Consider the following 144,179-nt stretch of genomic DNA (forward strand, 5'->3'; position numbering starts at 1 on the left):
ACCCAGGAGGTGGAGGTTGCTGCAGTGAGCCGAGATTGCTCCACTGCACTCCAGCCCGGGTGACAGCAAGACTGTCTCAAAAAAAAAAAAAAAAGTTCTATTTCAGGTCACCCTGGTGCTGGTGTTCACGTGGAAGACGGCTTATCTGTATCTAGCTGTTTGCAGAGCTCAGGGAGGCCAGGGGGCTTCAGCCTCCACTGTACTCTGCATTCCAGGATTCTCTCTTCTCTGGCTGTGGTGGCCTGGCACTCTCTTCACCACTGACCCCACCCCCGCTTGCACACCATGCCATAGGCGGGGACAGGAAGTTCCATCACAATCACTCAGTACTAGTTACCAGCTCTGATAGAATCACTCACCTTGAGTTTCCAAGTCTTGCTGAAGGTGCTTAAGTGGCACATGGATGTTCCCCCTGTTCAAAGGCATACGCACAACACTTAAGTATTTTTCAGAATTTGTGTTTATTTACACGTTTGAGTCAATTACATGCATGTTTTATTTTTTAAAGAGTGATTAGCAAAATGCATTAAAATTTTAAAGTAGCAATTAAATATACAAAAATATAGCTTACAAAAAACTGCGAATGTTTAAAAATATTCTGCTGCAGAATTTTTAGTGTACAAACACGTCTATGAAACCTGAGGCTCAGCATTTCATAAACCTTTTTTTGAGGGAGTTACACAATACCTAGTGAGGAAACCCAAGGGCCAAACTACAAGACGAAAGTGCCCCCTTTCCTGGCAATGATGTCAAAAGACCAAGAGGCAACAGTTACCAGCAACACTCTAGGAAGACCAGCTGTCACCAGAAGGGACTTCCTAACACTTGCCACACTTACTCCCCTGACTCCCCCGCCCTAGTGGGGGCCTGGGAGGGAAGGGCAGATGGAGAGGAACGGTGTGCAGTGGGCCTGAGACGCAGATCCACCAGGCCTGGGGCTGGCACAGGGAGCTGAGAAGAGCTCCCTCAAAGCACAAACAAGTCCGCTGACACTGGTGGGGCCCTTACAGTCACAGAAGCAGGGACTGGATGGTAAGCCAAAGGTGCTGACGCTTGATCAAAAAGTGGAGTACATCTTCAATTTGGGCTCTATAGCTGAATTGGCAAAGTAAGGTTTACTGAGCAAGCCCCTCTTCTTCTGATACCCCCACTCAAATGGAAGCACATTCCACAGCACATGGGGATCCCTTACTAATCTTTACTAAAGAACCATGACCCAGCATTTTCCAGTTATCAACTGGATATTTAGGCATGAATCTGGACACGTCCATCTCCTTAAGAAATCTGTAACAGCTACAGGAAAAAACACCCAGGGCCAGAGATTTTACAAGTGCCAGAAAGGTGGAGGTGATAAGAATTTTTTCTCAAGTTTTGGGTTAGGGCACCAGTTGCAGTTTTAATCTAGAGGAGGATCTGAGCTGCTGCTGTAGGGGGCAGGTACACCAGGGAGGTGGGTGTGGACAGAGAGGCACTGGGCAGCTGCTGGGAAGCAAGGCACAAGTCTGTGCCCCTACCACCAGGGCTGCCTGGAGGAAGCAGCTCTTTTTATCAGCGGGGACAAAAATGAACTTAAACTAAAAGAATTACTGGCCGGGCATGGTGGTCCAGCACTTTGGGAGGCCAAGACGGGTGGATCACGAGGTCAGGAGATCAAAACCATCCTGGCTAACACAGTGAAACCCCGTCTCTACTAAAAAAAGTCGGACGTGTTGGTGAGTGCCTGTAGTCCCAGCTACTCGGGAGGCTGAGGCAGGAGAATGGCATGAACCCGGGAGGCGGAGCTTGTAGTGAGCTGAGATCGTGCCACTGCACTCCAGCCTGGGCAACAGAACGAGACTCCGTCTCAAAAAAAAAAAAAAAAAAAAAAAAGTTGGTGGGGTAATTTCTGTTGTCAAATGGAAAACAAGGGATAAGGGGGAAATTCTGTAGGAAGCATTTTTTTGTGGGTTTTTTTTTTTTTAGCTAGTCTCAAAAAACTCTGTCGCCCAGGCTGGAGTACAGTGGTGTGATCTCGGCTCACTGCAACCTCTGCCTCCCGGGTTCAAGGAATTCTCCTGTCTCAGCCTCTTGAGTGGCTGGGATTACAGGCGTGCGTCACCATGCTGGGCAAATTTTTGTGTTTTTAGTAGAGAGGTTGTTTCCCCATATTGTCCGGGCTGGTCTTGAACTCCTGACCTCAGATGATCTGCCTGCCTCAGCCTCCCAAAGTGCTGGGATGTTGGGATTACAGACGTGAGCCACCATGCCTGACCGGAAGCATTTTCTTTTCAAAGTGTGTGCATAGAGTGGGGAGGCCGGCCTGGGCAACGTAGTGAGTTAGGACCTGTCTCCACAAAAAATACAAAAATTAGCCAGGGTGTACACCTGTAGACCCAGCTACAGACTGAGGCAGGAGGATCACTTGAACCCAGGAAGTTGAGACTGCAGTGAGCTACAGTGGTGCCACCGCACTCCAGCCTGGGTGACAAGACCCTGTCTCAACAACAAAAAGCTGGGAGGGAAAGGGAGCAGCTTCATGAACTGACATTGGACATTCAGGCATATCCACAGTTAAACATGAGACTCACTGTGCGCTTGCTCAGTAGATGTCTGCCCTACAAAATAGAAGCCTTCAGTTGCTGCTGCTCAGACTCCTGCATCAAAGACACAAGAGTTTGCCTAAGAGACCACAACAGTTGTAGCCACACATCACCACTGGTCCTCACTTGGAACTGGCCAAGGTCAGGGAGGGACCAGCAGCTGTCCAGGCACCTGCAGAAGCTGCTCAGAGCTGGGAGAGGCCTGTGCCACTGCTGTCAGCTAGAGCCTGATCTTGAGCATCCTGTCACAGAAAGTCAATCAGAAAAATCTGGTTGTGCTCTTGGATTAGCTGGGCATTTGGGGTAAGGGAGGGACTGCAGATTCTGATTTGTATAGAAAACTAAACTTCAGGCCGGGCACGGTGGCTCAAGCCTGTAATCCCAGCACTTTGGGAGGCTGAGACGGGGGGATCACAAGGTCAGGAGATCGAGACCATCCTGACTAACGCGGTGAAACCCCGTCTCTACCAAAAAAACACACACAAAAAAACTAGCCGGGCGAGGTGGCGGGCGCCTGTAGTCCCAGCTACTTGGGAGGCCCAGGCAGGAGAATGCCGTAAACCGGGGAGGCGGAGCTTGCAGTGAGCTGAGATCCGGCCACTGCACTCCAGCCTGGGCGACAGAGTGAGACTCCGTCTCAAAAAAAAAAAAAAAAAAGAAAGAAAACTAAACCTCAGTATGTTGCAATAAAATGAAAGTATGTCTTATTCAACAGGAATGTGATTGCAAAAACATCCCCCAATTCTGGGTTCACATTTTGTATTCTGATTTCTGGGATGGCTCTTCCCACATTAGTAGGAATGTTCCTTGAATACACTTGTCTGGTATCGCATGAGTAGAAAAGGAGAAAAATTGTATACACACACATATACACATGTGTGTACATGCATAAATGATCTCTGGAAGGATACCCAAGGAACAAACTAAAAGTACTCATGGAGTGAGAAGCTGAGCTTGCTGGGCATCAGGAACTCAAGAAAGGCTTTTAACTACTTTATGATTTGTGAACCACGTGAATGGACCACCTATTCAAAACATTAAGAAAGGAATACACAGCACTGAACAACCAAGTCAGAATTCACTGTGGGCAAAGGCAGAGATGACCAAGGAAGAAAGGGGCCAGGTGAACCTGGGCCTCAGGGAAAGCCCCTACAGCTCAGGAGACTTTTTGGCTGAGGTTCTATTCCTATGATGACAGCAGAGGAGCCCATGTGACCCAGATAATGTTATGTGGCATCAGCAGCCCCCATGACACCAGGCCTGCTGCCCACCAGGCTCTGGGCACCATAACCCTCACAAGAGGTGCCAGGGGTGTTATTACAATACCTGGGTGGTAGGTAAGGAAAAAGAGACTCAGGCTAACTTGCAGAAAGGCCTGAGGCTAGTGAGTGGCAAGAGGCAATTCCATCACTCTCAGCACTCTGCCTAGAGCGCTGGGGATACCGCCCAGAATGGATTTCATAATTCCCAAAAAGCCTCTCAGAAAAATAATTCCTACTTGTTCAAAGTAGCTTAGAGCAGGATCAGGCCATGGAGATGACATGATTTTGAAGTGGAGTTGTGAAAAGGACAAGGCCCAAGGCTATTCCTCTGATGGATCCAAGGGGCTTGGCACTGGGGAAAAGGATCTTCTTGTCAAGAACAGGGTATCCGGTAATGGTGGGAGGTCCCCTGTATCCCTCAGCTCAGACCTTCCCAGAGGTCACCTGCCCCTATTTGGCCATTTCTGTCCTGCCTTCCCTAGCTAGGCAAGCACAGGCTCCAAGGACCTTATCTGCCAGGGACAGGCCTAACCAAATCACAAGTGGCAAAGAAAAGCAGATGTCAACTTCCTAGTGGCTGATACCGACCCAACCAGGAATCAAGTCGGGCTGGTTTTGTTCCGTTTCTGAAGCCAGCTGAATTCAAATGTCTCCCTAGCAACTACTGCTGATTCAGCCACCCATGGAGTCCAGTTGGGGCTGAGTTATGCTCCACTAACCCACAGCAGACCAGCAACATTCTATCTTTGAGCTGCTTAAGAAACACACAAAGGATACCAGCCAGTGGTCCAAGAGCAGACCAGAATCCCCACGCATCTACACAGTAACAAGTCCCAGCAACTCCTGAAGATAGATGTGGAAAGGGTGACTTTACCATGGGGTTCGAGTGTTTAGCCAAGAGAGTATAAAGGGGTCCCTAACTCATTCTTTAAAAAAAAAAAAAGATTGTCTTTCAAACAAAAAACCCTGTGATTTTAATCAGAATTAAAGGAGGATGTAAATTAAAAGGCCTTCTATTTGCATGTACAGCAATGCAGATGCACAGGCCCGCCCTGGTGGAGGACCCAGATGCAGGGAGCAAATATTCAGGTTGTGTTGCTAAGAGTCGCAGGAACTACTGTTAGTGATACTAGGCTTGCTGCAGGAGGATGTCACGCTGATAAAGGGAGATGACTATGAGCAGAAAAAGTACTCTCACTGTTCCCGCTTCCAGCCCAGTCCTAGCAGAATGAATGCATTTTGAAATCACTCCACATTCACATGTGGTGAGAAGGTTGTTAGTGGTCCCTCATCCGGACAAAGCAGACCCAAGATGGTGCCGAGTGCAGAGTGCAGACATTCTTGTGCTTTCCTCTCACGGCTGGAACTATCTGGGCTTTGCGCCCTGGTCCAGTGCTACGTGTCAACCCCCTCAACATGCCTGTGGCTCTGACACAGGGGGATGAATTAACTTGCCTCTGTTCAAATACACGGACTTGGTGAGGCTGTCTTTTGTTAGTACTGATGCACAGGGACAGAAAAAGGCTGCAACTGAAAGACTAGAATCCTGCAAAAGCTGTGAGCAGCAATAATTTGCAGTACTGATCATAGGAAATTCCTCCTTTGAGGGAAAAAAACATTCTCTTTCCTGTTAGAGCAACATAACAGAGAAGTGACATCTGTCCCAAGGCCATTCCATGGAAAATGGTGGCTGCTGGTAATTAGGCTAGTCCAGAAGCAAGCCTCCTTCTGACACTGGTCACTGAAAACAGCTCACTATAAACGGGGTGTCTTGCAGCATTGAATTCTATCGTGCTACAAATAGAGAATGCAAAAAGACGATGAAAGTAGGAGTGCATACATAGTTCTTTTCATGGGTGCCAGACAGGCTAAGGCTTTCATATAAAAATATTCCTCACTTTCCTTGTCCTGTTTAGGAAGCAGTCCAGTTGGCATACCACGAATAGGTCACACATAGGAAATGGCCTATTTTGACCAACTGGATTTGTAATTTTCCAAACTGGATTCTGTCCAGCACTTTTCTAGACTAATGGAAATTTTCCTCCTCATCTGACCCCAGCCATCTGAGCCAAGGACAGGTTCCCTCTCCTAAGAGGACACAGGTTGGATTCCAGAAAAAAATCCTGGAGTCATGCCAAGAGCAGAGTAGCAAAGCTCCCTCCATCCATTCTCCATGTCACGCAGACTGTATTCCTAATGAAAAACTTCCCCCACTCACATCTATGGGATGGAGTGGAGCAAAGCAGTTGACGAGGAATTGAGGCAGGCGCTCCTAAGATGGAGGGAGGCAGAGAGCAGGGCTGTGGAAAAGATTTTTCCATCTGACCTGCTGCTTTCCATAGCTAATTTATACAATATTCACAAATCCTAATGGACTCTGAGTCATTTCTAGAAAAGTTGGACAGAAAGAGCAGCATGCATTTCTCTCCTATAAAGACACTTTCACTTTCGCAAGTCCAAATACTGAGGCACACACCAACGGTGGACAGCCCTGCAGGAGCTTCCTGAAATTATTTACAATTCCAAATGGATCACCAGCTGCAGAATTACACAGGGACCTTATTTGGGATAAAGTGTTAAAAAGTGAATGACAAGTTTTTTTTTTTTTTTTTTCTCTGAAGTAGAGAGGGCAAGAGACGGAAGAGATGGAAGGAGGAGTGGGAGAGGCCAAGGGGTCGGCATCCCCTTCATCCAGCTTGGCCAGTAGTATGGGCCATTCTCAAAAAGCCACTGCTCTTTGGAGCTACTCAAGGGGTTCACAGTGGCTCCCTCCTGAGGCGGTGGCAGTGGGCCCACAGCAGCTACACTGGAACCACAGTGCACATGTGGGGATGTGGGCAGCCTCCTGGATCACTCAGGGACAGTGTGGACTCAGGGCCCACCCCCTGCTGGGGCTCTGGATGGGCCTCACTGGTGCATATGAGAGGGCAATGATAAGAGGAAATGGCTTCTGACTAGGCCTTTCCAAGTGCATCTAATGTTTTCAGCTTAGATGATTTGATAGCAGGTGTTGTAATCCTGAGGGGGAAATGGGTGGTGAGGGACACTGCTACTCAAAGCTCTTGGGTTCCAAGATGGCCTTATCAAAGGAATATAACATGAGCCTTGTGGGCACTGCCTCACCGACCACTGGCGGCTGGTTGTGCTGGTTTTACTTGGCTCAAGGGCTGCTGGAAGGATTTGCTGCTACAAAGGCCTGCATGGCCTATATAGAAACCCATCCATCCGCAGGTAGGGGTGTGGCTTTAAAAGACCTGCTCTTAGTTCCCTTCTTTACCCTCCTGCTTGACATGGAGATGAGACTCCAGGAGAGAGAGTGTAATGGAGTTAGTAAGAGACCCTCATGAAGTTTCTCGAGGCAAACCCGCAGGCTCATCCACTCCTCTTCTCTCGGCAGGGGGTACTGTCAAAGTGCTTTGGTTGTCACAAGACCCACACACCTAGGTTCCCAGCTTGGCTGGCCCAAGAGTTCTTCATGAGGCAAAAGAAGTGGCAGCTGGTGTCCTAGGTAGAGAGCAGCCAATACAGACACCGCTTGTGTTCCTCCTAGCTCCACACAGACGTCGTGTCCAGCAACAGTCTGATCCTTGTGGTAAGCTATACAATGTTCTCTGCCCCAGGAAGGGGCCCCTGAGGGGGTCCACGGTCCTGCTTACTATGCAACTGGGCCAGCTGTAGAACTGGCATGTTGCACAAGGGACATACTTTACGAACCTCCAGCCACTTAATAAGGCACCTGCAGAAGGAGACACCACAGGGGAAGACATCAGTCCTATGCTCATGGCACGGCTGTTTTGCTGAACATCTCCATATCTGTCACCCAGACAATGTCTACTGTATGGTCCAAGGAGCTCCCCTACTAGGTGGTGAATGGATGTCACCCCCTGGAGAGAGGGAAGAGACAGAGGGAAGGAGAGGGGAGAGGCCAAGGGGTCAGCAATCCCCTCCTCCTTCTAGAGCCTCCCATCTTCCATGTGTGAAGCCACAGATAGTATGTGATACCCTCAGTTGCCCATGACTCCTTACAAGAACAAAGTACACTGAAGAGGGACATAAGAAGTAGGAAAATAAAATTTTCTAACAGAAATACAAAACAAAAAGTTATAAGAGAATGAGAAATATTAATATGTCTGCAGGAAGTGGGAGGAGAGGGCCCCACACTACCATTTATATCCAGACTTCATTTATTTTGATTTTAAATAACTATGGTTTTGATTTAAATAAGTTTTTAGGAGATGGAGGCTCTCACTGGAAAGTTCCAGCTAAATAGCTGTTTACTGCTTGGGCTCCAACTGTAGACTCATTTGGCTCTCTGCCCATAGTCCTGATGTGGTGGTCACGTTCCGCCACTCTGCTGTCTCCTAATGTCATGCACACACACACACATTCCGCCTGTAGGGTGCTGTCAGCTTTCTGCATTACAGACCAATCATGAAGCCATCAAACTTGTCTGGTACTGCCCTAAAACCCAAAAGAAGTTGGTCGATGTGCCTCAAACTCGGGTCCCATTAAATAATTCCATACCAATACTCACTTTCTGTGGAAGGCGTGCTTACATGGGCAAATCCCCAACTCATCTCGAGGCTTGAAGTCTTCTAGGCACACTGCACAGAGCTGAAAGACAAATGCACAAATGAAGCCAAGTGTCTGTTAAGTACCCTCCCAGGTACAAAGTAGAGTGCAGGCTCCTAAGGCTCAACCATTTGAAGGGACTCATGAGACTCTTATCTTAAAAAAAAAAAAAAAGAATGAATAAATGAATGAAAAGAAACAGGCCCAAATAGATGAGTCTCCTGCTCTTCCTGTCCCACATCTTCAAGGAGGTGGGCAGATGGGAGAAGACAGAAAGCAAGAGGCAGCTGCCTTTACTTCAGTGCATCAGAAGTGTGGGACTGAGGGAGGGTTACTCTCACATCTGCCAGCTTAACCTGCTGTCCCTTTCCTGGTGTGCCAAAGGACTGAGGCTCCCTGGGTTCTCCACCTTGTCAGCAGCACAGCCTGGCTCCCAAGCACTCACTGAAAGGGACTGCTCAAGGCCTGGCAATCTTTTCTCCTGTTTTTGTGGTACAGCTTGCAGTAACACGCTATTTATAGTTCCTGGGGCCTCCCACTTTGGCACTGTCCTTCTGTCAGTGTCTTTGTCATATAAAAAGTTACTGAAGACTCAGTTAACTCTTGAACATGTGCAGATGGGACCAGGACTGCTCTCAGGCGATGATTAGTCTCCATGGCTTGGAGAGAGGCCTTTGCCTTCGTACCCAGGGGCTGGGTTCCAACACTGTTTCCTGGGCATTCACCAGGGCCCGTGGATACCACGTGTCGCCACACTGACCCATTTTACAGACGAGTAAACAGAAGCTCAGGAAAATAATGTTGCTTGAGGCCATTTAGTTGGAGAGTGGCCAGGCCTTGCTGGGGACCCAGGTCTGTTGTACTGATGTGCTACTGTGCCATTTCTTTCTCCTGCCCAGTGGTTGAACTCCTTCCTCCCTACTTGTTTCCCTGTCCATTCCCAAGGATCCCGGTTCAGGCCATCACCATTTCTAGCCTGGATTGTTGATGGCTTTGCTGTCACTAGTTTCTTAACCGATAACACGTGACCCAGTCTTCTTAGGTTATGTAACATAATCTAGGCAGGACATGTGGCTCTTGGTGCCCAGTGAACAGTGCCATGTTGGTTTTTAAACATCCTTGCTGAGGTAGCTTTCAGGGCCTTGTGTGTACAACAGACAGGATCTTCACAGGAGGAGGAGAATGGGTAACTGTGCTCTGTTGGACTCAGCATCCCTACCAAGATGGCAGGGGAGCAGGGAGGAGAGCAGGATAGGTGGCTGGCCTTGGCTCAGACACACTAGCTGTGTGGCCTCTGCCCTCAAGATTCCTCACAGAGCTCTGTTCCTTCATTTGTACAATAAGGACATGACCTGCCCCACCCCACACAGGGCTGTCATCAGCTCAGCTTGGAGGGCAGGGCTAAGGATACAGTAAGGCGGTCTACCAATGCCAGTTGTTTTTATTGATGTCTACATTTTATAATGGAAGTACTGTTTTCAAGCCCATTTTTGTTTTCTGAAGGGAGGTTGAGAATAAGCTATGCTTTGGTAAAGGTAAGAATCCAGCAGTTTCAGCCTAGTGGTATCTTTTTGGGCCTCAGCTTCCCACCTGTAAAGAGGGAATGATGCTCCCATCTCCTAGACTGTGTGATTGGCCCTCTGGCCTTCAACAGCCAGTTTTCCTCTCAGCCCCACCTTCCGAAACAGGGTCAGGACTGTCCTCTGGAGATTTAGCACTGATCCTATTGACGCACAGGTTGGATGAGTTGCTTATTTAGATTAGTAGCCTTTTCAAAATGGAGTTTCTTTCTTTTTTTTTTTTTCTTTTGGAAACGGAGTCTTGCTCTGTTGCCAGGCTGGAGTGCAGTGGTGTGATCTCAGCTCACTGCAACCTCTGCCTCCTGAGTTCAAGTGATTCTCCTGCCTCAGACTCCCGAGTAGCTGGGACTACAGGCGCACGCCAACCATACACAGCTCATTTTTTATATTTTCAGTAGAGACGGGGTTTCACCATGTTGGCCAGGATGGTCTCGATCTCTTGACCTTGTGATCTGCCTGCCTCAGCCTCCCAAAGTGCTGGGATTATAGTCATGAGCCACCGTGCCCGGCCCCAAAATGGAGTTACTATTAATGGTATAATGTGCTATTATGTTCTGAATAAACAAATCCTAAAACTATAGCCACCTGAGAAAAAACAAGATAAACTCCGACACGTTAAATGCTAAAGGTGACCAAAGTCAATGGCAATCACAAAAAGAGAAAAGCCTCAGATGACTTCCTAGAAGTTCCCTGAGAGCCAAACTCATTTTACAACTTTCCTTTACAGATCATATTTTGCAAATAAACTTTCATTTCCAGTATTCAATGAGATTGTTTCTCCAGTGTGACTTCCCATCACCATTAAAAAATTGAGATACAATTAATGTACTATAATATTCACTCCTTTAAGTAATATTACAACTCAGCAGGTTTTAGGTATAGAGTTGTGCAGCCATCTTTACATCTGATTCCAGAACATTTGCATCAAATGCCACCCCCACCCCCCAAAAAAGCCCATATTCATATTCATAGGCAGTCACTCCCCATTTCTCCCTTCTCCAATCTCTGGCAACCAACCGCTAATCTACTTTCTTTATTGATGGATTTGTCTACTCTGGACATTTCATATAAATGGAACCATACAATATGTAATCTTTCGTGTCTGGCTTCTTTTCCTTAGCATAATGTCTTCAAGGTTCATCTACATTGTAACATATATCAATACTTCATTCATTTTCGTGGCTGAATAATATTCCATTGTATGTATGTAATGCATTTTGTTTACCCATTTATTGGGTAAACAATAAAAAACAGTGTTGATTGCCACTTGCGTTGTTTCTTTTTTTTTTTTTTTTTTTGAGACGGAGTCTCGCTCTGTCGCCCAGGCTGGAGTGCAGTGGCGCAATCTCGGCTCACTGCAAGCTCCGCCTCCCGGGTTCACGCCATTCTCCTACCTCAGCCTCCCGAGTAGCTGGGACTACAGGCGCCCGTCACTGCGCCCGGCTAATTTTTTTCTATTTTTTAGTAGAGACGGGGTTTCACCATGGTCTCGATCTCCTGACCTTGTGATCCGCCCGCCTCGGCCTCCCAAAGTGCTGGGATTACAGGCCTTTTGGCTATTGTGGACAATGCTGCTATAAACACTGGTGTATAACTATCTGGTTGAGTCCTTGTTTACATTCTTTTGGGTATGTATCAAGAAGTGGAATTGCTGGGTCATATGGTAACTCTATGTTTACCTTTTTGAGGAGCTATAAAACTGATTTCCAAAGTGGCTGTACCATTTTACATTCCTATCAGCAGTACGTGTGGGTTGTAATGTCTCCATATCATCACCAATACTTATTCTTGTCTTTTTTTACTATAGTTATCTTAATGGGTGTAAATGGGTCATTTCCTTAATGACTAATGATGCCGTGCTTATTGACCACAACATATCTTCGATGGAGAAATGCCTATTAAGTCCTTTGTCATTTTATTAGTTGGCTTATTTTTCTTCTTCTTATTAAGTGGTAAGAGTTCTTTATATATTTTAGACTGAACTCCCTTATCAGAGAGCCAACTAATTTTGACAAAGGTGCAAAAAGCATTTCAATGGCAGAAAGAAAGCCTTTTCAACAAATGATGTTAGAGCACTGCACATTCATAGACATTAAAAACACACGCAGCCTAAGCAGAAACACAACCTAAGCACAACCAAAGCACAACCTAAGCAAAGCAATCAAAGGAAAAAATGGATAAACTGGACTTGATCAAATTAAAAAATTTTCTTTCTGCAAAGGACCTGTTAGGATGAAAAGACTGGGAGAAAATATTTGCAGATCTTTTTATTTTGCAGGCTTATTACTGAGTTCTAAGAGTTCTATACATTTTAAATACCAGACCCTTATCAGATATAAGACTTGTGAATAGTTTCTCCCTGTGGGTTGCCTTCACTTTCAGGATAATGTCCTTTGAAGCACAAAAGTTTTTAATTTTTTTTTTTTTTTGAGACAGTCTTGCTCTGTCACCCAGGCTGGAGTGCAGTGGTGCCATCATAGCTCACTGCAGCCTCAATCTCCTGATCTCAAGCAATCCTCCAGCTCCTCAAGCCTCAACCTCCCAAATAGCTGGGACTACAGGCATACACCACCACACCCAGATAATTTTTTTTTTTTTTTTAAGTAGAGACAAGGTCTCCTCACTATGTTGCCCAGGCTAGTCTCGAACTCCTGCACTCAAGCAATCTTCTCATCTTGGCCTCCCAACATGTTGGGATTATAGGAGTGAGCCATGGGTGGCCTGATGAAGTTTAACTATTTTTTCTTAGCTTGCTTGTGCTTTAGATGTCATATCTAAGAACCACTGCCCAATCCATGGCTATGAAGATTTATACATCTATGTTTATTTCTCCTTTTTGTTTTTTAGAGACAGAGTCTTGCTATGTTGCCCAGGCTGGTCTCAAATTCCTGGACTCAAGGGAGCTTCCCCCTCAGCCTCCCAAAGAGCTGGGATTACAGGCATGTGCCATGACACTGGGCTCACCTATGTTTATGTCTGAGTGTTTTATAATATTAGCTGATACATTTAGTTCTTTAACTTTTGAGCAATCTTTGTATATAGTATAAAGTAGATGTCTAAATTTATTCTTTTGCATGTAGATATCCAGTTGTCCCAGCACCACTGATTGAAAAGACTATTCTTTTCCCACTGAATTGTCTTGGCACCCTTGTTGAAAATCAACTGACCATAAATGTTTGAATTCATTTTTGGACTTGCAGTTCTATTCCACTGATCTATACAGCTATCAATATACCTATGTCACACTGTATTAAATACTGTAGCTTTGTATAGTAAGTTTTGAAATTGGGAGGTGTGAGTTCTCTAACTCTGTTCTTCTTTTTCAAGATTCTTTTGGCTATTCTGGATCTTTTACATTTCCATGTGAATTTTAGAATTCATATGCTTGTCAATTTGTGCTTAAAAAGGGCAGATGGGATTTTGAAAAAGATGATTTGGTAAATACTTTGGATACTACTGCCAGCTTACCAATATTAAATTTTCTAACCAATGAACATGGGATGTCATCCCATTTATTTAGGTTTTATTATCTTTTCAATGTTTTATAGTTTTCAGCATATAAATCTGGGCTTCTGTTGTTAAATTTATTCCTAGGTATCTTATTATTTTTGATGCTATTACAAATGAAAATTTTTTTTTTTTTTTTTGAGATAGAGTTTTGCTCATTGCCCATGCTGGAGTGCAATGGTGTGATCCCAGCTCACCACAACCTCTGCCTCCTGGGTTCAAGTGATTCTCCTGCCTCAGCCTCCTGAGTAGCTGGGATTACAGGCATGCACCACAATGCCGAGCTAATTTTGTATTTTTAGTAGAGACAGGGTTTCTCCATGTTGGTCAGGTTGGTCTCGAACTCCCGACCTCAGGTGATCCGCCTGCCTCGGCCTCCCAAAGTGCTGGGATTACAAGTGTGAGCCACTATGCCTGGCCACAAATGAAATTTTCTTAATTGCTAGTGTGTAGGTTTAACTAGTTTTTGTATATTGATCTTATATCTAGGAAACCTGATAAACTCATTATTAGCTCTCATAGTTTTTTTTTTGTTCTTTTCTTTTTCTTTTTTTCTTTTTTTTGAGACAGAGTCTCACTCAGTCACCAGGCTGGAGTGCAATGGCATGATCTCTGCTCACTGCAACCGCTGCCTCCTGGGTTCAAGCGATTCTCCCATCTCAGCCTCCTGAGTAGCTGGGATTACAGGCACCCACCATCATGCCTGGCTAATTTTTGTATTTTAGTAAAGCCAGGGTTTCACCACATTGGCCAGGCTAGTCTTGAACTCTTGACCTCAGGTGATCTGCCCGCCTCAGCCTCCCAAAGTGCTGGGATTACAGGCATGAGCCACCGCACTCAGCCTCTCAGTTTTTTTTTATTTAGTATTCTATAATATTTATAAAGTCATGTCATCTGCAAATAGACAGTTTTACTTCTTTCCCATCTGAATGCCCTTTATTATTTTTTCTTAACTGCCCTGGCTAGACCCTTGAGTAACAAGTTGATAAAATTGATAAGAGCAGGAGTCCTGTCTTCTTCCTTGTCTAAGAAGGAAAACTTTGTCTTCAACCATTAGGTATAATATTAGCTGTGGGCTTTTTACAGATGCCCTTTACAGGCTGAGGAAGTTCCCTCTATTTTTAGGTTTATTGAATTATTGAATGCTTTTATCGTGAAAGAAAGCTGGGTTTTGTCAAAGGCTTATACTGTATCTACTGAGATGACCATGTCTTTTCTTCCCCCATTTATTCTATTAATAAGGTGTATCACATTGACTGATCTACTTATGTTGAACCAACCTTGCATTCCTGGGATAAGTTCCACTTGATTATGGTAGATAATCTTTTTTTATATACTGTAGGATTTGCTTTGCTAATATTCTGTTGAGGATTTTTACACTTATATTCATAAGAGATACTGGTTTGGCATTTTCTTTCTTTGTAATATCTTTGTCTGGGTTTGTTATCAGGGTAATACTAACCTTCTAAAAATGAGTTGGGAAGTGTTCCCCAACACTCTTGTCTTTTTTTTTTTTTTTTTTTTTAAATAATCTCACTCTGTTGCCAAGGCTGGAGTACAGTGGTGCAATCATGGCTCACTGCAGCCATGACCTCCTCAGGCTCAGGTGATCCTCCCAAATAGCTGGGATGACAGGCACTGCCATTCCTGGTTAATTTTTGTATTTTTTGTAGAGATGGGGTTTCACCATGTTACCAAGGCTGGTCTTGAACTCCTGGACTCAGGCAATCTGCCCACTTTTGGCCTTCCAAAGTGCTGGGGTTACAGGTGTGAGCCACTGTGCCCGGCCTATCTTGTCTTTTTTTTTTTTTTTTTTTTTAAGTGAAAGAATGAGTCCTATGATAATGTCAGGCCTGCTGGAAGCTAGGCTAAAAACAGACATTTACTAGTTGGTCAGTTTATAGATACTTGAGTTTGTTTTACATATTGAAAGTCAGAAAGGTACTTAATGGGATCTCCAGAAGGCAGAAGAAAGCTGGGTCAAGTCACTCAAAAGTAATTTTTTGCAACTTGGAGAACAGCAGAAGCTTCACATCTGTGGGGGCAGTAGAGGTATCCTGATGTAATGGTTCCAGATGCAAACATCCCCTTTCTACACACAGAAGCTAGATGACTTGCCCATTCTATTCAACTTCTCTTTTTTTCTCTAACTTTTTTTTTTTTTTAGACAGGTCTTGCTATGTTGCCAGGCTGGACTCCAGGGTGCAAGTGATCCTCCTGCTTCAGCCTACTGAATAACTAGGACTATAGGCACAAACCACTGTGCCTGGCTAGTAAACTTTCTTAAACCTCAATATCTGCAAATGCAAAATAGGGAATAATACTTACCTTGTCTAAATTTGTCAAAGTGTTAGTTCCCTTGCTCCTAATTATATGAAGAAGCAGACATCTTGATAATCTTGTCACCTTTTGTACATGATTCCATGTATATCACACTATTATACCCATAAATAAAACAAGTCCTAGGTAAAAATGACTTTAACTACAGCATGTGTGTTGGAAACAGGCACAATTTTCTAGTACTCACAGAGTGTATGATCTCTAAAATGCCCACGTAGGAAGGATTTAATAACTTCCAAGTGGTTGACATAGTCTATAAATTTACCTCAGATACAGACTAAGGAGTGGAGAGTCAGGGTGAGAGGAAGACAGTGTCACAGAATGAAAATGATCTGTAGCTCAGGTGATTCAGCCAAAATGGTTCTTTTCCTTTTCTTTTTTTTCCCTATTCATTCATTCATTTATTCATTTATTGAGATGGAGTCTCGCTCTGTCGCCAGGCTGGAGGGCAGTGGCGCGATCTTGGCTCACTGAAACCTCTGCCTCCCAGGTTCAACCGATTCTCCTGCCTCAGCCTCCTGAGTAGCTGGGACTACAGGTGCCCACCACCAAGCCCAGCTAATTTTTTGTATTTTTAGTAGAGATGGGGTTTCCCCATGTTGGCCAGGATGGTCTCAATCTCTTGACTGTGTGATCCGCCCACCTCAGCCTCCCAAAGTGCTGGGATTATAGGTATGAGCCACCATGCCCGGCCTTTTTTCATCTATCTATCTATCTATCTATCTATCTATCTATCTATCTATCTATCTTAGAGACAGGTTCTTATCTATCTATCTATCTATCTATCTATCTATCTATCTATCTTAGAGACAGCCTCTCACACTGTTGCTCAGGCTGGAGTGCAGTGGCATGATCATGGCTCACTAAAACCTTGACCTCCTGAGCTCAAGCGATCCTCCTGCCTCAGCCTCCTGAGTAGTTGGGACTACAGGCATGCACCACCACACCTCGCTAATTTTTAAAATTTTTTGTAGAGAAGAGGTCTCACTATGTTGCAGTCTGGTCTTGAACTCCTGGGCTCAAACAATCCTCCTGTCAGCCTCCTAAAGTGCTGGGATTACAGCTGTGAGGCCACTGCACATGTCCAGTTTTCTTTTTAGATAATCATTCTGTGACAGTGGTGGTGGGCATTCATTATTATACCTTTCTTTGAATACTTATAAGGATATCACATCGTCTGCAGAGGCAGCAATTCTGGTTCAGAGATGTCATTTAAGGCTGGAATCCTCGAGAGCTAGTATAGCAACTTAAAGATGGTTTTGCCATTCAGGATAAATTTGGCTTTCTTGTTCCAAACTGAAGTACAGCAGGCAGCTTCTATGGCCCTTCTGTGCTCACGTGCTTGCCCCATTACTGACTGTACTTGTCTCACTGACTAATGACTTTCTCTCCTGTGGGATCTGTGCTCCTGGAGGGAAGGGAGGGACTATACTCTGACAAATCAATCTCGAGGGTCTGGCACACTGTTGGCTCCCTATAAATGCTTTGGATTTTTAAAAGATGTTTTAACAATTTTAATCTGTGACCAACTTCAGCTGAACTCCAGGTATTTGTATACTGATTCAAAAATAAATTTAGGAGCCGGGCATGGTGGTTCATGCCTATAATCCCAGCACTTTGGAAGGCTGAGGTGGGTGGATCGCCTGAGGTCAGGAGTTCGTGACCAGCCTGGCTAACATGGTGAAACCCTGTCTCCACTAAAAATATAAAAAATGAGCCAAGCATGGTGGTATATGCCTGTAATCCCAGCTACTTGGGAGGTTGAGGCAGGAGAATCACTTGAACCCCGGAGGCGGAGGTTGCAGTAAGCCGAGATTGTGCCACTGCACCACAGCCTAGGTGACAGAGTAAGACCCTTGTCTCAAAATAAATAAATAAATGAAGATAATAAATAAATGTAGGAATGTGATTTATAAGAAGACTGATCAATAATCCTAGAAAGACCAAGTGGATTGAATCTCCTATATAAGAAAGGGACAAAACAGAACTCACATAGCCAGAGCCACTTTCTCACTGCAGCAAAAGGAAGGGGATGAACCTATGAGGAGGTGAGGAGAAAGAAGAATAAGGAAGCAATGTCTTTAATGCCACTCCACACAAGGGGCACTCCAATAGAGTTACCTTTGTGTAGTCCTTTTCTACAGAAAGCAGGGCAGAGCAGAGCCACAGGGTGTTGCCACATGAATCATCTCCAATAATGAGATGACACATATGTCAGAATTATACAACAAAGGTCTTTTGTTTAAGGTCTTTATAACAATGCTCAAATGAGCAATCATGAATGCTCTTGAAATAAATGCTAAAACAGATATTATTAGCAAAGATATAGAGGATATAAGGACAAAGTGAACGAAAATTTTATTTTATATGTATTTTTGAGACAGAGTCTTGCTCTGTCACCCTGGCTAGACTGCAGTAGCACAATCTTGGCTCATTATACCCTCGACTTCCCAGGCTCAAATGATCCTCCCATCTCATGAGTAGCTGAGACTACAGGCGCACACCACACCTGGCTAATTTTTGTATTTTCTTTTGTAGAGATGGGGTTTCACCATGTTGCCCAGGCTGGTCTTGAACTCCTGAGCTCATGCAATCCTTCCGCCTTGGTCTCCCAAAGTGTTAAGATTACAGCCGTGAGCCATCATGTGCAGCTGAATGAAAATTTTAGAACTAAAACAGAATAATCACAATAAAAAAACTTAAAGGATGGGCTCAACAGCAGAATGGAGGGGATAGAGGAAAGAATCAGTGAACTAGAAGACAGAACATTGGAAATTAGTCTGAACAACAGAGGAAAATTACTGAAAAGAAATTCTCAAGGACTTGTGTAACAACAACAAAGGGTCTAACATTTGTGTCACTGGAGTTCTGGGAGAGAGACAGAGTGAAATGCAGAAAAAACATTTAAAGAAATAATAGCTGAAAACTTCCCATGCTTGGCAAAAGTCAAACCTATATATTCATGAAGCTGAGTAAACTGCAAATAGGATAAATCCAAATAAATCCATGCCCAGATATATCATAAATTGCTGAAAACTAAAGAAAAAGAAAAAAGTCTTAAAAGCAGCCAGAGAAAGTGATACATTACTGATAAGGGATGAATGATTCAAGTGACCTGATTTCTCATCAGAAATCATGGAGGGCCAGAAGGAAGAGGCATAAGAACTGTCAACCTGGAGTTCCATATACAAGAATATTCTTCAGGAATGAAGGTGAAATAAAAACATTCTCAGATGAAGGCAAACTAACAGAATTCATAGCCAGAAGACCTGCTTTAAGAAAATTACTAAAGGAGGCCAGGCACGGTGGCTCATGCCTATAATCTCAGTATTTTGGGAGGTCAAGGCGGGTGGATCACAAGGTCAGGAATTCAAGACCAGCCTGGCCAATAAGGTGAAACCCTGTCTCTACTAAAAATACAAAAATTAGTGGGGCGTGGTGGTGGGTGCCTGTAATCCCAGCTATTCAGGAGGCTGAGGCAGGAGAACTGCTTGAACCCAGGAGGTGGAGGTTGCAGTGAGCCAAGATTGTACCACTGCACTCCAGCCTGGGCAGCAGAGTGAGACTCCATCTCAAAAAAGAAAAGAAAAGAAAAAGGTGGAAATACACATACCATGCAAACAATCAAAAGGAAGCTGGAGTGGCTATATTAACATCAGAAAAATATTTCCGTTTTTTTTTCTTTTTTTTTTTTGAGGTAGGGTCTTGCTCTGTCACCCAGGCTGGAGTACAGTGACACAATCTTGGCTCACTGCAGCCTAAACCTCTTGGGCTCAAGCAATCCTCCCACCTCAGCCTCCCAAGTAGCTGGGACTATACCTGTGTGCCACCAGGCCCAGTTAATTTTTTTTTTCTCTAGAGATGAGGTCTCACTGCGTTGCCCAGGCTGATACTGGGCTCCTGGGCTCAAGCAATCCTCCCACCTCAGCCTCCCAAAGAGTTGGGATTACAAGTGTGAACCACCGTGTCCGGCCTGGACATATATATTTTGTTGTTGTTGTTGTTGTTGTTTTTGAGACGGAGTCCCGCTCTGTTCCCCAGGTTGGAATGCAGTGGCGTGATGTCGGCTCACTGCAAGCTCCGCTTCCTGGGTTCACGCCATTCTCCTGAGTAGCTGGGACTACAGGTGCCTGCTGCCACACCTGGCTAATTTTTTGTATTTTTAGTAGAGACAGGGTTTCACCGTGTTAGCCAGGATGGTCTCGATCTCCTGACCTCGTGATCTGCCTGCCTCGGCCTCCCAAAGTGCTGGGATTATAGGTGTGAGCCACTGCGCCCGGCCAATATATTTTTCGAGACAGAGTCTCACTCACTCTGTTGCCCAGGCTGGAGTGCTCACTGCAAGCTCTGCCTCCCAGGTTCATGCCATTCTCCTGCCTCAGCCTCCCTAGCTAGGACTACAGGTGTCCGCAACCTTGCCTGGCTAATTTTTTTGTAATTTTAGTAGAGATGGGGTTTCACCATGTTAGCCAGGATGGTCTTGATCTCTTGACCTTGTGATCCTTGGCTTCCCAAAGTGCTGCGATTACAGGTGTGAGCCACCATGCCTGGCCTGGATAAATATTTCAAAGCAAAGGAATTTACCTGGGATGGAGATTTTTTTTTTTTCTTTTTTTTTTGAGCTGGAGTCTTACTCTGTCGCCCAGGCTGGAGTGCAGTGGCGTGATCTCAGCTCACTGCAAGCTCCACCTCCCAGGTTCACTCCATTCTTCTGCCTCAGCCTCCTGAGTAGCTGCGACTACAGGCGCCCGCCACTACGCCTGGCTAATTTTTTTGTATTTTTTTTTTCAGTAGAGAGAGGGTTTCACCGTTTTAGCCAGGACGGTCTCAATCTCCTGACCTCATGATCTGCCTGCCTCGGCCTCCCAAAGTGCTGGGATTACAGGCGTGAGCCACCGTGCCCAGCTGATCTTTTTTTTTTTTTTGAGACGGAGTTTTGCTCTTGTTGCCCAGGCTGGTGTGCAATGGCATGATCATAGCTCACTGCAACCTTCACCTCCAGGTTCAAGCGATTCTCCTACGTTAGCCTCCCGAGTAGCTGGGATTACAGATGTCTGTCACCACGCCTGGCTCATTTTTGTATTTTTGGTAGAGATGGGGTTTCACCATGTTGGACAGGCTGGTCTTGAACTCCTGACCACAGGTGATCCGTCTGCCTTGGCCTCCCAAAGTGCTGGGATTACAGGCGTGAGCCACCCTGCCCAGCGAGAGACTTTGACAAAAGGGTCAGTTCACCAAGAAGATATTCAATGTGTATACACCTAACAACAGAGCTTCAAATAAATAAATAAATAAATAAATAAATAAATAAACAGACATAATATATTCACAGGTCAAAATACTCACCATGGTAAAGGTCAACTCTCTCCAAACACATTTATAGATTTAATGCAATATAAATCAAAATCCCAGCAGGATTTTTTTTTTTTTTTTTTAGATACAGATGAGCTGATGCTACAATTTACATGGAAGGGCAAAGGAACCAGACTAGCTAAAACAATTTTGGAAAAGAATGAAGTTGGAAGAATCACACTACCTGATTTTAAGATATACTATAAAGCTATTAATAATCAAGACAGTGTGGTACTGATGAAGAAACAGATACACAAATCCAGAGAATATAATGGAGAATCCAGAAATACAGTCACAAAAAATATGGCTATTTGATTTTTGAAAAAGGTGCAAAAGAATTTCAATGGAGAAAGCAACTCACCATAACCAAAGCTGGGGATACTATGGTGAAAAAAATCCAAGACTATATACAAATGACCAGCAAAACAGGAATTGGTGGGTGTAGTTGATTACTAACTCTGATACATACTGATGTAACACACAATGTACGTATTCAGGACAAAGTTTCTAAACTAATAGGTCAAAGAAACAAGGAAGACTTGTTCTGGATTAACCTGTTAAAAATTTAATCTTTTCATTTATGGTCATCAAAAAGACTCCAAATGAGAAACTGACCACCTTCTATTACTTCATGTTAATTTTGGCCATGTGTCAAAATTAACTTCTGGGAAAAGTAAAAAATCAAACAGTGGCTGGGCACCGTGGCTCACGCCTGTAATCCCAGCACTTTGGGAGGCCGAGGAGGTGGATTACTTGAAGTCAGGAGTTCAAGACCAGCCTGGCCAACATGGTGAAACCCCATCTCTACTAAAAATACAAAATTTAACTGGGTGCAGTGGCGCATGTCTATAATCCCAGCTACTCGGGAGGCTGAGGCAAGAGAACCGCTTGAGCCTAAGAGGTGGAGTTTGCAGTGAGCCAAGATTATGCCATTGCACTCCAGCCTGGACGACACAGTGAGACCCCGTCTCAAAAAAAAAAAAAAAAATCGAACAGTAATTAATGCTTCAGTTTAATCCAAGGTTAGGTCTAAAATGCTATTAAACAGAAATATATCAACTCTTTTATGAAAAATATGCAGAAAGAGCAAAGGACCAATAGATGATTTCAAAATATTTAACAATAATATGATTATTTTTATTATTATTCAAATAACCTAACAAATTAACTTTCTTTGAAGAGACTGGCAATTTAGCTTCACCACAGTCAGGCTATATATGACACAGCTGTTGCAACGCACAGCTTTTCAAGTCCTTGCTTTAAATACCAATTAGAAAACCCAGAAAGGGAGAAGGAAAGGGTGATAAATAAAAATTCTGAATATTTGTAGTCAGAGGCAATACAAGAAATAGAATTAAAAAGAATTCTTACAGGCTATGTATCTTAATATATACAGCAGGATATACACACCCAAGTTTGTACTTAAGTTACAAAGCACCTATGACCCAACCATGCAACTGAATAGCTAAACAATCCCGAGAATTCATATCTCTACATATGTGTTCTTCCCCTATTCCGTATGTCTTACCTTCTTAAATCCTTACCCCCATGAGATAATTCCTCCCTTTTTTTGTACCACTGGTAAGAAAGAAATATTGGGAACATTTTCAATGGGGAAATTAGTATATACTCATCTTGAGTAGAAAAACTAACGTATCTGTTTCCTATTCATACAGCATGGACAGCAAGCAGCATCCCTACTGCTATGCAACTTTATAATGGTGTCATCACTATTAAAAGTATCAGTTATACTACTCTCGTAAAGCCTTCACACAATTGATTTTTATGTGACCTCACCCTGAAATATTCTATTACCCCAATCAAAATAAGCCTATTTTTTTCAACTACTGAAAATAAAAGTGTTTAAACATACCACAGCATACCACTGCTACTAGAAAATGGAACAAGAAGATTTACTTATCATCAACTTACCTCATGTAAATTCAATTCTTTTACTTTCTCTTTTAATATAACCTGTAAGACAAAAAAGTATGTTCTTATGCCCATTTAAATCTGTAATTTTAAATAGTTTTCATATGCACACATATTTTTATTTTGTATATATGGCTCATTTCCCTCATACTCAATACTGGAGATAATTTCTTTTACAGTTTGAGACAGATCATTTTAGCACCATTTTTTTAACTTGAGCAATGATGCAATATTCTCCTAAAAAAGGAATTTTGGCCGAGCACAGTGGCTCACACCTGTAATCCTAGCACTTTGGGAGGCCGAGGCAGGTAGATTGCCTGAGGTCAGGAGTTTGAGACCAGCCTGGTCAACATAGTGAAACCCTGTCTCTACTAAAAATACAAAAATTAGCTGGATGTGGTGGCGCCTGGCTGTAATCCCAGCTACTCAGCAGGCGAAGGCAGGAGATTCACCTGAATCCGGGAGGCGGAAGTTGCAGTGAGCCAAGATCGCTCCATTGCACTTCAGCCTGGGCAACAGGAGTCAAACTCCGTCTCAAAAAAACAAAACAAAAAAAGTAAGTCAATCTTAATTTTGAAAGTTTTGACTCCGTGGTGACCAGACAGTAGTTAAAATGAATGCCAAGTGATAAGAAGGAAGTTTACTATTTAAGAAAAAACTCTGAGACTAAATATAGCTTATTAGAGTATATTTCATCTTAAAGTGAAGAAAATAGGCAAGTAAAATTTGAAGGGAAAATCTCTAAATGTTGGTGTCTTACATTCCTGAACTAAAAATGGATTTGAGGATAAATCCTATTTTCAGAAATCACACTAGAAGCTACTATCAGGCCTCATAGGGATATACTAAATTTCCTATCCAGTATATTTTAAAGATCAAATTTACTGTATGTCTTGTGACTTGACTAGTTTTATCAGTCAATTTCACTTAAGTGACTGCAAAGGCCAATTTTACTTTCCAGTTAGCCTACATACAAATATCTTGTAAGTTGTCAAGATCATAATAGGTGGCCAGGCACAGTAGCTCACACCTGTAATCCCAGCACTTGGGGAGGCTGAGGTGGGCGGATTGCTTGAGCCCAGGAGTTTAAGACTAGTCTAGGCAACACAGCGAAACCCTGTCTCTACAAAAAATACAAAAATTAGCCAGGTGTAGGGGTGCACGCCTGTAATCCCTGCTACTTGGGAGGCTCACTTGAGCCCAGGAGGCAGAGGTTGCAGTGAGCTGAGATTGCACCACTGCACTCCAGCCTGTGTGACAGAAGTGAGACCCTGTCTCAAAACAAAACAAAACAAAACAAAACAGATTATGATAGAAGCCTGAGAAACATGGTGAGACCCCATCTCTACAAAAAGTACAAAAATTAGCCGGGGGTGGCGGTGTGTGCCTGTAGCCCCAACTATGCGTGCCACCACACTCAGCTAAGCTGGGAGGATCACCTGAGCCCAGGGAGGTCAAGGCTGCAGTGGGCTGTGATCATGTCACTGCAGTCCAGTCTGGGTGACAGAGACCCTGTCTTAAAAAAAAAAAAAAAAAAAAAAAAAAAAAAGATTATGATAGGACTGAGGCGAAAAGATTCATTCATTTAGAAAACTAAAATACTCAACTCTGATTATGGATCTCACATGAGACCTATGAGAGTGTGGGGTTACCTAAGGACATCAGTATGTCCATCTAGGAAAGGTGCCAATGAGCTCAGATTTCAAAGATACATGAACAAAAGATGAACAGAAAGATAAGCAGTCCTGGCTGGGCATGGTGGCTCACACCTGTAATCCCGGCACTTTGGGAGGCCAAGGCAGGCAGATCACGAGGTCAAGAGATCAAGACCATCCTGGCCAACATAGTGACATGGTGTCTCTACCAAAAATATAAAAATTAGCCGGGCGTGGTGGCGGGTGCCTGTCGTCCCAGCTACTTGGGAGGCTGAGGCAGGAGATCACTTGAATCCAGGAGGCGGGGGTTGCATTGAGCCAGGATCTCACCATTGCATTCCAGCCTGGCGACAGAGTGAGACTCCATCTCAAAAACAAACAAACACCATCCTGGCTAACACGGTGAAACCCCGTCTCTACTAAAAACACAAAAAACTAGCCGGGCGAAGTGGCGGGCGCCTGTAGTCCCAGCTACTCGGGAGGCTGAGGCAGGAGAATGGCGTAAACCCGGGAGGCGGAGCTTGCAGTGAGCTGAGATCCGGCCACTGCACTCCAGCCCGGGCGACAGAGCAAGACTCCGTCTCAAAACAAACAAACAAACAAACAAACAAACAAACAAAAACAAGATAGGCAGTTCTGAAGTGTTACAGTTCCATAACATCACTGTCAGCAAGGTTAAAGACTCAAATAAGCTGAAGCTCCCCTGTACCCAAGAAGAAAGCTAAGAGTAACAAAAAATAAGATTTTCATGCTTAGAGCCAAAGGAAAATCTAGGCCACCTGTTTGGTGTTAGTGGTAAAATATTAATGGAAGAAAAAAATAATTTTACTTGGCCTTCAAGAAAAGATAAGTGTATTAACTTAAAGACAAAATCAGTGAAGGATTAGGTATTAACAGCCATGATCCAAGTTTGCAGACTTCTAGTGGATAATATGAGTTAACATTTAAAGTACAAAAGGCAGTAGATGAGATGACTGTAACACAGCTGGTCACCTCCGAGGAATTATGTCTTCTAATAAAGAAGGAAGGAAAAATTTCACTTAATGGTATCTCAGAACTCCATTAAGTTGACAGTAACTTTAAGAATTACAAGCTATGGCCGGGCGCGGTGGCTCAAGCCTGTAATCCCAGCACTTTGGGAGGCCGAGACGGGCGGATCACTAGGTCAGGAGATCGAGACCATCCTGGCTAACACGGTGAAACCCCGTCTCTACTAAAAAATACAAAAAAACTAGCCGGGCGAGGTGGCGGGCGCCTGTAGTCCCAGCTACTCCGGAGGCTGAGGCAGGAGAATGGCGTAAACCCGGGAGGCGGAGCTTGCGGTGAGCAGAGATCCGGCCACTGCACTCCAGCCTGGGTGACAGAGCCAGACTCCTTCTCAAAAAAAAGAAAAAAAAAAAAAGAATTACAAGCTATATAGCATTTCTCTTTAGCAAACTGTTGGCTCAAGTTTCCTGCTAAATTATATTATATCATTTGAACTTTCCATAGCTTCAAGTAATGCTTATAAAATAAGAGAATAATACTTAAGAAAATGAAGTTGATATATTATACTGCAAATTGGCGGTGAGATGCTAAAATGAACACAAGTAAATTCAGTCCCAGTTTAAAGTATGAGTGGAAATCAGAGTTCTCAGTTTTTTTGGGGGAAAAAAAATCAAAGCCAAACTGAATTAAATTTCTCACCTGTTTGTAGGCATAAAATTCTTTGTGTGCTTGATGTCTTAGCCTAAAAGACAGAAATTAGCAATGCAATATTGAGATTTCAAACATAGTAACTTGAAGAAAAATAAAAAGCTGCTGGTTTTGGTATTAATTTATATCATTTATGGCTCAAATGATATAAATTAGAACTTTTACCCTGAAATGCACCCAAATGACGTATCTCTTAACATGTTACGTGAAAGTGACCAGGGAACCATGAAATGTTACCCAAACGTAAGATGATTCAATTCTTTTTATACTGACAGTCTACTTATTTCAATAATATTTATATTTTTTCTTAATTAGAAAAAATTTCAGTATAACATACATCCAATGAAGTATAAAAACCTTAAGTATACAGCTCAAAATCTTAACAAATGTACATACCAGGATAACTATTGCTCATATCAAGACATAGTACATTTCCAGCACATCTGGGCCCTCTAAAATGACCCTTCCTAATCAATATCCATGCCCCAGAGGTAGCACTATCCTGATTTCTAATACTGTAGACTAATTATATCTGTTTTTGAACTTCATGTAAATGGATCATTTGGTATATACTTGTTTGTGTTTGGTTTCTTTCAGTCTACAATGCCTTGTGAGATTCTTCCATATGGTTGTAGTAATTGCCTTTCTGACTGACATACAGTATTCCATTGTATGAATATAGTATCATTTATTTATCCATTTTACTGCTGATGAATATTTAACTACTTCCTGTTTGAGGGTATTACTAATAAAGCTGATACACAAATTCTACATGTCTTTTAGTGGACTTATATACTCATTTCTGTTAAGTATATACCCAGGAGTAGAACTGCTGGTTCAAAGTACCACACCGAGGCTGGGCAATGTGGCTCACGCCTGTAATCCTAGCACTTTGGGAGGCCGAGGCAGGCGGATGGCCTGAGGTCACGAGTTCAAGACCAGACTGACCAACATGGAGAAACCCCCAACTCTACTAAAAATACAAAAATTAGCCAGGTGTGGTGACACATGCCTGTAATCCCAGCTACTTGGGGGGCTGAGGCAGGAGAATCACTTCAACACAGGACGTGAAGGTTGCAGTGAGCCGAGATCACGCCACTGCACTCCAGCCTGGGTGATAACAGTGAGACTCTGTCTCAAAAAAAAAAAAAAAAAAAAAAAAATCAAAGTACTCACCCCGGCCGGGCACAGTGGCTCCTGCCTATAATCACAGCACTTTGGGAGGTTGAGGCAGGAGGATCATTTGAGCCCAGGAGTTCGAGACCAGCCTGGGCAACACAGTGAAACCTCACCTCTACAAAAAATACAATTATCTGGGCATGGTGGCGTGTGGCCTGTAGTCCCAGCTACTCAGGAGGCTGAGGCGGGAGGATTGCTTGAGCCTGGGAGGTGAAGGCTGCAGTGAGCTGGGACTGTGCCACCCCATTCCAGCCTGGGTGGACAGAGTGAGATCCTGTCTCAAAAAAAAAAAAAAAGAAAAAGAAAAAACAATCTCATAACAATTTTACTCCTATGGGTAGTTCATGAGAGTTCTAGGTGTTCACATCTTTGCAGGTTAAGTTTGAAAAATTTTAAATTTAAGTAAGTCTAATTTATAAACTTTTCCCAATTAGGTTAGTTCTTTTTGTGTCCCATTAAAGAAATCTTTGCCTATCCCAAGTCTATGAAGATATTCTCCCATGTTGTGAAAACAATTTGTTATTTTACCTATAGAATATAGGTCTATGATCCATCTGAAATTGGTCTTTATGTATGCTGTGAGGTAGGGGTCCAGATGCTTTTTATCCTCATATAGATTTTCATTTGCCTCACCATCATTTATTGAAAAGATTCTCCCTTTTCCCCACTGCACTGCAGTGGCACATCTGTTGTATATCAGATGTATCGAATATGTGAGTCTATTTCTAGAGCTGCTATTATTCTGCTCCATTGGTCTATTTGCCTATCCTTGTATACTGACTGGGGTGAATGTGTCCCCCTTAGCTCCCAATTCATGTCAAACTGGAACCTCAGAATATAACCTTATTTGAAAATAGGGTATTTTCAGATTATTAGTTCGTTAAGATGAGGTCATATTGGATTAAGGTGAGCCCTAAATTCAATTTGACTGCTATCCTTAGAAGAGGAGAGGCTATGCAGAGACAGACGGAAAAGAAGGCCATGTGAAGACAGAGACAGAGACTGTAGTGAGGCAGCTACAAGTCAAGGAATGCCAAGGCTTTCTGGTATTCCCTGCAAGCTAGGAAAAGGCAAGAAAGACTCTCTCCTAGAGCCTCTAGAGGAAGCATGACTCTGCCAGCACTTTAAGTTTGAACTTTTCTAGCCTTCACGATTGTGAGAAATTACATTTCTCTTGTTTTAAGTTGCCCAATTTGTGGCACTTTGTTATACCAACACCAAGCAACCAATGTACCTTGTGTCAATATCATGCTATTTTAAAAACTTTTATTTGGAAATCATTTTAGACAGAAAAGTTGCAAAAAATAGAATTCACATATACCTTTCTACCAGCTTTCACATTTATATAACCATAGTTGTATATACTATGTCCACATTTAATACAACCATAGTACAATTATCAAAACCATTAAATTAACATTGATATATTAGTATTGATGTAACGTTGATGTATTATGAACTAAACTACAGACTTTATTTGGATTTTACCAGTTTTTTCTCTCACGTCCTTTTCCTGTTCTAGGATCCAATCCAGGATCCCACCTTGCATCTAGCTATGTCTCCTTAGCCACCTCTAATTTGTTTTTTTTTTGTTTTAGAGACAGTCTCGCTCTGTAGCCCAGGCTGGAGTGCAGTGGCATGATCTCGGCTCACTGCAAGCTCCGCCTCTGGGTTCACAACAGTCTCCTGCCTCAGCCTCCTGAGTAGCTGGGACTACAAGTGCCCACCAACACACCCGGCTAATTTTTTTTGTATTTTTAGTAGAGACGGGGTTTCACCGTGTTAGCCAGGATGGTCTAGATCTCCTGACCTCGTGCTTCACCCGCCTCGGCCTCCCAAAATGCTGGGATTACAGGCGTGAGCCACCGTGCCTGGCCAGCCACCTCTAATTTGTTGAGAGTTCCTTAGTCTTTCCTTGTCTTTCAAGATTCTGACATACTAAGTATGATCACTTTTTCTTGGTGGAATTTGAAGATTTCAATTTAAGATTAAGACAGTGTCCACTGGGTTTCTCCACTGTAAAGTTGTTAATTTCTCCTTTGTAACTGATAAATATCTTGAGGGAGATATGCTGAAATTCTACACATCCTCTATTTTTTTCTCAAGCTTTTGCCCACCAATTTTAGCATGCACCTTGCTTGCAATAATTACTGTAGTGTTTGCCTAAATTCTAATGGTGGTTTTGTAGTTCTCTAATTCCTTACACATTTGTTAACTGCAGTTCTTCTGTAAGGAAGAGATGTGCTTCCTTGTTTATTTGTGCAATTATTTATTTCTATCAGTCTAGACTCATGGATATTGGTTTTAATCTATGGGAAGAGATGTGCTTTCCTCATTTATTTGTGCAATTATTTATTTCTATCAGTCTAGACTCATGGATATTGGTTTTAATCTATGGGAAGAGATGTGCTTTCCTCATTTATTTGTGCAATTATTTATTTCTATCAGTCTAGACTCATGGATATTGGTTTTAATCTATGGGAAGAGATGTGCTTTCCTCATTTATTTGTGCAATTATTTATTTCTATCAGTCTAGACTCATGGATATTGGTTTTAATCTATGGGTTACAGTTCAATATGATCACTACTTTTTGTTGCTCAAACTGATTGGCCTGAGTCCTTCAGGCTGACTCTTGTGTCCTTTCAACAAGCCCCCATCCTTTCCCATGCATTTCCTTATTTACTGGCACCAAAAGATGTTTCAGGCTCATTTTATATGTTCTGTGTTCCAGTCCTGGGGTTAGCCACTTCTTCCAAGGAACCCTAATTCCTTTTACTGGAGAGAAGTATTTAGAACTTCAGATATGGGTGCCTGGTAAATAGCACTTTCTCTTAATATTGTTGATTTAAAACAGGTTTTGGGGTCTGGTAGTAAAAGTCCTCAAGTTTTATTATTTTTAATGACTGGCTTGGCTATTCTTGGTTCTCTGCATTTCCATATAGATTTCAATTGCCACCAGAAAGGAAAAAAAAACCCTCTTGGGATTTTGGGTGAGAATGTATGAAATTTACAGATCAATTGAGGAAGAACCGACATTTTTGCAAGACTAAGTTTCTTTTTTTTTTTTTTTTTGAGACGGAGTCTTGCTCTGTCGCCCAGGCTGGAGTGCAATGGCCGGATCTCAGCTCACTGCAAGCTCCGCCTCCCGGGTTTACGCCATTCTCCTGCCTCAGCCTCCCGAGTAGCTGGGATTACAGGCGCCCGCCAACTCACCCGGCTAGTTTTTTGCATTTTTAGTAGAGATGGGGTTTCACCATATTAGCCAGGATGGTCTCGATCTCCTGACCTCGTGATCCGCCCGTCTCGGCCTCCCAAAGTGCTGGGATTACAGGCTTGAGCCACCGCGCCCGGCCAAGACTAAGTTTCTAACCTAAGAACATTATTTCTTTATTTACAGCTTTAATGTCTCTCTCACACATTTCTCCCAGACATTTGGTAATTTTTGATGCTACTGTAAATAGTATTTTATTTATTTATTTATTTATTTATTTTTTATTTTTGAGACGGAGTCTCGCTCTGTAGCCCAGGCTGGAGTGCAGTGGCCGGATCTCAGCTCACTGCAAGCTCCGCCTCCCGGGCTTACGCCATTCTCCAGCCTCAGCCTCCCAAGTAGCTGGGACTACAGGCGCCCGCCACCTTGCCCGGCTAGGTTTTTTTTGTATTTTTTTTTTTTTTGAGACGGAGTCTTGCTCTGTAGCCCGGGCTGGAGCGCAGTGGCCGGATCTCAGCTCACTGCAAGCTCCGCCTCCCGGGTTTACGCCATTCTCCTGCCTCAGCCTCCGGAGTAGCTGGGACTACAGGCGCCCGCCACCTCGCCCGGCTAGTTTTTTGTATTTTTAGTAGAGACGGGGTTTCACCGTGTTAGCCAGGATTGTCTCGATCTCCTGACCTCGTGATCCGCCCGTCTCGGCCTCCCAAAGTGCTGGGATTACAGGCTTTTGTATTTTTTAGTAGAGACGGGGTTTCACCGTATTATCCAGGATGGTCTCGATCTCTTGACCTCGTGATCCGCCCGTCTCGGCCTCCCAAAGTGCTGGGATTACAGGCTTGAGCCACCGAGCCCGGCCTGTAAATAGTATTTTAAAAATCTTTATTTTCTAATTATTTCTTGCTACTTATATGGAAAAAAGTAATTTTTGTATATTGATCCTATATTTGGTGACTTGCTAATTCTAAATAGTTTTTCTGTAAAAACTTTTGGATTTTTTAATGTACATAATTATGTTGTCTCCATATAATCACAATTTAAACCCTGCCTTTATAATCTTTACATACTTCTTTTCTAAATACACTTTTCTTTTATTCTTTTTTTCCCTGTTTTTTTGCACTGACTAGCTAGGCCCTCCAGTATGATGCTAAATAAAAGTGATAGTGAATGTCCCTATAAATACATCACTATTAAGTATTATGTTTTCTTTAGTTTTTTTTGTAGATACCTTTTCAAATTTTAGAAAGTTCTCTTGTAGTACTAGTTTATTTTACAAAAAAATCATGAATAGGTATTAAATTTTATCAATGCTTTATGATATACTATTAATGTGCTATATTGTATTGATTGATTTTCAAATCATTCTTGGAACAAACTTCATTTGGTTGTAATATTCTACCTTTTTTGTAGATCCCTGGATTTGATTTATAATATTTTGCTGATGAAAAGATCGGTCTATAATTTCCTTTCTCATAATATTATTGTCAGGCTTTGAAATAAAAATTATGCTGGCCTCATGAAATGTGTTGAGAAGTATTTGTTCCACTTTTATTCTCTGGAAGTGTCATATAGGAGTGGTACTTTTTTCCTTAAATGTTTGGATCAGTTACTTGGCTTAAAATATCATTGTGGGAATGTTTTAAAAATACATTCAATTTCTTTTCTTTTTTTTTTTTTTTTTGAGACGGAGTCTTGCTCTGTCACCCAGGCTGGAGTACAGTGGTGCGATATTGGCTCAGTGCAACCTCCACCTCCCGGGTTCAAGTGATTCTCCTGCCTCAGCCTCTTGAGTAGCTGGGGCAACAGGTATGCGCCAACATACCCAGCTAATTTTTGTATTTTTTAGTAGAGATGGGGTTTCCCCAAGTTGGCCAGGCTGGTCTCAAACTCCTGACCTCGTGATCTGCCTTGGCCTCCTAAAGTGCTGGGATTACATCATGAGCCACCGTACCTGGCCCAAAATACATTCTTTTTTTTTTTTTTTTGAGACGGAGTCTTGCTCTGTCGCCAGGCTGGAATGCCGTGGTGTGATCTCAGCTCACCGCAGCCTCCACCTCCACCTCTCGGGTTCAAGGAATTTCCCTGCCTCAGCCTCCCAAGTAGCTGGAATTACAGGCACATGCCACCACGCCCGCCTGGCTAATTTTTGTATTTTAGCAGAGATGGGGGTTTCACCATGTTGTCCAAGATGGTCTCGATCTCCTGACCTCATGATCTGCCTCATTTCTTATTATATATATAATTATTCATATTTTCAGTTTCTTGTATCTTTTTTTTTTTTTTCCCAGAGACAGAGTCTTGCTTTGTTGCCCAAGCTGGAGTAGAGTGGCACAATCTCGGTTCAATGCAACCTCCGCTTCCCAGGTTCAGACGATTCTCTTGTTTCAGCTTCCTGAGTAGCTGAGTATACAGGTGTGTGCCACCACATCTATCTAATTTTTATATTTTTAGTAGAGATGGGATTTCATCATGTTGGCCAGGCTGGTCTCGAACTTCTGACCACAGGTGATCTGCCTGCCTTGGCCTCCCAAAGTGCTGGAATTACAGGCATGAGCCACCATGCCCAGCCCCAGTTTTTCCTTTTTAAAATTTTTATTCTTTGATTTTTATTCATATTACAACTAACCGCCTTAAAGTATACAATTCAGTGATAAGTAGTGTACTCACAATGTTGTGCATCTACCAGCTATCTCTAGTTTCAAAACTTTTCATCACTCCAAAAACACCTAGTACCCATTCAGTGATCACTCCCCATTACCCCTTACTTCTATCCCCTGCAACCTCTAATCTGCTTTTTGACTCTATAGGTTTGCCTATTATCGACATATTATATAAAAGGAACAATGCAATATATGGCCTTTTGTGTATGGCTTTTCACCTAGCATGTTTTTGAGGTTCATCCTGGTTGTAGTATGTATCAGTACTTCACTCCTTTTTACGGCTAAATAATATTCCATTGTATGTACATACAATTATCCATTCATCTGTTGATGGACATTTGGGTTGTTTATACCTTTTGGCTATTATGAAACATTTATGTACACATTTCTGTGTGGACATATATTTTCATTTGTCTTGGGTATATACCTAGGAATGAAAATCTGGGTCACATGGTTTAATATTTTGAAGAACCGGCCAGGTGGGGTGGCTCATGCCTGCAATCCCAGCACTTTGGGAGGCTGAGGCAGGTGGATCACAAGGTCAGGAGTTCAAGTCTGGCCAAATGGTGAAACTCCATCTCTACTAAAAATACAAAAAATTAGCTGGGTGTGGTGGTGGGAGCCTGTAATCCCAACTAACTTGGGAGGCTGAGGCAGGAGAATTGCATAAACCCGGGAGGCAGAGGTTGCAGTGAGCTGAGATTGCGCCATTGCACTCCAGCCCGGGCAACAGTGTGAGACTCTGTTTCAAAAAAAATAAATAAATAAAATAAAATTTTTTTTTTAAGATCTACCAAATTCTTTTTCACAGCAGCTGCATCATTTTGCATTCCTACCAGCAATATATGCAGGTTCTTATTTCTCCACATCCTCATTAACACTTATTATTTTTCTGTTTTTGATTACAGCATCCTAGTAGGTGTGAAGTGGTATCTCATTGTGTTTTTAATTTGGAATTCCTTTTTTTTTTTTTTTTTTTTGAGATGGAGTCTTGCTCTGTCGCCCAGGCTGGAGTGCAGTGGCACGATCAAGGCTCACTGCAACCTCCACTTCCTGGGTTCACGCCATTCTCCTGCCTCAGCCTCCCAAGTAGCTGGGACTACAGGCGCCTGCCACCACGCCCGGCTAATTTTTTATATTTTTAGTAGAGACAGGGTTTTACCGTGTCAGCCAGGATGGTCTTGATCTCCTGACCTCATGATCCACCCGCCTCGGCCTCCCAAAGTGCTGGGATTACAGGCGTGAGCCACCGTGCCCAGCCTGGAATTCCTTAATGACCAATAATGTCAAACATCTTTTCGTGTGCTTTTTGGCCATTTGTGTATCTTCTTTGGAGAGCTGTCTAAATCTTTTGCCCATTTTTAAATTGGGTTGTCTTTTTGCTGTTAAATTGTAAGAGCTTTTAATATATTCTGGGTATTAAACCCTTATCAGATATAACTTGCAAATATTTTTCTCCCATTTTGTAAGTTGCCTTATCACTTTCTTGATGTCTTTTGATGTACAAATGTTTCGCATGTTAATATCCAGTTTCCCAGTACCAATGGTTGAAGAAATAATTCTTTCCCCATTGAATGATCTTGGCACCCTTGTTTGCATATTTGGCATAGATGTTGGATTTATTTCTGGACTCTCAATTCTATTCTATTGGTTTATATGTCTATCTTTATACCAGTACCACAATTTTTTGATTACAGTAGCTTTTTGAAGTTTTGAAATCAGGAAGTGTGACTCCTTCTATTTTGTTTTTCTTTTTCAAAACTGCTTTGGCTATTTGGGGCCCCAGTTCCAAATGAATCTGAGGATTGCTTTTTCTATTTCTGTAAAAAAAGGCCATTGGAATTTTGATAGAGATTGCACTGAATCTATAGATTGCCTTGGAGAATATTGACACTAACTATATTATAAAGACTATATAAATCCATGAACATGGGGTGCCTTTACATTTATTTAGGTCTTCTTTAATTTCTTTCAGCAATGTTTTGTACTTTTCAGGGTATAAGTCTTTCACTTCCCTGGTTAACTTTATTCCTTAAAATTTTATTCTTTTGGATGCTATTGTAAATGGGATTGTTTCCTTTATTTCCTTTTCAGATTGTTCATTGTTGATGTACACAAACACAACTGATTTTTGTGTGTTGATCTTGGACTCTGAAAGTTTGCTGAATTTATTTGCTCCAGTAGTTTGTGTGTGTGTGTATGTATCCTACGGGATTTTCTCTATATAGGATCATATCATCTGCAAATGGAGATAGTTTTACTTCTTTCTAGTTAGATGCCTTCTACTTCTTCTTCTTGTCTAATTATTCTGGCTAGAACTTCCAGTACAATGCTGAACAGTAGTGATAAAGTGGGCATTCTTATTGTGTTCTGATCTTAGGGGAAAGCTTTCCATCTATTACCAGAAAGTATAATGTTAAGCTGTTTTGTTTTTGTTTTTGTTTTTTTAATAAATGCCCTTTCTTGTGTCAGTTTTGATATGCCTTTTTTTTTTTTTAAGGGATCTATGTAATTCACCCAAAACTTCAAGTTTATTGCCATAAATGCATAATATTCTTTGTGACCTTCTAATGTTTATAGGATTTGTAATAATATCCCTTTTTCATTAGTGGTATTAGTAATTTATATTTTCTTTCCTCTTTTTCCTGATTAGTTTTTCTAGAGATTTATCAATTTTATTAATATTTCCAAAGAACCAGCTTTGGTTTCAATAATTTTTACTATTATACATTTATTTTCTATTTCATTGATATCGTGCTTAGTTTTTTTACTTTCTTCCTTTTACTTTTTCTTGGGTTTAACTGGCCTTTTAGCTCCATGAAAATGCAGCTCATTGGTTTCTGTCTTTCTTGCCTAATATATGAATTTAAAACTACAGTTTTCTCATAAGTGTATTAATTATGTAGTTCAAATAATCTATATCCTTACGGGGTTTTTGCTTGTTTTACATTTTATTTCTTTATGTGAAAACAGTAACATTTTCACGTAAAGAAACTATTTTCACGTAAAGAAATAAAATGGACCAGACATGGTGGCTTATCCCTGTAATCCCAGCACTTTGGGAGGCTGAGGTGGGAGGATCACTCGAGCCCAAGAGCTCAAGACCAGCCTAAGGAACACAGTGGGACTCTGTCTCTACAAAAAATTTAAAAATTAGCTGGGTTCGGTGGCTCATGCTTGTAATCCTAGCACTTTGGGAGGCTGAGGCTGGTGGATCATTTGAAGTCAGGAGTTCTAGACCAGCCTGGCCAACACGGTGAAACCCCATCTCTACTAAAAATAGAAGAATTAGCCAAGCATGGTGGTACACGCTGTAATCCCAGCTACTTGGGAGGCTGAGGCAGGAGAATTGCTTGAACCTGGGAGGCGGAGGTTGCAGTGAGCCGAGAATGTGCCACTGCACCCCAGCCTGGGTGACAAAGCGAGACTCTGTCTCAAAAAAAGAAAAAGAAAAAATTAGCCAGGCATGATGGTGTGTGCCTATAGTCTCAGCTACCTGAGAGGCTGAGGTAGGACTGCTTGAGGCTGGGAGGTTGAGGCTGCAGTAAGCTATGATCATGCCACTGTACTCCAGCCTGGGTGACAGGGTGAGACCCTGTCTCAAAAAAAATTAATAATAATAAAATAGATAATAAAAAATAAATAAAATGAATTCCATTAGAAGTCATTAAAATTAGGCTTGATTTGTTAATTCATTTTGCTTATTTGAATATTTTAATTACATCTGCACGTTTTCCCAAAACTGAACTTGTTACTTCCAGCTACAACATGGATCAATTTGTGCTCACCTTTTTCTTCTATCTGTGGCTCAAAATTCATCCCTTCTAGAAAGTTTTCCCTTAAATTAACTGGATTCTATGAAGTTAATTTGATTCCTCCATTACTCTAACTCCCACTAATTATCTAATATTTTACACTGCACTATTTTATTTTGCATTGCTAAACAGATATCTAAAGAGTATTTAAGAAGGCATGATTAACAACGCTGAACAGTGCTAGAGAAATTATAAAACTGTGTAGCTTATGGCCACTGCAAATTTGTGGTCTCCAGTCTCAGCCTGATTCTCCACATTGCTCTCTAATCCTTCTATCTATTCATGCTCAGTATCCTAAGCTTTCATGCAGTGGTTCTTTCAAACCCTTGACACTCTCTTTAAGTGTTACCCTATCACTCCCTCCCCTATAATTTTCTTTTTTTTTTTTTTGAGACTGAGTCTTGCTCTGTCACCCAGGTTGGAGTGCGGTGGCCAGATCTCAGCTCACTGCAACCTCTGCCTCTGGGTTCACGCCATTCTCCTGCCTCAGCCTCCCGAGTAGCTGGGACTACAGGCGCCCGCCACCACGCCCGGCTAATATTTTGTATTTTTAGTAGAGACGAGGTTTCACCGTGTTCGCCAGGATGGTCTCGATCTCCTGACCTCGTGATCCACCCGCCTCGGCCTCCCAAAGTGCTGGGATTACAGGCGTGAGCCACTGCGCCCGGTCTATAATTTTCAACTGTCAATTTTTTACTACACAGATAAATCAAGGGGGCTGTCATGTATGCAAGCTTTCTCACTCCCAGCTCCACATGGCTATGAGTGTTTTGTTTTCCACAGTTACCCTCATCTCCGTCTTAGGAAAAGGTGTTCTCCTAATTAGGAATAATATTGCTATCTCTCTTATGTGTGTCTCTTTTCACCTCTATGATTTATTCTTTCTCATAAATCTTCCACAATTGGCTCATTCTCCTTAATGTATGCATAAACATACCAAAATCTCTATCTTACAAAAAAACCCAGCACTAAAATACTTCCTTGATTCTACAGCAACTCCTTCTCCCCTCAACCTAATCTTTTCTCAGCCAAGGTTCTTCAAAGACAGCGTTATATTCCTTGTATCCACTTTCACCTACTAGCCAGGTCTTGCCCCATTATAGCCTCTACTATCCCTTACCCTGTTCTATGGAAATTTTTCTACCAAAGATTAAGGATGCAAACCTTATTGTCAAATGTAATACGAACTTTTCAATTCTTATCCTCTTTGTGAGCAGCTGACATAATTGACTCAATCCATTGAAACACTACTTGTGGGGCATCTTTCTCACAATATTCCCTGCCCCTGTTTTTTTTTGTTTTTTTTTGGAGATGGAGTCTGCTCTGTTGCCCAGGCTGGAGTGCAGTGGCACAATCTCAGTTCAAGGCAACCTCCGCCTTCTGGGTTCAAGTGATTCTCCTGTCTCAGCCTCCTGAGTAGCTGGGATTACAGGCATGTGCCACCACGCCTGGCTAATTTTTATATTTTTAATAGAGACAGGGTTTCACCATGTTGGCCAGGCTGGTCTCAAACTCCTGACCTCAGGTGATCCACCCATCTTGGTCTCCCAAAGTGCTGGGATTATAGGCATGAGCCACCATGCCCGGCCTCGATTTTCCTCTTACCTCCTGCTAGTCCTTCTCAGTCTCTTTTAAGGGCTCCTCTTAAATATCAATGTTTCCTTAGGATTCTGCCCTGGGCCCATTTTATTTTACTATACACATTCTCTCTAGGCAACACTCCTGGCTTCAGCTTCTACCTATTAATTACATGACCTCCTTTTTCCAGATCAGACTTTTCACAAGCTTTATAGCTATACATCCAACTAAGTATTAAACATCTTGACAGTTACTCAGGGAACTCAGACCCCCATCTCTGAAATGGAATCTATCATCCTTTCACTTAAAACGTGCCATTTCATTTTCTATCTCTCTGAAGGGATTGCTATCTACCCAGCTGCCTAAGCCAGAAGTCCAAGATTCTAAACTTATCCCCTTTTCTGTCCTTAATGTTCAGTCATTAATTTCTGTTTATTTTCACCTCCCAAGTATTTCTTACAACCACATCTTTTCTAGATCTACTGTCATTATCTTGGTTCAAGACTTCATAATAAATGTAGCCCCCAAATTTCCCTGTATTCTTCAAAATTTATTTTTGATTATTATTAAAACACAATACATAATAATTGTACATATTTATGGGGTACATGTCATATTTTGATACAAGCATATAATGTATAATGATCAAATCAGGGTAACTGGGATATGCATCACCCCTCTCTATTTTGTTTTTAATTTTATCCAAGTTACGTATGTTGTCATATGTGGTTCTACAGGGTTAACAATAAAAAAATCAGCAGTCCTCTGCCCTCTTCCCAAGAGATAACCCATTTTTTCCCCCTTTAGCTCACTATTTTGATCCTGACTTCCAAGTTTCTAAGTAACTTGCTTGTGTTGGTACTTCTTGATTTTTTAGTCTTAGGCATATCTAATGACTTCCTACTAGGGAACCATTCATTCATTTACCCAACAAATACTTATCAAGTGCTTAATATTGTGCCAGGTACAATTCTGGGTGTTTGAGATATAACAAACAGAACAAATAACCATCAGGGAAAAAAATGAACAAACATAAATTAGAATATTATATAAATATTGTGCCAGGTACAATTCTGGGTGTTTGAGATATAACAAACAGAACAAATAACCATCAGGGAAAAAAATGAACAAACATAAATTAGAATATTATATAATTCATTATAAAATAGGATCTTTCTTTGCAAGGTAAGATGCCCTTCTTTTGTGTTCCAGCAGTGCCCTGTTCACAGCCCTATCATAGTCAGCACATTCTATACTACAATCCTGTGTATGACTGTGGTTGGTGGTGACTGTCTTGTTTAGACCTAAGTTACATTCTTCCTATGGTTCTGATGAGTCCAGTGGTGGTGACTGGAAGGAGCTCTCTGCAGAACAGAAGAACCTCCTGGGAAGGTGCTGGAGAGCTTAGGTTATCATAAAAAACGAGCTAGGGTAGTTCTGGAGGAGCTGACTCCACGGATCTCTAGATTAACTGCAAAGACTTGTTAAATCCCAGTTTACCATTTGAAACATTAAAGGTAACAAATTAGGATCATCATAAAGGAAAGCTCCTTCCGTCATGATTAAATTTTTAAAATTGGCTGGGCGCGGTGGATCATGTCTGTAATTCCAGCACTCTGGGAGGCTGAGGTGGGTGGATCACAAGGTCAAGAGATCTAGAATATCCTGGCCAACATGGTGAAACCCTGTCTCGACTAAAAATACAAAATTTAGCTGGGCATGGTGGCGGGCACCTGTAGTCCCAGCTACTCGAGAGGCTGAGGCAGGAAAATGACGTGAACCCAGGAGGCAGAGCTTGCAGTGAGCAGAGATTGTGCCACTGCACTCTTGCCTGGTGACAGAGCAAGACTCTGTCTCAAAAAAAAAAAATTTTACCAATGACTAGTAAATGAAGTTTAGAAATGTTTGAACATTTCTGATTAAACATGATAATTCAATTTTAATGTAATAGATCCTAATTTCTTTGCCTTGTTAGCTTATTTTTTAATCTTTTAATTTTTTTTTTTTTTTTTTTTTTGAGACACAATCTCACTCTGTTGCCTAGGGTAGAGCACAGTAGCGCGATCTTGGCTCACTGCAACCTCTACCTCCAGGGTTCAAGTGATTCTCATGCCTCAGCCTCCCAATTAGCTGGGACTACAGGCATGTGCCACCACACCCAACTAATTTTTGTATTTTTAGTTAGAGATGGGGTTTCACTTGTTGGCCAGGCTGGTCTTGAACTCCTGACCTCAAGTGATCCGCCCACCTTGGCCTCCCAAAGTGCTGAAATTACAGGTGTGAGCCACTGCACCTGGCCTGTTAGGCTGATTATAAAAAAGGATAAGGCTGGGTGTGGTGGCCCATGCCTATAATTTCAGCATTTTGGGAGGCAGAGCTGGGAGGACTGCTTGAGCTCAGGAGTTCAAGACCAGTCTGGAAAACATAGTGAGACTTTGTCTCTACAAAAAATACAAAAATTAGCTGGGTGTGGTGGTGTGTGTCTAGAGTCCCAGCTACTCAGGAAGCTGAGATGGGAGGATCACTTGTGCTAGGAGGCTTCAGTGAGTCTCATGTCACTATAATCCAGCCTGGACAACAGAGTGAGACACTATCTTGGAGAAAAAAAAAAAAAAGATATAAAAGGATAAAATTAAGTACATATCATTATTTTTTCTTTATCACTTTACTTATTTGCTTATTAAAAGGAATACAATGAGGTAAAAGGGTGTTTCATAACTTACTTTTCAAAGAATTTACCCAGAATCACAAATTGGTACATTAGTGGGAGTTTTTTTGGTTTGTTTAAAGTTAAAGGCTTACTTAATTCTTTGACATAGTAATACAAAATATATTATGAGCTATATATTTTAGAATTAAATATTTTACATATAACTCTCTCTTAATAACATTTTCTTTTTTTACATTTTGTTATATTTTTATATTTTTTGCCTCTTTAAAAAATAATTTAGTTTTGAATATTAAATTTACATATTTCTGAGTTAAATCAACATTTGTAGAGGAATTATCAAAAAAACTAGTAAGTCTGAAAAAAAAAACATATTTTTATATTCTGAGGTCCTATATATGCTATGGCTAATTCTCTAATTTTTAAAAATGCTGAATATTTATATGTTTATCAAACTATTATTAATTTATATTTGAGTGTTTTATTATATTGGAATTGCAGTAATATTAACATTTGTGTACACACACAAAACCTTGCTCTTCTTGCTAGAAAGAGATGTAAAAATCTGAACTAGTTGAACAGTCTTAAAAGAACTCATTGTCTAGCCAGATGTGGTGGCTCACCCCTGTAATCCCAGCACTCTGGGAGGTTGAGGCAGGTGGATGGCTTGAACTCAGGAGTTCAAGCCCAGCCTGGGAAACATGGCAAAACTCCGTCTCTACCAAAAATACAAACAAAATTAGCCAGGTGTGGTGGCAGGCGCCTGTAGTCTCAGCTACTTGGGATGCTGAGGTGGGAGGATCGTTTGAGCCTGAGAGGAAAGCTGTAGTGAGCAGAGACTGTGCCCACTGCACTCCAACCTAGGTAACAGAGTGAGAAACATCTCAAAAAATAATAATAATAATAAAGAACTCATTGTCCATTGGTAATAATGTGTTTACGATGCAAAAAAAAGTGTAACACAAAAATATATTAAATGCTGTAGCAAGTATTTGCATGTATGTACCTCATATTTTTTTTTTCTTTCCACTAAGGAAGGTGTTGTAATAGACAAACACAAATGCTTTGGTGTTTACAATTACAAACACCCCAAGTCTAGAACTTAAAAGTGGCAGTACTTTTTTTGGGACTTCTTCAGTTAACAGTTACTTTACACAGTGCTAAGCTTTTTACTCTTAATTACATTTTTGGATGATATTTATATCCCATTGTCCTAGAACACTGTGATCAAACTTTTTTTTTTTTTTTTTTTTGAGACGGAGTTTTGTTCTTGTTGTCCAGGCTGGACTGCAATGGCATGATCTTGGCTCACTGCAATCTCTCCCTCCCGGGTTCAAGGGATTCTCCTGCCAAGTAGCTGGGATTACAGGTGCCCACCACCACACCTAGCTAATTTTTGTATTTTTAGTAGAGACAAGATTTCACCATGTTGGCCAGGCTGGTCTCAAACTCCTGACCTCAGGTGATCCACCCACCTCAGCCTCCCAGTGTTGGGATTTTGGACGTGAGTCACTGCACCTGGCTGATCTAATTATTTAAATAATAGTTTAATAGAAATGTTAGAAAAAGGAATTTCTGGAAATAAACAGGTTTTGTAAAGGTTTTTTCTATAGATTACAATTGTATTTGTCTCAAGTATTTAATTAATTTGAGGAAGAAATAAAAGTCATAAGCAGTCAACATCTCTATGAGATATAAGGAGCATCCTTTATGTTTCTTTATTATTTTATTTTTTGAGATGGAGTCTTGCTCTGTCGCCCAGGCTGGAGTACAATGGCACGATCTTGGTTCATTGCAACCTCCGCCTTCTGGGTTCCAGTGATTTTCCTGCCTCAGCCTCCTAGGCAGCTGGGATTACAGGCATGAGCCACCATGCCCAGCTAATTTTTGTATTTTTGGTAGATACGAGGTTCCACCATGTTGGCCAGGCTGGTCGAGAACTCCCGACTTTAGGTATCAGAAAAGTAGGGGAGGCCGGGCTCAGTGGTTCATGCCTGTAATCCTAGCACTTTGGGAGGCCCAGGTGAGCGGATCACCTAAAGTAGGGACTTTAGCTAACAAGGAGGCCATACCTTCTTGAAAAGCAATTTTGAAATCTCTGTGAGAGTAGTTAAATCTTGAAGATAGACAATGACATATGTGTATTTGGTAAAAAGGTAGAAAGGCAGAAAAATAAATAAGGACAATTTTCTCCTACAGAGTAAAACACTTCATCAGTAGATAAGATTGAAGATTATATAAAGGTGTTTTACTGATTACTAATGCACAGATTAAAGTGTTAAGCCATCTTAATTTTTTAAAATTTTCCCAATTCTCATACTTCATTTTTTAAAAAAAATCTGAGGATAGAAACTTGATTACTGATTGTTTAACATATGTTGAAGTAACATAGAATGAAAATTGGTTACCTAATCAAGTAGCAACAGAAGAGTAAACTAAGGATGAAGACAAATATAGCAGTACCAAAAACCACAATATATATGTTGAGAGGCAGATTCTGGAATCCAATATTAGGCATCCTGAAGTTGTAATGTGGGAAATCCGAGCTCATGGATGAACTGTGGGGGAAGAAAAGAATGGAAAAAAAAATAGGTAAAGACTAAGAACAAAGACAACATTATCATTGTGCACGTATAGAAGCACAATGACCCCATCTGAAACAAATATGGTAGACAAAGTGTTAATATTCTTGCCATTCATTCATTCACCATGCCAAATATTTACTACTATGTACCTGGCACTATTTCAGAGACTGGAGAGTCTACATTAAAAGCTTTGCAAGTTGCATTTATTCACTAAAATGCATTTCACTGAAATAATGCCAGTAATTAATAAACATGAAAATGTTCAACCTCAGAGAAGTGCAAAAAGAAAAAAAGTTTTAAGATTCTTCAAACTCTTTAGCCTTTAACCTAATAACCCTTGAAGTAGCAATATTTATAATGCTAAAATATTAGAAATAACTGAGATATCTCACAAGGAGATAATAATTAATTATATAGTCATACGTTACAGTATTAAAGGGTCACAAAAACATTTTAAAGTAATTTTTTTTTCTTTTGAGACACGGTCTTACTCTGTCACCCCAGGCTAGAGTGCAATGGTGTGATCTCAGTTCACTGCAGCCTTAATCTCCCAGGCTCAAGCGATTCTCCCGCTTCAGCCCCCCAAATAGCTAGGACTACCGGCACGTGCCACCATACCTAGCTAATTTAAAAAAATTTTTTTGTAGAGATAGGGTCTCAGCATGTTGCCCAGGCTGGTCTTGAACTCGTGGGCTCAAGCAATCGTCCCCACTTGGCCTCCCAAAGTGCTGGTATTACAGGTGTGAGCCACCGCGCCCGGCCAATTTCTCCCCATTTTATAGACAAGGAAACTGAAGCTTAGACAGTTCTGGTCCCACGGCCATGACTGACCAAGTATGTACACAGCCAGAGCCTCTCCAACTCCAAACTCAGCACTCTCAGTCCATTTGCTCCACTGCCTTTCTCATGTGTTACTTTTATAATCAGAAACAGTAAGTGTTGTTTAAACGTTAAAAAAAGGACTATTTCTGTCAGTTTGTTTGAGAATACTTATCACTACAGTTAAAATTCCACAGATAAAAGTTGCCTCTCCTGTAAGTGATAAGCTGTAGTTTGTCACTTTGATTCCTTACAAAATAAAGAGCTCCTGCCAGGCCTGCATATTAAGACCAAAGACTGATAATGGAATTATAATTATGAATACAACAAATCCAAACCCAAACAAAACTCCACCAAGCAAAGAAAACTTCTACTTTTATTTATGCATGGTAAATTAAAAATGTGTTCACAGATTTTTAGTTTTCTTGTAGGTTCCCAGAAGAGTGTATTTACACTGTTGACACCACTGAGATGTTAACTGGCTGTACCTGAAACCTAAATCTTATTATTAGTTTCTAGTATCTAGTAACGTATATCAGGAAGTCAGTACCTGCAAAGAACAACTTCATCCCATGTAAATTCTTCTCTGAGAGCTTCCAAACATAAATAATGGGTAATATTTAATTTTGAACCTTTGGCCATTTTCTGGGTTGGCTCAGTTAGAGCAAGTGCTTTTACTCAAATACATATTTAATTTCCTTTTTCCTACATTCAGATCTTCTTAGAAAGGGAAGGAAGGATGTAGTTAAGGAGTGACATACGCTGTGGAGCTATTAGAAAATTACAGGGCACAAAACTTAGCTCTTAACTTTCGTATTTCTGACAGGGCCTCACTTGATGACCCTTGTTATAGCCAAGACTGTCCTTTAATCCCTTACAAATATGCCTCCCCAGACAAGACTGGCTTGGTAAAATATCTCTCACCTTAGAAAATAAGGGATTAGGCCAGGTGCCATGGCTCACACCTGTAATCCCAGCACTTTGGGAGGCTGAGGCGGGTGGATCACCTGAGGTCAGGAGTTTGGGACCAGCCTGGCCAACATGGCAAAAATGCACCTCTACTAAAGATGCAAAAATTAACCGGGTGTGGTGGCACGCACTTGCAATCCCAGCTACTCAGGAGGCTAAGTGCAGGGGAATCGCTCAAACCAGGGAGGTGGTAGTGAGCCAAGATTGCTCCACTGCACTCCACCCTGGGCAACAGAGTGAGACTCTATCTTAAAAAAAAAAAAAAAAGAAAAAAGAAAATAACAGATTAAGTATCTGTACTGGGCAACCTAAGAGAGAGGAAACAGGCAAGTGACAGAAAATGGTATGGTAGAAAGATAGAGAGGTTTGCAGTCAGCAAATCTGGATGCTTGCTCCCAGGATGTCACTGTCTAAATGTCAGAGCTTCATCTATACTTCAATTTTCTCATCTTTCAAATGGTATGACTGTCCTATCAATCAACTTTAAGGAATTCCTGAAAGGATAAAATGAGATAGCAGATAATGAAGTGTCTGAAAACTCTAAGAGGACAAAACTATTAAGGCTTTAGTGTGTGTGTGGGGGTGAAAGGGAATGACATTAAATCAAAGTAGTAAATAACGGCCAGGCGTGGTGGCTCACGCCTGTAATCCCAGCAGTTTGGGAGGCCAATGCGAACGGATCACCTGAGGTCAGGAGTTCGAGACCAACCTGACCAACATGGAGAAATCCCGTCTCTACTAAAAATACAAAAATTAGCCGGGCGTGGTGGCGGGCGCCTGTAATCCCAGCTACTCAGTAGGCTGAGACATGAGAATAGCTCGGCGCAGTGGCGGGCGCCTATAATCACAGCTACTTGGGAGGCTGAGACATAAGAACAGCTTGAACCCGGGAGGCAGAAGTTGCAGTGAGCTGAGATCACGCCACTGCACTCCAGCCTGGACAAAAGAATGAGGCTCTGCCTCAAAAAAAAAAAAAAAAAACAAAAACAAAAGAAAAGAAAGTGGCCGGGCGCGGTGGCTCAAGTCTGTAATCCCAGCACTTTGGGAGGCCGAGGCGGGTGGATCACGAGGTCAGGAGATCCAGACCATCCTGGCTAACACGGTGAAACCCCGTCCCTACTAAAAATACAAAAAAATTAGCCGGCTGTGGTGGCGGACGCCTGTAGTCCCAGCTGCTCGGGAGGCTGAGGCAGGAGAATGGCGTGAACCTGGGAGGCAGAGCTTGCAGTGAGCCGAGATCGCACTCCAGCCTGGGGGACAGAGCAAGACTCCGCCTCAAAATAAATAAATAAATAAAGTAGTAAATAACATAAAAGAAGCCTTGACAAAAATAATGTCTCTGGAGAGGATTCCACCAAACCAAGTACCCCTTTCACAGGGAGCTCGTCTGCACTCACTGACAAGCTTTCTGTCAGGTGGCCTGCCAACCTGGCCTCCAGACGCAGGAACTAGAAACCTTGTCTGGCCAAAGGCAGCCAATAATACAGGTTGGGTAGGAGTGAGGCCAGTGGTGTGGGAATGTTGCTCTGCAAGGTCCTCGAAATTGGTACAATTCTTGTAGCATTCTGAACAAACTCAGACACACACAGCAGTAGAGGTAGCACTGTCATCAGAGGGAAGAGACATCTGCCTTAGTGCTGCTGGGGGCTGGATGTTGAGAATTTTGTGAGTCCTCACTACCCAGCAGGGCCTTTTAATAAACCCCAATTACCAGAGGGATCTAGGCTGGTAGAAGATATGTTGATGCAGCATATATTTTAGGAATTTTTCTCCCTTTGTTTTAGTAAATAAAATGGCTTTGCTACAATTGATATGTTGGACCAACAATTTAAGTAGATGGTAGATTATTCCAAGATGTTAATCCTGATCTAGTAATACATTAGTTTTTACAAAATTTTCATCATAATGTATTTTCAGCAGGAGTATTAATCTTTTAATTTATAAAAGGCTACATATTCATCATCTTAGTAATATGCATTCTTTGCTATTGAAGTCTTACACATGTAAGTTATTTAGTAATTGCTCCTTGTGGGAGTAAAGAGGAGAAATAGAACATACAGCACACTGTTGTATCTTACTTGGCATTTCCAACTTCATTCACGTGAAAACCTTTTTTTCCCCTTATGTAAATTCAGTTCTTGAAATCTCTAGCCTCAACCTAAATTTCAAATCACCGTCAGTTTATTAAAACCAAACCCAAACAAACAAACAAAAAAGACAAGAAGATTTGAGTATTTTATCAGCAATCTTAGAACAAAGAAGTTCTAAGAGGGACAGATTACTTGAGATTTGGATGCCTACAGGACCTGAGTTTAACACAATACACTACAGCTAAATGAGGCTGCAGTAGCATTCCTCAAAGCATGGTTGGTAGCCACATTTTTCTTAGATCAGTTCCTGTTCCCTGGACAATACCATATCATCTTCCCAGGAGTCAGTATTCTAGTTTTGCTTCAAAAATTCTCAGAAGTGCCGGGCACGGTGGCTCACGCCTGTAATCCCAGCACTTTGGGAGCCTGAGGCGGGCAGATCATGAGGTCGGGAGATCAAGACCATCCTAGTCAATATGGTGAAACCCTGTCTCTATAAAAATACAAAAATTAGCTGGGCGTGGTGACGCATGCCTGTAATCTCAGCTACTTGGGAGGCTGAGGCAGGGGAATCCCTTGAACCATGGAGTCAGAGGTTGCAGTAAGCCAAGATCACGCCACTGCACTCCAGCCTGGCGACAAAAAAAAAAAAAGAAAGAATACAAAATGTAACATGTGGTTGCGTGTGGTGGCTCACGCCTGTAACCACAACACTTTGGGAGGCCCAGGCGGGTAGATCACGTGGTCAGGAGTTTGAGACCAGCCTGGTCAACATGGTGAAACCTATCTCTACTAAAAATACAAAAATTAGCTGGGCCTGGTGGCATGTGCCTGTAATCCCAGCTTCTTAGTAAACTGAGGCAGATTAGGTTCAACCCCGGAGGTGGAGGTTGCAGTGAGCTGAGATGGCGCCATTGCACTCTAGCCTGGGACACAGACAGACTCCATCTCAAAGGAAAAAAAAAAATTGCTCAGAAAGGGGCCTGGGTACAGTGGTTAATGCCTGCAACCCCAGTACTTTGGGAGGCTGAGTGGGGAGGACTGCTCGAGGCCAGGGGTTTGAGACCAGCCTGGGAGACATAGGGAGACCCCACCTCTACAAATAAAAATAAAAATTAAAAAATTAGGTGGGCATGGTGGCACGTGCCTGTAGTACTAGTTACTCTGGAGGCTAAGATGGGAGGATCACTTGAGCCCAGGAATTCAAGGTTACAGTGAGCTGTGATACTGCCACTATGCTCCAGCCTGGGTGACAAAGTAAGACTATCTCTAAAAAAAGAAAGCTTTTGGCATATTAGAAGGAACTAACTTCTTTGTTCTTTATTGAGTATCTTTATGACCACATGAGACACCTTCTGCAAAATCTTTTTTTGAGTGGGTGGATGTGAGGAAAGATTAAAAATTTTAAAAACATGTCACTGATCAGTAGAAAGACCTAAGCTTTCTGATCTAATGGATATGCTTGGTTCTAGAGAGAATTATTTTAAAAATAAGACCTATATTTAGACAGATCCTAGTAAAATTTCTGAATTCTATGATAGAAAAACTGTGACAAGTTTCCAAAAAAAAAAAAAAAAAAGTTGTTATAATGGAAAGCATATAAATTTGAGATTTATCTTAGGCCATGAGTATTAGAGTGGGCTTATGGAGTCAGAAAGCCAGGGGTTTAACCATGGATTTGCCAGTAATTTGGGGATTGTTACTTATCTTTTCTGTCTCAGTTTCCTCATCTGATAAGACAGAATAATACTAGTAACTATTTCATAAAGTTTTAAAGGAATTAAATGACTCCACACACGAAAAGCACTTAGAACAGTATCTGGGCACATACTGGGTACTTGAGAAATGTTAGTTTTCATTATTAACTAAAATACAACAACAAAAGATAATGGAATCACTGTCTGTATCTCCATTAAAAGACAGTCAGGTAGACTTCTGACTCCAGAAAGATGGCATACACATGCATTTCCCTATTTATCCAGCTAAATATAACTAAAAAACATGGACATTAAGTTGGACAGAAGGTAGCACACTAACTAGGGACCTGGGGACCCAAGGAATAGCATGGTAATGAGTTCTCTGGGCTTTGTATTTGTCTCCTGTATCCCAGACTTAGAGCTGGCAAAGTTGGCAAACCAGAATGCCAACAGGTGAAGACAAAAAAAAAAAAAAAAGCCCCACTGAACCTGTTCTCTCTAGCCAAAGAATCACAAAAGGAGTAGTCTAACAAGACTGAAAGCTTTTAAACAAGAATTGCCCTACTTCAGTTAAACAACCCAGAAAAAACTATGGCCACACCCCTACGGACATGCCAGCAAAGGCTGAAGGCAGAGCCTAGATTTTCACTCTTGCCAGGATGTAACAAGATGCCCCCAGCCATTTTGCTGGGATAGTGTTAGAAAAGGCCAAGTAGGAAGCTGGATTTTTTTGTTGTTGTTGTTTGTTTGTTTTCTTTTTGCTTGTTTGAGACGGAGTCTTGCTCTGTCGCCAGGCTGGAGTGCAGTGGTGTGATCTCGGCTCACTGCAACCTCCGCCTCCCGGGTTCAAGCGATTCTCCTGCCTCAGCCTCCCGAGTAGCTGGGACTAAAGGCGCCCACCACCACGCTCAGCTAATTTTTATATTTTTAGTAGAGACCGAGTTTCACCATGTTGGCCAGCTGGAATTTTTACCCAACATGGTGAAAATGAGGCCCCACCTCAGTGATATCAGTGGAGACTACATGTGGACCCTGACTTCTACCCCTATCCAGCAGTAACAAAGTGTCCTCACTGGGGTGATGACAGAGGAGGATCTAGTGAAGAATCAGGATTTTACCACCACCAACTGGCAACAAGCACTCCTACCTGTCCCAGCCAAAGAGGTATCAGTGAAAGCCTAGTTGAGAGCTGGAACTCCATTCCTGCCCTGTCCTTGCCCCCCATGTCAATAGAGGCTGAGTAGGGAACCTGGACTTCTACCTTTACCTGGCATTAATGAAGCAGCATTACAACCCACCATTTCACTGACACCCACTGGTGTCAGAGGAAGCCAGTTAACACAGAAGGTTTAAATAAAATCCAGAGTCTCATAACATAATACACAAAATGTCCAGGTTCCAACTAAAAATTACTCATCATATCAACACTAGGAAGATCACAAATCAAATGAGAAATGACAATTAACAGATGTTAATGCCAATGACAAAAATGTTAAAATTATCTGATGAAGATTTTAAAGCAGCCATCATCAAAATGTTTAAGCAAGCATTTATGAACATGCTTGAAACAAGTGAAAACACTGAAAATCTCAGCAAAGAAACAGAAGATATAAAGAGGAACACAATAGAAATTATAGAACTGAAAAACACAACAATTGAAATAAAAAAACTAAAACTAAGCAATGGGCCCAACAGCAGAACGGAGAAGAAAGGGGAAAGCGTAAGTGAACCAGGGCTGGGCACGGTGGCTCATGCCTGTAATCCCAGCACTTTGGGAGGCCAACGTGGGTGGATCACTTGAGGTTAGGAGTTTGAGACCAGCCTGGCAAACATGATGAAACTCTGTCTCTACTAAAAATACAAAAATTATCCAGGCATGGTGGTGGGCACCTGTAATCCCAGCTACTCGGGAAGCTGAGGAATCTGTACATAAATGTACAGATTTAAGAAGCTGAACAAACTCCAAAGAGAATAAACCCAAAGAAATCTACAACAAGACACATCATAGTCAAACTTCTGAAAACTAACAACAACAACAAAATCTTTTTTTTTTATTTGCAGAGGTAATTAAGTTAAAAGAACAATAAAAATCTTGAAAGCAACTAAGGAGATACCATTGGGGGAAATAATATGAAAGCAGAGATTTCTCATCAGAAACAATGGAGGCCAAAATGAAGGAACACATTTTTCAAGTGCTGAAAGAAAAGAGCCATCAACCCAAAATCCTACATCCAGCAAAATACCCTTCAGGAATGAAACAGGAAATCAAGACAGCCTTGCATGAAGGAAAACAAAGGGAATTTGTTGCTAGCAGATCTACTCTTAAGGAGTGACTAAAGGAAGCTGTCTTAACAGAAAGGAAATAAGAAAAGGAACCTTGGAACATCAAGAAGGAAGAAACAACATGGTAAACAAATATAAGGGTAAATACCATAAACTTCCTTCTCTTGAGTTTTCTAAATCACATTCAATGGTTGAAGAAAAATTATAATTCTCCAACCCGGTTCTAAATGTATTCAGAGGAAATACTTAAGATGAGCATATTAAAAATAAGGGAGGATAAAGGGACATAAAAAGAGGTAAGATTTCTAGCCTGAACTGGTAAAGTATACTAGTAGACTGCATATATAATATAATGCCTACAGCATTCAGTAAGAAAACTATACAAAGACATACACTCAAAACACTACAAAAAATCAAAAAGAACTTCAAAAAATTATTCAAGCAACAGAAATAAAAAACAATGAAAACAAACAGAAAACAAAGTTTAAAATGGCAAGCTTAAGTATAAATGGTTTAAATACGCCAATTAAAACACAGAGATTGACAGAATGAATTAAAAAACATTACCCAATAATATGCTGTCTACATGAAACTCACTTTAAAAATAATGATACATGCACATTGAAAAGGATGGAAAAAGATATGTAATGCAAGCATTAATCAAAAGAAAGCAGGAGTGGCTATATAAACATCAAAGCAGACTTCAGAGCAAATAAAACTACCAGAGAGAGAAAGAAACATTACATAATGATAAAATGGTCAACCCATGAAAAATACATAGCAATCCTAAATGTGCATGCACAAAACAACAGAGCTGCAAAACTTGTGAAGTAAAAACTGACTGAACTGAAAGGAGATACAAACAAATCTATAATTATACTCAAAGACTTCAAAACCATCTCTCAACAACTGATGAAACAACTAGAAAACCAGCAAGGATAAAGAAAAATTCAACAACACAATTAGACAACAGGATCTAATCAAAATTTATAGAGCACTCTACCGAGCAACAGCAAAATATACATTATTTTCAAATACCCATGGCACCTACACCAGGACAGACCACATCCCTGGTCATAAAACAAATCTCAAACAAACTTTCAAAAATCAAACTCATATAGAGTGTGTAACTGGACATAGTTGAATCAAACTAGACATTTATAACAGAAAGGTAGCAAGAAAATATTCAAACACTTAGAAACTAATCAACACACTTTTAACTAATCTATAAGTTAAAAAGAGGTCCTAAAAGAAATTTTAAAAAATACACTGAATTGATTGAAAGTGAAAATACAGGCTGGGTGTGGTGGCTCACGGCTGTAATCCCAGCATTTTGGGAGGCCGAGGCAGGCAGATCACCTGAGGTCAGGAGTTCAAGACCAGACTGGCCAACATGGTGAAACCCCATCTCTACTAAAAATACAAAAAAATTAGCCGGGCGTGGTGGCACGCACCTGTAGTTCCAGTCACTCAGGAGGCTGAGGCATGAGGATCGCTTGAACCCTGGCGGCGGAGATTGCAGTGAGCCAACATTGCACTGCTGTTTTAACTCCGTCTCAGTTAGAAAAAAAAGGGGGGGGGGGGCGGGGAGCCGGCACAATGGCTTACACCTGTAATCCCAGCACTTTGGGAGGTCGAGGCGGGTGGTTCACCTGAGGTCAGGAGTTTGAGACCAGCCTAGCCAACATGGTGAAACCCCGTCTCTACTAAAAACACAAAAATTAGCTAGGTGTGGTGGCAGGGGCCTGTAATCCCAGCTACTTGGAAGGCTGAGGCAGAGGAATTGATTGAACACCGGAGGTGGAGGTTGCAGTGAGCTGAGATCATGCCACGGCACTCCAGCCTGGGTGACATGCACAAAACTCCGTCTCAAAATAAAAAAAAAGAAAATGAAAATACAACACATCAAAATTTGAGAGACATAGGTAAAGCAGTGCTGAGTGGGTAATTCATAGCACTAAATGCACACATAAGAAAATAAGAAAATCTCAAATCAATAATCTAAACTCCTACATCAAGAACCTAGAAAAAGGGCAAGTTAATCAGGAAAAAAGAAACAGTAAATAACAGAAACCAATTAAATTGAGAAACAGGAAAACAACAGAGAAAAATCAATGAAACAAAAAGCTGAGTCTGTTCTTTGAAATGATCAATAACACTGACAAATCTCTAGGAAGAATGACAAAAAAAAAAAAGAGAGAAGACACAAATTACCTATATCAACAATTAAATAGGAGAGATCACTATAGACGCTGCAGACATCAAAAGGATAAGAAGGGTATACACACATATACAGACATAAATTTAGTAATATAAATAAAACAGACCAATTCCTCAAAAAACACAAACTACAAAAACTCACCTGATATAAGACAGATAATGTGAAGAGTTTTATAACTATCAAAGAAACTGAATTAGTCATTTAAAAATTCACAAAAAAGAAAGCTCCAGGCCAAGATGCTTTTACCAGAGAATTCTACCAAAAGTTGAAATAAGAATGAGCACAAATCCTTGACAATCTTTTGCAGAGAATGGGAGGGAACATTTCTCAAAGCATTTTTTGAAGCCAATGTGATCTTGATATCAAAACCAGATAAAGACAGTATCTGGCAAATACAGACACAAAAATTCTTAACAAAATATTAGCAAGTAGAATTTGGCAATATGTAAATAGACTTTTACAACACCATGACCAAGTAAGGTTTATTCAAGAGATGCAGGGCTGGCTTAATATTAAAAAAAAAAAAAAAAATCAAAGTAATCTACCCATATTAAATGGCTAAAGAAGAAAAATCACATGGTCATATTAACTGATTTAAAAAAAACACATTTCACAAACATCAGCAAACAGAAATTTAAAAACTCCCAGAAACAGAAATGGAAAAGAACTTCTTCAACATGTTAAAAACCATCTACAAAAAACAAACCGGCAAAAACCAACCAAACAATAACAACAAAAACTGTACAGCTAATATTATTCTTAATTGTGAAAGACTGAATACTTACCCCCCTAAGACCGGGAACAAGGCAGGATATCTGCTCTCACCACTCTTATTCAACATAGTGCTGGAAGTTCTAGCCAGTGCAATAAGGTAGAAAAGGGAATAAAAGGCATACACATCAGAAACGAAGAAATTAAACCAAGCCTATTTGCCAACATCAACATCTACAACAACAAAATCCCAAAGAACCTTCAAAAAAATTTCTAAAACTAATAAATGAGTTCAGCAAGGTTGCAGGATACCAGATACACATATAAAAATCAACTGTATTTTTATAAATTAGCAATGAACATATGAACACTGAAATTATAAATATAATGACATTTACCATTGTTCAAAAAAAGAAATACAAAGAATTAAATTTAATAAGACATTAGATATGTACAGGACTTACATGCTAAAAATGACAAAACGCTGATTAAAGGAATCAAGTAAGATCTAAATAAATGCAGAGACATACTGTGTTCATGGATCTGAAGACTCAGCATAGGAAAGATATTCTCTCCAAATTGATATATAGGTTTAACATAATTCCTATCAAAATCCCAGCAAATTTTTTTGTAGACATAGACAAGTTTAACAAATGTAGACAGAAAGAAAGACAAGGAAATAAAATAGCTAAAGCAATTTTGAAAAAAGAAGACTAGGCCGGGCGCGGTGGCTCAAGCCTGTAATCCCAGCACTTTGGGAGGCCGAGACGGGCGGATCACAAGGTCAGGAGATCGAGACCATCCTGGCTAACACGGTGAAACCCCGTCTCTACTAAAAAATACAAAAAACTAGCCGGGCGAGGTGGCGGGCGCCTGTAGTCCCAGCCACTCGGGAGGCTGAGGCAGGAGAATGGCGTAAACCTGGGAGGCGGGGCTTGCAGTGAACTGAGATCCGGCCACTGCACTCCAGCCCCGGCGACAGAGCCAGACTCTGTCTCAAAAAAAAAAAAAAAAAAAAAAAAAGGAAGACTAAAGGGAGAGGAATCAGTCTATTCAATATAAGGAGTCATAGCCTAATAAAGACACTGATTGGTTTTGGTAAAAGGACAGACACATGGGTCAATGGAACAAAATGAAGAACCCAGAAATAGATGTACATAAATAAGCCCAAATGATTTTTGAGAAATGTGCAATCCTTTCTCAATGGAGAGACTATATAGTCTTTTCAACAATTAGTGCTGGAACAATGGGACATCCATAGGCAAAAAAAATTGAATCTTGATCTTAACCTCACACACAAAAAACAACTCAAAATAGATCCTGAACTTAAACTTAAAATGCAAAACAATGATATAGTTACAAAAAACCTAAGAGAAGATATTTGGGATCTAGGATTAGGCAGAAAGTTCCAGACTTGACACCAAAAGCAAAGAGTATAAAAGGAAAAATTGATACATTGGACTTCATTGAAATGAAAATTTTTTTTTGCCTTGAAAGACTCTGTCAAGAGGATGAAGAAAGAAGCAAAAGACCAGGAAAAATATATTTGCAAACCATACACCTGACAAAGGGCTAATATCTAAACACAAAACTCAATAGTAAAAACCCAACCAATTATGGGTTGAATTGTGTTCTCAAAAAGATATGGTGAAGGTGTAACTCCCAGTACCTTTGAATGTGACTTTATTTGAAAATAGGGGTGTTGAAGATGTAATTAAGAAGTTAAAGTTACACTAGAGTAATCCAATATGATTGGTGTCTTTATAAGAAGAGGAAAAGAGACAGAGAGAGATATAGGAGGAGAGAATGCTGTGTGATATTATAAGAAGCAGAGACTGAAGGATTGCTGGCTGTCATCAGCAGTTTGAAGAAAGGCATGAACAAATCCTTTCTCGGAGCCCTCAGACAGAACAACCTTGCTATTTATTTATTTATTTATTTTTTGCAAGTGATTCTCCTGCCTCAGCCTCCCTAGTAGCTGGGACTACAGGAGCGCACCACTATGCTCTGTTAATTTTTGTATTTTTAGTAGACACGGGGTTTCACCATGTTAGTCAGGCTGGTCTTGAACTTCTAGACTCAAGTGATCTGCCCACCTTGGCTTCCCAAAGTGTTGGGATCACAGGTGTGAGCCACTGTGCCCGGCCACCAACATCTTGATTTCAGACTTCTAAACCCCAGAATTGTGAGACAACAGATTTTCTGTTGTTTTAACCCACCCAGTTTATGGCACTTTGTTAAGGCAGCCCTAGGAAACAATTCAATTAGAAAATGGGCAAAAGAGATATTTCACCAAAAGGAATATACAGATGGTAAATAAGTACACAAACGTATGTTCAAAATCATTAGCTATTCAGGAAATAGAATGTAAAGCCACAATGAGAAATTACTAAATTATACCTATCAGAATGGCTAAAGTAAAAAGTTGTAACACCACCAAATGCTGGCAAGAATGCAGAGAAACTAGAGCATTTTATCTTGGTGGTGGTAATATAATATGGTATAGCCACCCTGGAAAACAGTTTATCAGTTTCTTGTAAAATTAAACATGCAACTGCCATACAACTCAGCAGTTGCACTCCTGGGTATTTATTCCAGGAAAGTGAAGACCTATGTTCACATACAAACCTCAACACAAATGTTCATAGCAGCTCTATCTCTAATGGTCTAAAATTAGAAACAACCCAAATATCATTCAATGGGTGAATGATTAAACAAACTTGGGTATGCACATCATCAAATGCCACTCAGCAATAAAAAGAAACAAACTACAGATAGATGCAATAATCAGAATCACTTTCCAGATAATTATGGTGAATGAAAAAAGCCAATCCCAAAAGGTTACATACTGTATAAGTACACTTATCTTGATGTACTGTAAGAAATCCCTGATGTGATGGAAACCTTCTGTATGTTGACTGTATCAAAATTAATATCCTGGTTATGATATTATACTATAGTTTTACAAGATGTTATCATTACAGGAAATTGTGAAAAGAGTACATAGGATCTTTCTGTACTGTTTATTATAGCTGCATGTGAGTCTACAGTTATCTCAAAATAAAAATTTTAATTAAAAAATATACAATGGAGCAACATCTATACAGGTCTGATGGAAAAGAACTGTGATGCTAGAACTGTATATCCAGCCAAACTATCTTTCATTTGTATAGGAAAAAAAAAGAAAGAAAGAAGGAAAAAGACATTTTCAGACACATAAGTACACTTCTTTCTCTATATATAGGTACATAATCATTCCACTAATTAAAACCCCCCACAGTAATCTAGATTAAGCCTTCAGATTATGTCAGCAAAGCATGGAAGATGAATGGGGAGAAGAAAGTTAAGTTGTGCTAATAGTTTTATTTTGAAAAGTTATAACTACTTAATTTAAAAAGTTGTTACAGAAGTATAAATCTAAATATGTATTTTAAAATGTAGGGAGCCACAAATAGTACATGTAATTTTCATAACTAGCAGAGAGGAAAAAGCAGCAAAGAAATCTGGATAATTTCAGCAAAATATAGGGTAAAAAGGGGAAGAAGGGGAGTCATAAGAAAGTAAATGATAGAAATATAAAATAAAATGGTAGGAACAAAATGAAAACTCAATCATGAGAAAAATAAGTGGTTTAAATCCTCCTATTTAAAAAGGCTCTAGCTCCCACCATTTGGCACACACACAAAAACCCCAGAAAGACTCTAGGATGAAGAGAAGTTGGTTAATGGGTACAAAAATAGAGTCAGGTACAAAGAATAAGTTCTAGTATTTTATAGTGCAACAGGGAAACTGTAGTTAATACTTTGTTGTATTCCAAACACTATGAAATGAAGAAAACTAGATTTTTTTTTTTTTTTTTTGAGATGGAGTCTCACTCTCTCGCCCAGGCTAGAGTGCAGCGGTGCCATCTCGGCTCACTGCAACCTCAGCATCCTGAGTAGCTGGGATTACAGGTGTGCGCCACCACACCCAGCAAATTTTTGTATTTTATCTATATAGAGTATGTGTGTATGTATAAATAACTTTGTGTCTTAACAAAGAAAACACCTTTTCAAATGAATCTGGAACATCTACATTTAGATAAATTATTTATTATGCCATAGGAACAGTCCAAAGAACAGAGCTCTTAGAGGCCACAATATGTGACTACAATGTGTAAAATTAACTCAATGAAAAGATAAATAAAAGGAAACTACTTATAAATTAAAAAAATATTCTTTAAAATGACTTTAGGCTGGGTGTGGTGGCTCACAGCTGTAATTTCAGTGCAGCACTTTGGGAGGCCAAGGTGGGCAGATCGCCTGAGGTCAGGAGTTCGAGACCAGCATGGCCAACATGGTGAAACCCCGTCTCTACTAAAAATACAAAAATTAGCCAGGTGTGGTGGTGGGTGCCTGTAATCCCAGCTACTCAGGAGGCTGAGACAGGAGAATCCCTTGAATCCAGGAAGCGGAGGTTGCAGTGAGCAGAGATTGTGCCATTGCACTCTAACCTAGGTGACAAGAGTGAAACTCCACCTCAAAAAAATAAAATAAAATAAAATAAAATAAAATAAAATAAAATAAAATAACTTCTGTCTAATAAGTAACTAAAACAAATCACAGACCATTTGAAAGTTAATCACATTGTGGGAAAAAAGTCTCATACTGAGAGAAAAATCCATAACCTTCAACGTGGGAAAAGTATTCTTACAGGCTACTGTGTAGGTGTGGAAGTGTAACTGATTGTATTATCAATCTAAAAAATAATAATGAAAATAAATGGACACAAGAATTCAATTCTGGAAAGTAGAAAAAGAACAAATCAAACAAAATAAGCCAGAAGAAGGAATTAATAAAGGTCAAACAAAAATGTATGAATTAAAACAAAACAATGAAAGGAATTGAAATCAACTAACCAAAACACTAAGAATGAGACAGATAAAAAATATTCTTATGCAGAGATTTAAAAACATCCATGAGATAATTTGAGTACTAATTTTAAAATCTAGAATAGACTTTATAGGAATATAACCAAAACTGGCTCAAGAAGAAAACTTGAAAATACAGAAATGTCTTCACAAAAAAGGCTTCAGACCCTAATGGCAATGAAGGTAGAACTCGCCAAACTTGCATAGATAAGTAGTCTGCTATGTACAGTAGTCCCTGCTTATCGACAGTGGATATGTTCACAGACGTCCACTCGATGCCTGAAAACCTGGATAGTACCGAGCCCGATGTTTTTTTGAGCTGATAACCAAGACCCTAATGGGCAGGTAGTGTACACAGCATGTAGACACTGGGCACAGGATGATCCACGTCCTAGATGAGATGCAGTGAGCACTATAGCTTGAGATTTCATTACACTATTCAGAATGGTGAACAATCTAAAACTTACAAATTGTTTTGGGAATTTTCCATTTAATATTTTCAGACTACAGTTGACCATGGGTAACTGAAACTGCAGAAAGCGAAACTGAAAATAAGGGGGAACTACTGTAAACTGATCCAGAGTATAGAAAAAAATGATGGAAAGCATCCCAACTCATTTAAAGGTGTAAGCATAATCTGGAAACTAAAACCACAACTTTACAGCACAGTTCATAAACCCAAGGCCTCTGGACTGAATTTGGCCTGAAAAAGTACTTTGTTTGGCCTATACAAAGTTTTAAAGATTAAGATAATTTAGATTTGGGAGATTTAACATAAAATTAGCAATTTCCAGCTCTATAAAGAAAAAGGTCAGATCTAATAACCCTGGGCTCCATTCTTGCACCGCAAAAACAGCCTGGAGCTGAGTGGCCTCTGCTCCCAGGCTGCCATGTTGTTGTGCAATTTGTGTGTGTGTGTGTGTGTGTGTGTGTGTGTGTGTTGGGGGGGTGCGCGGTGCTGAATGCTTATGGGTTACAGTGTAAGTGTGCCTGGCCCTATGTCAACAGAATCACCATTTGTCACCATTTCTACCACTCCTTATCACTTCCTAATTCTGGACCAAATGCAGGTTGCCATTTGTGCTTAGGCTGTTATTTTCCTCAATGTAAATATTTCTACCTCTATCAAAAAAACAAAATAAAATAAATTGATGGTTTCATGATTTTGCTTTCTACCAAGTGTATTTGGCTGATTCAATTTCTTGCCTGGCTTCTGTTGGCACTGAGTTTGTGCCCCTGCTTTACGATTTCTATCTTTGGTTTCCCCACATCAGATGACAGAAATATCCACTTATATTCTCTTTCATTTGCGTAGTTTTGTACCTTAAATTTAAATGTTTAATCCATCTTGAATTTATGGCATGGAAAAAAGACCTAAAATGGTTTTTCCAATTTAGTCAACTATTCCAACAGCATTTACAAAATTCTTTCTCCACTGTCTTAAAGTTCTACCTTTTTCAGAGTCACTTTTTTTTTTTTTTTTTTTTGAGACAGAGTCCTGCTCTGTCTTCAGGCTAGAGTGCAGTGGCATCATTTCGGCTCACTGCAACCTCCACCTCCCGGGTTCAACTGATTCTCCTGCCTCAGCTTCCCCAGTAGCTTGGACTATAGGCATGTGCCACCACACCCAACTAATTTTTTTGTATTTTTACATACATACATTACATATAAATTAGCATACCACTAATTCATATATGCTAGGGCAATATTTTCATCATTATTCTTCCTCTTTAATATTTTCAAGGCTATTCTTATAAAATCTTTTTTTCAGCTAAACAAGTCTTTAAAATATTCTATTGGGCCGGGCACAGTAACTCATGCCTGTAATCCCAGCACTTGGGGAGGCAGAGGTGGGCAGATCACTTGAGCTCAGGCGTTCAAGATCAGCCCGGACAACAGGTAAAACCCCGTCTCTACGAAAAATATAAAAATTAGCTTGGCATGGTGGTGCATGTCTATGGTCCCAGCTACTTAGCGGGCTGAGGTGGGAGGATCACCTGAGCCCAGGAGCAGTGAGCCCTAATCGCACCACTGCACTCCAGCCTAGGCAACAGGGTGAGACCCTGTCAGTCTCTCTCTCTCTCTCTCAATCAATCAATCAATGCTATTGTGAAGCTAATTGAAAGTACATTAAATTTATTGCTTATTTTGGGGAGAATGGGTCTTGCTATAGTCTGAATATCTGTTCCCTCCCAAACTCATCTTCAAACCTAATAACCATTTTAACAGTATTAAGAGATAGAGGGCTGGGCGCGGTGGCTCACATCTGTAATCCCAGCACTTTGGGAGGCTGAGGCAGGTGGATCATGAGGTCAGGAGTTTGAGACCAGCCTGGCCAGTGTGGTGAAACCCCGTCTCTACTAAAGATACAAAAAAATTAGCCATGCGTGGTGGTGCGTGCCTGTAATCCCAGCTATTCGGGAGGCTGAGGCAAAAGAACTGCTTGAACCCGGGAGGCAGAAGTTGCAGTGAGCCTAGATGGTGCCATTTTGCACACCAGCCTGGGCCAACAGGGTGAGACTCCATCTCAAAAAAAAAAAAAAAAGAGAGGTGGGAGCCTGCTGCAGTGGCTCACACCTATAATCCCAGCACTTTGGGAGGCCAAGGCAGAAGGATTCCTTGAGCCCAAGAGTCCCTGACTAGCCTGGGCAACATAGGGAGACCCTGTCTCTAAAAAATTTAAAAAATCAGTAGCTAGGTGTGGCGGCACATGCCTGTGGTCCCAGCTACTTGGGATGTTGAGGTGGAAGGACTGCTTAGGCCCAGGAGGTCAAGGCTGCAGTGAGCTGTGATTGTGCCGATGTACTCCATCCAGCCTACGTGACAGAGTGAGACCCTGTCTCTACAAACAAAGTGAGACCTTTAATAGGTGATTAGGCTACAAGGGATCTGCCTTCATGAATGAATTAATGCCATTACCAAGGGAGTGGGTTCCTTACAAAAGGAAGAGTTCGGACCCCTTTTGTGTTTGTTTCTCTGTCTTTCCCTTTCTCTCATCTCTGCCCTTGTGAAATGTGATGCCTTCCACCATGCTATGATGCAGCAGGTACCTTGCCAGATGCCAATATCTTGTTGATCGTGAACTTCTTGGCTTCTAGAACTGTAAGAAATAAATTCCTGTTCATTATAAATTTCTCAGTCTGTAGTATTCTGTTATGGCAGCACAAATGGACTAAGGGAGGTCTTTACATCCAGGCACATGATGTTTTTTCATTTATTCTAGTTTTATTTTACTACTTTCAGTAGATTTGTATAGCTTATTCATACAGACTTTAGTTTATCCCTAGCTACCATATATACATTTGCCTATACGTATTATAAATGGAATCTTTTTTCCTTTATATTTTCTAAACTGATTCCTAGCATTTAAAAAAGCTACTTCTTTGTATATTTATTTTGCAGCCTAACCTAGAAAAAATTTCAGTGCAAGTGCAACTAACTGCCATATAAGTAAATCTTAATAAAGTACCCACAGAATACCCAGCTTGGAGCAGTGAGCTCTCCAAGAAAAACTAGCTGCGAAATATACACCAAGACAACTAAACATAGTGACTTTCTGTGTAATCTTTATATTTATATATCACCTAAAATAATTATAAAAATACATATCAGCCAGGTGTGGTGACTCACACCTGTAATCCCAGCACTCTGGGAGGCCAAGGCGGGCAGATCACCTGAGGTCAGGTGTTTGAGACCAGCCTGGCCAACATGGTGAAACCCTATCTCTACTAAAAATACAAAAACTAGCTGGGCATGGTGATGTGCACCTGTAGTCCCAGACACTTGGGAGGCTGAGGCAGGAGAATCACTTGAACCCAGGAGGTGGAGGTTGCAGTGAGCCGAGATTGCGCCACTGCACTCCAGCCTGGGTCACAGAGGAAGACTTGGTCTCAAGGAAAAAAAAAAAAACGTGAAAAAGCCTGGGCACAGTGGCTCATGCCAGTAATCCCAGTGTTTTGGGAGGCTGGGGTAGCAGGGTAGCAGGACAACTTGAGCCTGGGAGTTTGATACCAGTCTGAGCAATATGGCAAGACCCAGGCAAGGTGGGGTACACCTGTAGTCCTAGCTACTCAGGAGGCTAAGGTGGGAGGATTGCTTGAGCCTAGGAATTGGAGTCTGTGGTGAGCTATGACCAGATCATACCACTGTACTCCAGTCTTGGCAACAGGGCTAGACCCTATCTCTTCAAAAAATAAAAAAAGAAAGAAAGAAAGCTTTTAGCAAATTAGAAATAATGCACTTCTTCATTGAGTATCTTTATGGCCTCTTGTGAGCTTTGGTTAGCAAGATTTTCCTGGGACCTAGTCATCCCTGGCAAAGCTGCATTTCTGGATATTTGAGGACCAGATACTGTAATGCAGCACCTCCGGTGGATATCCTGCACTGAGAGATTTTGAGCCTCAGCACCTAAGCTGGCCCTCCTGAATGATACCACTGCCTCACTTAAGGTGCTCCAGTCTCTACAACTCATATTTCAAAGGTCTCCCTCTGTATTCCCAGTCTTTTATGATCTTTTATAATCTGTAAACTTAATTATTTGAAATAGATATCAGGGTTCCACCAGGGAAAAAGAGATCAGGGTTCAAACATCTTTTATCTTCAAAAGGCAGACAGCTAGGCAAGAAATTGGCTGATGTTCCATAAATATTTTTCTAAGAGTATCTTCTCTCTAAAGTTTGAGGTTATCCTTGTTTTTTCATTCTTCAGAGGATAACTCTTCTTTCTTTCAAGTTTTTTTTTTCTTTCTTTCAAATCTCAGTATACACCAGAAGACTTCTTTCTAGTTTTAAGACACTGATAAGTAGGTATCTGGGTATTCTGTCTTTAAGTACCAAATCTGGAAATAAGTAACTCCGAAACCTCTCAGTCTTTAGGCAAAAGTCTATTTTTGTATAGTAACTTCTTTAATGTTTCCTTTTCTGGGGCTTCCTCTTATTTACACCCCTCCCCATTATTTAAAGGACAGTTGGGGGAACAACAACAACAAAAAACTAGGTCTATTGGAATTGCCATAATCAATTTGTCTATTCCATCTATGTTTTAATCGGGATCTTTCCATTTAGCCTTAATTATACTGACTACCTCATTATTTTGATTACTTTTTTATCAAAGGATGTTGTGATTTTAGAGTATGTTTCATCGCAGTGTTTTAGCTTTTTTTCACCTTTCTAACCAGACGTATATATGTATGTATGTATGTATGTATTTATTTATTTATATATTTGTTTGTTTGAGAAAGGGTCTCATTATGTTGCTTTGGCTGGACTTGAACTCCTGGGCTCCAGCAATCCTCCTGCTTCAGTCTCCAGAGTAGCTGGGCCTACAGATGTGTGGCACCATGCCTGACCAGTTCCTTTAATTTACTTATTTTTTTTCCCTGATCAGTTCCTTTTAATAGCCTTTGTGGTTTTTTATCCTTTCCAGCCCTGTTATTGAAAATTCCAGTTTCTTCACAGTTTGGATTTTTTCTGTTTCTTCTGCTACCATTGTTTTCTCTGGGTTTGTGCACAGCTTTTCTCTTTGCTGCTGTTCCACAGTTCTAAAATCAAGCCTGAGGTGCTATCTCTAATTTGTTTACCATAATTGAAGTTTGTCTACTTGAATATTTTTAAAAATTTCAGATGTTTGTTATTTTGGTGAGTCTATTTTTACTCTGCCATATTCCTAGTAATTTTTTTTTTTTTTTTTTTTTTTTGAGACGCAGTTTCAGTCTTGTTGCCCAGGCTGGAGTGCAATGGCGCGATCTCAGCTCACTTCAACCTCCGCCTCCTGGATTCAAGCGAATTCTCCTGCTTCAGCCTCCTGAGTAGCTGAAATTACAGGCATGTGCCACCACACCCAGCTAATTTTGTATTTTTAGTAGAGACGGGGTTTCTCCTAGTAGAGGTCTGGTTTCTCCTCGAAGAGAGTTTGAGACTGGTCTTCAACTCTCGACCTCAGGCCTTGGCCTCCCAAAGTGCTGGGATTACAGGCGTGAGCCACCATGCCTGGCCATTTTCTCCATTTTTATGTAATGATGAAATCTATTTTCAATGTAAATCGTTCTATGAGATCTTTATGAGACTTCACTTTGAGGGCAAAGAAGACTTTAACGTCTCATGCTCCCTTTTTTTTTTTAACTGTTCTTTTCACAGGTACGGATTTAATTATTTTCTTTCTTCCTTCCCTTTCCTCCTTCCTTCCCTTTCCTCCTTGCCTCCTTCCTTCCTTCTTTCCTCCCTCCCTCCTTGCTCTGCCACTTGGATTGGGTGCAGTAGTGCAATCATACCTCACTGCAGCTTCGACCTCCTGAGCTCAAGGGATCCTCCTGCCTCAGCTTCCCGAGTGGCTGGGACTACGGGCACATGTCACCATACCAAGCTATTTTTTGAAATTATTTTTTGTAGAGACGGGGTTTAACCATGTTGCCCAGGTTGGTCTTGAACTCCTGGCCTCAAGTGATCCTCCCTGCCTTGGCCTCCCAAAGTGTTGGGATCATAGGCATGAGCCACTATGCCAGCCCCTTTCTTCTTTTGTTTTTGTGCCATAGATTCAGTAGAACTCAAATTCCCTTCTGACATCTGTATCCCAGGCATGAGTATGCATGCAATGTAATTTTTTTTTTTTTTTTTTTTTTGAGACAAAAGCCTGTTGCCCAGGCTAGAGTGCAGTGGCACAATCTTGGCTCACTGCAGCCCCAGCCTCCCGCGTTCAAGCAAATTTTCCTGCCTTAGCCTCCCGAGTAGCTGGGACTACAGGCGCGTGCCACCATGCTCAGCTAATTTTTTGCATTTTTAGTAGAGATGGGGGTTTCACTGTGTTAGCCGGGATGGTCTCGATCTCCTGACTTCGTGATCCGTCCACCTTGGCCTTTTTTTTCTTTTTTTTAAAAGAGGCAGAGTCTTGCTCCATCACCCAGGCTGGAGTGCAGTAGCATGATCATAGCTAAGTGCAGCCTCAAACTCCTAGAGTCAAGGGATCCTCTTACCCTGGCATTGGGATTACAGGCGTAAGCCACAACTCCCAGCCCTACACTTTTACAAAGAACCTACTAATCAACATTTAACTATTGACTTCTACATGATTAATTGTTTTTTTATTAACTGATGGCAGCACTCTTAGGAATATGAGTTGGGGGGAAACAACACAGAGTAATGCAGACAGAAGGAGGATGAAATGGAAGACAAGTTATAAAGGAAGAAAATACTCTCAGGTTGAACTTTACATCTTAATTACACAAAGGCAGTGTGAAAAGAAATACGAAGCAATGAGTGGTTCCCATCTCAACATGAAATAAACTCTAGGGGTAATACCATAACTACTTAATTTCAGAAAAAAGCTGATTTCGTTCCCAAGAAAACATGTTTTTTTCCTGCTGTGAGGAAAATCAAAATGCAACAGGAGAGCAATGCCTCATTTTGGCACTCAAAACTATCCTCTGATTATCTGCAGATGTTTAATTTTAAATCTCTCTCAAGTCTGATGAACGGGCCTGTGAGTCTCTTTACTCAGAGCCAATTTTTAGTCTACATTTTAGTCTACAATTTTTAGTCATTAGCTCCTGGTTCTCATACAGGTCAGCATAACAGATATCTGCAGAGCACAAAACAAATATGATTCTTAAAAATTTGGTGTTTCCATGAAAAGAATCCCACAATAGAGGATTTGATGAGCCACATGAACTGAGGTTCTGAGATTCTCATATTATTTAAAGAGCTCAGCCTCTTCTGTGATTGTACTGGACTCTTGGAAGGGGATGAGTGGGGACATAATTTAAAGAGTTTTCACTGTGGGCAGTAATTTACAGTAAACTAGAGAGTATTCACTCTTAAGAGGCTAGCTAGATATACGAGAAAAATACAAGCAAGCATAGGTAGAGATGATGTAAATTAGGGAAATGAAACAAAAATTTTCCAGATGTATAGGTAACTAATCACATATGTAAGCATCTTCATCTTCAGCAGCAGCAGCAGCTTAAAATTTAAAAAAAAAATTTTTTTTTTTTTTTGGTGTTTCAGGCTGGGCATGGTGGCTCATGCCTATAATTCCAGCACTTTGGGAGGCCGAGGTGAGAGGATAGCTTAGGCCCAGGAGTTCAAGACCAGACTGGACAACATGGCAAGACCTCGTCTCCACAGAAAAATTTAAAAATTAGCCAAGTGTGATGGTATGCACCTGTGGTCCCCGCTACTCAGGAAGCTGAGGTGAGAAGGTTGCTTGAGCCCAGGAGGTCGATGCTGCAGTGAGCCGTGATCATGCCACTGCACTCCAGCCTGGGTGACAGAGAATGATCCTGTCTCAAAAAATAAAACATAAAAAATAATTGGTGTGTCCAGTAGCTGGAATAAACAGCAGTTATAATTAACGTTAACCTACTTATTCACTGGAATTAATATAGAGATGGATCATGAAAAGAAACTCTTTTTTGTTGTTTGTTTTTTTGAGACATAGTCTTGCTCTGTGGCCCAGGCTGGAATGCAGAGGTGCAATCACAGATCACTGCCACCTCAACCTCCTGGGTTCAAGCAACCCTTCTGCCTTAGCCTCCCCAGGAGCTGCAGCTATAGGCATGAACCATGAAGCCCAGCTAATTTTTTTATTTTTATAGAGATGGGGTCTTGCTATTTTGCCCAGGTTGGTCTGGAATTCCTGAGCTTAAGGGATTCTCCTGCCACGACCTCAGAAAGTGCTGGGATTACAAGCGTGAGCCACTGCACCAGGTACATATGAAATTTTTTGAAAAATATTTTGGGTAATAGATATATATTATTTGAAAATGGCTGTAACTTGTCTAATCCTTCAAGAAAACCAACCTGATTTCAAAGAAGAAATTAAAATGATTATTTGCAGGTGATGGTAAAATAAAAAAGAATCTTACTAAAAGAACAAAAAGAATACTAATAAATATATGCAATCTGTATTAAGAAAATATAAAAGACACAAAAAAAGATGTGAATAACTAAAATATCCTCTTCTTGGTTGTAAAGATTCTAAATATTATAAAGATGTCAATTTTCCTTAAATCCATCAATTTAATGCAGATACAATTTTAAAAAACTGATAGGGTTTGTCTTTTCTGAGAGGATAAGAGTGGTTGGAGAAGCTAATTCTAGTTTAAAAGTAAAAATGAAAATGAAAGCATAGCCAGAAATATTCTAAAAAAGAAAAACCTGTGCTGCTGACACTTGAATTGACAGATGAACAGGACAGAATAGAGATATGATAGTTGCTGTTTGCCAAATATTTTCAGCTTTCCATCTTCCTTCTGCACACATGTATGACTGTACTTCCTGGCTGTCTTGTTGTGGGTAGGGTCATGTGACTAAAACTTGTCAGCAAGCTGTGAAGGGAACTGATGTATGTCTCTTTCAGGCTGAACATCTTATTGATGGTGTGAGATTCTCCAGGCCCCTCTTTCCCTTAATCAGGACAGCTGGTAATGTTCAAGATGGTGGCAACTCCATTAGTTTCTGAGTGAGAAGACATGGAGTAGAGCTCTCAGCCAACTCTTGATGAACACGTACCAAAAGGAAGGAAAATTCTTGTTATAAGCCATTAAGATTTTGAGGTTGTTTGTTACCACAACATAACCTAGCTTATGCTGGTGGATACAAGAAAGTTAAAGAATAGCCCAAATTAATATAGGAATCATAAAGCTGACATTTCCCATTAGTGAGAGAGAGAGATGGATTATTCACAAATGATATTGGGACAATTAGGTAGACAGTTGAGAAAAAGAATTAAGATAGCCTTATTCTTTGTATTAAAATATATCTGAGCTGTACCAAAGGTTTAAATATAAAAAATGAAATTATGAAAATATTAAAAGATATCAAAGAATTTTTAAAAAATCTCAAAATGGGGAAGGCCTAAGTAAAACCCAGAAGCACCCCCCAAAAAAATCCACAGAAACTTTCTGCTTAGGAGAAAAAAGTACTCTCACACATTATTAGTGGCACTGTGGGTAGAATTATTGGCTTCCACAAAAGCAACTCAGCAAAATTATACATGCACTTACCTATTGACCCAGCAACTCCACATTTAGGAATTTATCTTTCAGATGTACTTGCATGCATACGCAAAGACACGTTTGTACCAGGCTCTTCACACAGCCTTGTTTATAAAAGCAAAAGGTTGGCGGCAACCTAAATATATAATTGGTTACGTCATGGAATATCACTATAATCTAATATTTTGCAGTTGTTAAAGAATGATACCAGGCCAGCCATGGTGGCTCACGCCTGTAATCCCAGCACTTTGGCAGGCCACGGTGGGAGGACTGCTTGAGGCCAGGAGTTAGAGACCAGCCTGGGTCAACACAATTTTTAAAAAAATTATTATTATTTTTAATTAGCTGGGCATGGTGGCACATGCTTGTAGTCCTAGCTACTCAGAAGGCTGAGGTTAGAGGATCATCTGTGACCCAAGGTTCGAGACTACAGCAAGCTATAATCAAATCACTGCATTCCAGCCAAGATGACAGAGCAAGATCCTGTCTCTAAAAATTTAAAAAAAAAAAAAAGATTCGGCACAGTTCCATAACATTGCTAAATAAAAAACAAAACAAAATAACATACAGACCGTGCATGTGGCATACTACCACTGATATAAAAAGAAAAGAGAAGCTAGCTTTGTATATGTCTAAAAAGGTCTCTAGAAAAATATATAAAAAACTGGTATCAGTGATTGAGGCTCTGACAGGGCTGGAAGGACAATGACTTCACTGAATACCTGTTTATAATATCTTTAGTATTTTGTTGCTAGTATATGTTAATGTTACTTATTGAAGAGAATAAAAAATTTAATTGTAAATGGAATTGGAAGAAGCTACTTTTATTTTTATTTATTTTTTAAGCAGCTTTTTTTTTTTTTTTTTTTTTTGAGATGGAGTCTCACTCTGTTGCCCAGGCTGGAATGCAGTGGTGCCATCTTGGCTCACTGCAACCTTCGCCTACCAGATTCAAGTGATTCTCCTGCCTCAGTATCCCGAGTAGCTGGGACTACAGGCATGTGCCACCACGCCCGGCTAATTTTTTGTATTTTTAGAGATGGGGTTTCACTGTGTTAGCCAGGATGGTCTTGATCTCCTGACCTTGTGATCCGCCCGCCTCGGCCTCCCAAAGTACTGGGATTACAGGCGTGAGCCACTGCTCCAGGCCTTAAGAAGCTATTTTTAAAGAAAATTGTCCCAGTTGTTTGTAAAGATTCATAGAAATTTAAAAATCTTGATTCTTATTTAAAAGACTTAGTTGAAAATCCTGGCTTTTTCTGGATAAATGTAATCAGGAAAAATTATCACAAGGATAATTAGATACTTCACAAATATCCTATAGCTATCTTTTTATTTATTTATTTATTTATTTATTTGAGACAGAGTCTCGCTCTGCCGCCCAGGCTGGAGTGCAGTGGCCAGATCTTAGCTCACTGCAACCTCCGCCTCCTGGGTTTACGCCATTCTCCTGCCTCAGCCTCCTGAGTAGCTGGGACTACAGGCGCCTGCCGCGTCGCCCGGCTAGTTTTTTGTATTTTTTAGTAGAGACGGGGTTTCACCGTGTTAGCCAGGATAGTCTCAATCTCCTGACCTCGTGATTCGCCCGTCTGGGCCTCCCAAAGTGCTGGGATTACAGGCTTGAGCCACCGCACCCGGCCAGCTATCTGTTTTAAATCAGCATTTCCTTAGATAAGGTAATCACTTAATGATCATTTTAATTATTCCTTTATAATTATATATAAATTGTTTCTTCTCAATTCTTGTCTAATATCTCTAGAACGACAGTAAAAGTAACATGAATAATGCACATTCTTGTCTTAATCTAATGAGACTGCTGTTTCATGAATAGACTATGTGTGGCTATACACACACACACACACACACACACACACACACGGAATTTCCATCTATACCTGCTAATACACTACTTTTTACTGAGTTGGAAAATGTACTCCTTGAGCCCAGAATTTCATTGATTGTAATCCTGTAATACTACATTGTTTACATCCAGTGTAGCAATATAATATTCCTTGAGGGTAACAGAGATCTTACTCATTACTTTACCCACTCAATAACAGTTAGCTTTTTAAAGTATTTCTCTTTATTCAAAGGTAAGCACTAATGATGAGCAGCTCTGACTTCACTAGGAAATCTTCCATTTCTTTGATCTCTTTTGATTTTGGCATTAGACTGAAATTTTTGGAGAAAATCCTGATTGAGTTATGTGAGGCTGCTTTAGTAAAACAGCTAAATCAACATACAGGAAGAAGAAGAATTAGAATCTGGTTGAAACCACACTGCAGCACTTTACCAGGCAGAATCAGAGCATGAAGCCATATGAACTACGGACTTAGAATAAACTTTAGATCCCTCGGATGTAAAATAGGAAACATAAAATTTCATCACAGGTACCTGGTAGCACTTCAGTATTTTGTCTTTGTTGTTGTCGTTGTTGTTGTTGTTGTTCTTTTGTACACTTCAGTATTTTGAATAAGCTCCTTGTTTTCAATTAGTTATAGAATAATTTACTTTTGCAAACAAACTACAATGTTGTAAGTCTCATACAACTGTTAGACTGGATATTGTATCTCTCTAGGGTCTCCCTTGAAAATAGCTCCATGGATTCCATTAATGACTTTGGCTTTAAATTTCATGGAAACTGACAGATTTGGGATTTTCATATTTGAAATTCTCTTCCTAGTGTCATAATTTCCAAAGCAAAAAGGCTAGACATTGGCTTAAATAAGTCAAAATAATAATGCAAGTAAATCTTTGTATTAAATAGACTACAGTGTTTGGCTTACTACTTTGTTTCTCTGCCATCCTGGTTTACGTTCAAATGGACTGTTAATAATAAAAATATTATAAGCACAACTGTAAATATATCACCTACGGATTTTGATTACATCCAATGTAGCAATACAATTAATCTAGGAAAAATTACCTAAAAAGAGCCAGCCTGATATATATATAATCCCTGAAACTGAAGAACCTTTTTTTTCCAAGTGATTCATTCAGATATTAATCAAAATGAACATTTTACATTGTGCTTTAGAGTTTGTGACTAGGATGTATATATATTATTTAATCCTTATAATCACTATAGGATAGATACTATGCTCCCCAGTATTCAGATGAAAAACAGACTCAGAAAAGTCAAGCTGGCTGCCGAAACTGAAACTACTAGTGAGTGGTAGAAGAAACAAACTCACATCTTTTTTTTTTTTTTTTTTTTGAGGCGGAGTCTCACTCTACTACCTAGGCTGGAGTGCAGTAGCCTGATCTCGGCTCACTGTAACCTCCACCTCCCACATTCAAGTGATTCTCCTGCCTCAGCCTCCCAAGTAGCTGGATTACAGGAGCCCGTCACCACACCCAGCTAATTTTTGTATTTTCAGTAGAGACGGAGTTTCACCATGTTGGCCAGGCTGGTCTCAAACTCCTGATCTCAAGTGATCCGCCCAACTCAGTCTCCCAAAGTGCTGGAATTACAGGCGCGAACCACCACGCCTGGCCACATATCTGAATTCGAATCTCTTACTCTTCCCATGAGAACCTGCTGCCTTCCATGGACCTTGATAAGCCTGGACTGCAGTGGTAGGGTTAGAATGGATACACAAGTAAAAACAATTTCCTTGGTTGGTTAGTATGCTGATGCATCTTGGATCATCTTCATTGCCTTAGAGGGCCTCCAGAAAGACCAACACCATAATTCCTAAATAAATGGCAACAAAGTATATATTTTTAAACTTTTTATTTTGAAATAATTTTTGATTTATAGAAAAGTTGCAAGAGTTCCCAAATACCCTTCGCCTAGCTTCCCCAAATGTTAAAATCTTACATAAGGATAGTAGAAAGACAGGAAATCAACAGATATAATCCTATTAACTAAAATACAGACTTTATATAATTTTCCCCAGTTTTCCCATTAATATTCTTTTTCTGTTCTAGGATCCCACATTGCATTTAGTTCTATCTTTTTTTTTGAGACGGAGTCTCACTTTGTTCCCCAGGTTGGAGTGCAGTGTCGCGATCTCTGCTCACTGCAAGCTCTGCCTCCTGGGTTCATGACATTCTCCTGCCTCAGCCTCCCAAGTAGCTGGGACTACAGGCGTCTGCCACCACGCCCGGCTAATTTTTTTGTATTTTTAGAGACGGGCTTTCACTATGTTAGCCAGGATGGTCCCATCCTAACCTCGTGATCTGCCCGCCTCGACTTCCCAAAGTGCTGGGATTACAGGCATGAGCCACTGCACCCAGCTGTTGCACTTAGTTATACCTCTTTAGTCTCCTCTAATCTGTGACAAAGAACTGTGTCTTTTAAATTAAAATTAATCAATGTTCATTTTATTCTGAAAATATCATGACACTTCTCGAAATAGCACTGAATATTAAAAACCTGCTTTGGGAATTGCTAGGATTATGTGATAATCAAGAAAAATCAAGAAAACATCCTGAAATAAAGAGCCAGAGTGGCCCTAAAGATAGAAAAAAGAAAGTCACTCTTTAAACGTAGGAATTGGCTGTGACAATCTGAATGTATCAGTTGTATTTGAGACACCTGTCCATCAACAGTCAGTTATAACTCCCTGGAAAAGCACAGGGTTACAACATCTACCTCTGGAGTATAACAGATATAAATCAATACAACTGTTTAATGGAGCAGTCATTAAAGAGTTATTTAGTTTGTTTTAAATTAAAGGAGTTGAGTTTGTTCAGTCTACAGACAGGGTAAATTAATAACTAAATTCAAGTATACAAAGGTGATTAGAAAGCACTAAATTTTCTCTACATAGTGACCTCCTTTTCTAATTGGTAGCATAAAAGTTGCTGAGCTGTCAGTGATCCTAATTCAAACCCAAACCCCTGTGAAAGGTGAAGAGTCTTTGGACCCTATTGAAGCTACTCTGGGAGAAGTGTCAACAGGGTTCTCTATAAACCTTGATAGCTCACTTCTTATTCTTGAGGATTCTAGATTGAGCACATTAATTCCAGGACTTTAATGGTGAATTCTTAGTTACCTGAAAAGGTACCAGAATTCCCACAGGAGTTTAGAATCCCTGAAGACAAAAGACTAGAAAGCATAAACTGTATGCACTAAAAGTGAAATAAAGAAGTTTAGTAAACCACAAGCACTTCTAGAGTGGGAAAACAGCAACAAGCTAACAAATGAAAAATGGAAGATTCTTTCATTGTAGAGCCTTAAAAGTGAGAGAAGATAATGTCACTGATAGTTTAGCAATTCATAGCCAGGAACTGAAAGCAAATTAGAGAAAGCTGCATGGCAGTAAGTGGGTTCCATGAAAGATGGCATAGCAGAGGCATTAACCTTGCAGAGTTGAGTTTAGCCACACCCCACCACTACGACTGTAGGCAAGTCTCAATGTCCCATCTATAAAATAGGGAGAGTTACCCACATCCACCTCTAGGGTGTGCCTGGCATATAGTGAGTCCTCATCATTACCATCAGGTCTCTTTTTGTTCTCTGGTGTGAGGCTGGCATTGGGATTAAGAATCATTTGGGCCTGAGCACATCTCCCTGGGCCACTCTGGGTTAGATCTACATCTTTGAGCCTGAACCACAAGGGGACTCCTTTCTGAAGTGACAGGGACAGGGTACAGAATACTGAGAAACAGACATCAGTTTAGCTACCTTTCTTCAACAACAATTTCCAGATAGCCAACCTGTTTAAATTAAAAGCCTATCTGTTTTTAGATCTAAATTCTGTAGAAGGAAAATTCTATAGCCACAAAACAACATCTAAGATGTTCATGACCAATTCAGCATTCTTCAAATGGTTATGAATCCAGCAAAGTGTGCAGGCTGCCTGAGGTTGACACTGGTGATAATTACCTTGCATTTCTAGATATTATACTCCTAAGCACTGCTTGAAAGTCTCCCCTTTGTCTACTAGGATCACCTCGTTCTTTTAAGAAAGATAGTGAAGAGTTCATCTTTAAAATGATTTTAGGCAGGCAATGGAACAACTGAGACAAGGGGGCAGACCAAATGCTATTCCAATATTTAGGGGGTGAATTTGGTTCTGCTGATTTTATTTTTTTCAAAAATGCTGAAAATCACAATCATTTCAGAACAGTGAATAATCCTCTAAATGAGTCTTAAAGAATCAAGACTTGCAATTTCATTAGCCCCGAAAGCTCTCTTTCCTTTATAAAAATGTTTTACAAGACTACTACTAATCTTCATCATACAAAGTGCTACTATTCTGGTTTTATAGATGGATATATTAAAGACTATCTAAGTTTGTAATTTTTCTCTTCCTTCAAGATCAGGAATGAATGATGAGTGCCTCAGGTCATATGAAGCTGTACAAGATATATGCTCCCAGTAAGGTCACAGTATGTCAAGGGTTGGGTCTATTCTCTGCTTCATCATTTTCCCCAGGGGCTCACAGACTCACTGGAAAAATTTACACTTAACCAAACTCACAAGAGGTTGGCTTATAAACCATAATATCAACTCCAAAATTCAAACTAGAAAATGTATTTAGCAGGTTTCTTTTGGAAGATTCTCTGCACTAACACAACTAGAGAAAAGAGAAAGACATTTTAAAAATATATATATATATATTTTATAGAGATCAGGTCTTGTATATTAGTATATTCTCTGAATGGACATTTCCATTTAGAGAATTAGTATCAGCTATGAGAAACAGAAGCCTCCTTCTCTAGAGGAAGAGACATAATGGTAGCTGCTCTTTGGTTTTTCCCTTTGTTTATCATTAACGAGTTTGTAGCAAAGACTGATGGTTTTCTGTCCTACCCCACCCTCAATATCTTTTCTCCCTTTCTTCCACTTAATTATAATTTTTGGCTGAGCACGTGACTACACTTCCTAGCCTTCCTTGCAGCTGTACATGGCCATATGTCTCAGTTCTGGCCAATGTAACTGATGCACATGAAGTTTTCTGGGAATCACGCTTAACAGAACACTGACAGGTGCCTTCTACCTTCTGCTTCATCCCTTTCTCCATCCTGTACCTGCAATGGGTGCTACCATCTTGCTCAATAAAAATGAGGTTTACACCCAAGAAGAGGGTAGAGTGGTAAGAGAGAACTAGGAGTAAGTGGTAAAATGTCCCTGATGCCATGAAGCTCCATTCCAGATCTGTACCAACTTTTACATGAATAAGAAATACATTTTAATCTTATTTTAAGCCACTTGTTTCAGGTTTTCTGTCACTCACAGCTGAACCCTTCTAAAATACTGATGTTCTAGGTAGGTCAGTACTGTTTTACTTTGTATTCACAGACCATTTAGAATAACAGATCACGGATTCTAATTCTAGTTCAGAAAAATACAGGATTTTTTTTTTTTTTTTTTTTTTTTTTTGAGGCAGGGTCTCATTCTGTTGCCCAGGTTGGAGTGTAATGGTGTGATCATGGCTTACTGTAGCCTCAAACTCCCACGCCCAATCCTCCCTCCTCAGCCTCCAGAGTAGCTTGAACCACAGACATGTGCCACCATGCCCAGCCAATTCATTTTTTTCCCCCACAGATGGGGTCTCCCTATATTTCCCAGGCTGCTCTCAAACCTCTGGGCTCAAGTGATCTTCCTGTTTTGGCATCCCAAAGTCTTGGGGTTACAGATGTAAGCCACTGCACATGGACAGAAAAATACGGCTTTTGCTAAGGCTACAGATACTTATGACACTACATGAGACAACTAATTAGAATATAGGAAATCTAACATTACAATGTAATCTTTTTGATATGATGTAAGAAGTAATGGGGACCATCAGCAATACATTTGCCAATTATTTTCACAGAACTATATTCAGCACTAATTAAGTATCGCAGTCCAAATGCTCCACTTTTCAGAGGAAGAAATTGAGGCACAGAGAGGCTGGGTTTTCAAAGTTAAAAGGCTGGCTTTTATTTATTAAACCACATGCAAAAATCTGAGGGGGAATATGCTCTAAGGGTTGCACTTCTATGTATCCTGTCTCCAACATCTTATTTATACTAATGTGCAATAATTGGTTATCCCGAAATAAAATACTTAGCATTCAGCCCATCAGGCTCACATAAGAATAAAAAATGTGGCCAGGCATGGTGGCTCACGCTTGTAATCCCAGCACTTTGGGAGGCCGAGGCGGGCAGATTACAAGGTCAGGAGTTCGAGACCAGACTGACCAACATAGTGAAACCCCCGACTCCACTAAAAATACAAAAATTAGGCCAGGTGTTGTGGCTCACGCCTGTAATCCCAGCACCTTGGGAGGCCGAGGTGGGTGGATCATCTGTTTTACTGAAACAGTCTCGCTCTGTTGCCCAGGCTGGAGTGCAATGGCGCGATCTCGGCTCACTGCAACCTCTGCCTCCTGAGTTCAAGAGATTCTCCTGACTCAGCCTCCCAAATAGCTGGGATTACAGGGATGTGCCACCACACTTGGCTAATTTTTGTAATTTTTAGTAGAGTCAGGGTTTCGCCATGTTGGACAGGCTGGTCTCAAACTCCTGATCGAGGTGATCTGCCCACCTCGGCCTTCCAAAGTGTTGGGATTCCAGGCGTAAGCCACCAAGCCTGGCCAGAAACTCTTATAATATAGCATTCTTACGGATAAACCAAGTACAAATTCACCAGCTCAACGCTAAAGGCCTCCCATGAATTGGCCCGAACTTTTCATCCTCATTCCCCACTATTTCTCTAAATACCAGACTTCAGTCAAATGCATTAGTTATGGTTCCCTGAAGATGACTCCCTATCTTTGTTCTTGATACTTCCACTATCTGCACATCCCAGGCTACCCCCAACTATCTGATAAAATTTTGTCCATCCTTCATAATGTACCTCAAGCAATACAACCTCCATGAAAGCTGCCTTGATCCCATAAACCTTCCGCTGAACTTCAATCTTCTGTCTTTCTATACTGCCAGTATCTTTCCACACTTTGTATCATGGTCTGCTGAATACTTGTCTAATATTGGACATAGTATACTATGTGACACAGTAATCAAAGTAAAAATTATTACCAAGGAAAAATCTTACTCTTTAGTGGATTGAATGGTGGCCCTCAAAAAGATATTTCCATTTCTTAACACAAGGAATCTGTGAATGTGACTTTATTTGAACTGACTTCATTTATGGAAAAAAAAAAAAGGGGGTCTTTGCAGATATAATTTAAGGATCTGGAGATGAGAGCATTTTGGATTATTTGAATGGATTCTAGATCCAATGGCAAGTGTCTTTGTGAGAAACAAAGAGAAGACCATGTGAATACAGAAGGAGAGATTGGAATGTGTGGAATCACCAAAACCTGGAGGAGGCAAAGAAGGATTCCCCTCTAGAGTCTTTGGAGGGAGCACAGCATCCCTGCTGACACCTTGATTTTGGACTTCTACCTCCAGAACTGTGAAAGAACAACTTTCTGTTGTTTTAAGCCACTAAGTTTATAGTAATTGTGTTACAGCAATGTTGGGAAACTAATAAACCCCCTTTGCTTCATCTGATTCTGACAAGTCATTTTTATTTACTGCAGTAGTTCTTCAGGAGCATCAGAAGAGATTTAAAAAATACAGATTCCCCCCCAAATCTCTTCTTATTCTCCAGCTATTCTCTGCAAAGATCTCTGCACTTTATCAATAGCCCTCCAGAGGTGCCAGTACAGGATAACATCTGAACAGTAAAGAGACATTCTTGTGAAAAGTTGATAACATCGACTGTGACAGGCTCTAGAAGATGAAGGCCTAGGTTCAAAACTGGACCCTGAGCTTGTAAACCTGAACGGGTTACTTCTTTGATCTTTAGTTTGTCATCCATAAACAACTCTTTGAGGATTGCTGTAAGCAGTAAATAGGCAATATATTTAAAGCTACTGGCATAGAAGCTTTTTAGTATAGGTTAACCAATATGAAAGACAATTTTCTAAGTATAATATTGCCCCTGGCTATTGATATACTGTTCTGTGATTTAAGAAAAAAAAAAATCTTACTACCCCAAAAATTCCATCTGCCCTGTTTACAGAGATAATCAACAAGTTTGAGCAAAAGCCTTTATTTAATTATAGCCATGCATGAGATGTCCAACACATTTCTGAAGAAGTATTGTTTCATGCTAAAGAAAATGAATGAAAGCCTACACCTTTGATTTCCCTTCCCACCCATTTCCCACAAACTACATTAGCTCATAATTTGATGTTTCATTATCTATCAACTTTTTTCATTCAGTCCAAGATAAAGAGACTATTTAGATATAATATCTAGGTTCTATTTCAAATTTATATCACTGAGCATAATTTCACATGCTTAGATTTGGGAAGGAACAATAAAGAGATACAGGTAGCTATAATTTTTTTTGGTTTGCTGAGATGAACTTAATAAACTTAACAGATGCTGCAGCACCATTCAATCTCCAAATGTGAAAAAAAAAAAATTAAGGCTAAATAAAGCATACTGATACAGTGAAGCTATTAATTTTGAGAATTCAATAAACACTCATCAAATGAACGGAATGCTCATTATTCTTACCGTATGATACCTGCACTTCTTTTGTTGTCAATTAAACAATTATGATATTAAATTTGCTAAAGGAAGTGAAGAACTGTATCTGATACAAGCACCTATCTAATTGGGAAAACATAAGTACCATCAAAATGAGAGACGAGCTAAGACTACATACATAATTAACCTTCTATAGAAGTCTATGGTTTATGGCCAGGTGTAGTGGCTCACACTTGTAATCCCCGCACTCTAGGAGGCCAAGGAGGGTAGATCACTTGAGGTCAGGAGTTCAAGACCAGGTTGGCCAACATGGTGAAACCCTGTCTCTACTAAAATACAAAAATTAGCTGACTGTGGTGGCGCATGCCTGTAATTCTAGCTACCCAGGAGGCTGAGGCAGGAGAATCGCTTGAACCCAGGAGGCAGAGGTTGCGGTGAGCAGAAAGAGCACCACTGCACTCCAGCCTGGGCAACAGAGCAAGACTCCAAAGACTCCGTCTCAAAAAAAAAAAAAAAAGTCTATGGTTTATACAGGAGCAAGCTTTACAAGAAGATGGAAAAATTTTCCTAATTTAAATGACCAAAACTTTAGAAGATGACAACAAGAGGAACAGACAAACCTCACTTTAAGAAAAGTCAACAAATAAAAACTGGAACTTTGAAAGCAGGTAACCTGGAAGTTACTTACAATATAAAAACATTCACTACAGTTCACTGCAACTTTAATACACCTAACAGTAGTGAATCCATAAAAATTCAAATTACATTAAACTTTTCCAGAGCAAATTTTTAACACGAGGTTCACTTGTAATGTTATCTAAAAAGCAGTTTCCTTTCTCTTGCTACTGCAGGCTTCCTCCAACTCCCTGGGGTACTATGGAGGGCTAGTGCAACTCTCTGGTATCAGACTATCCTTAGGGCACATGGAGGGCCCAGGCCAGCTTTCCTAAGAGTGGCCAGCCAAAAGCAAGGCCACTGGCCAGCTACTCCTGGGCCAGCTGGCATGGAACAAAGTGTCTAGTTCCTACCTTCAGAGCAGAGGAGGCTCTGCCAACTGACTTTCAAAGGACTACACTAGTTGGAATGCTCACAGTTCCTTTCAAACCATCTGGCATTCTTTTAGAACTCTCAATTTACCCAACACTACATTCTGAGGTCTGAATTGCTCAGATAATTGAAGGAGTTCCCATTACCTACTTAGATAAGAAAAGAAAGAGGCAGAGCAAATGCTAAGTCAATTACTTCAAGAAACAGTTTCTACATCTAAAAATTGCTCTCAATTTTAACTTGTATATTTTGTATTTTAAAATCTGAAATATTCCCATGATTATTAAGCAAACTTTCAAAATAAAAACCAAGACAAATAATAAGAGAATAAGCTAAAACAGACTACTTAACATGCAGAAAAGCTGTAGGAATCCCTTAGGGTTAGAAGTACCTGACTCTCCCCAGTCTGAACTCCTACAGAGCCTATCTGTACTTTTTATGTGGTCCTCAGAACATACTTTGTACTGCTACATATATTTACCTTCCCAGCTAGCTAGTAGGTGAAAAGAACACTTATAGTTACTTCAAAAAAAAAAAAAAAAATCTGTTGATGATATATTGGGTGTTTTTAAAGCTTCATTTCCAGAAATAAGAAAACTTAATGTGGAATAACATGAAGAAAGAACCTCACCTCTGAGAAAACCAAATAAACAAAGAACAGGACTTCGCTTGAAATACAAATATTTTATCAGCTGATCAAAATGATTTATTGGCTGGGCACGGTGGCTCCCGCCTGTAATCCCAGCACTTTGGGAGGTGCTGGGAGGGTCACTTGAGCCCAGGAGTTTGAGACCAGCCTGGGCAACATAGTGAGACCCTGTCTCTACAAAAAAACAAACAAAAAAATTAGTCTGGCATGCTGGTGTGTGCCTGTGGTTGCCGCTACTTGGGAGGTTGAGGTGGGAGGACTGCTTGAGCCCCAGAGGTTAAGGCTGCAGTGAGTTGGAGATCATACCACTGCACTCCAGCCTGGACGACAGAATGAGATTCTCTCTCTTAAACACACACACACACACACACACACACACACACCACACACAAAACCAAGAACAGCTGCTTCATCATACTGATAGCCCATATACCCGAGGAGATACAGTATTTTGAACAAAAATATTACAGAGACCAAGTCAGAGTCAAATATTATAAACTGCAGGAGGCTATAATAATTACTATTATTTTTCATTGAGTTTACTCCCAAGACAAGTACTGAGTTTAGCATTTTACGTATTATCTCATTTGGAACACAAAACAAACACATGAGGTAGGAACTATTATTATCCACATTACAAATGAGGAAAGAGAGAGGTTAGGAAACCTGCTGGAGGTCACATACCAAAAAGTGAAAGAGCTGGAATTCAACTCCAAGCAGCCTGATGCCAGAGTCCAGGTGCAAGACTGCACACATACATATATATATATATATATTTTTTTTTTTTTGGAGACAGAGTCTTGCTCTGTTGCCCAGGCTGGAGTGCAATGGCACAATCTTGGCTCACTGTAACCTCCGCCTCCCGGGTTCAAGCAATTCTGTGTCTCAGCCTCCCGAGTAACCGGGATTACAGGCACCCGTCACCATGCCCGGTTAATTTTTTGTATTTTTAGTAAGATGCGGTTTCACCATCTTGGCCAGGCTGGTCTTGAACTCCTGACCTCATGATCCACCCACCTCCGCCTCCCAAAGTGCTCAGATTACAGGCATGAGCTACCGCGCCCGGCCCAAGACTGCCAATATTAAGTCATACTTATGAAAGAATGAAATGTAACATAGGGCAAAATTCGATCATTAATATACTCTTCATAATTTTTTCAACTCTTAAGTGTAGCAAAAAATGGTGAGTAATTTAAAAAACATGGATTCTCTTGTTAGAAATTTTTAAAAATCAAAAACTATTTTACCAGGTCAGTTGTGCCTCTTTTGCCCATATATTGAGTAGGTACTTGTGCCACCTGCTGTCCTAGGGGACAGAGTGGTAAACAGGACAGACGAGGTCCTTGCCTTCCTGGAACTGACCACCTATTGGGGGTAAGTCACACAAAAATTACTAAACAACAGAATTTCAGAGGGTGGTACATACTATAGAGGACGTAGGGAAGAAACATAAACTTCTCTTTTGAGAGACTTAACCATGTAGGTAACAGAAAGGGATAGAGGAGGGTCAGGTAAAAGTTGTTTGCTGAAGCTTACTATTCTGATTTTAAAGATGGGCAACATCACAGCATGTGTGTATGCTGACATGGAGAGCCCCCTGGAGAGTTGCTGATGATGCAAGAGAGAGGGCACAAATGCAGAAGCTGTGAGATATGAGGGAGCATGAGGTATAGAAGATGTGAGGAGGGACACAGCAAACAGGGGAACTTGCCTCCCATAGGAGACACAAAACATGGGTCTAAGGAAGGCAGACTTCTAGATTTGGTTGGGGGCAAGATGAGTGGTTTCTGTCTGATATCTCCTAAACCTTCAAGGAATTATGAGGTCAGCTCATCTGAGTAGGAGGGGTGGGTTGCTGATGAGTTTAAGGAATGGAGAGAAGTTATGAAGTAGTGATAGGCAAAAAGATCTTATTAGGAATCAATGGTAGCTTTGCCGGGCAGTGCTGAGTGCCTACTTCAGATTTTTGGTCATGAATCTGAAGTTCTCTTGTAAGATCCAGTCACTTGGGTGGTGTCATTGAAAAGCCAAGTGAATGATAAAGCAGCTATAAATAGAGAAAAAGGGTTTTTAATTTTAAAAATTTTAAAGGGTAAACAAGGGATGTTTTAAAAATATGTATCCAAATTGGCCAGGCATGGTGGCAGGCGCCTGTAATCCCAGCAACTGGGGAGGCTGAGGCAGGAGAATCGCTTGAACCTGGGAGGCAGAGGTTGGAGTGAGCCGAAATCAGGCCACTGCACTCCAGCCTGGGTGACAGAGTAAGACCCTGTCTCAAAAAAACAAACAAAAAAGGCCAGATATGGTGGCTCATGCCTGTAATCCCAGCACTTTGGGAGGCTGAGGTGGATGGATCACGAGGTCAGGAGTTCAACACCAGCCTGACCAACATAGGGAAACCCTGTTTCTACTAGAAATACAAAAATTAGCTGGACATGGTGGCACACGCCTGTAGTCCCAGCTACTCTGGAGGCTGAGGCAGGAGAATCGCTTGAATCTGGGAGGCAGAGGGCATGGTGAGCCGAGATTGAGCCACTGTACTCCAGCCTAGGCGACAGTGTGAGTCTCTATCTCTAAATAATAATAATAATAATAATAATAATAATAATAAGCATCCATGAGATAAACACAAAAATACTGACAATGTTCTGTCAAGCTGTGATCTATGCAGCTCCTTTTGCTTCCATGTTCTCATCACAGAAATTCTTGCAAACAATATTATTTGTTACATTTAGTAATGACATATTTAATCATGAAGCTCAAGATAGTTTCTTTCTGGTCTTGAATAGCTCTGTCATTTCCTAAGGTGGATTTTTAAAAAATGCACCTGACAGCCTTAATGTTCGTTCATTTCACTGCTTGAAAGAAACTCTCTCTGATGTCAACTGATATTTTCACTGATGATTTCATTTAAAAGTAAAAAAACTTAATCCTCTCTCTCAATGAATACATACACATCTACAGTGCTTAATCTCAATGCCTGAACAGTGGTCACAAGGCAAATGGGAGCGGAGATGCTGGCCTGATGGCTCTGGGCACCTAGCAGTGCCAGGTGCATGCCCTTGATCTTGCAGCTGTGCTCTTAAAACACAAAGCTCAAGACCCAAAACGTTCGGGGGAGAATTCATGTTTGCACAGGTTCAAGAGGAGGAAACAAAGACCCCACTGCTTGATGGAGGCATGAAGAACACCACAAAGAATAGCATATTGGGTGAGATGGGGGCGGGTGTGCATACACATACATATACAGCCATTTTTGGAAAATACAATCTACCCCACAAGCAAAAGGAAAGAAAAATAACTATTCCAAGGTACATAATGAAATGTCAGAAACACCAGGGATAAACTGAAGATCCTAAAATCTTCCAGAGTGGAAAGAAAAAGGGAATGGGGATTAAAATGACATTGGACTTCTCAATAATGACACTGGAAGCTAATGGAACAATGTCTTCAAAACAGTGACATTAATTTTCAATCCAGATTTTAACACCAAGCTAAACTACCATTCAAGTATGAAGGTAAAATGAAGGCATTTCCAGACATGTAACTTCTGAATTCAGGAAGGAATTTCAGATTTTGTATGTACCCTTTCTCAGGAAGCTACTCAAGAATAAGGAAGAGACAGGGTCCAGGAAATAGAAGACCTAACATAGGAGAAAGGCAAAGGGAATTCCCAAGATGATGACAAAGGGAAGTCCCAGGACGATGGCTACACAGTAGTCCAGGGAGCAAACCAGTCCAGACTGGAATAGGAGAGAGGGGGCTCCAGCAGGACCATCTCCTGGGGAAAAAAAATGAAAGTGAGTGGTTACCTGAGAATATTCAAAGATAATCAGTTTTGTCATAGAGTTTGGATGAATTAGTGACCGATACAAAGAAAACTCAGCAAATGAAAACCAAACAAACAAAAGAGGCAATTATTTAATTTAGGAGCAACAAAAGTTGTTCAAGCAGAAAACACAGTAATAGTACCCTAAGTGGCTCATCTGTGAATAATAGGTACATTGTCAGTCATACAAATACTGAATACCGACCTAACTGTCAAGTATGAGTGGGAAATGGAAGGACAGTTGTGTGAGACAGTTAAGTCTTCAACTTCCAATAATATCCAAAAGTGAAAAGCTAAGAAATAGCAGTATAAACATTAAAAATGAAATAAGTATAAAGGTAAATACCAAAAGAAACCCGTAAGAGTTGAGAGTGGTTGAACTATGTAAGACTGCTGATTTTGAATTTTTCTCAGTCTAAAACATGGCAATTTCGTATGATTCAAGCTAACACATTGTAATAACGTTATTACTGATCTTAGAATAAACTCCCATTTAAAACAATAAACAATTATTGGCCGGGCGCGGTGGCTCACACCTATAATCATAGCACTTTGGGAGGCCAAGGCAGGCAGATGGTTTGAGGCCAGAAGCTCAAGACCAGTCTGGCCAACATGACAAAACTCCGCCTCCACCAAAAATACAAAAAAAAATTAGCCAGGTATGGTGGCAGGTGCCTGTAATCCCAGCAACTGGGGAGGCCAAAGCAGGAGAATCGCTTGAACCTGGGAGACAGAGGTTGCAGTGAGCCGAGATCAAGTCACTGTACTGCAGCCTGGGGAACAGGGCAAGACTCCATCTCAAAAAATAAAAATAAAAACACCCAAAAAACAAAAAAGCAATTATTGATAGAGAATGCTCAATGGAAAAAGAAATTACTTTTTATGATGAGACATTATTGGGAAGATAATAGATCCTAGTTAACAAAGTGTTACCATATATGCTCTTACCATCACCAACATATTACTATTTTAATGAAAAAACATTTACTACTAAAACAGCATTTAACATTATTGTATCTATTTTAATCATCTAAATGTTTGTTTAGAATTCTTCTTCAATCATCATACTACAGAATGCTAAACTATGGGTTGGCAAATATTTTGATTAACAGAATGCTGAATAACAAGGCCAGGCTGTGTTTAGGTTCCTTTGTTGATATTAAAAATAGCTAAGTCACTCTTGCAAAATTAAGCTTCCATGAAATTGCGATACTGTGCAAGCCTATTTCAGTGATAATTCCGGTTATACTACTCTGTTTATCTAAGACTTCCCCTTATGGTTTGTTTTAAGGAGACTCCTAGAAAATGTCTTATGCAGTCAAGACAGGCAGTTTATAAATGCATTGGGTTGCTTCTTTAGTTAATAAAGTTCTTGTTTTTTTCTCCTGCTTCATTTTTCCTTCATAAAAGCTCTTGTTTTAAATTAACTTATCTGAATTAAATTAATTTATATTGAGATTTTATTTAAATCATGCATCATAAAACCAAAACTTCCCCAAATGAAAAATCAACTTTCATTAATTTTTTTTCACTCTTACAAAAAAAGAATTTGAACGTGGTAAGAATTTTACTAAGAATAATGTATCCTGATCCGACCATGGAAAATTTCCCCTTCAAATTAAAAACAAATGTTTTAAACAGAGGGAATATACATAAACAGATGCTGTGGAAGACTGCTTAGTTTACATTTCATTTTCACTGAAAACTACTAGGAATTAAAATACATGTGATTTTTTAAAATATTAAAGAGAATCTTAAAGAAAACAGAACTCATACAATTATTCATATCATCCAATATAAGCGCCTCTTAATTTTTAAAACCGCTATTTTGAATCCAAAGATCATAATAAAAGTATCTTTTTCTTTCTTTCTTTTCCTTCTTTCTTTCTTTCTTTCTTTCTTTCTTTCTTTCTTTTTTTTTTTTTTTTTTTTTTTTTTTTCCAGACGGAGTTTCGCTCTTGTCGCCCAGGCTGGAATGCAATGGTGCGATCTAGGCTCACTGCAACCTCCGCCTCCCGCGGTTCAAGCGATTCTCCTTCCTCAGCCTCCCCAGTAGCCGGAATTACAGGGGCCTACCACCACACCCGGCTAATTTTTTTGTATTTTTTTAGTAGAGACAGGGTTTCACCATGTTGGCCAGGCTGGTCTTAAACTTCTGACCTCTGGTGATCCACCCACCTCGGCCTCCCAAAGTGCTGGGATGACAGGTGTGAGCCACTGCATTCGGCCCATAATAAAAATATATTGGAGGTGTATTTCTTGTAACTGAGTTTGGCTAATTTTCCAACACCCTGTAAAAGCATATGGGCAAAAAAGAAACTGAAAATCATCATGCAACCAGGGTTAACAACTATCTTGCAAAATTCATATAATTTGTTTTAAAAACAAAATAGCAAGGAAGAGCTGGTGCTATCCCAATAGCCTCTTTTTAACTGGTCTACATCAACTGCAACTCTTCATAACTTTACCAACACAACAAAGTCAGGCAGGGAGTCTGACAGAGCCAACGTTTGTGGGAACCTACAGAGCTTCCTTCTCTCTCTGGGGATGAGGACAATGAAAAAAAGGTGTTCTGTTTTCCAGTAGTCCTGTAAGAGGAGCCATTGAGCTGGGCTGTACAACCAGACAACAGAACACAGGAAAATTCACATCAAAGCAAGGGCGCATGCCAGGGTAATATGCAATAAAACCCTCTGCCAGAGCATTAAGGAAAAAAAAAAAAAGCAAGGAGGTAGAGAGAACCTGCTGGACCACCTTCTTATTAACACAGACAGGCAGAAAGAAACAAAATCTGCCTGTATTCAGGAGCGGAGAAAACGGTGTCCTAGATATATTGGAGTATTCCTATAGACATGGTTATGAGCATTCTGACAAATTATCAATGAACTAAACCCAGAAAGCAATGTCTTATACGTTGGAGTATTCCTATGTAGACAGACATGAGAATCTTACCATTAACTAAGCTCAAAAAGGCAAAGTATTCTAGAAACACAGATATATGAGAATTCAGATGCACATTTCCAATGAATAAAACCCGCTGGTTTTACAGTGAGAAAAAACTGAAATAACATCAGAGAATTGGGTAAAGGTGTGATGAAGTTATATTCCCTCCCCTTTTCCTCATACCCTTTTTGACAATCTGATTCTCTCATTTCATAGATGTCCCTTTCACTTGCATGCGCACACACAAACACACACACACACCATTAGGTCTCCAGAAACAAAGGAGGGTCCTTAATTCTCCGGCCTGTGGAAGCACACAGGCCCCCTGTCCACAGATGGTGACTTTCATTAATGAGTAAGCCGAGGGAAGAGGTCTCCACCCCGACCACTGCCATGCACACTGTGACAACGGGGCACGAGACAAGCGCCACAAAGAAAGGGGAGGAGTGGACGGGGACCAGGAAAACACTGCCACGCCGCACCCCCCAAGGCACGCGCCCACCACCAACGCGGAGACAGCGTCCTCGCCATCCTCCTCCTCGCCTCCCAGCTCATCCCAGCCGCCTCCCACGCCCGGGGATCCGATGCCAGGGCTTCGGCGAACAGGACGTGCGGGGGCCCGGGCACCTTCCCTCCGTGACCTCCCGGTGACAGCCCCGCTCCGCCCTTTGTGCGGGACTCACCCTCCGGTCCCGGGGCCGCGCCGGACCCTCCCCCGCGTCCCTCCTCAGCCTGGAGCCACCGCCTCACCCCTGCGCACCGCGCCCGGCCCGCCCAGACGCCCCGAGAGTGTGTGTGTGGGAGAGGGGCGCGGGCCCGCCGTCTCCTCAGCATCCCGAACCCAGACCGGCTCCGTCCCCCAAACCCCAGCCCGGGGGCGGCGGCCCGCGGCGCCCCCGCCCTCGCTCGCTCACTTACTCGGGTGCGCCGGCTGCAGCGGCAGACTTGCGGGACCGTCAGCGCCCTGCGGCGGGCGGCAGGTTGCGGGCGGCGGGCTGCAGGCGGCGGGCGGCGGGCTGCAGGCGGCGAGTGTCTCTGCCCGGACACAGCGCGGCTGAGGTGGCAGCGGCTGACTGCGCGCCGCGGCCCCTCGTGAGGGGCGGGCCCGGCGGGGGAGGGGCGGGCGCCGCGCCTCTCATTCATGCAGCGGGGGCGGGGTGAGGGACCCGGATGCCCGGGCAGCCCCCGCCCACCTCGCGGAGGGTTCGGTGACTTCAGAGTCTGCAGTGCGCAGGCGCGGCGCCCCCTGGCCAGGTCTGGTGCGGCACCGCCCGCTGGCGCTGTTCCCTGTTAGAACTACGCCAGACAGACCTTGTCCATCGACCGTTTAGTGTTTCTGCGTGCCCTACAAGCATTTTTAAAAGTGAAAGCTTGGGGCCGGGCGCAGTGGCTCAGGCCTGTAATCCCAACACTTTGGGAGGCCGAGTCGGGTGGATCACCTGAGGTCAGGAGTTCCAGACCAGCCTGACCAACATGGAGAAACCCCGTCTCTACTAAAAATACAAAATTAGCTGGGCGTGGTGGCGCATGCCTGTAATCCCAGCTACTCGGGAGGCTGAGGCAGGAGAATCACTTGAACCCGGAGGGCGGAGGTTGCAGTGAGCCGAGATCACACCACTGCACTCCAGCCTGGGCGACAGAGCAAGCAGCTTGACAGCCCCCGGGGACACAAAAAAGGTCACGGCGGGGGGTGCCCATTAGTTTGATGGGGAGATGGTATGCATCGCACCCTCCTCCATCTGCCCCTCCTGCTGCAGCCTCTCAGCTGAGTGCTAGAACCTTGGTGATGGATGAGACCTAGACCCTGCCCAGATAGTGGAGAGAGGTGTGTGCAAGAAACAGTGCATTCCTTTATTAACATCCACTCCTCAACCTCCGGCTCCCATTCTACAGGGCGGGCAATAAATTGACCTCCGATTTTGGGAGGCTAAGCTCTTCCTGCAATACCAAGGCCTAGGGTCTAATGCAAGGATCTGGGGAGTCCTCTCGTCTTTAGTAGGCAGTGTATTCTGCAGATACTCTCTTGTTCCCATCGCCTTGTCTCTGCCACTCTGGGGCACGGAAGTTTCGGAAGTTTCTGGAGAGGCTAGGAGGCTGCAGAGGGAATGGCTGTGAAGCTCCACAACTGAGAGTGTGTGTGTACACTGTAGCTCAGGGCTTGCAGAAATGATTGCCCCCTCTTCCTCAGTCTCTATGTGTCTCCCAGAAGTTCTCCTTCCTTCTCCTAATCTCTCAGGCCCCATCATATAAAACATAAAGAGTTCAGTAGCTTAACTTTTGGAAACAAAAGTCATCCAGGCAAGCGCCTACAGGCACGTTCCTTCTGCTTTGGCAAACCATTAACCACCAAGGCAGGGAGGAAGTAAAGAGGGAAACATTAGTGAATTTCTCAAGAAGTCACCTGCCACTCAGTGGTCACAGTCCCCCAAAGTGAGAGAAGGATGGAGGCATGTGCTAGGGAGACTGTGGCAAAAGGAAGAGAGTGGAAGACCCATGCTTCCTCTAGAGCTGCCTGTGCCAGGGCTGTGCTGGGGGAACCCTGCCCTCCTAGCTGTCAATCGTAGCAGTTACCTGGAGGGTCTTTTCAATTTTGCTTTGCTCAAACCTCTCACTGTGTCTAAATCAGCCCCCTCATCTCTCCCCTGGGCTGTTGCAGAAGTCTCAATCCATTCTCATGCAAATCGATTCTCACAGTATTCAAATCTGCCTGTGTTTCCATCTTTTTCTTTTTCCCTGCCCCATCTGGCTCCTTGAGCCTTATTTTCCAGCCATTTACAGAACAGCACCATGGTGTTTCACCTCGGTAGTCACCAAGGTGACTCCTGTTTCCTGCTGTTCCCCTACTAGGAAAGCAACACTTACCTAGTGTGTAAAAGTCGCTCTTTTCTCTAAAAACCCACAGATGCTTTTTAGGGCAGTGAAAATACTCGGTATGATACCATAATGATTAATACATGTCATGATACATTTGTCTAAATGCATAGAATGTATAACACCAGCAGCAAACTCTAATGTAAATATGGATTTTAGGTGATAATGATGTGTCAGTGTACGTCCAACAGTGGTAATAAATGTTCCCGTGGGAGAATGTTTATAATGGGGGAGGCTATGTATGTGTAGGGGGAAGAGCTAGATGGGAACTCTGCACATTCCTCTCACTTTTGTGGCAAACCTGAAACTGCTCTAAAAAAAGGTAAAGTATTTACAAAGTTATTTTTTTAATAAAGTCTTTTTTTTCTGCCCCCACTTATTGACAGACTTTCCTTGGGAATCCCCACCTGTGCCCTGTACCCACTTCCCTCTCAGCACCCTTCAAGGTCCCTGCTCGTTTGCATACTTTTGTATCCCACCAGCATGTGAGTCCTTCGTCAGCAGGATCGGTATCTCCCAGGACCGAATATGTGACTGGCACACAGTGGGTCTGCTGTGGTTATTGGTAGAGGTGATGTTCCCTGGTGGGCTGGGGAGGCTCCACAGGAGAAGGAAGGGCTGAGCTCCTTTTCTTTCTTCTTCCTTATTTTAGCTTCCTTCCTCTGCCCTGTGTTTGGAAACCTGTTTTGTTTGTTTGTTTAGAAAGCTTGGCTAGTAATTCACTAGCCAAATCAGGCTGTAGGGTAGAGGATGGAGTGCCTCATTTCATGTATTTTGTTCTTGAAAAAATTAGGGGTGAGAGGGAAAGAGAATGCGAGAATGAACATAAGGAGGAGTTGCTGTTTTCAGGGAGACTCGTTAAAATTTTGCTGAGTCATCAACTGGCCCAACTGGTTTTTAGGGTCAAGGAGAAAGTTTTCCTTTGGGACTGGACAGGTGGAATCTGGCCTCACAGTTTTCACAACATATGGCAGGATCCTGCTCTTCTGTCCCCTCTAGCGGGTTGACCCATGTCCCCCTTGAGGAAGAAATCACAGTTTTTGTCTTCCTAGTGCTTCCGGCTGGAGGTTCACCTGCTAGTCCCTGATCCTCTTTGCTTAGTGATGCACATGAGTCTACTCATCCCCCCCACCACTCCCACCCCCACTGCTTTAGGCAAAATGCAAATGATGAGAGAGTGTGGGTGGGCAATTCTTTCTCTGGAGGGTTCAGGTGGGTACCTCAAAACAGCAGGCAGCTAGGACTTGAAGTGGTGGCTTCACAGCTAACACATTCCTTGTTCCACATGATGGTTAGGGGTAGGGTAGGGAAGTCTTCACGGTTTGGGGTTTCAGAGGATGCCCCTCTTTCTATCTCTCCTCCCCACAGTCCCCTCCCATCTCTTCCCTTATACCTTTTTTTTTTTTTTTTTTTTTTTGAGGCAGAGTTTCGCTCTTGTTGCCCAGGCTGGAGTGCAGTGGTGTGATCTAGGCTCACTGCAACCTCCACCTCCCAGGTTCAAGCGATTTTCCTGCCTCAGCCTCCTGAGTAGCTGGGATTACAGGCATGCGCTACCACGCCCAGCTAATTTTGCATTTTTGGTAGAGATGGGGTTTCTCCATGTTGGTCAGGCTGGTCTCAAACTCCTGACCTCAGGTGATCCGCCCACCTCGGCCTCCCAAAGTGCTGGGATTACAGGCGTGAGCCACTGCACCCAGCCCTTATACCTCCTTTTAAGCAATGTCCTCACCCCAAATCCATCTCGGAAAACTGTCCCTACCCATATGTTCAGAAGTCCTTCAAGACTCTCCTGGAAAAGAAATCACATCTACTTTTAAATCAAATGTCTGACTAATTTTGGAACGGTGAGAGCAGGGGCTGGTTTTAGTCATCTTTGGATGAGGTGCCCAATACGAGTTTGTTGAATGAATGCCTGACTGGTCAAGATAAAACCAGTCTTTCAAACAGAAGCCAGAAATCAAAGGTTGCCTATAGCCCCATCCCTCTGTCCATCCGCCCCATCTGTTGAGATGGCATGATTTCAGAAAAACATCCCTCCCACTGGTCAATCCTTTGAAAGCTTAATTATTCGGAGTTCTAAATGGCCCTTTTAAGGGTTGACCATATAATGCTTTGGCCCGTTGGACTGTGCCAGTAGAGGAGGAGGTGTTTTGTGTTCCCTGAGCCTCTTCATCCAAGAATTCCAAAGAGCCTCCTCCTGCCTAGTTCCCTCCCCATGGCCCTCTCCTCCTCATAGCCCATGGGGACCTCTTGCTGGGGCGTGACCCTGCCCACAGAGGGGTGGAATTGCTTCTTCTTTTTTTTTTTTTTTTTGAGACAAAGTCTTTTTCTGTCGCCCAGGCTAGAGTGCAATGGTGCGATCTTGGCTCACTGTAACCTCCGCTGGGCTCAAGTGATTCTCTTGCCTCAGCCTCCCGAGTAGCTGGGATTACAGGCACCTGCCACTGTGCCCGGCTAATTTTTGTATTTTTGGTAGAGACAGGGTTTTGCCATCTTGGCCAGGCTGGTCTCGAACTCCTGACCTGATGATCCACCCGCCTCATCCTCCCAAAGTGCTGGGATTACAGGCATGAGCCACCAGAATTGCTTCTTAAAGAAGAATGTGTGTGCACGACTGTAAAACAGCAAGAGTCAGGGAGAAAGCGTAGGTTTCTGTGTGCATGGTACCTTTAGGCCTGGCTGTGTGTCCACCCACAAGCCAGCGAAGGAGGTGGGAACCTGGGATTCTGTTTACCCAACCACCAACAAGCCATGTTGCCTTTCTGGCACACGCAGGCTCAATCACCCAGAACTCCTGAAAATATAAATGTTCTCAGGATCTCATGTGGGAGCTTTTTAGCTGAGACCAGCCACACATGCAGGAGAATGGAAGCACGATTTCCCAGGGGTAGAACAACCTGCTCAGACTCACTTTTGGATTGGAGGGTACCCATGCCAGTGTGGATTCTCCTAAGAGCAGATCTTAAGACAAGGGCTTGGATGTAGGTAATTTACTTGGGAGGTGATTCCAGGAAATAGGAGTGAAGAAATTGGGAAAGCAAGCTGTGAAAGGGAGGGAAGCCAACAGTAAGGTATGTTGATGGGCCAGTTAGTTACTGCCATGGGGAACTGAGGCTCGGTCTGGCTGGGCGTCCACTGAGAAACCTTGTAGAACAGCCCTCAGCATTGTCCGCCTGGATGACCAGGAGGCTAGAGTATTTCTCCACTGACTTCAGTGTCTCGGTTGCTTCTCTTCTCTTCTCTTCTCTTCTCTTCTCTTCTCTTCTCTTCTCTTCTCTTCTCTTTTCTTCTATTTTTTTGAGACAGAGTCTCACTCTTGTCGCCCAGACTGGAGTGCAATGGTGTGATCTAGACTCATTGCAACCTCTGCCTCCTGGTTGTTCAAACGATTCTTGTGCCTCAGCCTCCTGAGTAGCTGGGGTTACAGGCGTGTGCCACCATGCCCAGCTAAATTTTGTATTCTTTTATTTTATTTTATTTTATTTTATTTTGAGAGGAAGTCTCGCTCTTGTTCCCCAGGCTGGAGTGCAATGGCGCAATCTCGGCTCACTGCAACCTCCGCTTCCTGGATTCAAGTGATTCTCTTGCTTCAGCCTCCCGAGTAACTGGGATTACAGGGGCCTGCCACCATACCTGGCTAATTTTTTTGTATTTTTAATAGAAACAGAGTTTCACCATGTTGGCCAGGCTGGTCTTGAACTCCTGACCTCGGGTGATCCGCCCGCCTCAGACTCCCAAAGTGCTGGGATCACAGGCGTAAGCCACCGCGCCCAGCAATTTTGTATTCTTAGTAGAGATAGGGTTTCTCCATGTTGGCCAGGCTGGTCTCGAAATCCTGGCCTCGAGTGACCTGCCCAGCTCAGCCTTCCAGAGGGTACTTTCAAGTTACATCTATGGAACAAAGCAAGGCGTTCTGCTAAGCAACTCCAGTTATTGATTACACAACCCCCACAGCTGTGACCACCATTTGGCTACCACCATGATCACAGCTTCTGCCCCTCCAATTTCCCCCAGCCAATTATATCATTGCCTTTTCTCTCTGCTGGGTTCTGTTAGGCCTGAGCTTGAAAGAGAAAGGAATAAAGTGGAATGATATATCTTTGCCCATAACTCATTCTAGGAGAAAGGAACTATGCTGGTTTTCTTTTTCCTCAATTTCAACATATCCAATCTACCCAAATAGCTCTCAGTCATATCACTTCATCCCAAAGCAACGGATAGGAAAGAGGAACAGGGCAAGAAAGCAGGCAGGCTTTCTGGAGTGACTTTTGTCACCACAGAGTCATAGATGCAGAGTTGGAAGAGATGAATTCTCTCATTTGGGAGATAAGGACACCATGCAGATAAAGAGACTCAGTATCTTCTACTTTTCCTGCTGCTGCAGCACTTCCTCCAGGCAGGCTTCCCTTGGTTTTTCTTGGCTTTGTACCCTTCCAGCCTACACCATCATAATCTGGACTCAGCCCTTCATTCCCTCAAAGGCTGACTCAGGCCATGACTGAGGGAAGAAGCTTGGACTCTGTAGGGGAACAGCATTGTCCATGGGGAGACACAGCTTCCATCCCAGGCCTTTGGTTCCGTTACTTAGGGTTTCTCATTTACCTGTCTGTCATCCAAAGGGGCTCACAAGGAGGGGAATGCAGGGAGGAGATATCTCCCTAATACCACTGGAGTTTTTTTCCAAGTTAAGATGGTGCATTGAATCCACCCATCTACTTTTGCTCCTCCCAAAACTCACTAAAACTATTATAAGGGGATTTTTTTTTTAAAGACACAAACTCGTGAGGACAGAGAGAACAGAATAGACAATAGTGGGGGGGAAAATAAGTTGGAAGATAGAAAACAGATGGATGAGTGGTAATTGACTTAGCAGCCCCAAGAAAGCTGAAACCAGGGAAAGTTAAGAGTAGCCCTATTTTCATGGCAAAATCCAAGGGGGAAAAAAAAGAAAAGAAAGAAAAAGAAAAAGGAAAAAAAGGAATTGGCAGTCCTAGATATCTCTGGTACTGAGCAAGCCAAAGAATCAGAATAACTGGGTGAAAGGTGATTGGGAAGTAGTTAAAGTCTTAGTTCCCCTCTTCCACTGTCCAAGCAGCAGGTTTCTGTCTCTCATCAGGCAGAGAGCTGGAGATTTCATCTCCAGAGAGAGTAAAAAGGAGGGTCTCTGCGCTGGGACACCAGGCACAGCTGAGGACAAAGGTGGCATGTGGAGAACAGGGGCGTTAAGTAACGATTTCCTCACTGCGTGCTGAGAACCTCAGCTTTCTTCTCTGCTTACTTCCCAAATCACTGGCAGCTACTCCCCACCTCTCTTCTCTGAGAACTCTGACTAGCCAAAAGGGAAAGAATGAAGGATACTGGCATTCAGGTTTCCGGTAAACGACCACCCATGTCTCCCTACAGTGAATCACAGTTGACAAGCCCAGTTCCTGCACTCAGGGTTTTTCACAGTCCTTTACTCTTAATCAAGAGCAGACAGCCAAAGATTATGTCTTAGATTCCCTAGAAACAGAGGCTGTGATGCAGATTCAGATGCATGCGATTTATTGTGGGCAGGTTCTCAGAAGAAGCTCCTTTTTCCACCCCCAGAAAGAGCATGGAAAGGACTGAGCAAGGATTGGTCTTGGCTGGAGTCTAGCCTCAGTCTGACCCACAGGAAGCCCTGGAGCATGAATTGCACCACAGGGTTGATTTCACCTTGAAGCAAGAGGGCCAGCTTTTGTATCCATATATTGATCAATCACTGGCTATGGGCTGCCAGGGAGGAAGCCATGAATTCCCAGGCAAGGTAGTTCCTGACCGAGGACAATTCTTTAGAGAAAGTGGCAGCTCTGGTCTATTAATGAACGAGACTTATAGCAGCTGAAGGTATGGGCAGAACACTGATAACATCTACTATAGATTACCAGAATACCAAATATCTGAGGAAAGCTGCTAACATGGAAGATAGAGAATAAATAACAATAAAAACAAGTCAAAACGAGCAAGCAAACTAATAATTAAAATAAACAGAAAAAGTCAAGTTGGAGGAAACCAAGACTTATTTTTAAGAATAAGAAGTGACACTATACCCATGAAACAAGGATAAGATGCTATTTTGAGACAAGAAACAAAAAATAAGCTTTAAAATGAATACACACACACACATACACACACACGATAGCAGAAATGAAAAACTCAATAGATGGTTTGAGAAAAATGTCTAGAACATCTCACAGAAAATAGGTCTGAAAGACAGAACAATGAAAAACAGGAAAGAAAAGATGAGGAATGTAGGGGGAATAGTCCAAAAGGTTTAACATCTGAATAACAAGCGTTTCAGAAAAGGAGGGAAGGAAATCATTAATGAGATAATTCAAGAAAAATTTTCCAAATTGAAAAACATAAATTGCCAGGTCAAAAGGGCTCACCGTTTGCCTAGTTCAACTAAGGTACATAATTGTGAAATTTCACGGCCCTGAGGATAAAGAGAAGATTCCACAAGCTTGAATAAATAAAAGAATAAGTCATACACTAAGTCTTAAGAATCAGAATGGCTCCAGACTTCTCTTCACTGGAATTGTTCCAGCAACACTGGAAGGTAGAATACTAGAATAATATCTTCAAAATTCTGAAGAAAAATTGTTTCCAATCTAGAATTCCATATACAGTGAAACAATCAGGAAATGAGTGGAACGAAGACAATTTCAGATATGCACATCCCATGTTTCCTTTTCTGGGAAGTAATTTAAGGATGTGCTCCACCAAACCAAGGGAGTAACCCAAAGAAAAAGACACAAGATGTAGGAAATGGGGGATCCAACACAGGGGAGAGGGATGAGGAATCCCTATGAGGCTGAGACGATGAACCTCAGAGGATTGGAGCAGAGAGACTCAAGAGATAGATATGTTAAAGACTGTCATCATCAAAGTGACTACTGTCATCTTTATAGCCACTTTTTGTTAGAAGCACAGACTTTTGAGGTAAATTAGGTAAAAGACAGAGACCCCACTTATTGATGGAAAGAGGACTGGCCTAATACTATTGAGGCATGGATTCTAGTCCTGGCTTAGTCTCGAAGTAGGTATAAGTTCTGGGTATGTCATTTCTCCTCCCTGGATCTCAGGATTATCCTCTATAAATGTCAAGGATAGGCTAAGTGAATTCCATGTATTTGTAAGGCGATTGTACCTTGGTGACATGTATTCTCCATGGTACTGTATATGGTTATATGGTTTTTAAAAAATGCAGAGTCATGTAACTACTTCCACAGTCATGCTACAGAACAGTTGCATCACCCCCCAAAAATCTCTCATGCTCCCCTTTGCAGTTAGCCTCTTGCCTCCCCCTTAACCCTGTCAACCACTGGCCTTTTCTCCCTCTCTATAGTCTTACCTTTTCTAGAATGTTAGATAAATGCAGTCATACAGTATGAAGCCATTCAGATCTGGTTTCTTTCATTTAACACAGTGCATTTAGTTTGATGTACTAACCAGCAATTACCACTGATCTTGTTTTCAGTTCTCCCCCAAAGCAGATGCTAAGACAAGAATTCAAGTGCAAGTAGTTTATGTGGGAGGTGATCTCAGGAAGCACCAGTTAGTGGAGTGAGACAGGGAAGGGAAAGAAGTCAATACAGGATATGTCAGCAAGCGAGCTACCACTGTGGGAAACAAGCTCACCCCGCTGGAGACTCTGGGATCTAGTGCGGAGCATACATCTCAGCTCTATCCGGCCCAAGGAGTGAAAAAGCTGGGATATTTATCTACCAACTCCCTGTCCATCAGTGGTTGAGTGCTATTTCTTAGGGCCTTCACTCTCCAGCACTTCTGGCTTGCCCTGTACACAGACCGAGCATGTTCCTTTGGCTAGAAATAAAAGCCCCCAGGCAGAAAGCAACAGGTGTTCACATTAAGCAGCTTTCCATGTGCAGGGGTGGATGCCAAGGGTGATGTGTAAGACACTGGCAGCATCAGCTGCTTCCAACCCAACCCAAACATTTTTATTGTTGTATGTGAAGGGAAACAAATATATACTATAAATTCTTAAATTCATTCTGCTGGATAAAGAGAGAAAAGCCTTGGATTTCTTCTCAATAGACCAATTTTAAAGGCTACTTTTCATATACAGGCTGGGCAAAGCACTTTTAGAAACATTTATCTTAGATTTTCACTGTATTTATGGTTTACAAGGGTGCTTTGCATGTAAAACTTAATGTTTAAGTAGCACAAGCTCCATATTCAATCCCTTGATTATTAACACAAATCTCAATTCAAGCAAAGACAAAGGATATAACAGAAGCTAAACCCAACTTGTGAATAATGAAAATAATTGATTTGTTTAGGTTCTGTTATTCAGAACGTTATGTTTTTTTTTTTTTTTTTTTTTTTTTTGAGGCAGAGTCTTGCCCTATAGCCCAAGTTGGAGTGCAGTGGCACAATTACGGCTCACTGCAGCCTTGACCTCCAGGGCTCAAGAAATCCCCCTGTAGCTGGGACCAGAGGCACACACCACCATGCCTGACTAATTTTGATATTTTTTTTTTGTAGCGATGGGGTTTTGTCACGTTGCCCAAGCTGGTCTCAAACTCCTGGGTTCACACAATCCACCTACCTCGGCCTCCCAAAGTGCTGGGATTACATGCATGAGCCACTGCACCCAGCCAGAAAGTTATGTTTTAAATTTATCTGTGTAATCAGTTGGGTCTCTTTGCTTTTTTAAAGAAAATTTAATACTTAAATTAACTTTTTTTTTTTTTTTGAGATGGAGTCTTGCTCTGTTACCCAGGCTGGAGTGCAGTGGTGTGATCTTGGCTCACTGCCACCTTCGCCTCCTGGGTTCGAGCAATTCTCCTGCCTCAGCCTCCTGAGTAGCTGGATTACAGGCATATACCACCATACTTGGCTAATTTTTGTATTTTCAGTAGAGACGGGGTTGCGCCATCTTGGCCAGGCTGGTCTCGAATTCCTGATCTCAGGTGATCCGCCTGCCTCGGCTTCCCAAAGTGTTGGGATTACAGGCGTGAGCCGCTGCACCCAGCAATTAACTTATTTTTTATACATTTAAAATGTTCAAGTGCAGTTTTGTTACATGGATATATTGCATAGCGGTAAAGCTTTTAGTTTACCATTGAGATGTATTCTTTGTATCTTGTCTTTGGCAGTCAGTTCACACAAATCCTCGCTGGCTCCACCCATATCCCGGATTGTGTGATTCCTTGGGGGCTGGCTGCCACTCCTGTGTACCTCTTGATGCCCAGTGTATTCTAAGGTCCTGTGCTGGGCCAAGGGAACTTGGTAGATTATCTAAGGCACTTATTTATTTTTGGGTTATTCTTAGGTGTGCACAACTCATTCTTTTACTTCCACATTTTGCTGGCTCTTGGCAGCCCTGGTAAGGCTGTCTCAACCTGCCTCATGTGCACACAGCTATCTCTATTTAGGGGTCTAACTGCCACCCTAAGCTCTACCCAAGGTTCTCTCTGTACTTACATCCCCTAAACCTGAATGGGTTTCTTTCCTTCCTCCCTCCCTCCCTCCCTCCCTCCCTCCCTCCCTCCCTCCCTCACTTCCTTCCTTCCTTCCTTCCTTCCTTCCTTCCTTCCTTCCTTCCTTCCTTCCTTCCTTCCTTCCTTCCTTCCTTCCTTCCTTCCTTCTCCCTCTCTCTCCTTCTCTCTCTCATCTCTCTCTCTTTCTCTCTCCTTTCTCTTCCTTCCTTCCTTCCTTCCTTCCTTCCTTCCTTCCTTCCTTCCTTCTCCCTCTCTCTCTCATCTCTCTTTCTCTCTCCTCTCTTTCCCTTCCTCCCTCCCTTTCCCGCCCTCCCTCCCTCCCTCCCTTCCTTCGTTCCTCCTTCCCTCCCTGCCTCCCTCCCTTCCTTCTTTTCAAGACAGAGTTGCCCAGGCTGGAGTGCAGTAGCACAATCTTGACTCACTGCAACCTCTGCCTCCCAGGTTCAAGCAATTCTCCTGCCTCAGCCTCCTGAGTAGCTGGGATTACAGGTGCCCACTACCACGCCTGGCTACTTTTTGTATTTTTTCGTAGAGACGGGGATTTCACCATGTTAGTCAGGCTGGTCTCGAACTCCTGACCTCAAGTGATCTGCCCATCTCGGCCTCCCAAAGTGCTGCTGGGATTACAGGCATGAGCCACCACACCCAGCCGGAGCTCTTTTCTTTCAGATATCAACCATCATGTAACTCTCCTTGCTACTGAGTTTGGGGATTTATTCTGTATATGTGGGTGAGTGCTTGCTCTCAAATGCATTCTCTCAAATCTGTTATATTGTCTACACCTATATTCCCCTAGGTTTCTTTATAATGAACTTTCTTTAAAATTTACTTTTAATTTTGAGATGATGGTAGATTCACATGAAGTTTTAAGAAATAACACAGAACAATTCTGTATACCTTTCACCCAGTTTCCCCCAACGGTAACATCTTGTGTAACTATACCATGGTATCATAGCCAGGAGATTGATATTGATACGTCAATCTTATTCCATCTTCACTAGTTTTGTAGGACTTGCGTGTATGCATGTATTTTATTCTAGGCAACTATCATATGTGTAGATTCGTGTAATCACCACCATAGTTGAGATAAAAAAAAAAATAGTTCGATCACCACAAGGATCTTCTGTACTGTCTTTTTATATTTATTTATTTATTTTTCTGAGACAGAGTCTAGCTCTGTCGCCCAGGCTGGGGTGCAGAGGCATGGTCTTGGCTCACTGCAACCTCTGCCTCCCAGGTTCAAGTGATTCTCCTGCCTTGGCCCCCCAAGTATCTGGGACTACAGGCACGGGCCACCACAGCCCGCTAATTTTTTGTATGTTTAGTAGAGACGGGGTTTTGCCATGTTGGCCAGGCTGGTCTCAAACCCCTGACCTCGTGATCTGCCCACCTCAGCCTCCCAAAATGCTGGGATTACAGGCGTGAGCCAACACGCCCAGCCTTGCCCTTTTATACTCACACCTGCATCCTCCCTCCTGACCTGCCTTTTCACTAACTGGCAACTATGAATGAGGGTTCTCCATCTGTACAATTTTGTCTTTTCAAAATATTATATAAATGAAATAATGCTGTATGCAACCTTTGAGAATTGGTTTTGTTTACTCAGCATACTTCCCTGGAGAGTCATCCAAATTGTTGCATGAGTCAGTAGTTTGTTCCTTTTTATTGCTGAGTAGTATCACAGGGTATGGATGTTCCACAGTTTGTTTAGCCATTCATCTTTTGAAGGATATCTGGATCGTGTCCAGTTTTAAATGTTACAAATAGTCAACACAATAAGATAGTGATGAATGTTTGTATATGGGTTTTTGTATGAATATAATTTCTCTGGGATAAATGTCCAGGAGAGCAATTGCTAAGTCACATGGAAGTTGCATGTTTAGTTTTGTAAGAAACTGCCAAATTGTTTGTCAGAGTGGCTGTGCCATTTTACATTGCCACCAGCAATATATGAGTGATCTGGTTTCTCTGCATTTTCACCAGCATTTGGTATTGTCATAACTTTTTATTTTAGCTATTCTGATAGGTGTGTAGTAATAACTCATTATAGTTTTACTTTGCATTTCTCACATAATTACTGATGTTCAATTTTTTTTTTCTTATCTCTATTTGCCATCTATATATTCTATTTGGTGAAATGGCTGGTCATATCTTTTGCCTATTTTCTAAGTGGATTATTTGTGGGATTTTTTTTCCCTTGAGTTTTGAGAGCTCTGTATGTATTCTAGATAATAGTCCTTTGTTAGACTCGTGGTTTGCAAATATTTTCTTTCAGTCTGTGGCTTGTCTTTTCATCAGCTTAAAGGGTCTTTCACAGAGTAAAAGTTTTGATGAAGTTTAAATTATCCAATTTTCCTTTTGTGGATTGCACTTTTGGTGTTAATCCTAAGAAGGCTTTGCTTAGCCCTAGATCCCGAAGATTTTCCCCTAAGTTGTTCTCTAAAACAACTTTATTTAAGTTCATGCTTCATTTTGAGTTAAGTTTTGTATAAGATGTCACATTTTGGTTGGAGTTCACTGTTTTGTTTTGCCCTTGGATGTCCAATTGTTACAGTACCATTTGTTGAAAAGGCTATCTTTCCTTCACTGGATTGCTTTTGCCCCTTTGTCAAAAATCCACTGGCACTGGGCAGGGGGCTCATACCTGTAATTCTAGTACTTTGGGAGGTCAAGGCATGAAGATCTCTTGAGCTCAGGGGTTTGAGGCCAGCCTGTGTAACATAGTGGACCTCATCTCTATAAAAAATAAACAAAATTAACCAGGTGTGGCGGTGTGTACCGGTAGTCCCAGCTACTCAGGAGGCTGAGGTGGGAAGACTGCTTAAGCCAAGCAGGTCAAGGATACGTTGAGCCGTGATCATGCCACTACACTCCAGCCTGGGCAACAGAGTTAGACCCTGTCTCACTGCTGGAGTGCAGTGGCGCGATCTTGGCTCACTGCAGCCTCTGCCTCACAGGTTAAAAGATTCTCCTGCCTCAGCCTCCCCAGTAGCTGGGATTATAGGCGAGTGCCACCACACCCAGCTAATTTTTGTACTTTTAGTAGAGACGGGATTTCACTCTGTTGGCCAGACTGGTCTCAAACTCCTAACCTAGTGATCTGCCCTCTTCAGCCTCCCAAAGTGCTGGGATTACAGGCGTGAACCACCGCGCCCGGCCCCTTCCCACACTCTTACATAGCCTCAGCCAATGACTGGGGGAAGTAAGTGCACAACAGCCCAGTTCCCTTTCCCCTCTGGTGGGGTAATGCTGAGGCATGTTTCACACTGGCTTTCAGAGTTCCTCTGTGGGACTGAGCTCTAGTTGCCCACAGTGGTGACTTGTCAATAACATACTCTTTATTGGCTGACTTCTCTTCCCTTCTCTGTCTCACTTCCCCACTCTCCTACCAGTGTTTCCTGGTGTTACCTCTCAATTAAACTACTTGTATCCAATTCCTTGTATCGAAGTATATTTCTTGGGGAGCCTAAACCAAGACAACCCCTGAAGGAAATCATAGACAAATTGAAACTGGCAAAGGCATCTAGGCATCTGTGCATGGGTGTCTGGGGGAAGGAGGTGGAGGAAGCTAGATGATGGCGACAGCATTAAACAGGGCTGCCACGAATAGCTGCCCAGGCTGTGCACTGTGCAACTAGTAGGGTTGTATCAATTGGTGCCTGTTGGAGTTTCCTATTGCTGCTGTAACAAATTAGCTTTAAACAATATAAATCTGTTATCTTACACCCCTGGAGCTCAGAAATCCGAAATGAATTTCACTGAGCTAGACTTCCAAGGAGTTGGCAGGTCTGTGTTCCTTCTGGAGGCTCTAGGCGGCAAACTCTTTCCTTGCCTATTCCAGCTTCTTCATTCTTACATTCTTTAGCTTGTGGCCTCTTCCACCATCTTCAAAGCCAACAGTGTAACATCTGCAACTCCCCCCACACCCACATACATACAAATATGTCATCACATCTTCTCTGACTCTCTTGTCCCCTCTTTCCTTTATAAGGACCCTTGTGATTAAATTGAACCAACCTGGGGAATTCAGGATAATCTCTCCTTCTCAAGATTCTCTTTTTTTTCTTTTTGAGATGGAGTCTCACTCTGCCGCCCAGGCTGGAGTTCTGTGGCATGATCTCGGTTACTACAACCTCCACCTCCCGGGTTCAAGTGATTCTCCCGCCTCAGCCTCCGGAGTAGCTGGGACTACAGGCATGTGCCACCACACCTGGCTAATTTTTGTATTTTTAGTAGAGACAGGGTTTCACTATGTTGGTCAGGCTGGTCTCGATCTCCTGACCTCATGATCCACCTGCCTCAGCCTCCCAAAGTGCTAGGATTACAGGTGTGAGCCATGCACTGCGCCCGGCCTTTTTTTTGTTGTGTGTTTTTGAGACAGAGTCTTGCTCTGTCACCCAGGCTGGAGTGCAGTGGCATGATCTTGGCTCACTGCAACCTCCGCCTCCCAGGTTCAAGCTATTCTCCTGCCTCAGCCTCCCAAGTAGCTGGCAACTACAGGCGTGTGCCACAATGCCCGACTAATTTTTGTATTTTTGGTGGATACTGGGTTTCGCCATGTTGCCCAGGTTGGTCTCGAACTGACCTCAAGTGATCCGCCCGCCTTGGCTGGTATTACAGGCTCTCAAGATTCTTAAACACATCATATTATAAAGTCCCTTGTGCCATGTAAGGTAACATACTCACAGGTTCTGGAGATTAGGATGTGGGCATCTTGAAAGGCATCATTATTCTGTCCACCACATGCCCCTCGTCCAGGGTTCAGAATAAAGGAGACTCTGAGTTGGCAACTTCTGCCCAGAGGAAGCCAGTGCTGTGAGAAGGGGAAGGTGGTATAAGGGGCTATAAACTAAAATGCAGAAATACAGAGGAAGACATATTTCAGTGGTTACATAGCATGTGGTGTGTGTAAGTGTGTATGTGTTTGTGTGCATGTGTGTGTGTGTCTGGGGGAAGGAGGTGGAGGAAGTGAGATGATGGTGACAGTGACAGCAGCTTGGAGAAGACAGGGGGGTGTGTCTACTTCTGAGGAAGTCCTTGACTGAGGTGGGGCCGCAGAGAGGCAGGGTGAGGGTGGAACCTGTGGTTTCACAGAGAGGAGTTTTAATGGCTGCCAAGAATGTGCACATCAAGCCAAGAGGGAGTGCGGCCTGGAGCTGCAGTCAGCCCAGAGGCGGGGCGGGGGCGGGGGTGGTGGAGCCTGTCCCAGGGCAGTAGGATCATCCCAGAGAACAACAGGAGGGAGCAGGGCTCTGTGAGCAGGGAGAGGAAAAAGAAGGAGAAACTAGGTTTGTGATGGGAAATGGGCTGTGGTTTCATAATTGGAAGTGTCTGTGGGCAATGAGTATAAATGGAGGCTTTGGTAACACTTGGGGAAAAGTTATTAATTTGGAACTTCTATAAAGCCTTTTGTCTCCTATTAAAAATCCTGTGTGTACCAAGTGAATTTCATCACTTAATTCACTCAATAAACAATGAACTGCTACTTTGCATGGGACAACATTCTCTGGAGATGCATACAGTGAACAAACAAGGTGAATGAATGGACTCAGGGAATTAGGTGTCACAGGAATAGAAAGGCAAGGAGATGAAGAAGTAAGTGGGCAAGAGGATGACAGAGGCAGAATCGGCTTTCCCCGGCAGGGGATGACATAGGGTTTTTGATATCACCTGCACAGGGAGGCTTGCCCATTTCCCCTCTCCAGCCTACCTGCCCAGGGGAGTGGCTTCGAAGCGTATATTCCCTACTTTCCTCCTCCTTGGAGCCATTTCTTCATTTCTTCCTTCCTCCTCTTCCTCTCCCCTTGTCTTCCTTTGCCTTGGAGCTTGGGAGGCTCCAGGTAAGAAGAGAGGGAATGTGGCTTCTTTCTCTTGCTTCCCTCTTTTCTTTCTACCCTTTGGATTCAATTGGAAACAGAGAAATAGAGGTCTACTGTGGGCCTGGAATCATGCAGGGGTTACAAGATGGGGGACTCCCATGACCAAGGGCGATTATCCAGCAAGGGGATTTCTGGGAGCCATTAACAGCTGACACACGCAGCAGCTGGGCCAGGGGTAGACCAGCCTGTTAAGGGGATCTGTGTGGGGCACCAGTATCCTCCACTATAGTAACGATGTGGAGTAGCAGATAATCACACACCCTGCTGTAGATTGGAATAAAACTTAGGAAAGCAATCTTCTAATATTGTATAGAGTGGAAGACACACATGGCCTGTGACCCAGCAATTCCACTTCCAGCCATATACCCTAGAGAAACTTTGCATGTGCATGAGGAGACAAGGAATGTTCATTGCAGCATAATTTGAAAAAACAAAAGCTGGAAATAAATAAAATGTGCCTCTTATAGGAAGTTGGATATATTCACATAATGGAATACAGCAGGTAAAATAAACAAGAGTTATGGGTATCATCAGAGATAACTCTAAAAGCATGATGTTGAGTGAAAAAAGCATGCTACCGAATGATATATATATAATGTTGCCATTTATTTACGTATTATTTATTTATTTATTTTTGAGACTGAGTCTTGCTCTATCGCCCAGGCTGGAGTGCAGTGGCATGATCTCGGCTCACTGCAACCTCCGCCTCCCAGGTTCAAGTGATTATCCTGCCTCAGCCTCCCAAGTAGCTGGGACTACAGGCGTGCACCACCATGCCCGGCTAATTTTTGTATTTTTAGTAGAGACAGGGTTTCACCATGTTGGCCAGGCTGGTCTCAAACTCCTGACCTCGAGTGATCAGCCCGCCTTGGCCTCCTAAGGTGCTGGATTACAAGCATGAGCCACCAAGCTGGGTCTAATGTTGACATTTATATAAAGTTTAAAGACACGCAAAACAATACGTTTACATATATATGTGTATGTATGTATATATGCATTTATATATGTATATATCTGTGTATATATAGTAAACATATATAGTAAACATATATGTATGTAACATATATATTAAGCATATATACACACATACTCAAACACACACATATATAGTAAAAGCGTAAGAGCATGCTTGGGAATGCTAATACTCAATATAGAGTAGTGGGACTTGCAGCCAGATTGCTTGGATTTGCATCCTAGTTCCATCTCTTACTAGTTGTATAATCTTGGAAAAGTTATTTAACCTCTGCAGGTCTCAGCTTGCTTATGTGTTAAATGGGAAATGCCAATTGTATCAGTCAGCAATTGCTGCCCTAATGCTGTGTAACAAACAACCCCTAAGCTCATTGGCTTTCAACCACAAGCAGTTATTTTCCATCCACAAGCCTGTGGGTTGGCTGTGGCCCTGCTGGACTGGGCTCCAGGAAGCGACTTAGGTTCATGTCTGCTCCACGTGTCTCCACCAGCAACTATCCAGGGCTTGTTCTTTTCAGGGCAGAGGTCACATGCATGAGTGGCTGCTGGAAGCACATGATGCCTTCTTGAGTCTTTGGCCCAGAACTGGCATATTGCTTCCACCCACATTCCAGTGGGGTAGGGAAAGTATACAGCACCCACAGTGATCCAGAGCAAGGGCAGCGGGAGAAGGAGGTACTGGGAGCAAATAATGGTGCAATAGTGCCTACCTGCTTTGTCTGAAGCATTAAATGAGTTAATGCATGTGAAGTGCCTGGCGCATAGTAGGTGCTATATTTTTACTAATCAGGAGAATGATGAACTCTGGGAGAAAGAGGAAATTGAACTTATCTATTAAATTTCTTTTTTTAAAAACAAAGATCATAAAAAGAAAAAGAGGGAAAACATTTGTTTTCAGAAGAGAGAGCGAGAGTGAAAGAAAGAGGACAGGAATGCTGCAGACTGAACCACAGGGAGCATTGGCATTCAGGAAGAAGACGAAAATGGAAGACTTAATTGTAGACTCCAGGAGGCAAGGAGTGTGTGGCCTCACTCATTTCTGTGTCCCCAGCACCACGTCTGACACATGGTAAATTCTCCTAAGGAGCACAGGGAAAGAAGAAACAATGATAGAGGCAGAGGTTGGAGAGAATCCGAGAAAAATGAGAAGCTCTCACCCTAAAAGCCAGAGGAGATCGTTAAAGAGGGCTGGACAGCTGCCTGGTAGACTGGTCAGCAGTGGCCCTCATCCCAAGCTGGACCCGGGCTCTCTGTTGGGTCTGGTGTTCCAGGACACAGGGGACAGACTTGCTATTTCATTTGGTGAGTTTTGTCTCAGGCCAAGCTTCTGAGTAGTAGGAGGTGAAAGGCCCAGTCCTCTCCTGTTGATCTCTTAATTTCAGCATCCTCTTCTCTCTCTTTTCCTGTTGGCTGTCCGTGATTCTTCCTTTCAAGTCTGCTTCCAGCCTGCCCCTCCTAAGGTCCCCACTGCATGGAGGAATATGCAGAGGACAAGACGGGAAGGAGGCTGGGCACAGAGGCTCACACCTGTAATCCCAGCACTTTGGGAGGCCAAGGCAGGCAGATCATTTGAGCCCAGGAGTTCAAGATCAGCCTGGGCAACATGGCAAAACCCTGTCTCTACTAAAAGTATAAAAACTAACTGGTGTGGTGGCACGTGCCTGTACTTGGGAGGCTGGCTTGAGCCCTGGAGGTGAGGCTGCAGTAAGCTGTGATCGCACCACTGCACTCCTGTCTGGGAGGGAGTGTTGGGGGCTCTCAGAGACCACGAGGGGGGCCAGGATACAGCCTCTCTTCTTTGCTTTCCTATTTTGGCCTCAAGAGTTCCACTGAGCCTTCGTGAAGGGCAGGCAGCCAAAGGCTAGGGAGAACGTGGACTCATTTCCTTGTAAATTACGTGGTTATGAGGGCGGGAGTTTCACATGTGGCTTTTTGCATAATCAGGTTATCAGGTAGTTGGCCCATTCCTGGGCTCATAAAGTCTCTGGTTGCTCTGACTCATACCGTGGAGCGGGAGTCAAGCCAGCAGGGATGGGGCTCGGAGGAGGTGCCCGCCAGCTGTCTGCTTGGGTGGTGTCAGGTGGGGATCCTTTTTCAGAGCCCAAGTGTCATAAACATCTGGGCTTGAGAATCAGTCTGCTTGAGTTCAAGTATTGGCCTCACTGCTTGCCAGCTGTGTGACCTTGGGCAAGTTCCTAACCCTCCCTAATCCTTTATTTCCACATTAGGGCAATGGTGGTGGTTTAGAGAAGGATTTGCCTGGGAAAGAGAAGGTGGCTGCTTAGGCAGATCCCCAGAAGGGTAGTATGTGGGGGTGGCCACCAACCTTCTGAATCCAATCCTCAGATTTCCCTCAAAAATGTAGTGGTTGGCACTCTGGCAAACCATTGGGCAGTATCTAATAAACTCACTGCATTAATTTTCTAGGTCTGCCATGACAAAGTACCATACACTGGGTGGACAGAAACAACAGATATTTATCCTCCCGCAGTTCTGGAAGCTATAAGTCTGAGATCAAGGTGTTGGTAGACCCAGGCTCCCTCCAAGGCTCTAAGAGACAATCTATTCCATTCTTTTTTTTTTTTTTTTTTGAGACAGAGTCTTGCTCTATAGCCCAGGTTGGAGTGCAATGGCACGATCTCGGCTCACTGCAACCTCCACCTCCTAGGTTCAAGCTGTTCTCTTGCCTCAGGCTCCCGAGTAGCTGGGATTACAGGCACCCGTCACCACACTCAGCTAGTTTTTTTTTGTATTTTTAGTAGAGATGGGATTTCATCACGTTGGCCAGGCTGGTCTCAAACTCCTGAACTCAGGTGATCTGTCTGCCTCAGCCTCCCAAAGTGCTGGGATTACAGGTGTGAGCCACTGCACCTGGCCTATTCTGTGCTTCTCTGACTTTCTGGAGTGGCAGTCCTTGGCTTGCGGCAGCATCACTCCAAGCTCTGCCTCTGTTGTCACGTGGTGTGCTCCTTGCATGTCTCTGTCTCACATGGCTCTCTCCTCTGTGTGCGTCTGTGTCCAGTTTCCTTCTTATAAGGACCCCAATCATATTGGATTACAGCCCACCCTAATGACCTTCTCTTCATTTGATTACATCTGTGAAGACCCTGTTTCCAAGGAAAGTCATGTATGTAGGTATCAGGGATTAAGTCTTTAACATATCTTTCTGGGGGACATCATTCAACCCATCTCACCCACTTTACCTACGAACAATAGGACTGAAAGGCCCAATCCCCTCCTGTCCATCTCACAATTCCATCAACTCCTCTCCTAGGAATATCACTTAAAGAAATTAGTGGTTAGTCCACTGAAAGCTTAAAGGCATGTACTAGAATGTTTCTAGCAACTTTATTTTCAATAGTCCCAAACTGGACACAACTCTAAGGTCCATTCACAGGAGAATTGAAAAACAGATGAGAGTACATTCACACAATGGAATACTCCTCGGCAATAGAAAGGACAAATTGCTGATATAAGCAATAGTACGAATGAAAGAATTACCTTTGCTTGGCCCTGGCTATTTGTAGTCCTACTATGTGACTCTGTTTTATGAAATTCAAGAAGAAGCAAAACTAGTGATAGATGTCAGACTAGTGGGGAAGGAGCAGGAGGGAAACTTCATGTGGTACAGTTGGGAATGTTCCATATCTTTAAAGGAGTTTGGATTGCATATGCCTAGTAATACATAAATAAAAATTTATTGAGCTATACACTTAAGCTATGTAAATTATATCTCAATTTAAGAAGTTTAAAAATCAAAAAACTGTAGTCCTTGGCATGCCCAGAAGTCAATGACTTACTTCCAGGGCTTGACTCCCATTTGCCAAAGTCCTAGGAGCTTGATGTATAAACTGGAAAGTTGACAAGGTAAGTTCTAATGAGAACTCTAATGAGCCAGGGGCCCAGTGCCTGTGTCACCTGGATAGTGGCAGAGACAAACTGTCCAGTGAGATACTCAGGACACCCTCTTCTGAGGTGTTGCTGGTTGATTATGCCCCTTCTTTGGACTGGATGCCACATAATGAGCTGGGTTCTGACTTCACCAGTGAAGTGTCCTGTGTCCTTGTGGAAATGACTCAGCCACCTGTGATCTAGCTTCCTCATCTCTAAAATGCATATACCTACCCTCTTTCCCAGGGTGGTTGTGAGAAGCATTTGACAAAACACCGTATTTAAAGTCCCATTCATTGAAGGTAAGTACTCAGCTAATGTTGTTTCCCTTTCCTTTCACAGAACTGGGATGCAGCTACTGGCTCAGACATTTTTCTTTGGATCCTTTTGGGTGCAGAGCCTTTTGCTGGTAGCCAAAAGAGGTGACAAAACACTCCTGAGAACTTCCTTGTTTCTCAGGTCACACAGATAACAGATAATAACTTATATCTGCAGAGCTATTTAAAAAGATACTGGGAAGCTCACAGCCTAAGAATAAATCCTCCACCAGCCAGCTACCTGGAGTCCCCTCTAAGTGTGTCTTCCTGTGGGGTCACTATTGTCCTCTGTCTAATGTGCTGACTTTGTGAGTGCCGGGGTGGGGCATAGTGGTGCATTTGTTAGTCCTGGTGGTGGATGGAAGGGTTGGGAGCCCTCACTGCAGAAAGAAAAGACAGAATATTATGGAGCCTGAGCTCATTGAGGGGGAGATATCTGAGGGTCCTCACATCCCCTCTGTCCCCCTGAGATGGCCCTGAGTCCTTAGCACCCTGGTGAGATTACCAGGAGTAGGTAGGAGTCGTGAGCTCTGGCAACTGCTGCCCTTTTGGGTCTCCCCTTCATCCCTGGGACTCACCCTTCCATGTCCCTACCACCTTAGGCTAGGACAGGAAGGTTGAAGAGCGGTAGGGCTGGTGGGGACTGGTGAGCAGTGCCCGGGTACAAGGTACATTCCTGAAGGGGCTACTTGGAGAGCAAACTCCCCAGGTAAATGCCAGGCTACATTGAGAGAGTGGGAATCTGTTTTGATTCCCAAGAATTCAGCTTTAGAACAAGTAGTGAATGAGGGGATCACGAACTTCCTATAAGCATAGTTGTGTGGTGCATAGGAACATGGCCTTGGGCCAATGTCATGAGCCCTGGGCTACTGGTGTTATTTCCCTCTGTATTAGATTTCCCCAGAGAAGCAGAACCAATAGAATAAATACATAATGAGAGAGAGAGATTAATTTTAAGGAATTGGTTCATGCAACTATGGAGGCCAGCAAGTCCAAAATCTGCCGAGTAGACTGGCAAGCTGGAGACCCAAGGAAGAGCTGATGTTGCAGATCCAGTCTGAAAAAGCCTCTGTGGGTAGAACTCTGTCTTGCTCAGGGTGGGGATATGGGGTAGGTCAGCCTTGCTCTTTTCAGGCCTTCAACTGATTGGATGAGGCCCACCCACATTATGGAGGGCAATCTGCCTTACTCAAATTCTACTGATTTAAATGGTAATCTCATCAAAACAGCCTCAGAGAAAAATCCAGAATAATGTTTGATCAAATATCTGAGCTCTGTGGCCCAGCCAAGTTGATACATAAAACTAACCTCCTTGTTAAAATGAATTTGCCAAGCAATATGAATGGTAGCTTCCAGTTCCTGAGGCCCTGCCTTGTGTTGGGGGCTTTGTGCTTTGCACTGCAATGGCCTGATTCGAGTGGACCTTCCCAACACACCTGTATGGTAAGTGTCATGCTCGTTTTACAGATGGGTCAACTGAATCTTGACCGATGTGACAGGTGATGTTGGTACCCTCTCTGGATCCCTTTTCCCAGCTAGTGTCCCCCTCCCCAGCTGGTGATGGTGCAGTGGCTAACAACTTACGTCTGAGACCTTTCATGGAGGATTCCCCTGGCAGTGGGATTGTCCTTGTCCAGGACCTAGGGACTCACGTTCCCTTCTCCTATCCTCCAGGGGTGGACAATGACTGACGACATTAGGGTACAAAAGCCTGTCCTGCTTATCTCAGGGGGCAATTCTGTGGACACCCCAGAGCTCCCTGTGGATCAGGCTGAGGCCAGGCTGGGCTGAGGCCATGCCCTTGCTAAACATCTTCCTCTGCTACATCCTGCTTCCCTCCATCCCTTTCTCCTGAGATCATTTCCTCCATAAATCATAGGGATCCCACAAATCCTCATCCCGGGCTCTGAGTGTAAAGAATGGGACCTAAGACACCTGTGAGTGAGGAATGTAAGCCCAGGTCTAGCTGCCTTCAAAGGTAGCCCGCAGGATCTTCGCATTGTCCATAGCTGACGGGGTGAGGACCTCCCTGGGGAGGGGTTCCTGGTTGCAAAGAGGGAAGACTCCCCGCCTTTCGGAAGGTCTCTTGGGTTTGTCCCCTTCCTCCGTTGCTTGCCCACTCCTTTCTTGCCTCATTTCGCAGAACAGCACCAGCTGCAGGCTAGGAGCCTCTATCCAGGGAAGGCAAGCAGAGGTTGAGGGCTATACTTGTGGATGGGAAAGGCTGAGTCTGTGAGTCCCATCCCCAAGGCTTCTTAGAGCAGGGAGTTGCTGCTTTCTGGGGCAGGGGTGCAGATTCGCAGCAATGGGAATGTGCTTGAAGGCCTGAGCTGCTTCTTGGGAGACAGCATGAGCCAAATCCTGGTGGGCAGGCTGCCTGGTCAGCGGGCTCCAGGCCTAGGCTGTGCTCCTAGGCCTCCATTTGCAGCCTCCGCCTGTGTGAGTGCTGCATCACCACCCTGGGAAGGCCTCTGCTGGGTTTTTCCAGAATTTGGAGGTTTATAAGTGTCCCGGTCTTGGCTGTTCTAGTTAGAATTTCGCTTCCAGCTTTCCAAGGGGACCTCCAGCCCTCTCTGTGACACAGCTGCTCAGGGACAGTGAATGAATGAGAGCAAGGGGCCCCCTGTGGGGATGAGAGAGTTTGCAGCAGAGAGGGTGGCACCCGGGCCTGGCAGAGAAAGTGCTGGGGGCAGCTGCATGATGGGGCAAGGCTCCTCATTGGCCCCCAAAGAGCCTTCCATCCCACGTGGCTGGAGAAGACAATGAAGGATGGTGGAGGAGGGGAGGTTGTGCCAGTCAGCAGAAGGCTGCTTCTCTTAACAAAAAAGAGGAGTGTCGAGATGTTCCGTTTGGTTACAGACCTCTACTACTGCCTTCTCTATGAAAAGATATAGTTTGGGGGCTTTGGTGTCACATAGATCTGATTCAGAAACCTCTGTTTTATTCTTATAAATTCTGTGATGCTGTGAAGGCCACTTAACATCTCAAAGCCTCAGTTTTCTCATCCATAAAATGGATGGCCATGCTCACTGCATAGGCTTGCTGTCTGGGAAGGGGCAAGTAGATGAAGGAAGTAGCTCAGCAAGAGGCAGAGATAGCTTTGCAATCTCTAGAATGTGAATGAAAAATTGAGCCAACTTCACCATGAAGGAACTCATTTGCTTCTAGAGCAATGGTGATGGGGGCAGACATAAGGCCACTGCTCACCCATTCCAGTGTTCAAGGCAGACATTACTAATTATATCTGCACACCCCAAGCCTGGGTAGAGAAGCCAGGTAGCTTCTCTTAATTGATCAGAGGTGGCACTTGAAATGGAACTTATGTGTTATCTCTGCCCTCTGTCAAGAGGCCTTGACAGCCACCCTGGAGGAGTCCCTAGGTGGGTGAGGGAAGATTTAAGGGAAAGTAAGTTTGCTTTTTAGGTCTTCTAGTTTGAGTGCCTGGGAATAGAGATGGTTTCTGACTGAGCAGACCAAAGGCTCTATCATTTTCTGGCAGCTTAAGCTACTGAGAAGAGGCCAGGCTTGGAGTGGGCCTTCCGGATGACCACTCACTTGGCAGGGCTGGCCTCACTAAAGGTGGACTCTTATCTGCCTCTCACCAGGAGCAGATCCTGAGACAAGGATTCGAGTGCAAGTAGCTTATTTGTGAAGCGAACCTAGGATCTCCAGTAGGAGAGTGAGGAAGTGAGACTGGGAAAAGAAAGCAGTGAGGGAGCTGGGGTATTTATATACCAATCCCCATTGATTGTTAGTTGAGGACTTCTGAGGTAGGATGTTAAGTCCTGGTTACAGATGGATAGAACAGGGTCAGGTGGTCAGAGAAAGCTCTTTGACAAAAATAATCCCAGGTACTAGTAATTGGAAGCGGTAAGAGCCCAAAGCAGTATCTGCTACACATGTAGTCCCACAAATCCTGAGCAACTCAAGTGAGTTTGTCCATTGAAAATCAGAGCGGCTTAACCTTTCCCAATGTAGCGCTCTCCTTAAAATGTAGGCAGCCTCACCTTACCCTACTCTGCCTCTCTCAGGGGGAGGCCTAGTCCTTACCCAGCATGGCTGCTGTCACTGCCTTCTCCTACAACCATGAGGACAGTGCTCATTGATCACAAGACTCTTTCAGACAAGACCTCATAACCCCTCTCAAGAGAGTGAGTGCTCTAGTCAGCCCCTGTAACGTGAAAGAAATAATCCCAGAATAATCTCTGATGGGCATTTAGCATGAGACCTGACACACAGTAGGTGCCCAATAAATGGAAGCTATTGGTAGCACTACTATTGCTATTTAGAGATAAAATCTATTGACCAAACCTATCTTGACCCCAAGAGAGATGGAATTTGTCAGATTCATTCCTCTGGCAGCTACTAGAGAGCAGGAGTGGAGGGAGAGAGCTGGGAAAAGCCGGAAGAAGTTGGAGTAATTTGGGAGGAGAGTGGATTTGGAGCCTGGAGTCCTGCCAGGAAGGAGCCCTGGGCAATGTGAGTCAGGGGGGTTGATGAGAGCTTGGTGTCCAGGAGGAGGTGGCAAGGGAGGAGAGATGAGAGGTACTAAAATTGTGCCCCATTTTTCATTCTCTCCTGGTGAGTCCCTGTCATTAGAAAGGGCATGTTCGGTCTCATCTTCCCTTCTGGTTCCCACTCAGAGATGAGGACTGGCCTCCAGGGCTCCCAGTGGCTTATTCCCATGGTCTAGACTCAAGGAGGGAGGGGTCTCTCTCTCTCTTTCTTTCTTTTCTTTTTTCTTTTTTTCTAATTTAGAGACAGAGTCTGGCTCTGTCACTTGGGCTGGAATGTAGTGGTGCAATCATAGCTCACTATAGCCTCAACCTCCTGAGCTCAAGTGATCCTCCCACCTCAGCATCCCGAGTAGCTGGGACTATAGGTGTACATCGCCATGTTGGGCTAATTATTTTTTATTTTTGCACCATGTTTAGCTAGTACCCAAATGTTCATACCCAAACTATGAACATTCATGTACATGTCCTTCTGCAATCAAGGATCGCTTTTTATACAGGGTTTTGATTTGCTGTCCTGCTCCACTGGAAAACTTCCCTGCCAAGTTAGTGATAGACCTCAGCTAGCAAGACAGATGAGTTGAGTTTCTCCATGAAGCTATAATTCAAATCTCAAACTGAAATTCTCATCTATGTCCCTGTATTAGCTTGTTTTCACACTGCTGATAAAGACATACCTGAAACTGGGAAGAAAAAGAAGTTTAATTGGACTTACAGTTCCACATGGCTGGAGAGGCCTCAGAATCATGGTGGGAGGCAAAAGGCACTTCTTACATGGTGGTGGCAAGGGAAATGAGGAAAAAGCAAAAGTGGAAACCCCTGATAAACCCGTCAGATCTCGTGAGACTTATTCACTATCATGAGAATAGAATGCGAAAGACCAGCTCCCATGATTCAGTTGCCTCCCCCAGGCCCCTCCCACAACATGGGGGAATTCTAGGAGATACAATTCACGTTGAGATTTGGGTAGGGACACAGCCAAACCATATCAGTCCCTAAACTCACTCCTTCCACAGTCTTTGTTTCACTGTGTTTCTGGACTCGTTGCTCAGGCTAGAAACCTGGACTCCTCTCTGCTCATATTCTTCCACCAAACGATCAGCAATCTGATCCTAAGTGCTTTCAAAATACCTGAACTTTTATCCCCTCCTCTGCTACCAGTCTGGTCTGGGCCATTATCGCTTGTCACCTGGATTACTGCAGTATCCTCTCCAGCTTCTACCCTTGTTTCTCTTCCCACTCAGTCTGCTCCTGATGTGATTCTCAACACAACATCTAGATTAATCCTTTAGAGGCTGAGACCATGTTCCTCCTCTGCTGGAAACCCTCCAATGTTCCAATAGCTCTCAGCCCACTGTAAGTATAAGCCACAGTCCTTACAATGTTTGTGAGGCTCTAGGTGATCTCTCCCATCATACCTCCCTCCTATCATCCCCCTACTTTCTCCTCTTTGGTCACTCTGTGCATGTGCCTTTAATATGCTAAAGTTGCCCTTGCCTCTCAGCCTTTGCACTGGCTGTTACCCTGAATAGAAAGTTCTTCCCTTTGATATGCATGTGGTTCCCTCCTTTACTTTCCTTCAGGCCTGTCAACTTCACCAGCTCTGTCTGTCTCTATAGTACTTACCACCGTCTGACACATTCTATTTACTGGTTTACATGTTGTCATCTGTCTGTCTGTCTGCCTTGCTTATCAGCATGTCAAGCACACAGTGCAGAGGCTTTGCTTAGTATGCACTTATATTCCTAGTGCCCAGAACAGCAGGGGCCTTGTCATAGGCACTCAAATAAGAGACACAGTGGGGCCTAGGAGCACCTAAAAGGGAGAACCAAATCTGGCGGCTTCCAGTTTTAGCTTACTAGTTGGGTGCTGTGTGTATTAAGAGGCTGCTAAGAGATCCTTTGGGGATCTCAGTCTGCTCAGAGAGTTAGGTGCCTGCTATGATTTGAATACCTCCTCCAAAACTCACGTTGAAACTTAATCCTCTGCCGGGCATGGTGGCTCACACCTGTAATCCTAGCACTTTGGGAGGCTGAGGCGGGTGAATCACGAGGTCAAGAGATTGAGGCCATCCTGGCCAACATGGTGAAACCCCATTTCTACTAAAAATACAAAAATTAGCTGGGCATGGTGGTGTACTCCTTTAGTCTCAGCTACTTGGGAGGTTGAGGCAGGAGAATCGCTTGAATCCCACAGGTGGAGGTTGCAGTGAGCTGAGATCGCGCCACTGCACTCCAGCCTGGCAACAGAGCAAGACTCTGTCTCAAAAAAAAAAAAAAAAAAAAAAAAGGAAAGAAACTTAATCCTCAAAGTGGCAGTATTAAGAGGTGGGACCTCTAGGATTAGGTCATGAGGGATCTGCTCTCATGAATGGATTAATCCATTTAAGGATTAATGGCTTAATGGATTAATGAGTAATCATGGGAGTGGAACTGGTGGCTTTACAAGAAGAGGAAGGGAGACCAGAGAAAGCGCATTCAGCGCCCCCAACCATGTAATGCCTTGTGCCACCTTGAGATTCTGCAGAGTCCCACCGGCAAGAAGGCCCTCACCATATGAATCTCCTCGACTTTGGATTCTCAGCCTCCATAACTGTAAAAAATAAATTTATCTCCCTTATAAATTACCCACTTTCAAGTATTCTAAGTAACAGAAAACAGACTAAGCCTGTAACATTAGGCCAAGCCCCCAAAAGCTCCTAGTCTCATAGCCTGCGTGAGTTCAGTGCAGGCTTGGGAATTGGAGAAGCCTTCAGGAAATGATGAAATCAAGCTAGGCCCGGGAGCGTAGGTGGAGTTTGGGTAGGCAGGGGACAGAAGAACAGTGTGGGCTAGCTTAGGGTAGTGCTGCTTCGATGAGTTATGAGGCACAGGCACCTCGAACAGAGTGTCTGAAGGGCTGCACCCAGCAGTGACACCATCACCTCTCTCCTGTCCTGACTGGGCCGGTTTCTGGGGGAGAGGTCCCAGCACTGCCCACCTCTTCTTGTTCTCCCAATATCTGTCATCAGCTCCAGTTTGCATTTCAGTTATTTTTAGATTGTTTTTTCCTTAGCAGTGAAGCAAGCCTGTGGAAGAAAACATATTCCTTCTAAAGCAAGCCTGCAATTTTTCTGGACAGGCAAGAGTGAGGCCACCCTGCCTGAACAAAGAGAGATCTGACAGCTGCTAAGGTGCTCTGGGACTCAGTGGGTCCACCCCTGTCTTCAGTCTTGGACCTGGCCACACCCAGACCATTTCAAGCCTAAGACAATGACACATCTCGCTGGGTTTTGAAATCTGCCAGAGGAGCTTCCTAACCTCCTTGGCTGTCCCCATTACAGCTGCCTCCACTCCCTAGACCCTGCGCTCAGTGTTTTTGGCAGGGAAGTTCTTCCTTAAGTCCAAACTGTGGCTCCAAAGATTTTGTTACTGAGGGAGAGAGGGAGAGGCTGCACTGTTGTACAGTGCTCAAACTGGACTGGCTTGCTTGGGATGGGTCTGGGAGAAGCTGTCACAGGGGTCATGGGAATGATGACAGCTGCAACACAGGGTGGCTCAGAGGCTTCTCAACACCTGGTAGGTAGGACGATAGGTATAGGAAGGCAGCTGGCTGCAGAGGCCTCTATATTCACCCCATATTCTGCCCTGCCTGGGGTCTGGGCTCTCCTGAGCCTCAAGGTCTCTGCCCTTTCTTTAGAGAAGAGCTGGGTCCCAACTCACAGAGCTTCCTCTAAACCCTCCTTGACCCCTTCCAAGGTCCTCTCTGGGTCACTCAAAGGAAGGTCCTCGCTGGGGACGACAAGCTGTCTCAGGGTTTGGCTTCTCAGTCTTCTCCCAGGCCAGGACTGTTGTCCCAGGATATGTGGGGTTGGGCTGGGCTGAGTACCCCTGTCCCTTCCCATAACTTTGTTCAGGTTGTGGACTCCTTTAGCAAGCTGGTGAAGTCCATGAAACTCTTCAGAATAATGCTCTTAAATGCATAAGGTAAAATACACCGGATAACAAAGGAAACCAATTACACTAAAATGCAGATATTAATATATTTTAATATTTATAAGATCCAGCAATCCCACTACTGGGTATATATCCAAAGGAAATGAAATCAGTGTTGAAGAGATAGTTGCACTTCCATGTTTATTGCAGTACTACTCACAATATCCAAGCTATGAAACCAACGTAAGTGTCCATCGATGAATGAATGGATAAAAGAAATGTGGTTTATATACAAAATGCAATACTATTCAGTCATAAAAAGAAGGAAATCCTGTCATTTGTGACAACATGCATGAACCTGGAGGACATTATGCTAAGCAAAATGAACCAGACACAGAAAGACAAATACCACATGATCTCACTAATGTGGAGTTTTTGAAAAAGTTGACATCATGGAAGCAGAGAGTAGAACAGTGGTTATCAGAGACTTGAGAAAGGAGGAGAGACGGGAGGATGGGGAGAGGTTGGTCAATGGGTATACAGTGACAATTAGAATGGAGGAATAAGTTCTGGTGTTTTATTGCATTTTGGGGTGATGATGGTTAACAGTAAGGTATTGTATGTTACTAAATAGCTAGAAGAGAGGTTTCTGAGTATTCTCACCACAGAGAAATGATAAACACCTGAGGTGATGAATATGCTAAATATCCTGATTGGGTCATGTATTGAAACATCAAATTGTGTCCCATAAATAGGAGTAATCACAAGATGTCATGAGGTGGTGTATTTGTTAATTAGCTACATTTAACCATTCCACAATATATATACTTCAAAACATCATGCTGCACGTGATAAATATATATGAAGTCATCTGTCAATTAAAAAAAACAAATTTAACCTACGTAGGCAACCTAGTGAGACCCTGTCTCTACAAAAAATTTAAAAAATTACCTGAGTGTGGCCAAGCGTGGTGGCTCACGCCTGTAAGCATAAGACTTTGGGAGGCCGAGGTGGGTGGATCACCTGAGGTCGGGAGTTCAAGACCAACCTGACTAACATGGAGAAACCCTGCCTCTACTAAAAACACAAAATTAACTGGGCGTGGTGGTGCATGCCTGTAATCCCAGCTACTCAGAGGCTGAGGCAGGAGACCTGCTTGAACCTGGGAGGCAGATGTTATGGTGAGCCGAGATCATGCCATTGCACTCCAGCCTGGGCAATAAGAGCGAAATTCCATCCCCCTATGAAAAAAGAAAAAAAAATTAGGTGGGAGAGGTGGCATGTGCCTGTACTCCCAGCTGCTTGGGAGGCTGAGGCAGGAGAAGTGCCTGAGCCTGGGAGCTTGAGGCTGCAGTGAGCCATGCTCACTCAATGCACTCCAGCTTGGGAGACAGAAAGACTGTCTTAAAAAAATATTTTTTTAAAAAGTGATATATACTAATGTATTTTTTAACACATTAAAAAAGAAAATCTAGCAGATCTTTTTAACACATTAAAGAAGAAAATCTAGCAGTGGATCTGCTATGGTTTAAATGTGCCCCCCATAATCATGTGTTGGAAATTTCATCTCCACTGCAATATCGTTGAAAGGTGGGATCTTTAAGAAGGTGGGACCTTAGGCAGAAACCTCATGAATGGATTAATGCCATTATATCATGAGAGTGGGTTGTTATAAAAGTGAGTTTAGGCCAGGTGCAGTGGCTCATGCCTGTAATCCTGGCACTTTGGGAAGTCGAGGCAGGCAGATGATTTGAGATCAGAAGTTCAAGACCAGCCTGGCCAACATGGCGAAACTCTGTCTTTACTAAAAATATAAACATTAGCTGGGCATGGTGGCGGGCATCTGTAATCCCAGTTACTTGGGAGGCTGTGGCAGGAGAATCACTTGAGCCTGGGAGGCAGGGGTTGCAGTGAGCCAAGATGGCCCCACTGCACTTCAGCCTGGGCGATAGAGCAAGACTCCCGTCTCAAAAAAAAAAAAAAAAGTGAGTTTGGCCCCTCTTGCTTTCTTGTTACTGCCCGCTCTTGCCTTTCTGCCTTTTGCCACAAGATGACACAGCATGAAGCCCTCGCCAGACACTGGTGCCATGCTCTTGAACTCTGTGGTCTACAGGACTGTGAGCCAAATAAATTCTGTTCATGACAAATTACCCAGTCTCAGGCATTCTGTTATAGCAGCAGCAAACAGATTAAGACAGGATCTAATATCTATGATAATTTCATAATATCATAAATGATATTTTAAGATATCTGCAATATCTGTAATATGTTAGGGAAATAGCTGTGATTTTTGTTGGTGACAACGTTGCAGACACTGCTAAATACTACTATCTTGTGTTACCTACATTCATAATGCAAGGAAATACCATATTTCAGTTAGAGGCAGTGAAAATAACGGGGAAACTTTTTTTTCTCACCCAAGTTTATTGACATCAGGATAAGAATTCTGCCTTTGGGCCTGACGCAGTGCCTCATGCCTGTAATCCCAGCACTTTAGGAGGCCGAGGCGGGCAGATCATTTGAGGTCAGGAGTTTGAGACCAGCCTGGCCAACATGGTGAAACTATGTTTCTACTAAAAATACAAAAATTAGCCAGGTGTGGTGATGGACGCCTGTAATCCCAGCTACTTGGGAGGCTGAGGCAGGAGAATCGCTTTAACCTGGGAGGCAGAGACTGCAGTGAGCCGAGATCATGCCACTGCCCTCCAGCCTGGGCAACAGAGTGAGACTCTGTCTCAGAAAAAAAACAAAAACAAAAACAAAAAACCCAGAATTCTGCCTTTGACCTTCTCTTACCTTTATTGTCTTTTGGGGCTAGATTGAGTACCTGGTGGGGCTGGAGGGGGCACCAGGCTTGGATTTCTTATTTGTAAAATATACTTATTTTATTTTTACTTAAAAAAAATTTTTTTTTAAATTTTTTTGAGACAGAGTCTTGCTCTGTCACCTAGCCAATATACTTATTTTAAATTAAACAAGAAGTAATTGGTGTTTGTAAGAAATTCAGGCAATATAGATAAAGACAGCTCTCATTTATCCCCTAAACCCTCTTCCCTCTTCAGTGGTAGTCCCTGTTAATCTGTGTGCTATATATAGTTTCAAATTACAAATATAATATTTGAAAATATTTGCCTTGGAAAAAAATCAGATTTTTTTTTTTTTTTTTTTTTTTTTTTTTTTTGAGACGGAGTCTCGCTCTGTTGCCCACGCTGGAATGCAGTGGCACCATCTCGGCTCACTGCAAGCTCTGCCTCCTGGGTTCACGCCATTCTCCTGCCTCAGCCTCCTGAGTAGTTGGGACTACAGGCACCCGCCACCACGGCTGGCTAATTTTTTTGTATTTTTGGTAGAGATGGGGTTTTACTGTGCTGACCAGGATGGTCTCGATCTCCTGACCTTGTGATCCGCCCGCTGCAGCCTCCTAGAGTGCTGGGATTACAGGCGTGAGCCACCGCGCCCGGCCTACTTTTTTCTAAATTAAAAAAAATACCAGATCTTTGGCTGGTATGTGTGTAGTCTTTTCTCAAATGCAAATAGGAGCATACTGTACATGCTCTCTTGAAACTTGCTCTTTTCCTGTACAATGTGACAGGGAGGTCTTTCCATGTTAGCGCATATGGACTTGCCTTCTTTTTTACTGCTGCTTAGTATGTTGCGTAAGTGCTGGGTCAAAGGGGGAACCACATTTTGAATTTTACTCAATAGAATTCAGCAGCCTCTCCCATGCCCAGGGTGTGGGCCAGGCATCAGTCACCCAAGCTAGAATTTAAGGCACTAATTTCCCTCTACTCCACTCTTTTTGCCCAACCTATCAGCAAGCCTCCTGAGTATCTGCTAGCATTGGCTCCAGTTCTCCAACCCCACTGTCACTTCCTTCATTCATCATCTATTTCTCCTGTCGGGATGAATGCATTAGCTTACCCCTCCCACCTCTCATCCCTAGTCTTCGTTGTCCTATCTCCTGTGTGGCCCATGTTATTCTGTAGTCAGGTTTATCTTTCTTGATCTTGAATCCAATCATGTCCTCCCTGATCTTAACTCTTCCATGGCTTCCCATTACCTTAGGATCATTTCCAAGTCTTTCACCTTGGCCTATTCCCATCATTCCAGCTGTGCCAACCTCCCTGGCAGCATCATTCCTCTTGGGGATCTCATCGCACACCCTGGATGTCAGCGATGCAGACAGTCGGGACCTTTAGCATGTCATGCTGTCTGCACTCCATGCCTTGCTCAGTTTCTCTGACTGTAATGCCGTTTCTACTTCCTTCTCTCTTTTCTCCTCCCTTTCACCTGGTGAACACCCAGCCATCTTTTGGGGGGTCCTCTTACCAGTCATTCATTCTGGAAATTCTTTTTTATCCCCTAAAAGACAAGTGAGCATTTTCCTTTGTGCTCCTGCTGACGTTGTTCAGGCCTTTGGCATGGTTTTGTCACAATTTACTGCCCAATTTGTTTCCCTGCCCTTCTCCCTTCTAGGCTGTGAACTTTTGAGGAGGCTGAATAAACAGTGATGACATGCCATCTACAGGGAATGGATATGCAAAAAGTACACACATCACAAGTGTGCAGCTTCCTAGCACTCTGTAAACTGAACCTACTAATGTCACCAGCACCTAGATCGACAGACTATTACCAGCACCCCAGAAGTCTCCATGTGTCCACACCCACCAGAATCCCCTTTCTCTTCCTTAAAGAAAATGGTCCACGATATCCTTGTTGAGTTTTAGTTGTTTGTTTTGAAACAGGGTCTTGCTCTGTTGCCCAGGCTGGAGTGCAGTGGGGCTCACTGCAGCCTCAACCTCCTGAACTCAAGTGATCCTCCCACCTCAGCCTCTTGAGTAACTGGGACCACATTTACCATGCCTGGCTATTAAACTTTTTTTTTTTTTTTTTGTAGAGACGGGGGGTCTTTCTATGTTGCTTAGGCTGGTCTTGAACTCCTGGCTTCAAGCGATCCTCCTGCCTTGGCCTCCCAAAGTGCTGGGATTACAGGCATGAGCCACTGTGCCTGACCTAAGTTGTTTTTTGCTTTCTGGTTTTAGTTCTTTTGCTTTCAGTTTTTCTTGTGTTTGTATTTTGTATAAATGGATTCAAACAGTATGTTCTCTTTTGTGTCTAGTTTCTTTGGCTCAGCATCATATTTGTGAAGTTTATCAAAATTATATGTGTAGTTATAGTTTGTTCATTCTAGCAGCTGTGTATTATTCCATTGAGTAAGTGTATACCACAATTTATGTATCCATTCTACTGTTGTCGGGTGTTTCCAAGACAAACTGGCAAATGAAAATGTTGCAGAATGCATTTAGAATACATAAACATATACATGCAAAACAATCCCAAGCATGTCTGTAAATGCATTGAGAAGTGATTGTCTGGGAGGAACTGCAGATCGGGGAGGAAACAGCTAAAGGGACTGTAAACTTATCCATAATGTTTTACATTTTCTACATGGAAACTATATTCCAGTATAACTTAGATAATTAAAAATTAAATGTAATTTTTTTACACAAACTCATGCTCTGTGCATTTGGGTCCTCAGGGCTACGTTGGTAGAAATATCAGTCAGTCAGTCAAGCAAGCAATATTAAATGTATATTTATGGCCAGGCGCAGTGGCTCATGCTTGTAATTCCAGCACTTTGGGAGGCCCAGGCGGGCGAATCAGGAGGGTCAGGAGATCCAGACCGTCCCAGCTACTTGGGAGGCTGAGGCAAGAGAATGGCGTGAAGCGGTGAGGCAGAGCTTGCAGTGAGCCGGAGCTTGCCAAGATCACGCCACTGCATTTGAGCCTGGGCGACAGCGAGACTCTGCCTCAAAAAAAAAAAAAAAAAAAAAAAAGAAAAAAAAATAGTGTATGTATTTATTTACTTGTAAATTATTTTATTTCTTCATTGATAGTCCCTCTATCTTCAAACCAGTACAGATCTTTCATACATAATACCTGGCCATTTTCTAACCAATTGAGTAATTTGTTGCACAATAAGCTACTTCATGCCTTTCAGCAATAAATACATTAAATTTGAATAGTAAAGACATTACATAATGAATTAGGACACAATTAAAATTTGCTTTAAATATTTCTTTGGGGGAGAGGACACCACACCTCTACTCAATGAAGAGAAACATTTTTACAGTCCAGAGGTCTTTTATTTTTTTAACACCTATTATGGCATGAATTCATAGGAAGAGGTTCCAGCAGCTCAGGCTCCTTCCCATTGGTTCTCACAAAGTGTGCTTCTCTGGGTGGAGCAGGCTGGCGCTTCAGTTGAACCCAGGTACCTTTCTCTTTGGCTTCTTTCTTTTTCTGATCGTTTTCCTTCATGCGTTTCAGGAATCCATCTCGGCTCTTAGAGTGCTTAATGTGCTCAATATGCACATTAATTCTCTTGGCAAGAATCTTGCCCTTGTTTGTTTACAACAATGCCAACAGCGTGCTGGGGAACATTGTAGACTTCCAGTTTTGTCATGGTAACACCTGTGGGGCATTCCATTTTGAATAGTTCCTATTCCCTTGATGTTTACAATATCACCTTTCTTATAGATTTGCATATATGTGGCCAAAGGAACAGTTTCATGTTTTCTTTTTTTTTTTCTTTTTTCTTTTTTTTTTTTTTTTTTGAGACAGAGTCTTGCTCTGCCGCCCAGGCTGGAGTGCAGTGGCTCGATCTTGGCTCACTGCAAGCTCCGCCTCCCAGGTTCACGCCATTCTCCTGCCTCAGCCTCCTGAGTGGCTGGGACTACAGGTGCCCGCCACCAAGCCTGGCAAATTTTTTGTATTTTTAGTAGAGACGGGGTTTCACCGTGTTAGCCAGGCTGGTCTTGATCTTCTGACCTTGTGATCCGCCCGCCTTGGCCTCCCAAAGTGCTGGGATTACAGGTGTGAGACACCACGCCCGGCCCAACTCCCTGGTTTCTTTCTTTTTTTTTTTTTTTTTTTTTTGAGACGAAGTTTTGCTCTTGTTGCCCAGGCTGGAGTGCAGTGGCACGATCTCGGCTCACCACAACCTCCTCCTCCCAGGTTCAAGCGATTCTCCTGCCTCAGCCTCCTGAGTAGCTGGGATTACAGGCTTGTGCCACCACGCCTGGCTAATTTTGTATTTTTAGTAGAGATAGCGCTTCTCCATGTTGGTCAGGCTGGTCTTGAACTCCCGACCTTAGGTGATCTGCCCACCTTGGCCTCCCAAAGTGCTGGGATTACAGGCGTGAGCTACCGCGCCTGGCCAACTCCATGGTTTCTAAAAGGCCTAGAGAACATATATCGGGTGCCTCTCCTCTTTCCCTTTGTGTTTGTCATCTTGGCAAATTATTGGAAGATGGCGGTTCCAGTCAAAAAATAAATGTGTATTTATTATTTGATCAAATACATCAGATCAAATAGATCACACTTACAAGCCATGTGGCCTTGAGCAAGCGACTTCACTTCTTTGATCCTTAGTTCCCTGTTGTCTTAGCTTTGGTCCTCGCCCCACCCCTCCTGCTGCCTGCCAGGAAAACCTGAGGCAAAAACCTGTGAACAGGCAGTTTATTTAAGAATGTGATCTTAGGGAGCAGGAGGGAGGGACAGGGATATTGAATCAAGAAATGAGGGAGAGCCAATACAAGATGTGAGGCCAAGTTAGCCAGTGCTATCTATGGGTGTCTGGAGGTGGGAGCCATCACAGCCTTTCATGGAGCCTTCTGAAATGTCTCAGAACTCCCTGCTGGGGGACAAAGGCAGAAGCATTATACACTTGTTCTAACCCCTGTTGGTCAAGGGACATCCCACAGCTTCTTAGTTCCTCCCACATTGCTGGGCTGCTTGTGCATGAGGGCCACGCATGTTCCCTTGGGTGTCCCACCCAGCTATAGTGGAGAAGCTCCAGGTCAGCTCAGCACTGGCTGGAGGAAGAGATCTGTCCAAGAGGTTTTTGAGGTGGTGTCCCAAGTGTGTCTAACACATTCATCTTTAACATGAGGAGGGTGTCTCCACTTCAAAGGGACACTGCAAGGATTGGGCTGAATTCCATACCTAGGTAACAAGGCACCCAGGGTTGGTGTTCTGAGGCCCTGGGAAGGATAGGGGGTGGAGGAGACCTGGCCCCCCTACTCCAGTGTGGGGCTAAAGGAGGGGGAAGCTGGAAAGGGAGCTGAGCTGGCAGAGGCTCAGCCATGTTGCTTCTCCAGGCCTGGGAAGAGGCCCAAGGAAGACAGTGGGAAGGACAGCAGGTTCCAGGACACAGGGAGGAAGAGGGCCTGGAGGGATTTCCCTGGGCTTGGAATGCGGGGATGAGGTTCCTAATAGGTGCCTGTGGCCTTGTTCCTGTGAGAGGAAGGAAACTGATGAAGCCACCAAATGGAGCAGAAAAGGTGCAATGAAAATCCCTACCGCCTCCTGCCCTGCAGGCTCTGCATAGTCAGTGACTATTTTGTATCACTCCTGCTCATCCACTGTGGTCCAGCCTTGATCCCTCTCAAGGTTATAAAATAATCCTTGCTTTTCAAGTATACTACAGGCTAGACTAGGAGTTCTTTTTTTTTTTTTTTTGGACGGAGTCTCGCTCTGTTACCCAGGCTGGAGTGCAGTGGCACCATCTCGGCTCACTGCAAGCTCTGCCTCCTGGGTTCACGCCATTCTCCTGCCTCAGCCTCCCGAGTAGCTGGGACTACAGGTACCCGCCACCACGGCTGGCTAATTTTTTTGTATTTTTGGTAGAGATGGGGTTTTACTGTGCTGACCAGGATGGTCTCGATCTCCTGACCTCGTGATCCACCCACCTCGGCCTCCCAAAGTACTGGCATTACAGGCGTGAGCCACTGCGTCTGGTCTAGGGGTTCTTAATTTGGGGTCCTGCAGATACAGTGTAAAGGGGTCAATAAAACATAGTTGAAAAAAATGACATCTATATTTTGCCTAAATTACATTGAGCACTACCTTCAGTTATGGATTTAGGCAACAAACCACACAGCTGAGTCTTTGTCACCAGTAGAAGCCACAGATATTTTCACATCACAAGACAGTTATAGATATTTTGAAAGCTCATTTATACTTCAAGATTGCAGTAGCTATTAGGCCCTCTGCTAGATATCTTGGTATGTAGTGTATTAAGGAAGAAGCACATAAATAAAATCTTTTTTTTTTTTTTTTTTGAGACTGAGTTTTACTCTGTCATCAGGCTGGAGCACAATGGCACTATCTAGGATTTTCCTGCCTCAGTCTCCCGAGTAGCTGGGATTACAGGTGCCCGCTACCTTGCCCGCCTAATTTTTGTATTTTTAGTAGAGACGAGGTTTCACCATGTTGGTCAGGCTGGTCTTGAACTCCTAACCTCAGGTGATCCACCTGCCTTGGCCTCCCAAAGTGTTGGGATTACAGATGTGAGCCACCGCACCTGGCCTGAAGCATATATATTCTTATATTACACATTTTAAAATATTTTGATAACATTATTTCAATATAATTGGTTTCCTTTGTAATCTGATTTATTTTATGCGTTTAAAAATATTCTTAGAAGGAGTCTATAAGGTTAACAATACAACAATTGCAAGAATCCCTGCACTAGATCAGGAATGGCCAGTATTGACCTGCCTGTGCTTAAGACAGACATTATGAATCAATCATGGCAGCCTTTCTAGCAGATGCCAGATGCTCTTTAGGCATTTTCTACTAATTTGTCTGTGGAGACATATGAGGTCAAACTTAGTTGCCCTTCCTGGTCTATAATGAACCAATGCAGAACAAAACAAGGCAGGATAAAGATATGATTAAGTGCTTCTTTGGCAAGCATAGCAAATTAGAGCAAACTTTGAGACTAAGTGTGCCAAAGGAGTTGGAACAAGAAACCCTTCAGAGTAAAGCAGACCCACAGTCAGGGATTAAAAAGACACGATTTTGAGAGGTGGAGAAAGGAGGGTGATGGTATTCAGGGTAGGGGCAGGGGCAACGTGAGGAGGAAAGACTTATATAAGCAAAGGGTTTGAGGATGGAAAGAACAAGAAATTTCAGGGGACACTGTGGCAACCAGGTTTTGGAGAAGTTGTGGGAAATGAAACGGAGAAAACAACTTCATTAGGAAGGCTTGTATATGAAGAACTTTGCCTCAGAAGTCCTTTAGAGGACTTCTGTGTAAAGGACTTCTGTGAATAGAGGACAAAGGGTGTACCAGTTTGCTTTTACTGTGTAACAAGCCCCATCAAAATCTAGTGATTCAACACCACAACCGTTTATTATTTCTTACTCATCTATGGGCTTGCTGGGTGGTCCTTCTGGTCTGGGCTGGCTTAGCTGATCATGGAATTTCCTCATGCATCTGTTGTCAGCTGATTGGCAGGGGGTGGAGGGGGCTGGTGGATTCAGGAGAGCCTCATCTTATGATTGGTTTGGCTGGCTATTGGCTGGGCCAATGGGGGTGCCTGGGCCACATGGTCTCTCATCCTCCAGAGAGCTAGCCTGGGCTTACTCACATGGTGGCAAGACAGATTTCCAAGAGAAGAGGAAATGCAGATGGTGTCTTGAAGCCTAGGCTCAGAATGGGCAATTCTACCACTTCACTTCTACCATATTTGAATTACCAAAGCAATTCATGAGGCCAGCCTAGATTCAAGAAGTAGGAGAATAGACTGTGCCTTTTCAAGGGAGAAGATACAAAGTCACACTGGCAAAAGGTGTGGATACAGGAAGAGGAATCATTGTGGCCCCCCTCCATTTTTTTTAAGAAACAAGGTCTCACTCTGTCACCCAGGCTGGAGCGCAGTGGCATAATCATAGCTCACTGCAGCCTCAAACTTCTGGGCTCAAGTGATCCTCCCACTTCAGCCTCCTGAGTAGCTGGGACTATAGGCACGCCACCACGCCCCAGCTAACTTTTTAATTTTTATTTTTGTAGAGTGGGGTCTTGCCATGTTGCCCAGGCTGGTCTTGAACTCCGGGGACTGGGGCCACTTTTGTGTTATCCTGTTAGTCTATCCTGGAGGGTTTGAGGGCAGCTGTGGAACGTAAAATACTAGGAGAAAAGCCCCAGGAACAGGGGGGCTGGTTGGGAAACAATGACAGTAGTGTTTGGGAAGATAGGGATAGGATGTTTGCCCAGACTCTAAGATGCGGTAGGCCTGAGGTGGGGAGCAATAGAGGGGATGGGGAGGAAATAGGTCTCTGAATTTGGGGCCTGTGAGCCAGGCAAGGAACATAACCATTCGTAGAACTGGAGATGTCAGCAGGCAACTGATGGGATCAAGGCCCGCCTGATGTGGAGTCCTACACGGAGAAGGCCTTGAGGCCTTGGCAGATGGCAGCCCAGGTGTGCAGCTGAGTCCTGAGGCCTCTGCTACCTACAGGCCGAGAGGTCTTGTGAAGCCCATTGGCATTTCCTGCACTCGCTGAGTGTTCTGCTATGTAGAGTAGTGGTAGGAATGCAAACCTTGCAGGGCCAGAAGTGAGTGAGATATGGCTCACTGTGTAGAAGCATTTTGTAAACTATTTTAGACTGTACACTTTTTAGTGGTTTTACGGTTTTGTTTTAAATTGAAGAGACATTAGCCACACAGATGAGGGACCTAGGAGGAAATGTGAAGGGAGAAGAGGAGGACCTGGGGTTCTGTTTGGGGGAGGGACTGCAACTGTCAGGAGGCCATGGGACTAGAAGGATCCAGAAACAGAGAGGGATTGGCTTGTACAGAGTTCCTCCAGCTTGAGGTATGGGGAGCTCAGGACAGCAGCAGTGGGGGGGGCACTCAGTCATGAGTGGCTCTGTGCTTGCCCAATCCTTGGGGTCAGACAGTTGGGAGTCGGGTGGTGGGAAAATTAGTCTCCCTGCCTAGTCCTCCAATTGCAAAGTCCTGGGTGGTCCGTACCGACGTCAGTGCAGCTCCCCACTCCTCCCTCCCTCCTCCTCTTTGCTGCTCTGAAAAGTCCAGCAGAGTCACTGCTTCCAGATGTGGCCTCCAGATGCAGCCTGGAGTTTTTCCAGAGGCAGCAGCCAAGCTCCTGGCTTTTCTTCCTCCCTCCTTCTCCAATGGGACTTGCCCATTGCTACCCCTCCTCTGACTTCTCTTTCACCACTAGGTTAGGTACCAGGTACCCAGGGGTCCTGGCAGATGGATAGATAAATACCATTTCTAAATAAACCTGAGCCAGACACATGTGTCTTTATTCGTTTTGGAAAGAGTTTACATCTGGGGGAGTGGAGAACTCTCCAATATTTCCGTTCTGAGCAGTCCCAGCGGCTCCAGAAGGAGGAAGTGAGCTGTCTCCTCGGCTGGGGACCCGCCAGGGCACTGGGCTTCAGGCCAGCCAGGGCCTGGGAGGAGCTGCTGGAAACCTCCCTCTTAATGGGAACAGCCTGGGCCCTGATGTCTCACCGGGATAGAGCCCCAGTTGGGGGGAAAAGGCAGCTGTTTTATTAGTAGCAGACCATGGAAACCAGGTGGGGCTGCTAAAAGTGAGTTCTCTGGTTGCCTGAATCAGTGTGTCACAATTAGTAACGCCTGTACTAATTCCCTGGGGCTCTTGTTAAAAATACAGATTTTGACTCAGTTTATCTTGAGTAGGGCCTGGGGTTCTGCATTTCTACCTAGTTTTCAGGTGATTCTGATGCTGCTGATCTATGGACCACATTTTCAGTTGGAAGGTTCTAGACTGGACATCAAAAACATGTCTCTATTTTTTTGTGTGTATACGTTTCTGTATTTTTTTGTATGCATTTTGTATTTTCTGTAGCTTTTCTATTCCCCCCCCCCCCCCCCCGTGTGTTTTTAATTCAAAAACTACCAAAGGGTAGGTAGTGAAAAGTCTCCTCGTATCCCTGCCCCCAGCAACCCAGCCATCCCTTCCCATGGCCAGCCAGTGTTGTTGATTTTTGTGTACATCCTTTAGAGATATTTTATGAATATACAAGCAAATATATATTTCCTCTTCTGTCTCCCTGCCCTGTTTTGGTTATTATATGATATGTACTAGTACACATCTTACTTTATTATGCAACGTACCTTGGAGATTGCACTAGCTGCTGCTTCTTTTTTTTTTTTTAATTTTCAGATATTTTTCGGTGATGGATTTCTTTTTTAAAGTTGCACAGTTTTATTATATACCACAACTTACCAAGCAGATTCTTCGTTGATGGACACTTGGTTGTGTCCAACCTTTTGCTCTTGTGTAGTACATACATTACTTACTTTGCCCAGGCTTGAGTCTATTTAGAAAACAAAGGCCTACTAGTGGAAATGCAGGGTCAAAGGGTGCGTGCATTTGTAATTTTGATGAATATTGCCAAACTGACCTCTCCAGAGAGGTTGTGCTAACAACGTGTGAGAAAGAGCCTATTTCCTGTACTCTCCCAACACCGTGTGTTAACAAACTGTTTGATCTTTGTCAGTCTCATGTGTGAAAAACGGTAACTGCTGTTTCTGAAATTCTCTCTTCCTTCAGCTTCCAAGGCTCTCTTCAACAGTATATTTGTCAGAGGGTCACTGCATTCATCTCTGGGCCAGCCAACTTATCAGCGCTGGGGTTCCGAAGAAGACCAACACTAATAATCCTTGCTCTTGCCTCTGGAAAGGAAGACAAAACAATTCATTTGTCAATGATGACCAGTGAACGAGATGAGAGCTATGATAAGGGGGTGACTCCTTAAGGCAGAACTTTTCACAGCTCAATATGCACACACATCAACTGAGGACCTTGTAAAAATGCAGACTCAGAATCAGCAGGTCTCATTGAGGGTCTGAGATTCTGTGGTTCCAACAAGCTCCCAGGTGAAGAAGTTGCTGCTGGTCCCAGGACTGCATTTTGGGTACCTAAAACAAGGGCTGGCAAACTTTTCTGAAAAGGACCAGAGAGTGGATATTTTAGGCAGGGGTCTCTGGTGCAGTTATTCAACTCTGCCTTTGAAAGCAACCATACAATATGTAAATGAAGGGGTGTGGTTGTGTTCCAATATAATTTTATTTACAAAATAGCTGGCTGTGTTTGCTGACCCTTGGCTATAGGCATCCAATAAATAACCTATTGAAGCAATGAGTGAAAAGATATCATTGGAAAGTAGTAGGGGCCTGAGCTAATCTAGGGGTTGGGGATACCTGAAAAAAAATGTGTATTTGTCAGAGTCCCACTGGGAAACAAAAGCCAAAAGTCAATGTTTAAAGAGGGGTAATTACATGCAGGGAATAGTTTACACGGGTAATGGAAGAGCTGAGAAGTCACTTAGGTGCAATCCAGAGACTAGCAACAGTAGGAAGCTGTTATCACCCTGGGTAGGATGAGGAGGGAGGTGAGGAGCTCTCAGATTACCACCCACTAGGATGGGAACCATGGTGGGTGTACCTACTGGGAGCTTGGAGCCCTGGACAGACCCAGCTAGGGTCAGAGACTCTTGGAAGAATCTTATTTCTTTCTGCTCTTTCATCTTCCACCTGTCGTTCAAAATCAGCTGTGATCCAGTCTATACAGGAACCTGCGGGGGCCAGCCTCTGCCCTATAGCTTAGAGCAGGGTAAGTCAAAGCACGGTGTGAGGCCAATAAGCCTAGGCCTAAGGGATATTTAGAGTGAGTGTGAAAGTGTAGGTAGTTGACCAGGCATACCAGGGAAGGAGAGAGGGTGTATCAGACACAGAGGACAGGCTTAGGGTGTGTAGGGGTGAACGGTGTGGGATGAGGCTGGTAGGGAGGCCACTCATTTAAGCAGGATGAGATTTATGCTTTAGAACAGAGGTTGGCAACCATCTCTGTCACATAGTTTTCTTTGTTTTGTTTAAAAACAAATGTAAAAAATGTAAAAACCATTCATGGCACACAGGCTATGCAAAAACAGGCCACAGGCAGCTTTTGGTTCATGGGCTGTAGTTTGCCAGCATGGTTTTGAAAGATCCACTTCAGAGGGATGGATTGGAACAGACAAGAGGCTGAGAGAGGAGTCAGAAGGGCTGGAAAGGAGAATGCTGGAGCTTCCAGGTGGGAGACGATGAGAGCCCAATGGGTGGTCATCATAATGAACAGAAGAGAGGGACTTAGAGCTGTAGAATGCATGGGACACAGAATTAGCTGGTCTCAATAGAAGGTCTAAGCCTGGTCTGGAGGGATGTGCAATCGGGCACATTGACTATTCCTCTGATTAGCTTGGAACCCCTTCATCCCTTGCTTCAGGGAGACAGAGGGAAATCCTGTCATCCTGGAGAATGAAATTCCCTATGGCCCACCTTCCCACTGCCCAGTCCTCTCTTTGGGTGGAACTTGTGGAAGAGCAGGTTGCACTGCCTCTCACTAAAGGAGAAATTGGGCACTCTGCTGTTGGTGACTCACTTGTTGCTCATTCTAGAACATGGGTCCCAAGCATCTCCTGTCCTCAGTTTCAGGCCTTGGCTGCCATTCCAGGACAACAGAGGAAGTCCCACCAACATCGTCTGACACTTTCTTGTGGAGTTTCCTGTGGGTCCAGAGTAGAGATGAGGGCTGGGAAGACCCTCACCCAGCCCTGGGCTCAAACACCTGCTGGTAGCCTCTGCCATCATCTTGATCACACACAAGTTAATGGTATCGCAGACAGGCCTGGGATGATGTCTTAGTTTGGACTTCCCTGGAGGCAGACCCTGAGACAAGGCTTTGAATGCAAGTATTTCTGTGAAATGGGGAAGGAAGGCAGCCCACAGGGGATGTATTATCACGTGAGTTACCATTGTGGGCAACTGGAGCTTCATCTTGCGGAGGAAATCTGGGTATCAGAGTAGAACATGTGCCCCAGAGTTATCCTGCCTGAGGAGTGAGGGAGCTGGGGTATTTATCCATCAACTCCTGTGAGTTATAGCTAGAAGAAGGGCTCCTCCAAGGGGTATTAATTCCCTGGCACTTCCAGTCTGTTACCTGGCCTTCTGCAGTTTAGGAAAGAAAGCTCTCAGGTGCAGACATGCAGATTCACAGGTGGAGGGCAGTGGGAGCTCCCTGAAGCGGTGAGGCCTCAAGGAGTGAGCAGGATGCCTGTAGGATCCGCTATCAACGGTTATCATCTCCACTTGACAGATGGGGAAACTGCGAAGCAAAGTGACAGTCCCAAATCACACTGCAGTTTTGTGACAATGAAGGGCTGGAGCTCAGAGCATGTGGGTCCAGTGTCTTCCACTATTTTTTATGCCATTGTTATGAATCTTCTGGGCATGAGAGGACCTGCCCTTGCTATTACATAGGCTGATTCTGGTTGCCCTACCTGCCTGCCTGCTGCATTGTCTCCCCTGATGACCCCCACTTCCTGGGTCTACCCAGAGACCAGAGCCCAAAGCCATACCTGAAGGAAGGGAAGCCTGCAGGACATGCACATGTGGCAAAGCTTGGCTTCTTACCAAGTGTCTATGTAAGACTCGCAAAGCCTGGGTAGGAGGGTAAGCAGGAGACAAGGTAGGGTGGGACCTGGGAGGTGGCCAACTTGTCAAGCTGTGTGGGGGGAAGGCATGCTGAGCAGAGGTAGATGGAACAGGACCGAGTCAGCACGGAGGGCAGTCCAGAGGACCGAAAGGCGGGCTAGGCAAGTCTGAGCCCCCTGCACTTTGCCTGGTTAGTTGGGACATGGGACTGTTTGCATACCTGGGAGCAGATGTCTCAGGCCTCAGCACTGAAGGCTGTGTGTGTTCATCTAGGAATTACTTATGGGGGCCCAGTAGGTCCCAGCTAGAGTGCCAACAATCTTTGGGGACACGTGGGAGAATCAGACATTTGGTTGCTCTCAGAACCTGTTGGGTCCTATAGGGGGAATAGGATGCTTCCACCAGTCTGTAGGGATTTTTGTTTCTGCCCAGAGACAAGGTCTTGTTCTGTCACCCAGGCTGGAGTGCAGTGGCATGATCCTATCTCACTGCAGCCTTCAGTTCCAGGGCTCAGGTGAGCCTCCTGACACAGCCTCCTGAGTAGCTGGCACTACAGGCATGCACCACCACATCTAGCCAACTTTTAAATTTTTTTGTAGAGACTGGGAGTCTCACTATGTTGCCCAGGCTGGTCTCAAACTCCTGGCCTCAAGTGATCCTCCCACCTCAGCCTTCCAAAATGCTGGGATTAAAGGTTCTGGAGCCACCATGCCTAGCCTCCATTCTACATTGAGTCCTGAGTTGGATGGTAGAAAACAGCACAGCCTCAGGAAGCCCCTAGTTTGAGGGCAAAGACATGCTTCCAAATCCAGTTGTGAGGTTCCCCGCTTTCTGTTCACAGAGGCTTGGAAACAGTTTTCTTCCCAGTCTTTGATACCCAAAAGGAGGTGGAAATGACTGGAAATTCCACTTGGCTGGCCCAGCAGAAGCTCAATGCTCGAAGACACCAAGAGCTGCAGGATACCCTGCCCACCCCCACTCATTCCTAAAGCCAGCCTGTGGTTGCTCATGAGCAGAGGTGACTGTGTTAGTCCCCTCCTTGTGCCCTCATCCTTTGCAACGTGACTTTGCCATTCCTCCCATCAGGAAGTGGAATGTGTCCCCCACCCCTTGAATCTGGGCTGGTGTATTAGTCAGTGTTCTCCAGAGAAACAGAACTAACAGGATGTGTGTATATATAGAAGGACATTTATTTTAAGGAATTGGCCCATGTAATCATGGAGGCTTGGTAAGTCCAAAATTTGCAGAGTAGGCCGGCAGGCTGGAGATTCAAGGAAGAGTTGCCATTTCAGTCCGAAGGCATTCGGCTGGAGAATTCCTTCTTGTTGGGGGGAGATCAGTCTTTGTTCTCCGCAGGCCGTCAACTGATTGAATGAGGCCCAACCACCTAATAGAGGGTCATCTACTTTACTCAAAGGTCCCCAAATGAACTGTTAACTGCATTAAAAAATATAAATAAAGAAAAACCACCTTCACAGAAATATCCAGAATAATGTTTGATCAAATACCTGGGCACTACGGCCCAGCCAAGATAACAACATTAACCATTATGGCTAGCCTGTCACTTGCTTTGGGCCACAGAATGTGCTGACAGTAAAGCTGTTGAGTCCTGCACCTAGGCCTCAAGAGGCCTTGCTCAAGTCCAAGTCCATTCGCTTTCATGGAAGTCTGCCAAGCCATCAAGCAGACAATCTTGATTTGAAGGATGGGAGACACTGTGGAACAGAGATGAGATGTACCAACTGACTCCAGTTCCCAGCTACCAGGTAGCTGACTGCACATGCCCAAAGGGAGCCCAGCTGAGATCAAACTGCCCATGAGAGCATGGCCCAAACTGCTAACCTGCAGAACTGTGAGCTAAATCAATAGTTGTTGTTTTAGGCCACTCAGTTTGGGCATGGTTTGTTACACAGCCAAAGCTAACTGATACGCAGCCCAACTTCTGCAGTGCTCCCAGGACAGGTATCCTAACAACCTGCCACTCAGCTGATGGAGAAGACACAGGCAAATAGAGGGGCAACTTGCAGCTACCATAGGCTCTGTGGGTGTCCATATCCATTGATGGCATACATGTAGACACTCTTCTACCTTGATATTTAAATGTAGCTCTGCCAAGCACACTCTGGCCTGGCAAGCTCCCACAATACTGTGCCAGAGCAGAGGAGAGGCTGACGGCTGGCAACTGGGAAAGCTGCGTGCTGGAGGTAGAGGGAAGCCAAGGGCTGGGTGCTGGAGGCTGCTTCAGTAGGCCCAGGGGAGTTGCAGGAATGGATCATAGGATGGAGGATGGGAAAAGAACTTGGGAGGCAGCAAACCCGGGTCAGCTTCTGCTTCTGTTGCTCATCAGGCCTGTGTCGTGGGACAAATCACCTCACCTTTCAGAGCCTCCATTTTTCCAAGGGTAGAGTTAGGTTTTCTGGGGCCTGAGGCTGATACAATGTGGGACCCCTCCTCAAGCAGAAGAATAAAAACTCTGATTACAAAATTGCAGGGCTTTGGGAGGGGCCCATGCAAATGAGCTTAGGCAGCCTTGGCTTTGCAGTAAATTGCTTCTGACTTCTCCACTAGAAAAATAGGAGAGTTAATACTGATGGAACAGAATGGTTTTGAAGGTCAAATACATTCAGCATACATAGCGGGAGTCCTGGGGGTGGGATCTGGCAGGAAGGCAGCTTTGGAGGCAGGAAAGGGCTCAGGCGGCAGCTGACGGGTGGGCTCCTGGGAGAGAGAGGGGTGGAATGAGGAGTGCAGTGGAGAAACACAGTGGGGTGTCTGTCTTCCCATCTGGTCTCCCCATGACTACCCCCAAGGCGTACAGAGAGGGTTGTAGGCAGAAGCAGGAGCTGATTTCATGAGATTCTGAGGCCGAAGCAAGGTTGGGGTAGGGTTCCAGACACAAACTTGGGAAGAAGGGTATGTTTTCTTCTCTAGAGTGAGAGGCTGAGATGAGGATTCTTGAGCAGGTGATTTATTGAGAGTGTACTCTTAGAGAGACGTAAGAGGGAGGGAATGAAGCAGGCCAGGGCAGGGAAGATGCTAAGCAGGAATGTGGTCTCAGCTGGTGTCTGACTTCAGCCTGATCCAGGGGAAGCTCTGGGGTGTGGATCGACCACAGAGCTGTCTCCCCTTATGGTAAGCAGGACAGGTTTTTTGCACCTCTGTGTCAATTACTTGTTGGGCAGGTCTTAGCAACAGCTGGTGGGTGGGTGCACTGGCCAAGGAGAGGGATCTGGGCAGGACACCAACAGAATCCATTATAAGGGTCCTTCTCCCATTTCTGCATGATACACAGACCTACTATGGTCTGAGGTTGCCAACGTGGAGGCTGTAGGGGGAGAACAGATGGAATTTAGGAGGGTCCACAGTCCTGGTCGTCAGGGCACTCTGGCAGAGGCAGTGGTGAGGTACTGCCCCCAAGTGGTTTCTAAGGCCATGGCTTTCTAGGAGGGGACCTGTGCTAAGGAGATGTAAGATATCCTAGGGAATTTCAGACATAACTGGGACAAATCGAGGGGCCCTAGAGCACCTGTAGTCTGCGGATGGGAGCAAAATCACATGAAGTGTGTGTTTTCCCTGTTAATGCCACCTCATTTGTGTCCATAGGATGGAGAAACCTGGAGGAGCACAGGGCACACATGGGAACAGCCCTTGTGACTCTGAAGTGTAGGATGATTTTCAAGGCCATGCACCTGATCAGCAGGAGGTAGTTCCCATCCTATGGAAGACTTTCATCCCAACCTAGCTATGGCCCATTTGTTGATTCATGAAGAAGGGAAGCCAGGCAGGAGGGAATGGCAGTTTGGTGCAACTGGGGTCCTGCAGCCTGCCATGTCCTAGAATCAGAGGCAGTGCTATTTGTCTTTGCTGAGATGAGTTGCAGAAAAACAAGCCCTTAGAAATTGCCTATGGTGTCGTTGTAAAATGGTACAAGAAGGAGGGAATCCTTGGGGGCCATCTTGGCTGGTGACCACAGGGGTTAATGCAGCCATGCCTCCTCTGTTACACACAAACACACACACACACACACACACACACACGGAACCTTGAGATTCTGGTGCATTGAGTCCTGAGGATCCCTGGAGGAATCTGTGTGGCGGCTGCGGGGCCAGTGGAGCTGTAACAGTGGCAGTGGCTGCAGAAGACTGCAGTATTCATCAAGGGGCTAGGCAGACGAGTAATGGCCAAGCTGGAGTGCATTGGTTCCTGAGTGAACATCGGCCCTGGTATGCGGCGTGGCTTGGTGCAGGTTAGTTAGACCTGATTGGAGGGCGCTCCCTTGGTGATGAGGTCTTCATTTTTATGTGCCCTAAATCAAGGACCCAGGACCCTCCAAGCAGCCTCTCAGCTAGTGTGTCAAGGTTCAAATGAAGAGCGATGTAGAAGTATTTTGATGAGGAGGCATCTTCAAACCTGAGGACTTGTCCTTTTCTCAGCCTGGAGTCTCCCTGGCAGGGGAAGGAGAGTGTGGGGGTCTCTGCTGTGCCATGAAGCCAAGGCAATGCCAGTTCCCAAATTGTGGTCACATGAGGCCTCTCCTGCCTCCCAGGTCAGGAAGTGGGATGCACCGTCCACCTATTAAGGAGCTTTAGTATCTGGCCATGTGCTTTATAAACAGGTCACTCCATCGGAGCTTGCAGGGAGCTCTAATTGCTGGGCTCTTCCCTAGGGAGCTGGCTCCTAGGCTGAGAGTATAGGTCCTCAGACCCCAGTCCTTCCCCCATGCCACCAGCTCAGTCTCTAGTCTGGAAGACTTGGGGGTTTGGGGGTGTACCCCTTTCCTATTTCTATGAGCTGTGCTTGGGGATGGAGGGAAGCAGGACATATCCATATCCTCCAGTTCTCAAAGGCAGCTTGTGCTTCCAGAAAGGAATTTTGGACCCTCAATAAATGGATTTTATTTTTATTATTTTTTTAAGAGACAACGTGACAGCAAGAATCAATGTCGCTTTAACAACCCCTATACTCAATTATTTGACCACCTCTCTCTGACTTGATCATTTGTTTTGGAACATTGTAAACCACTCCCGAAGTCTTGCTTTGTCACCCAGGCTAGAGTGCAGTGGCGTGATTATAGTTCACTGTAACTTCAAACTCCTGGGCTTAAGTGATCCCCCTGACTCAGCCTCCTGAGTAGCTGGGACTATAGGGGCATGCCACTACACCTGCTAATTTATTTATTTATTGTTTTTGTAGAGACGCAGGGTCTCACTGTGTTACCCAGGCTGCTCTTGAACCCCTGGTCTCAAGCAATCCTCCTATCTTGGCCTCCCAAAGCACTGGTGTGAGCATGGTGTTTGGCCAGTAAATGAATTTTGAGTACGGACCACCCCCTCCCCTGCTTGTTTTTCATCATCAGAGCCCACTTTTCTTGGTGACTGGTTAAGAGATGAGGATGAGATGGGAAAGACAGGCACTGGCCCTTTAAAGGGGAAGCCAGGGTTTGTAGCAAAGTGCAAATTGCATGCAAATGAATCTGCAAAAGAGACTTGGGACCCAGGGACAGCTGGCTTGGATGAACCAAAGGGTTTTTGTGCCAGTTTGTCCAGCCCCGAATCATGGTTCCCTGCTGGATGTGAGAAGAGGCACTACAGCTCCAGAATTTCTATAAAGGAGGCACTGGCATTGGGGGTGGGGCGCAATCTGGCTGGGAAGGTAAGAGGCTGTGGAAAGTCACCCAGCTGCCTGGGAGTCACGCACTTTTTACTAATTGTATGTTATTAGCGAATGGCTTTGACTTTCAAGTTTCTCTCTAATCTGTCAATGTGACAGCAAGAATCAATGTCACTTTAACAATCCCCATACTCAATTATTTGACAGCCTCTCTCTGACTCGATCATCTGTTTTGGAATTTTGTAAACCACTCCTCCCTTCTTGCCCCTTTACCACCTGGGTTCAACTGTTCTTTTTTATGCCTGATGGAATTTGACATTATCTCCATGTACTTGCCTGGTCCTATTGTCCCAATGACCAATGCAGACCTCTTCCTGGAGCTCCAGGCTGAAGTAGCCCAGTGTCTCCTAAACAACTCCTGTGGATGTCTCCCAGGGACCTCAAGCTGAGTAGATCTGAAGTGGAACTCATTAATGGTCCTCCAATACTCAGTTCTCTGCAATGAGTATCCCCCATTACAATAAAATGGTGGTCCCATCCAACCAGTGGACAAGACGGAAGGCTGAGGTCAGCTTGGACACCTCCCTTACCCTCATGGCCCTCATGCAATCTATCTCTAAGATGAGTTCTCTAGTCTCAAAGCTCTTGTCTGACACCTTGACTACTTCAGAGGCCCTTAACTGGTCTCCTTGCTCCCTCTTTTACTATCCTCCCCACACTCCATCCTGATCTCCTCCAGTCCGCATTCAGAAGTCACGGTTATTTGCGTCTCTATTCTGATGCAATCATCTATCTGTATGACACTGGGAAATTTGCTGTCCTTTTCTGAGCCTTAGTTCTCTATTGGTCAAAGTTGGTCTAGAGACTTGCCAAAGACCAGCACAGATCAGTTTCTGGGGTGTCATGGCCCCAGGGCACCAGCTGTGTTCTGGATAGAGAGAATCCCACAGTGGGGTAGGGAGCCCTCTAGGGTCCAGGAACTGCAGTGTAAGTGGTCACAGCAGTTCTACTCCTCCTTGGAGTCTTCAACTTCCAGGTCTTTGCAGCCTGCCTAACACTTCCTGCCATCAAGAAGGAAGAAATGGTTGCCACCCACAGCCGAAACTTTTATCTGTTCTGATTCCTCTCCCCTTCTCCCTACATACCAAAATATGCTTACTCCTTTCTCAGTCCAGAACTTCAAACCCAACACAGTCTTCAAACCCAACCAAAGCTCTCACCACTGTGAATGTTCATATATTGATTTTTTTAAAAAAACTTTAAATTTTGAAATTGTTAGAAATTCACAGAGTTGCAAAGATAGTACAGAGAGGACCCTTGAACCCCTCACTCTGTTTCCTTCAATGATTACATCTTATATAACTAATATAATATCAAAACTAGGAAGCTGACATTGATACAAGTGTGTATAGTTCTATGTTATTTTACCACTTCTGTAGGTTTGTGTAACCACCACCCTGCCAAGATCCAGAACTGTTCCATTACCAGAAAGATCTCTCTCTTGTAACTCCTTTATAGTCACACCCTCCTCTTTCCCCACCATCCCTAAGCCCTGGTAACCACTAATGTGTTCTCCATATTTTTGTCATTTTGAGAATGTTATATAAATCGAAGCATACAGTATGCGACTTTTTG

General features: G+C 43.1%; 1 protein-coding gene across 2 annotated transcripts; it reads right to left on the reverse strand.

Annotated features, from left to right (window-relative positions):
• Positions 1-2,277: 2,277 nt before the first annotated feature.
• On the reverse strand, positions 2,278-89,860 carry RNF24 (ring finger protein 24). Of its 2 annotated transcripts, XM_037990826.2 has the most exons (7): positions 89,688-89,860; positions 55,033-55,101; positions 43,992-44,141; positions 26,466-26,508; positions 23,125-23,166; positions 8,376-8,455; positions 2,278-7,577 (listed from the first exon to the last, which is right to left on the reverse strand). In XM_037990826.2, the coding sequence occupies exons 2-7, from the start codon at positions 55,086-55,088 to the stop codon at positions 7,439-7,441; spliced, it is 510 nt and encodes a 169-aa protein (XP_037846754.1). In that variant the 5' UTR covers positions 55,089-55,101; positions 89,688-89,860; the 3' UTR covers positions 2,278-7,438. The 2 variants fall into 2 exon arrangements, with proteins under 2 accessions (XP_037846754.1, XP_008017933.1); XM_008019742.3 differs by lacking the exon at positions 55,033-55,101.
• Positions 89,861-144,179: the final 54,319 nt, after the last annotated feature.

This window comes from Chlorocebus sabaeus, chromosome 2 (assembly GCF_047675955.1).
Source record: "Chlorocebus sabaeus isolate Y175 chromosome 2, mChlSab1.0.hap1, whole genome shotgun sequence".
In the NCBI taxonomy this organism is placed as follows: domain Eukaryota; kingdom Metazoa; phylum Chordata; class Mammalia; order Primates; family Cercopithecidae; genus Chlorocebus; species Chlorocebus sabaeus.

What these genes read in the sequence shown, in the direction of transcription:
- RNF24 (XM_037990826.2), bottom strand. Translation starts at nt 55,088, where the DNA reads ATGTTGAATAAGAGTGGTGAGAGCAGATATCCTGCCTTGTTCCCGGTC. An exon ending in TTGTTCCCGGTCTTAGGGGG is followed by an intron (nt 44,142 to 55,032) that starts GTAAGTATTCAG and finishes CTTCCCCCACAG; the next exon opens with TTCATCCATGAGCTCGGATT. An exon ending in AATTTTATGCCTACAAACAG is followed by an intron (nt 23,167 to 26,465) that starts GTGAGAAATTTA and finishes TTTGTCTTACAG; the next exon opens with GTTATATTAAAAGAGAAAGT.